Here is a 112890-nt window from a genome sequence, read left to right as displayed (position 1 = left end):
TGCATTTAGCCAACTGTAAGGATTTTTGTCCGATTGAAACTATGTCACCAGCTGCAGATCATGACAATAAGCCGAGCAAAAAAAATATCTATGTACAATAAAAAGAAAAAAGATTAAAAGGTCATTTGCACATAAAATTGCACTTTAATATTTGTATATATACATATACCCACTTTAGGGATATGATAGAGAAAGCGAGGGAGGGGCGTGAATTTAAAGAAAATATACAGTATTCGACATGAATTTAACAGTTTGATAAAAATTCCTGATTATACTCGTGTATTACTGTTTATTCTTGAAAAAAAAAACCCACCAAATACAGAATAAAAGAGCACCATGTATTGTGGGCCACAAGAGAAAACTCTTTACACAGCGGCGTTATGATCGCTTAGCAAAAGTTTAATATTTATTTTCATTTGACACAGGTTCTGTCACAAGAAAAGGGAGTGCAGAAATATTCATTCAGATGGGACAGCAACATTGAAAATATATAATTTTATCATTGCAAACTTTAAGAAACTTACATGGCATTGTTGCATTTTTATAGATTATAAAAAAAAACGGTGAAAATAAGCAAACGATATATATAATAAGTAGTATGTAAAACCATTTATCATAATGATGAAATAAAAATATATATTGCCAAGTACTTATATTTCTTGCTTATTTTTTGTTATCATCACTAATTAAACGAATTTTAAAGTGAGGTGCCATTCAACCCAAACAATCAAGTTGAACATTTTTTAAACACACTTATATCAAATATAAATCTTGAAAAAAATATTCACAGAAAGAAATATTTTCATTTGTGAATTTAGATAATTACTTTCGGTTTATACTCTATTCATCATTAGGTCGAGAACATACAAACCAAGAAATGGGTATTTTAAAAATGATGCTACTTCAATCAATTAATTTATAAAATGTTTGATTCCATTCATTCTATTGTAGGCTTGTAGGGAATTTACGTTTTATAGACTGGCCTAACTAAAGATATGTATAACATATCTTATACGAAAATCAACAATGCCATCCTCTTGGATCCACCGGTGCTCAAGAACCGTACAAAGGTTTTACGTCACCACATGTAAATGAGGAAATGGGTAAAAGGTATGCATTCCAAAGCCGGTGTTTTATCTTAATTGTGTTATTATGGCAACAGATCCAAGCTTTAAAATGTTTAAATATGCTTCCAATAAAGTATCTTCCAAATTGGTATAGGAGAACTCCAAATATCGATTAAAACGTCCTTGTTCACTTTGAGCGAGGGATTCTGAAATCAATTCAAAAATCAGAGATAATTTATGGATGACCTATATTTTGGAACGGTGTAAAAAGAGTAATAGTTTTTTGTTTGTTGAACGTTTAACGACAGTTTAGATAAGTTACGATATCTTTTTATACAGTTATAACTGTGTATTGTCAGTTTCAACTTATTGTATTATTGTGTATTGTCAGCATTTCTTCTCAACTTAGATGAATTTGGAGAAGACTGTCCCCTTCTTTTTAAAGATGTAGATGAGAATAGTAAAATATACGTTGAAAACAATGGAAAGGAAGTTGCTTTCTATTGCAACTACTTTAAATTCCGTGGAAAAGGAGATGACATTTTAGACGAATATTCCGTCTGTGCGACTCCTCTTAATTACAACGACAATGACTGTGCAGTCGATATAGACATCAAAACATCTCTTTCTGGCTTCACTCAACAAGTATGTATTTACATGAATCATACTATCAAATATCATATTTGGTATCAGTTAAACACATTCCAATAGAATAATACGCCATTGTTTCGTCCACATAGCAAAAATTATCAATTTTTTGTAATATACATATGAGAGATAGAGAGAGATAGGAGAGAGAGATAGAGAGAGAAGAAGATGGAGAAATTTTCTTCATTTTAAGCTTATAACTTTTTATTTAGAGAATAACATGCATTTTAAACATAAGAACAAAGTATTGTGGCCCGCAAAATGAAATTCTTAATATAAAGTTTAAGACCCGGTTAGGAAGAGATTCAAATATAGCCAACTTTAAACTAAAGGTCACAGCGAAGAAAGAATATGACTGTAAGAAACTTTTTTAAAATAAATGTATTCAACGCATGTATAATATTTATTTCATCCGCAGTGTAAGTTTTAAAGATTTAGCGATGGATAAAGGAGTCTTTGTTGTAGATTTCCTGACCCCCTGTCGTCTTTTTATCCATCAGTAGATCCGTGCGTCTCTTTGTCTGTCTGTTTATTTGTACATGTTTGTTAACCATATCGGCCTATACTTTTAACCTTCACCTGAATCAATGAACTATTTTTTATTGAGTTTAGTTGAGAACGATAACAGTAAAATTTAGTTTGTGGTTGATCTATCATTTAATTTATAACAAAAGAAAATTGTACCTTAACCCTGAGAAAAAAAAATCAAGATTCATGCAAGGTATGTATGATGTTGAACAGTAAGGTACTACTTGTGAAATTATTGTTTAAACAACCTTGTAAAGCTTGCTTAATGTACATATGTAGTTTCAACGATGCTTTTACCTGTTCTATATTCCGTGGGTGTTTAATTCCTATTTTAGATTATTTGCAATATGATAAAAAATGCAAGTTTTTTTTTAAATTTCTTTCGTATTTCTAAACATAAAGTTAGGAAAGGACATTGTTCGCAGAAAGAGGAGAGGGGTAGAATTGGAGGTTGTCCAGTTTTATGAATACATTGTCAATATCAGAATAAATATGGAAACACATTGAGTTAAGAGCAATAATTTTTTTATGCCTTTATCCTCTTAACTTACAAAATGGGCCACTGTCAATTTGTTTTTAGACGGGTAATAACAAGCGAAGCGAGTTCTACTTGCAAGGAGTGTGTGAATAGAAACATCAGTCCAGTAGCTCATTCATTCAACGGATTTTTTTTCAAACGACGCAAATTTGAGGTGCAAGCGGGGTTTGCTTATTTATGTTAAAAAAAATTAATCTACTATAATTATAAATGTCTTTGCAAAATGAATTATAAGTGAAAATTATTTTTGAAAAATGATAAAGTTTCACTTCTTTAACTATCAATAACAGGAAACCCATATGTGGCCCATGCTGCTCAAACACAACAGAACACAATGGCATCGCCCTCTTGCTTTTCCTCTCCAGGCAGTTATCCGACGACACCTCTCCACCACCAGGGGGAGTTGCAAATCCATAGACACATGGAAACAATTTTTCCGATGCACCACAAAGTTATGACGCGGTGATGGATACAATCCAGGAATCGTCCAGACCGCTCACTAAAAAATGTTGAATTACATGCATGTTTGTCGACCTTTTTTGGTTTGAAAAAAAGTCACGATTAAAAATGAGGTAATACATTCGTATGAACACTCTAAAAGTTTTTTTTTTTCAAAAGAAGCTAAACATTAAGATTTAAGTCGAAGAAAAAATAAACAAATATTGATCATATTTTGTACAGATGTTATGGCTGATTTTAAAAACTGACAACTGGCCAGGATAAATTATGATTATATATTTCACTTATGTTTCTGCAGTTAAAGACTCTTCATAGAAAACTTGTGCATCGTAAGTCTTGCAAATGTCATAGCAGCTAGAAATAATGGCAGAATAGTATAGAGAAGGATGATCTCTCTCACTCTCACTCTCCCTCTCTCTCTCTCCCTCTCTCTCTCTCTCTCTCTCTCTCTCTCTCTCTCTCTCTCTCTCTCTCTCTAATTTAAACAGGATTTACTCTACTTTTTTGCTCATTTAAACCGAAGGTTCAAGTGAGCTTTTCTGATCACCTGTTGTCTGGTGTCGGTCTGTCGATCGCCGTCTGTAAACTTTTCACATTTTTGATTTCTTTTCTAAAACCACTGGTCCAAGTTTTACCAACTTGGTACAAAGCACCCTTTTTATAAGGGGTATATTTGCAAAACAGTGAGTATAAGAATGTGTCTATAAAAATCTTCTTCTCAAGAACCACTGCACCAGAATTGCGAATATTTACACAAAAACATGCTTATATAGTGAAGATTTTTAATTGTAAAAATCGTAAACCTCGAACCAAAATTGGGGCCCCTGGCGGGGTTCAACGTTTAACATAAAAAAAGTAGGAAAAATGATTTAAAATTCTTCTTCTCGAGAACTATTGGACCGGAAATACCAATATTTTTACCAAAGAATGTTTTTTATAGTGAAGATTTTAGATTGTAAACGTCGTGACCCTCAGACTAACACTAGGGCCCCAGACGAGGTTCAAAATTTAACAAAGAAATACGTTGGAAAAATGTTTAAAAAATTCTTCTCTAGAACCACTGCACCAAATATGCCAATATTTACACTAAAGCTTGTAAATTGTGCTCTGAGGTGGGATTAAAAAATAATCTGTTATGGAAGAAGCTGATTTTCTGATCAATTCACCTACTTACTGATCTCAGGCATGTTTTTGTTTGGAAGAAAACTTGAAACTATTAAAAAATTTAAAAAAAATAGCAAACGTTTACTTTAAAATTTTAATTCAAACTTAGTCAAGCATTACATTAAGATTGTATTTATTACAAATTTAATGATCACAACATTTAAACATTTAAAGCATCTTTTGAAATTTCAATCCTTCAATAAATATTTTTGCATTATTTCTGTATTGTATTATCATGACGGAAATTCAATTTAATTAAAATTAGACCTTTCTTCTCGCTCTTTGTCTTGTGTACCTCCGATCCATAAACAGGATAAATAATGAATAAAAGAATAAGATAACCTTATATACACATACTTTTTATGTGTCATTGAGGATGACGTTTACTTGGAGTGAAAAAAAACCCATGATCATAATGAAAAACCATCTATTGTACGTCATATACCTTTGATTGTAGTGTTATTTTTCACTTTCAAACAGTAGGTCTATGATCCTTCTTTTTGAGCGTCAACTGTTGAATATATATTGACGAATTAAGAAAAATCCCGGAAAATTTAACACTTTAATAATTTTGGATGGGATGTGCGGCCATCTTGTACATTTGAGAATTAGAATAAAAATATTTTGTAGATCTGGTTTGTTTCTGTCCAAAACTTACTAAAGCTGTTGCCAAAAGATAAAAAAGCAATAAATATGAGGTTCTACATGCTGTGTTGTGTACAAATCACCCATACAAAAAAGGGACCAATGCCTCTTCAATCACTTAGAACTGCTGTAGAACAGCACAACTGCAGACTTATTTTGAGGATTTAAAAATCTGAAACATAAGAAAGGTGTTCATTGGTGTCCTCTCAACAATCATTTGTTGAGAAAAAAGTTTGAATCTTGCACATGAATGTTGTAACTTTGCCTTAAAATAGAGTATTCTATATTAATCAGTCGACTTCGAACCTTTTTTTAAAACAAGAAAAATTTAATCTATACTTAGAGCTTCCCTGTGTATGGAAGCACATTGACGTCATATTTTCATAAAAAGTGCATGTGTTAAACAATATGTGTTAAATGTTACAGCCATTTCTTTATCAGAATCAAGTTTGTTTTTTTGTTTGTTTTCCTTCATTTCTATACGTATAAACGCACTCCTTTTAGAAATGGGATATAAGTCCAAATATTAATTGTCTTGAATAATATATAAATAAATATATATATAATATATATATATATATATATATATATATATATATATATATATATATATATATATATATATATATATATATATATATATATATATATCTCAATGAAAATGTATCTCCTGGAAGTTGATATTTTCTGAGACCTATTCTAAGAATAGGGTAACCTATTTTAAGACAAATTTACAACTTAAATAAGCAGGCTTACGCCTTTTTTCTGAACAAATGGTTGTTGAGTGGACACCAATGACCTCCTTCCATATTTTGTCATATTGTTAAATTTTGAATTTAAGTATATATATACATGTAGCTGCGCAGTTCTAACTGATTAAAATAGGCATTGTTCTGTTCATGTATGCATACTTTTCCTAGAAAAAAAACGTGTAGAACCTTATAGTTATTGCTTTTTCATCATTTGGCAACTGTCTTCTGGCAGAAACGAGCTAGTCCAACAAATATTTGAACTCTTTTGAAAAGGAATACAGTTAATAAATGACAGTGACACTAAATAGATACAAAGCATTAAGTGTTCAGTACATTTTGAAAAAAAAATTGCAGTTCGAATTTACTCTATCATTTTTTGAAATCATTAAATTTAGCAAAAAACTCAATAATGATGCCAGTAAAACGTTTAAAGTATCAAACTACTTATATTGACCATATTCTTGTGGCATAACATTTACATGAGGTGTATTATCAAAATGTTGACGTTATATGTCTTTCATTTTTTAAGATCATTTTAAAATTGCAAAAGATTTGCATTGCGAGTCATACTAAAATTCTAATGAATAAGTGAGGTAACTCAACAGAAAATATCAAAAATTATATTAACTATGAAATAGAAATTTAATTTGAATATAATTGTACTGTCAAAAATGTTTTAGCGAAAAACAAATCTTGAAAATTTGTCTGAATTAACTCTAATAATGTGATAATGTCATAATGTAACTAAATATTTCGAATCTTATGTCAACAATAATTCATTTTATAAATACGTTTTGTGTTTGGAACATTAAATATTTTACTTTCCTTTAGTGGAAAGACTTTACATGTGATTATGATCGGGACAGATATTATGAAACACCCTGTATGGTTAATAATTATCAATTATTATAATTTCAGATTCATCGACTTTTTATTCCCCCCCCCAAGACATGTTACAAAGCGATTCATTAGTTGTTTTAAAGAGGTTTATAACATACTGTCTTTTACAAATGACAAACCAATGTGTGTCTCTAAGATAATAAGTTATATTTGTAGTTTATAAAATATATTTACATGTACGTACACGACTATATCAACTTGAAGTGGTTTTCAAACCTAGACAATTAAACTTTAAAGAAAATCTATTCTCTTTTGCATGCAAACTGTGGGAGCAAAAACAATATAACAAGTGAATCAAAATACAAATTAGGATTGCCATATATTTATTCTCCATGGGACTGCACCACGATTTCAAAACAAAAACATTGAAGTTTGCAGCTTAATAATGTCTAACAGGCGAAATAATGCTGACTAGAGGTAATTTTAAAATGATAATAATTTTCGCGGATTTAAAACACAAATTGGAAATCTTATTTTGGATATATTGATATTTTGAATAAATGGTTTTATTACACTTTTAAATATTAATGGTTTAAAGTAAAAATATACGGCTTGCACATGTCTAATATCTAGGAATAATAGTTAAATCATGGTAGAAGACAACAACCAATATAAAATGGTCCGGGTTAACTGTTCGTGAGAAAACCAATTCTAAAACTTTGTCTGTATTGATTTTAAAGTGTTATGTCTGAAAATTATTTGAGGTTTGTTTACATGGTAACATAATGCTACCGTGTTTCCAAAACAGCAATGCTTATCAAATCAGGCATCGTCATTTAATGAAATATACGGTAAAGTGAAATAGACATGTTAGTCAGTAAACGCATTTCATAACTATGTTCTTAACTTTTAAACAAATCAAACTAATCTAATTTTAATCGTCACAATAACAAATCAAAGTACTGAAAGTACTGAGAAGCGCTAAGCATTTGCTGTTTGTTACTGTATTAAGGAACATCTGTTAAATCTAATAATAAGCAATGTACATGAGATATACTTTCTCTGCTTTAGAATTTTGAAATTGAACACTATTTGAAAAAGAAATGGGATGAGGCAAAAATTTATACAATGAAAGTCCCAGCGGGATTCAAACTCACAACCTGCAAATTTTTAGTTTTTGCTGTACCACATTTTCTTCGCTGTTGAACAACAATTAAAGGAAAGAGAAAATCTATAAAGTATGTCAAAGAATGAAAGTGTACCATTTTTTGTTGGATTTGACAGCCTTACCATGTTTACTGGAAAATGAAAGGTTTCAATTTTTGAAATATTTGCAAAAAGGTAATTATTGGTTTCATAAACAATGTTCTAGGTTATCTCAGATTAACATTGATGTTTTGTGCAGGTGAAAACATTTATATTCTTTCTATTAGCCATGCATTTATAATTTCGTTTATATCTTAATTTAAATTGTAAAGGGAATTAAGAGTAATTTGCACAATGCATGCAGGTCTTAAGTTATTTGTAGAGGTAAAAGTGGAAAGAAATTTAAGAGATTTAACAAGTTTTATTGCAAAGAATTTCACAATGAATACAAAGTTAGAAATGCTTACAATGGTAATGTAAAACATTATTTGACACTGAAAAAAGAAATGAAAAAAAATAAACAAGTAGAGGTTCTTTAGGATGAAGGAAAACATATTTTCTTCAATAAAAAAATGTAGTTAAGTGTGATAAATATTACAAAAATCTGTTTGCTGGCCTAGAAAATTAAATATGAAATTTAATGGTGCTGGAGATTGGTTTCAACATGTAATAAGATAAAAAACAAAACAAACTAAAAACCAACACATGTACATCAGGTATGAATTAAATACAAGCACAATCCAATCTGCAAGATGTTAATAACCATAACAATACTTCTTTAATAGTAATCATGTCACAAAATTGTTCATCGATAACAATAATGGACAAACAAGTGTATCAAAAAATTGCAGATAAGGTTTAACCATGTCTTAATTTGTAACAAATGGAAAATGTTTGCAAAATTCATATAATATACATGTACACACAACAAGCAATATTGCTGCACAACAAAAGCTTAAATGTTCTTTCACATTTTGAATATATTTTTGTTTAAATCCTTTACGATAAAAATCAAAAAAAAAAACGTTTTTTTCTAAAAATTGGAATGATATTTGTTATAACCATATATAAAAAGGAGGGAGAGTGTATACTTCGAAAACATTTTTTTTCCTCAGAATTTTACATAACTATTGGGAATAATTAATTTTCAGAAGTATACAAAAAATTTTGAGTTGATAAATAGAGCTGAATGAAATCCATCTCCTTCTCATTTGAGATTGGTGTTGTGGTTGTTGTCAGTAAATGCAATGTTCAGACTGAGAATTTCAGATCCTTGTTGTGTGGTAATAATGTTAATTGGGATTTTACTCCAAGAGATAATCTTTTGGTTCATTGAAGGAGAGACTGGAGGCATGGTTGTCACTTTCTGATAATGTTGTTTCATTACTGATTATAGTTGAACTGTAATGTCCCTGTAGTTTGAATCCAGTGATTGTTCTTTAATGGCCCTATTGCAATTGTAGACCTAAGTGCTTCCATGTGTCCACTAATTTGAATTTGAAGTGGCTGTATTTTCTGCAAAGAAAGAAAATTGCAAATATATATTAAAAAATGTCAGATTGACTTTCTTTATCAGTATATCTTTTAAAAATATGGTAGTTAAGTGTGACAAAAACAATTTAAATTTGAAAATGACAGTTATAATATTGTTGTAATTTGCAATACATATATACATTCATGTAGTCAATGAACAAATAATTGACCTAAACAATAGTGTTCCTACTTGAATTAAGAGTTCCATATCTTGCAACTCATTCAACAGACAATGGGAGATTTTGATTTGAATTCCCTATCTGTTGTTCTTGTTCTGCAAGTTCTGTCTAAAGAGTGACATCAATGTACATGGGTTATCTTCTTGAAGAGTTATTGATCTAATAAATGTGTTGTTCCATTAACCGTAACAGTTTTTGAGGCTTCATTCTAAAATAAACAAATGGAGAAATTCAGATGTACATGAATAAAATACCAACATGTTGTAAATGTATGTTGTTTTCTACTATCAATGTCAAAGATTGAGATTTTACTATAGTCTTACTTTGATTATTTGTCTCTTAACAGAGAAAATGGATCTCCATGGAGAAGTCTTTGTTTCAGAAACCTTCTTTATTGGTGATGTGGGCATGATCATTTAAACTGCAGATTCCTCTATGGCATTTGGTACATCTATTCTTGCCTTCACCCATTTTTGTTGTTTTTGGCGATGTGTTCCTTTTGTAAACACTTTGACAGTTATACCATTTTTCCTCCTTGAGGTCAAGAATGCTTTTGAATGGCATTCTACAAAGAAATAACAATATTGTCACTGTTCAACTTTGAAACAAAGTCAGAAGAGATAGAGAATAGCTTTTGATGGCACAAAAAAATATTATATTGATAATACAGTTTATCTCACAAAATTAACAGGGAATAAAGTGTTTCTTTTGCAAATGTATATTTTTTCGAATTAACTAATATACAGCTGATTGTAACTCAGATTTTTCTTATTAATGGAATAACTGAAATTTAAATTTATGTCAAGTTCAAGTCTGATTTGGTATGAAAAATTATTTCTAAACCCCAAGAGGAATGTTATATTGACAACTGAGTTTATGTTACATTGACAACTGAAAAAATGCTTAAATATCATGATAATTTCAAGGTTTTTTGTTTTTGTTTTTATTCAAGTTCATCAGTATGATCATCATGATATGGCAAATAAGCCACAATTGGCTTGTGGTCAGAGTAATATGACTCAAATGTTGCACTTGATATTTGAGAAGGACACATCATATTGGTATAAATGTGGTCCAAACATGAGTCATAATCACTTGTAACAGAGTGAACAACCTGGCTTACTTTATGGTCTATGAGAAATTCTGATAAACAAGTCTGTGTAAAAAAGTCAACATTTGCATCTCCCATAATTACAAAATGATGTTCTGTTCCAAGCAATTCAAACAAATTCTGAAGGTACTGACACAAATACTCCTGTGAAGCTTTTTGAGGAGAGCAATAAAAGAAGACAAGTTGCAATATTCTTTCCCGGTGAATTATATGACAAAGCACTGTTTCAGTTGCCATAATATGGAGTCTTCTTATATTCTGGAAAGGGATCTTTGAATAAATAACTATTTCGTGATATGGCCTTCCACTTATGTATTTCTCATCATCAAATCTAAAGGTGCTATATCCTTGTAATTCATAACATGTAGCATCATCTGATGGTTTTAGTTTGCTTTCGGCTATAGCAATGATATCAGCTGATATCAAGTTTTTCTCCAACTTCATATCATTGATATGCAAATGCAGTGATCTGCAATTATGATACAGTAGTTTTAAATCCTCGTTCAGATTTTGTAAAATTGGCAAACATGAGTGTAGAGTAGCCTCCGAGTACAAACGATCCATTTCATCAGCAACACTCTTTGATACAGAAATCTTACTTTCATTTAGTTCTAATAAAAACACATCTTCTAATTTTCTAACTCGGCTTAAACCTACATAATGCATGTGTTCTTGCTTCCTTTTTCCAAAATGCAAAACGGCTTTATTCATGGTTGACCCCTGAGATTTGTGTATGGTTTTAGCACAGGCCAAACGCAAAGGAAACTGTCTTCTGATCACATATGCAGAGCGAAACATGCCTACATTAAAATTTCTTGTAATTTCTAAGACAGGAGTCCAAGATTTACTGCAATATGGAGCAAAAAGGTGTGCATACTTTGTACGTGCTTTTGAACCAACAGCTTCATTTTCAAATGCAACCCAAATAATACTGCACCTCTGTGAATTTTCCACTCGAAAGTCTAATTTTTTAACCAAACATGTTGTTCCATTAGTGAGACCATCCTCGACATCGATATTGATACAAATCTCAGCCGGCATATCTTCAACTATTAGCAAATTTTTGAATAACCCCATTGTTTTTGATGGATCATCAGAAACTTTTGACAAAATTTTCTGTTTAATGTCTTTAGTTACATCTCCACTAACAGTATCTATGGCTGAAATTGTACATTTTTTACTGGTTTCTGCATTTGTGTATGCTAGCATGTTATGCTCATCTACTTGTGCATTAATAGTGTACAAGTAAGGCAAAGAAGATGGGATGGAATCAAGTGACTTTAACCTTGTTTTCAGAGTGGCAATATCAGCAGAAGAATGCAATCCCTTGCGCATTCTATTGAGTAGTTCAGCAAAACTTTTATCATCCTTTTGACGCATGATATCTGTCAATTCAAATACCCTGAAATGGTCTTGCCAAAGATTTGCTGCCAAAGGTCCATAATCATCTACCAAATTCTGATAGATCCACCCATCAAATACCGGTTTCAACTGAAACAAATCTCCAATAGCAATAATGCTTACTCCACCAAATGGTTTCTCTGTAGCAAATATTTCTTGAAGTCTTAGATTTATGTAATTGAAAAGTTTGTTTCCAACCATGGATATTTCATCAATGAAAATAACTTTCAAACTACGGAATTTGACTCTGAAGGAATCTAACTGCTTCATATCTAATGGTTTGTACTTCAAAGATTGATTTGCAGGAATACAGAAAAGAGAATGAATTGTTTGTCCACCTATATTGTAAGCTGCCTTTCCTGTTGGGGCACACAAAAGAGTTTTCACATCATCTGGATTTTCATGGATTTTTTTTGCAAAATACCTTGTCACAGCCTGGTAAATAGCAGTAGTTACAATGCTTTTTCCAACACCTGCTCCACCAGTCAAGAAACAGTAAATTGGTCCTTCATTCATCTTCATTTTATGTAATACATGATAGAAAAATATTTTCTGTTTTTCATTCAAAGTTCTGACCAAATTCATATAATCATTATGACTAAGTGAGTTCACAGGTGTATCACAAATGCTGATTTGTTTCCTTGTTATGCCTAAATAAAGGCCAATGTCATAGTCGAGACCAATATCTTTTGGGTTGAAACACCCATGAAATATGTTTTCATCATCTGTTTTTTCATATTGGTCAACTTCTTCATTGTGCTGCACTTCTGCTGCAATCACGTGGAATTCTTCATCACAATCTGTCATATTCTTTTCAACAATGTCAATAATGCCTTCATCTACCTCATATTTAAGTTTATTGGCATTTATGATTTCAACTTTTCTTTTGTAGTGTTCCTCATATGTTCCATAGTTTCCTTGCAAATCCTTTGTCTCATTTCTCCAAGGGTAAAACAACATAAGTTGTTCTCTATAAAAGTTCTCAGGATCTTGGTCTTTGTTAAATCTTACATATCGAATTATTTTATTTGTCTTGCGTTTCCTAAGAATTGTTCCATTTCTCATGTGATACTCCATTTGCAATGAATCTACAGTTTCATCCTGTTCTGCAAGCATGTCCTCGTCTTCTTCATTTCTTTCATCCTCCGGTAAATCACCATCTTTGTTCTGATTACCTTCATTTTTTTTCTCTGAAATAACATCGAATTGTGACACAAAATCAGCCAAACAGATATTTTTTAAAGCATTTGGTCGTCTCTGGTAACGTTTCAAAGCATTATCTGACTGTATATCTGTTGAACTCTCGGGTAGTTCTGACAGAACATCCAATGGTTTTAAAAGGAATGTTCTGTTTTCATCATGATTGGTGTTAATAAATGCGAATGACCTAGTGCTAACACGCAGTGGTAACTGTAATATCAAATATGCTGCCTCCTGAGCTGATACTTCTACATGAGTCAAAAATTTGTTCCCTATATGTCTCACTTGCTGCTTCAAAGTTTTATTTCCTTGCCTTGCTTCTTTACAAGCTTCGTACATCAAGTTCGACATTCCTCTTTGCGATTTTGAAATATATGAAACAATGTAAGCAGCACAGGCATATGCGTCAAGAATAAACTAAACATCAATGTTTGCTTGCCAACATTTCAATATCATTTCATTGTAAGAATTGACTCTGATTTCAGATACATCTCTTTTTAGGAAAACCTTTGGTGATTTCAATGAAGATCTCAGAGCCATTATGTACATTTCCTCTGAAATTTCAAGTTTACAAAGAAATTCTGAAAAAGACATGTCAAAGCCAGTTTTCATTTCATTCAAAAGAGAAGCAATTCTTTCATATTCATCAACAATTTTTGGATATTTTTCCTTTTCAGCATCCTGTAATGGTTCAAGAATATGTGTTCTTGACATAGGAGGTAGGGGGAAATTGAACCGGCAAATATTTTTTCCCTTCTTTCTACATGTGCGAGCATGTCTATGAGTTTGGTAATTGATGAGATCTGGGATATCATTTCTCTTTTGACATGAAGAATGGGTGTCAATGAAATTCTCCAAATCTTGTTTGTCAGATTTTGCATACAGGGGTGCATTTTCAATCCATACAAGCATGTGAATGTGAGGGGATCCTCTTTGTTGGAATTCAACCCTATGGAAATGGTCCACAACTCTTCCCAATGGAAAATTTGATGATTTCAAAACATCACTAATGAAAACTTGCACTCTGTGATTGAAAAATCGTGTACATGTTACAGGATCACTTTGTACAAGCTCACACTTCTCTTTCCATGTTAAATTGGCAATTTCTTCACCGGTGTATTCAACATGTTTAACCTGTTGTCCAAGAATTTTGAGAAGAGATGGCCATCTGGTTTCAGCAGCTGATAGAGAACAAAACCAGGTAGGTACACCTAACTGCCTTATCATTGCAAAAACATCCCTTTTCGCACTTTCCCAGTAAGCTGGAGATCCACGCAACTGCCGTAATACACGATAACCCTCATCAAGTCTCACAATATTATCAAAAGTTGATTGATTCAGAACTTGTCCTACTGTAACTTTTTGCCCATTCAGTTGACACTTTCTCATAGCCAAATTTACTCGATCTTGAATTTGCTTGATTTGCAGTTTTTTTAGTTTAAAGAAAATATTTGGAACTGAACAAGCTGCACGTCTGTCAACACTTCTCAATTCCCATTTGCAGATAGTGCTATAATGCACGGGCATTTGCCTGTCTTTGTTCTCGGGACGTTTCTGACCACAGTAAATACTTGGAAATGCTAAATATTCTGCATTATTGTCTTGATAAAGACCAAGTGGTACCTGACCTTCTCCAGGGGCAAATGAAAAGGTTTTACACAAGGACCTTACATCAACGGGATGAAGCAATGTATCTGTGCTACCAGTTAGCCTGTTTTCAAAATTTGGATCCTCTGTCCACTCATCAGAGTCATCATCATGATTTGCATTGTTTTGATTAGTCAGTTCAGTTTCACTTGATAATGTTTCAATATGTGAATCACTTTCACTATTACCCACATCATACCCTAGCCATTCATGCATTTCTGATTCTATGTTCCAATTTTCATTCATTTTAATCCCTTCTGTCTGAAATAATGAACTGTTTTTCAAAAGCCATTTTAAAGCTTTCAAGCATTTGTTTGGTCTGATTGCTTCATGCAATACAGAGTGCTTGAAATTCATCTTTCTTTTCAGCTTAACCTGAACAGTTTCGGAATCTGACAAAGTTCTTGGTAAAGATGTAACTGTAGAATTCACATCTGATGGTACATTGACAACATTTCCTCTCAAACTTTTCTGACCACCACGAGGTTTCTCTACGACTTGCATAAATGGTATTCTTGGACTTATTAATCTTTCTTCAAGTTCAGTAATGTCAAGCTCAGGGGGTTTCTCTGGGAACCCCATTCCATTGAAGACAGAACAGGATGGAATTTTTTGAGATTTTAGATTTCTATAGCAAGTATTACATACCCATTCTGTATTTTCCACACTTTTGATCCCAAGTAAGCAGTTTTGCAATAAATCTGATGAACCAATGAGGGAAGTGGCTTTATGAACATTTTCCCTAAACCATGTTTGTGTACAGCAACTGCATATATAACAGGGTCCATGACAAACTTTCTTTTGAAAGTTTTGAACAACTTTGTCTATTCTTGCATCAGTAACATCCTTCAAAGTGAAATCATTTTCTGTTTTTTCCGTATTCAATGATGATTCGCTATTTACAATATCAAAAGCATGTTCACATGTTTTGCCACTTACTGAGTGAGTAATGTTCAGGTCATCATCTACATCTGTATCCAAATCTAAGGAAGTTTTCTTCCGCTTTTTGGAAACTCCTATTTTGACTCGACAAATCTCATACTGAACTTCTTGTAAAGTTGATGTTGGAGACAATGAAATACATAGTTTTCTCAGAAATGAACACAGATCTTGGAATGATGCTAAAGTACTTAAAACACCTGATCCATTTGGATCACACAAACCATTCAAACCCCGACTATGAGAGTCAAATACTCCATATGTGCCATTTCTTTCATTAAAAGTGATTGCAACTGCAGATGAATGGAAAATTAGGATGGCAAACTGTTTGGAACAAGAAGATGACAACACTGAATTCAAACTTGTTTCTAGCTTCTTCCCAACACCATCAACACTTCCATTGACTGACATGTTTCCATAAAATGTCGATAAAGTTTCAATTGAGAAACTAACGCATTTGAAATTGACAAACTTTGGTAAATCTGAAAACTGTAAAAGTTCTTGATTTGGTCGAAGAAAACCATATTGACACATCTTTTTATACAAAATATCACCTTTCACTAATGTAAAATTCAAATCGTTTCTGTCAATATCTTCAAAGCTTTTCAAACAACTTTGCATTATGAAGACAACACAGTTTGTCATACACTGTTTACCCCTGGATTCATTAGAGAAATAAACATCCCCTTGACTAAAATTAGCTTGAACTACTCTTTTCTGAGAATCATTTGTAGCCATTTTCTTTCAATACTTTAACTGTGTACTATCGAATGGTATTAAATTATTATCCTAATCAATAAATAAGTTGACACAAAATAAGAGAATTAGTCCTGATCTGTAGAGCATACTTGCAACTGTATCGGATTCATTTGGCATGACTACAAAGGGAACTTGAACGTCAAGCAGGCAAATATTTTATGTCGATTATTAAATTACGCTTCATATAATATCCCGCAGTTATATTTTTTAAAATAATCGATTAAGCTGTCATTCCTAAAAAAGTTAGAATAATTTAGCCAAATGATGAAACAAATGGACACATAAAACTCTACATTACTAGTATCAATTTCTAATTTATAAAAAAAAAACTAATTATACACCATCTACAAAAATCTTATATTCTTTGAATTTGTAATCAAAATTCAAAACTAATGGACCTTTTTAGAATTATCTAAACAAGGTTTCAAGAAAAGTTCTACAGTGTCAATATTAATTATACAAAATCAAAGTTCTCACTTCTCATAAAGACAACATTGTTGTAAAGCATAATTGATCTACATTTTGAGTCTTTGTCAAAATTCAAGTTGTATGTTTCTCACAATTCACAATTTTTATACTGACTCATTGTTCATAAATGCGTGTCTCAGAATTCTTAGTCGTGTCAAAATTCTAATTGAAGTTTCATAATTCTCATGTTAATCTCATAATTCTCATAAAATCTCTCATCAAGGGTATCATCAAATCTCTCATAAAGTCATCAATCTCAAATGTGTGTCAAAATTCTAAGTCGTGTCAAATTTCTCATTGGAGTTTCAGAATTCTCTCATGTATCTCATGATTCTCAAGTCTCTCAATGTTCTCAAATATATATCATTATAAACAATCGTAAATAAAATTCTCATTCAAATACTCTCATATTATTTTAGTGTCTAAATGATAACGAATAGATCTGCTTCGACGTACTACTTTTGAAAATGGTTTAAAAGCAATTGCACTGTATGTACTCTTCAATCAAATTTACCGCCAGATATATGATTGTATTTACCTTTTCTCGGTCTGATGATTCTTTCTCCGCCTACTTTAATTGTCTTCGTCTTGTTTAAACAGCTCTCAGGTTCGCCCACGTTTAAGATTTTTCTCGCCTTCTCGAAGTAAATATTGTATTATTCCGCGGGTTTCACCTCATCATTTATAAATCGAATATATCAGTAATTAAGTGGTAAATGGTTTATATCTGGCATTTCATTATTAAAAGCGTAAAAGAAATAAAGTTAAACAACAATATGAAAACTTTAAACACCTTCTTTTTAGAACTATATTTCACCGCGGAGATATTTTATGAGACCTTGTACACTAATCATAGAACCCCACTTTGTTTACATCATGATAGAGGTCGCAGTCGAGGTTGCGTTCGATTTGAAGGTAGATCCACGAATTTTAAATCTTAAGTTGCTAAAGTGTCCGCTAAGTGAGAAAATGACGAAAAATTGAAAATTATATCATGTGCAGTATCAAACATATAAACGTTTCTTAAATTAAAACTTTATATCATTGGGCGCGTATATAAAAAGTTAACTTACACGTTTTCTCTTGTAAAGTTAATATTAATCGTAATTTTGTCCTACACAATTCGGCGAACGTTGCTCTTATTATCATACATGTATATTCTATCGAAACAATTCTAACTTTAACTTGAATAGAAACTTAAACGGCACCCAATCTCTTCAATTCACAAAAACTTGATTGTAGCAAATATATTTACTATGTCTGGATATTTGTAGTATTGAACGCAACCACGATTGAAACTACCGATAGATGTCGTTGATTGAAAGATCATGGAAAGATCATGAGATCTGAGAAACCCTAATAAGCGCTTGCGCATGCGCTTAGCGCTTAAAAAGACTCATGTTTTCTTGCATATGTAAAATGAGAGAGAGAGAGAGAGAGAGAGAGAGATGATTAAAAAATGGAATGAATTTTGGAGCTCTTAATAACTACTCATTATGATAATTTTTTTTTACATATTACACATATAACAGAAATGGCACATTGATGTTTAGGTTTTTTAGGGGGCGAAAGAAGATAGAGTCATGACCCCAACTCCTGACCTCATTGTAGTTTCGAGCATTTTATGAACTAATGAGTCGATGTCTCTTTATTGGTGAATATAGATAGTTACGTCCGGTTTTACACCGTCTCTCAATAGGTTGAGAAAAGACAAACCAACAAATGTGTATTAAATGATTTTGTTTCTATCATTACATTTTTAAAATATTTGACATTATTTAAGCTATTGAAGGCTCGTAAAAAGTGTATGATAGCTCAAAACAGGCGGACACGACTAATTCTATTATTTTATTTTGAAGCCGATATCTGAATCTAGATTCTGTGATAACGATTAGAGATTAAACCTAATAACATATGCTTAACAAAGTTTTCCTTTAAAAGGAATACTGTCAACATTTTCAAAATGTGCATAATTATCAAAATATTCATATTGATGAAATCAATTATTTTATCCTTAAAATTTTCACGTGTGGTTACATTATGTGTTTCTGGATATGTTTCTTATCTATTGTTTTTCCTATGCTCAACTTTGTTCTATTTTAAGCATACTCGAAACATGAATAAATCATGCATTTGATGTTATGAAAACCCCTTATAACAATTCAAATAGCAATTATATCAACATGGACTAAACTGTGACTGCGACCGCGGAATGGCGATAACATCTTAAATACCGTGGACACTTTTTTTTACATGACCTAAGTACTGTTTAAATGAAAGATTATCTGTGTATTGAAAGCTAACAACGTGTTAACTTCAATCCATCTATTAGATAATGGTATATTATAAATCAGCTGTATTTCCATTGTCTTTTCAAAACATTTTTCGAAAGCAGTAAAAACCCTGTTCCATCATTTCATTGATTGTTTCTGATTATCTTTGAGAAAACTTTAGTTTTAGTATATGTCATTACATAAAGAATATAAATAGATATGAGCTAAATTCTTACTATAAATATAAAATAGATACAGAAAATTAAAAAAAAAATCTTTATCATTTTTAAAAATTCTTTAAACAATGGAGGAGAGAGAAATAAAAAAAAGTGGATTGCATGTCTAAATCAAAGATTTGACATGCCTTATATACATGTACAACAATTATTATCGATTCAAATGAATTTGGAGATTACCAAACATTTTTGAAAGCTCTAGATGAAAATGCTGACATGTATGTTTAGGACAATGGAAAGCAATTTAATTCTTATTGTGAATACGTAATGGTCAAAGGTAGAGGAGATAACCTTTTAGAAACATTATGTCTATGTGCCTCCTCTTTATTTCAATGACTATGCAGTCAAAGTAGACGTCAGAATATCAATTTATGGAGGCACTAAACACGTAATACTATGTATCTTTAGCTTGTTTATTTGCCAAATATTTGTCTTTAGTAACGTGAAAAAAAATATAAGTATGACTTTGTTAAAATCATAAGTTGTATAAATTGAGAAAGCCACAGAGAGAGAGAGAGAGAGAGAGAGAGAGAGAGAGAGAGAGAGAGAGAGAGAGAGAGAGAGAGAGAGAGAGAGAGAGAGAGAGAGAGAGAGAGAGAGAGAGAGAGAGAGAGAGAGAGAGAGGGAGGGAGAGCGAGAGAAAGAAAGAGAGAGAGAGACAGACAGACAGACAGACAGACAGACAGACAGACAGACAGACAGACAGACGGACGGACGGACGGACAGACAGACAGACAGACAGACATTGATACATTTGTATTACTTTTTAATTTAGAAAATAGCATACACTGACCACGACAGTGTCGTGCATTTTGGGCAACAAGATGAAACTCTTAACATAAAGTCTAAAAGTCTAATATCTACCTTTCATTTGAAAAAAAAAATCAGTCACCATAATAGTATAAAACATATTCAGATGGGGCAGCAACGATACACATATCTGATTTTATTATCGCCAACTTATATGCCATTAATGCATTTTTATAGACTAAAGATATTTATTAGATATTGCCAAATATTTGTATTTCTTGCATTTTTTAATCCAAAAATCGCTTTTTTATCGGGGTGCCTTTTAACCTAAACAGCCAGGTTGAACATTTTTGAACACAATTTATTGTTTTTATGTCCTTATATAAAATATTACCGGTACTCTTGATATAAACTAAATTAAAAAAGGACTATGTTTGGCTTATTTTATTTTTCATTGGTTAAGGTAGATAATTACTTTTGGTTTACACTCTATTCATCATTAGGACGGGAACAGACAAGCAAGAAATATATATCAAATGATTTTATTTCAATCTATAAATTTATAAAATGGTTGACTCCATTTAAACTATTGTAGGTTTGTAGGGGATGTTCGTAATATAGACTGACTTACCAGAAGATATACATGCATGTAATACAACCTATACGAAAATTAACAATGCCCTCTTCTTGGATCCACGCGCCGGTGCTCAAGAACCTCACAAAGGTATACGTCACCACATGCGAATGAGGAAATGGGTGGAAGGTATGCATTCTGAAGTCGATGTCTTATCTAAATTGTGTTGTTATGACTACAGATCGAACGTAAAACAGTAAAATGTTTAAATATATACTTATTCATTCTGTAAAGTCTGTTCAAATTTGTTATAGGATATCTTGAAATATCGATTCAAACGTCGATGTTTACCTTGATCGAGGGATTGCGAAATCGATTTAAATATCGTAGATAATATATGAATGACCTAAATTTTGGAACAGTGTAAAAATAGGAATAGTTACATGCATATGTATATGTGTGTTGATCGTTTTATAACATTTTAGCTTTATAAGGATATCTATGTAATGCCCCAGTCACACATTCACGGATTAAATGCCAGATTAGCTACGGAAGCGATCTGGAATCATTCGTGGCGATATGTATTGACCCGTGGCTTTTCCGACTGTTATCGTATCCAAACCTAGGAATACCTGTATAGCTGCGACAATTTTTGAACATGTTCAAAATTACAATACGGATGAAACCACCGTAGTAATTCCTTAGAAAAACTAACTAAACCGTTTTAGAACGTACAAGTCCGTTTTAACTCCGTATAAATCCGTAGTAATTCGTATGTATCAATTTGTATCCATTCCGTAGTGCATCCGTACTAACTCCGTATCATTAGATTTTCCGGTGTCAACCGTGGAAAATATTCAGTAGTAGAACCTTGGAGATGATCTGTGAATGTGTGACTGGGGCATTAACGATTATTTGATTTTCCGGTGTCAACCGTGGAAAATATTCCGTAGTAGAACCGTGGAGTTGATCCGTGAATGTGTGACTAGGGCATAAACAGTTATAACTGTACATTGTAATTCAGCTAAATTTTCCTCTACAGAGTCAAGAAGAAACCCGTTTCGTCATTGATTAGCAACTTTTTGCTAATTTTCGTTAGCGTAGATTTAGTCTTAGGATATGAGACCACCTGTAAGTATCTGAATTTTACAGAGTAAGCATGTACATGTTTTTATCGATATGAGGCAGTTTGTATGTTTATATACCACTCTGTATTTTTTGTAATATGTTTGCATTATTTTTATTATACCCGCACTTTCTAAAGAAAGTTCGGGTTTATTGTTGTTACCCTGTTCCGTCTGTCCGTCCGTCCGTTCCATCTGTCATGTTTTACTTTCTCAAACTGCTCTTACAAAATGACTTTTTTCACAAAAAACCTTCTTCCTCGAAATCCTCCTACATTTTCCACAGTAGACAAATCATATCTTGAAATATGTTTTCGAGTATCCTGTAGATGAGCAATAAGGTTTCGGAATTTTCAATTTGTCCTGGGGGTGAAAATGACGTTTTCTAAACAAAAAAAAAAAATGGTTTCAAAAACGTCATTTTTTTGGCAGTAGCCAAATGATCTTCTAGAATATGATTAGGGGTGTCATTTTGAAGTGTGATGAGGTTTCAGAAATTTTTTTTTATTAAGGGAATCAGTGGGCAACAAAAAATTTGCAAAAAAATTATGGTTCCCAGAACTCCTGTTACAACTTTTGAAGTAGCTACGTCATCTCTTGGGATATAATTGGGGCTGTCCTGTAGATGTGCAATAATGTTTTAAAAATTAACATTTCATCCAGAGAGTCAAACAGTAGCAGAAAATTGACGTTTATCACTCCGAAAAAAAAAATAGATCCTAGAACTCCTCTTATGATTTAATGGATAGACACATCATATCTTGGGAAATGATAGGGACTGTTCTATAGATTTTCAATAAGGTTTTGAGAATTTAAATTCAATCCTGAGGCCCATTACCTACATACCGTTTGATTCCCTTTAAGGATCAAGAATATATCTGGTTAAGGGGTGGTGATCTCAACCGTTTTCGAGATATTCGTGTACTTCCTGTTCGTTCGAGGTGGGGGGGGGTCACGACCATCCCCGGGGCCCATTACCTACATACAGTTTGATGCCCCTTGACACAAGGAACAAGAATATATATGGTTTAAGGGTGGGGATCTCAACTGTTTTGAAGATATTAAGGGACTTGCTGTTCGAGGAGGGTCAGGACCACCCACAGGGCCCATGATCTAGATAACATTTGATGCCCCTTGACATCAGAAACAAGAATATAATTATATGGTTTAGGGGTCATGATTATAACAGTTTCTGAGATATATGGTAATTTCCAATTCCTAGGGGGTGGGGATGACCCCAGGGGTCAGATCTAATAAACCCTATATATTACTAGTAACAGTCAATATATGATTATGAAAACCCTATATTGTTATCTTTGTCCGTTTTCAAGTTACCATTTACAATAGAGTCTATGATTCTTCCCATAAGGTTCAATGTTAGACCCCACACCCTTTTGACACCCCCCCCCCCCAGTAAAGTGGTTGTCCAACCAAAAACGAGAAAAATCAAACCAGGGTAAACAACTACATATGCTGGCCTATCGTATCCTAGAGTTTTGTACAATTCTGTTCACCCATCTCTGAGAAACAAGTTCAGAGCGGGAAAGAAGAAGAAAAAGAAGACGAAAAATAATAATACATGTAATAAGAACTGTACAAACACAATAGGTCTCCAAATTTCATTCGGGAGACTTAATAATAAACATTAGATAGAGAAAGGATCATCAAACATCAATAATTTAAAGATAATTGACAATTTCTGATTCTAAGGGGGTCTTATTTGTCAAATGATCCATTAAAATCAAAATATAATTGGGGATCTAAAATGTTTAATGAACTGGTAAAAAATGTTATTCTTCGAAAAAAAATTACATTACACCTTGCATAATTGACAAATGATCTATATAGATATGATCAGAAGTCATATTTCTACATTGGGATCAATAACTAATATTCTTTAACAAGTTAAAATCAATAACAAAAAATGTTTCAAATTATAATGTTTATGCTCCACATCCACCCCCTCCCCCCATCACCACCAATCAAACCTGGTTCTAAAGATTCAGTCTTCTTACAATCTTACATGTGTACAGTAGCAAATTTTAAATCATTTCTTGATTGCTTTTTCTCTCCTAATGCACAATAACATTTTGGAAATTGCTTAATTCAATTTTTAAGATTTATAAACAAAATGTTTTATGCATGTGTATTCGCCTATTTGGGGCAATTGTAAAGTCTCCTAAACAAAGCAGTGTCATTAGGCTAGGAATTACCCACATGGATCAAACACTTCATATGAATAAGATAAAATACTTTATTATTTCTAGTTCTAGAATATCAGGGTGTCTCCAAGGGGGCATATCCAATATACAGTTCGATGCGCAATGACACAAAGAGCAAGAATAAATTATATGGTTTAGGGATGAGGATCTCAGAAGTTAACAAAATATGCAATGTATCATCATTTCCTATTTCATAAAAGGGGGGGGGGGGGTTAAAGACAACACCTTGGGGTCATGTACTTTACACCATTTGATAGTCCCATAAGGTCATGGCCTACATTGTTTTTAATGCATTATAATACATTAAGAAAGAAATATTCCTTCCCTCCAATTATAACTCATATAAAAATGATACGTCTCTATACTTATATGTGATACACAAATTTAATTACGAAATTGTTTATACGGGTCAATATGGGGTCAACTCAATAGTGTAAGTCTGACAAATGAAAAAATAACTTTTGGAAATAAAATAACTGCAACTTTACAAATGCGATAGGATAGGTAACGATGATAAGCTAGCTTATTTGAATATTAAAAGATGATGATACAGTATGCTGTCAAAGAGAGATCACTTATTTAGAAAGTGAAAGTAATACTTATGTATGCTAGCGTCTCATTATATTGTGCTACTACATGTATTATGCTTACCTATACTGGTCAACATCATAATGATAATCCAATTAAAGCACAATAATGAATTTCTTTAGCTGATCATCACAGAAGAAATGTTCATGCATGTTAACAAATCCTTTTCTGCATAATATGGAAAATACATACATGTATGTATACACCACGCGAAACCATCTAATCGAAAAGCTGGGTAAAACTCGCTAATGAGACCTGTATACCTGTGTTGTGTACGTAACTTCAGACAAAGACAGTTATTTGTAACATGCGTGCATTTTTATGACCTATATTCTTCAAAACCCCTTGCACTATTTTATTAGGTAAATAACAGCTTTAAGGTGGTGCAGAACACCTGCATGTTGTGACGTATACATTAACAATTAAGTATAAATATAATATTTGCCACCAAAATAATGTTACCTAACATTGATGCGCAATTGGTTAGAGCGTTTACATGTCTGTTAGCTAGAGCATTGGGGTCCAAGGTGTATTTCTGGTAATTTTACTATTGATATAAATGAATTTTCATTTTTTTTTGGGAGGGGGGATTCTCTAAGATTCTCTAAATCTGTACACACGATGATGTACATGTAGGTACACAGAAGCAGATCTTAAGCCGGCAACCGGCTTGGGGAGGGGGCATAATTTAATTTTTAATGTTGTATGTAATAATTATATAGACCATTATACTTTCTATGACATGAAATGTTAAGATTATTGATTAACTGAAAATTCACTGCAAATTCAAACCCAAATTGCACATAAAGTGCTGCTCATGTCTATTATCATATGGGAAGAGATCTCATCTTTCAGTTATGAAAATTACAATTTTTAAATGTATTACAGTGCTTCAGCATTTTATAAAAGAACTCATAAAATAATCTTTAAAGAACAAAATTGACGTAAAACCATTTATTTAAAAATATTTCAATTCCAATAATTATACTTTCCAGCCATAAGAATAAATCATTGATTAGTTGATGAATAGCATTCATTATTTTGGTCTTAAGTCGTAAGTTCTTTTGTAAAACGCAGCCTAGGAGCTTGCATGTGGCCTTCAATTTAAACTAAACTGGTACAAAACAGTGTTATCTAGGGGCAAACACTTGGTGCGTGTATTACTGTCTAATGACATCATCTAGTTTTAATATGTTAAGAAGGTAGAGAAAAGGGCAAAAAAGAGAGTAAGGTAATTAATTGTTTTAATAATATATAGATGCCAGGCTTTACACTGAGCAATAATATTTACTTCAGATGAATTTGGAAAATACTGCTCATCATACCCTAACACCGATTTAGATACCGATGATGAAATGTACGTTGAGTACAATGGAAAGACAGTTGATTTCCTTTGCGATACCTTCGCATTCAGAGGAGGTGGAGATGACATCTTTGACGAGTACTCCGTCTGTGTGACTCCTCTTTATTTCAATGACAGTGACTGTGCAGTCAAATTAAACTTCAAAACATCCCTTACTGGAGTCACTAAACACGTAAGTGATTATTTCATGAAACATTTACCTGATGTTTGTAGCGTCAGTTAAATATATTTATTTGAAGTGTATATATCAATTAATGTTATTCTAATAGAAAAATATAGTATAATTTTTTTTTCAGGTACCGTAAATTGTTTAAAATATATGAAAAAGCTTTGACACGGAACAAAAGCATGCATTGAATAAATTGAGATATATATATATATATATATATATATATATATATATATATATATATATATATATATATATATATATATATATATATATATATATATATATAGCGGTGACTTCAAATCATGACCTTTGGAACCCGACTTTATTAGCAGTGAGCGGCCACTGCTCTAACCAACACTTGGCCACCTAGGGAAGACAAAAAACTTGTTTTTGGTGACAAACGGGCCCAAGAGTTTTAGAACGTATTACATGGTTGAGAGTTGCAATGTTTGTGCGCATATTAAAATGATGTATATGTATATGCAATGTGTATCGTTCCGATCCACTCAAATTGTCGTTAAAAAGTATTCCACTTGTATCTCAAACGAGTGTGTAGTGCACGAACAGCACTCTAGAGTCCGTTCGTCATCGAAAGCAAGAACTTCTGTTTTGCCTACATGGCCAAGTGGTTAGAGCGGTGACTGTTTACTGCTACATGTAGGAGAATGGGTTCTATAGGTCGTGAGTTCAAGCTTCGGCCGGGGCAGAGGCTATGTTCCAATATAGTGGCCGAGGGCAGAGGCTGTGTTCCAATATAGTGGATTTCCTTGGGCGGTATATATATATATATACTTCACTATAGGTGGTATCTGTCAATTTGAGAGTTATTGCAATGTTTGTGCTTATATGTATTTCTAGTTAAATACATATATTTTTTTTGATTTAGATCATAACATGCACTGAAAATAAAAGCGCCAAATATTGTGGAGTGCAAAAAGAAATTATCTACATAGAGTTTAAGAACCGGAACGGCAAAGAAACAAATGAAACCAAATTTAAGCTACAGATCACAGCGAAGAAAGATTATGATTGTAGGTAGTATTGTTTGTTTTCGTAACTTCAGTATTCTGATTAGGTAGTAAAAAAATCAATAAGTTTATTATCAACCATAATGAAGATTTAATGAAAAAACTGTTGAAAATACGATATAGCTGTTGTAAAAATATAAAGAATATCAAATATGGTTTAGTTTTACCCTTGGTGTCGGTTTGTGCATCTTACAATTGAGCAGTCTCTTTATGTGGCTTTGTCAGATGGGTTTAAACCTTCGCAGCACAGTTAAGGCTGTCAGTAAATTCCAATCCGACAAAAAGTTCGGGAAATGTGCATTATGACATCACAGAATATTACAAACCTCAAAAGACTTATTAATATATTCATTAGCGAAATTAATTTAAGGTAATCTTTTAATTGAAAACAACAAATGCTATTACTTACAATTTTGAGGTCCGTTATATCGTACACACTGAAAAACAAGCGAGATGTAGTTCTCGCTGTATTACAAAATATGACGACGTCATATGCTTCAAAATGACGCATTAAGTTAAGTCATTGAAGGCTATCATGCAGTTTTTTATTTAAGAAAAATAAATGTCATAGATTAACGGAAAATTATAAATGTATATTTTGTTTAACATTATTATTAGAAGAATGCTACCTATATACTCTTATTTTCATTTTGTTATAAGTATGCATCATATAAAGAGGCAACCTCGGTTTTGTGTAAAATATCGTATATCTTAATGCTGATTACCTAAATAAATAACTTAAATGCAAGGGCATACACTTAACTGATCCTGACAAACCTTTACATGTGAATTTGAAATATACTATGTAACTTAAAAACTTCCATGATCGTTGTAAAATCGTACAAATTAATTATTTTTTTAATGAAATTAACCTTGTGACTTTCAAAATTATTCAATATATGCATTATAAATTACGGTTTCCACTAACAAATAATCTTATCTCACAAATTTCGCAGCGTTTTTCAAAATCTACGGTATAACATCAAGTTATTTTATAATTTAGTTGGGAATTTTGACATGATTATTCCCTTGCAATATTGAATTCTTTAAATGACCTCAAAACCACAAATACATCTGCTTGTACCATGCGACTGCCATATAACGTGACCACCATGAACAAAATATTGTACTGTTATATACATATTTTAGAAATATATTGCATTTGAGTGACTGTTTTTGATTTTAAAAAGGACTTGTCAGTTGAACTAAAGTATTAGTGTCTTCATCACAAAAAATTGCCGATATTTTTATTGTCCGCCTTAACTGTACTGCGTTGTTTAGCTTTTAAGAACAAATTAGCTTGTTTTTTTTCTCTCCAAAAAATGATAGATGGAACCGTTTAAAATAGTTTGTGAGTTTAAAATTACATTAGATATGGAAATTAAAAGTTTTTTTTTTTTTTTAAATTGCGAAAGAAAACTTTAAATTTCCTCCCGCGATATAGACACATATTTCAATATATTTTTGAAAAAAGCTAATAAAACTGACTAGTTTAAAAACAAATTGCAATGGTTGTTCTCAAGTTCCATTGATGTTGATGTCGTTGTTTGAATTATTATACGTGTACATGTAAATTAAAAAAAAAACAAAAAAAAAAAACAAGGAATTTTTGTGAAAGCAATAAAAATTCACGATACTTGATTTTGTAAAATATTCAGAAAAAGGATAACTGTTATACCTAGAAGTGACATATAACCGCTTAGGGTGGGAAAAAACTTTAAATTCATTTCATACAATACTCTCATTGGCTAAAGCTTATAAAAACGCAATGATTTTTTTTCGGGGGGGGGGGGGGGGAATGCCTCATTAAGATTTTAAAAAATCACGTTGCGACTTTTTTTATTTCTGCCATTAATTAATAAATTAGGATGGTGCACAACGGATGCAAACCAATACACGCAATAATTACTAGTATACAGTTACTCTATATTTTCTGACTGAAGTTACATAGGGCGTAAAGGATACATGCGAAGTTCTATAGTTTGATATAAATCTACATATATAATTTTATATATATATAGATATATTCTTTATTTGCATTGAAATCTGCCAATACCAACAAATTCTGGGTACATTACCAGACTATTTTTTATATAAAATATTTCAATTTTTTTCTATACATTGCATACAAATTGCAACTGAGTGTTTCGTTATTACGTTATGGAACATGTATACATATTTAATTGAAACTATGTATCTAAAAAAAAAACACTATCATAAAACAGGAAAATATAATTTTGGAATAGTAAAAATGAGATAAGAAAAAATAAATAAAAATTAATGAAAGATACATCTAAATGCCATATTTCATGTCTTCGTTTTAAATCACGTAAATTCCCATATCTGATTTTAGACGGCGTCACGGGGGCAAGCGTAGAACACATCAATTGAATCTATTTAAGACAAATAGTAAAGAAATTGCCATGACCGTTTTGTAAACAGATTTGATTAATATTAATCAATATTTGAAAAATAGTTGAAATATTTTTGTTAATTAAAATTTTTTTTTCATGTTTCTAAGGTTAGTCTAACAGTTTTTTCAAACAAAAACAAATAAGGCGATTGATGTTTATCCCTACTCTGCTTACATCCGGCCTTTCTACGGAATGAGCCAATGATGTACAAATGCAATCGGAGTATTCGTTGACTCATAAGAAATAGTTCTAAAATGATTCAATGATTTTACCTGTGGAAGTTTATTCAATGATTTTTTTTTATATTTTTTGGAAGTCTCCTTAAATTTGATTCGCGTTGAATGTAATATTCTAAGTTATTTTATCACAAAAACGGAACAAAAGAACAATGATCGAGTATGTTCAATTGTAGGAATATATGAAAAGGAGTAAAACTACTTTAAGATAGTACGGGTAAAGAAAATTTATTGTAATATTGATAAATTTGATCCCGTCTTTAAGTTCTTTCAGTACTTTGATTTTATATATTCTTCGAAACAGACAACAGACCCGATTCATCTGATATTCCATCTGGTGCCATAGTTGGAGGTATCTTTGGCAGCTTCTTTCTTATCGTACTTTGCATTGCTATAGTTCGCTGGTGTGTAGCTATACAAAAACCACCTCAGGCTCAGGGGAGAGTACTTAATTCGACAGAAGGATATCCGGGTAAGTATAAAAATGGTACACGAAAATTACAAATGTTGCAGGCATTTTCTGCAATTTGTCAAGTTCCGTGTGTATGACCGAAAGTAAAAAATATGTACAGCGGAAGACGTTTAGGATATTGATGTATTCATATATGTACATAGATTCCAAGTAAAATGATAAGGAATAATGATCTATTATAAAAATTTCGTATAAAAAGTTTTATTTTGATTTTCCATTTTTTAAGCTAATTTTTTCTTGAGGAGGGTATGGTTAAAAAAACAATCAAATCAGTATGCCATTTTTTTATTTTGATATTATTGGCCACACATTACCATAAAGTTACGAAAAATGTGTAAATGTCTTAGCTTTAAAAAAAATCAACATGTTTCTCTATCTTTTGGAGAACATGTGTCTTTTTAAAGTAGGCAAATATGAGGGCTGTTTCAAAATAGCGATAGACAAGTGACGTAATTCATTTAATCACTGACGCAGAAAGATGAAACTCGTGCAAAAAGGGTTACAGAATATGTATAAAATCTTCGTTTTGATATCAAATATTGTGTGAGATTAAATTAGTCAAATGAAAGCGTACCTGTTTATAAATTCGACAGCCTGCTCAATGTCAAAAATGAAAAGTATAAAGAATTGAAAATTGCAAGGATAAAAACTTTTTGCATTAAAAAATCAAAATAGAAAAAATGCAATGTTTTGATAATTCTTCTGTTATGTATCCAATAAATTATTTGATCTTAACAATTTTTTTACAGAATCAATACCGCGTTTTAATTTGTAACAAGTTGAACTGTGAATTCAACGTCAACGACAACAACGTCTGGGTTTAAGACGGCGCATCAATACCTATCAAAATGTAGTAAAGACCTTAAAACTAATTTTAAAGTAATTAAATTAATCAAAATCGACTACATAATTATGCATTTTGTGAATATGAAGTTTAGCAACATTAAAAATAAACGGACGTGTATGATGACATCAAGTGAAAAAGAAACCTCATCTGATAGAAATTGACGTCAAAATGCTAAATGTAACAACTTGGGAAGACAGACGTTAGGCAACCGGTCCACAGGGCATGGTTGGAGTCACAGATCGTTTGTTCTTAGAGAGAATTTTAAATGCAAAACTAGAAATGCATTGTTGCATAGTGAATATTCACTCGGGGTATATGTTAAAGAAAGAATTAAAGACAATTTCGGAAATAGAATGTAAATGTTATCGTGAACGATGACAAAGGTTTAGCAACAACGCAAAGTGTGTTTTTTCCGATGTTGTACATAGCTCTGCCTGGAAAAACCAGCTGATATGAATCATTTTGTTTCTCAAAGAATATTTTAAGCATGTATTTGAATTTAAAGGTATTGTTTAACAAAGGATCAATAATTAAAATACAGTTGTCTGATAAAATTATAGTTAAAAAATTTAAGTATAGTTAACGCAATTCTTCGACAACCATCGTCAGGCCTTAAAACGACCGCTAGCATCAACTCCTCTCAATGATTGATAAGAAGTTTCTTAAATGCAATGCTTGTTTTTAACAAACTCTCGTTTTCTTATTCTTAAAAGTAAAAGATTAAAAGACCGTTTTTTGTATTTATTTGTACTTAATTAACTATTAAAAGAAACTTTGGAAAAATCTTTCTCTGTGGTATAAAAACAATGTGATACAAAAACAGGGCTAGTTTAGCCAATTGCAAACAAAAACATAATGAATATAACAAAATAAAAATACGATCACTTTTTTTCATATGATTACATCACCGGATTGGTTTTTTACAATTTTACATTTTTCTTCATATAAAAAAATGTCCATGTAAAAAAAATGCTGATATTGTAAATAGTGATCATAAGTAAATTTATATGTTGGATTGTTTAAAAATTTTGCAATGAAATGACATTTTATGTTTTGTTTTTTTTTTCTCAATGTGCATGCATCATGACATTTATATCTGTAAAAAAAATAACAAACATACAGATAATGAAGTATTACCAAAAAAAAATGGTCATTTGTTTCAATCTTATTTTTAATCAGATACGCCTAACCCGTATATGGTTTATGGTGCCGAAACACAACAGAACATAATGCTGACACATTCCAATGTTACATCTCCAAATGGTTATCCAATGACATTACATCCATCACCGCAAGAAGCAGCATGTCCACCGATAATTGACAACAAGTTTTCAAGTCCACCTCCCAGCTATGACTCGTTGATGGAGTCGTCAACCTTACACGTTAAAGGCGCAATCCAAGAATCGTCCTAAATTAACCTGCTATTATGATGTTGTACGCAGCACATGTTCGAATAAGTCTTAATTTTTTTTGTCACATGAGAGACGAGAATGCTCTATATCAATTCCAACATTTTTTCTTGTTTCCACTTGTTACAAGTTTTATACTTGCATCCAGTCTCAATCTTTATATATTTTCCAATATAACATAGACATTGCTAAATTCTATCATTTCATTTAAGAATAAAAATTTCATATCTAAAGAGATGTCTACATAACTGCAGATAACTACATTTATATCAATCATTCTTTACGTGGAGAAAGAAGGTAGAGACCTTGATTTGACCTTGAAGTTGAAACAAAGGTCAAATTTGATTAAACTGATTGACTCAAGAGAAACAGAGAGAGTGAGAGAAAGAGAGTGGTTGGAAAGAGATAAAGAGGGAGAGAGAGAGAGTATCATATCACTTTTACTATATTGAGTTGGTGTCTTTTGTAGTCGTCAAAAAAGTTTTCAATTCAATCTCTGTTGAAGCTGACCGTTGTGATATTGTAAGTGGATCCTAATGTGAAGAGAAAAAAAGGGAGAGAAAAAGTTTTAAATTTATCATCTAGTTTGAAACGAGAGAATTTTTTATTATTGTATTCGTATTACTTTATTTTGAATTTTGAAAATAACATGCACTGAATAAAGCGGCATGATAACAGCTTGGCAAAATTTTAATAATTACTTTTCATTTGACACAATTTTTTTTCTTCACTTTTTAACATATTTAAACAATGTCACCAGATCATGACAATAAGCCGAGCAAGAGAAGATATCTGTATACAATGAAAAGAGAAAGATAAAAATGTCATTCAGTTAAACAACATGCACTTTAATATTTTTATATACACATACCTATATTGATTTTAACTATTTGTAAGAGATAGGTAGAGAGAGGGCGATGAATTTATAAAATATTCGATATCCAATTTTGATAATTGAATAAAAATACAAAAGATATCTAAAATGAAGAATATAAGATAGTTCTGTTTATTTATAATTGTTAATAATGTATACATTTCATGTTCATTAAACATTCTAAATATATCGAACATACTCTCTTTTGAGACATTTTACGATATCTTAACAAGGTCAGACTGACAATTTACTTGGTTGATCAATTCAATATTCACACCTTTTGATCTACTTAAGGTATGCATACTATACACATAAATATACTGCTTGACTAATCTCCCCGTAAAATAAATCTTTTGATGAAATAAATTTGATGAAATAACCGGTTAGTTTTAATCTTTATTTCTAAAATTCAATATTATGACATTATTTCTTTATTGTTGAATCAAAACTCCAACAAATTATGTATATGTATTAATTAAATTATATTGAATTCATTATACAAAACTTAATGTCTTCACTTAAGCATTTATGCTAGTTCCACTCCGAGACGTTATACAAAGGGGTAGGGAGAAATCAAATTTCCTATCATTTACGTACTACAAATATAAAAAGATAGGTCCACTTACCCTACTCCCAACCCCCTCTGAAAACATAGATACATGTATCATTTAATATTTATTCATTTGATGAGATATCGGCGCTTCTGATTGGTCGAAAAATTTCTTTGATACCTGCATCAATAAAATTTTTTGCCGGATCTACTTTTCTCAACTTGTTTTGATCTAACACTATTTATAGAACGGGTATTTCCAAGATAAACACTGTCAACAAAATGTAAAGTTGTGTCTGTTTTATTGTCAGCAAAGAAAATGCAATCTTGTGAATATAAAAACTTGAAAGTTTAACCTTCAAAAATGAACGAAACACATTATTTGATTCACGAAATAGAAAATTAAGCGTCTTCTCACGATTTCGTCTGCTTAATTGAGATCAATCAACATTTACAGCGAGGCTGGCTGTTCCTTTTCCAGGAATATTATAACGAACATATAGGCCTATAAACTTTCACGGTAACACTGCACTGCTGTTCAAATTTGGTAACGATAATCATAAGTTTCAAATTTACACACGTACATAATCGGTCATCAGAAATAGAGTCGTAAAGAAAAGCTATGAGTAATGCATCAACTCCTTCGGCGCATTCCAAGCGGCAGATATGCCATTTAAGTACATCACTGGCTATCTAGTTACCACAACGTTTACAAAAGTCGCTAATACATACTATTCTTTGTCGACATATCGGCTATTTTCGTCCACGATCGCCTTTCCTTGGATGGTTATGTCCAGTTGCATTTTCCAGCGATCTCACATGAAAACTAGTTTTAATACGAGTTTTTCTGCACAGGGAATAATATCACAAGCTATCGCATGTATTTTCCTTTCGTTTTCAATTCAGCCGGTTCAGATTTTAACTCACTATTTCTGTTTAATCCATTAAATTCAGCTCAATAGCTCTGCATCAGCTGAAGGCGCATCCATTTTGAATACTGTTGCTGTTGTTGTTTTGTATTCATACGCGCCGCTTCATTTACATTATTTACATGTTTGATCAATGACACTTCACATTTTTTTATTTGAAAATGTTTTATTAAATGATAAGAAATGAAGATAATAATTTTTCTATTGATCGACGTATCAAAGAAAAAATTGACCGGAAAACTTTTTCATCAATGCGCTACGCGCATTGATGAAGTTTTCCGGTCAATTTTTTCTTTGATACGTCGATCAATAGAAAAATTATTATCTTCATTTCTTAAATCCTTCAGATCCCCTCCCATGAAAAAAAGTTTCTGAATCCACGCAGCGCGCATGTAATGATAAAAAGCTAGAGCCACGAAGCAACAAAATTTTCCTTAAAATTTTCACGAAATTCAAGTTTGAAACAGTTGTAATTGTAATTACAATATGTACTTATAATGTAGGGCACCATATTCTGCTTCTATGCATATTAATTTTTTTTCACTTCGGCCCCACCTTTTAGCACAGGCGCATCATCAAACATACTATGGTCGTTAAAAATAGCTGGAAATTGTAGATTTTACTGCAATATTTCCAAATTCTAATGTGGCCAATATTTCAGATATGATTTCAGACACATAATATTTATGTGCCTCCTCTTTATTTTAATGACTGTGCAGTCAAAGTGGACATCAGAACATCAATTTACGGAGGCACTAAACACGTAACACCATGTATCTTTAGCTTGTTTACTTGCCATATATTTGTCTTTAATGACGTAAAAAAAATTACAGTATGACTTTGTAAAAATCATAAGTTGTATAAATTGAGAGAAAGCCAGAGAGAGAGAGAGAGAGAGAGAGAGAGAGAGAGAGAGAGAGAGAGAGAGAGAGAGAGAGAGAGAGAGAGAGAGAGAGAGACGGACAGACGGACATGAATATATTTGTATTACTTTTTAATTTTTAAGATAGCATGCACTGAAAACAAGTGTGTCGTTTATTTTGGGCAACAAGATGAAACTCTTAACATAGAGTCCAAGGCCTCATATGGCAGCTTGGCAAAATTCTTATATCTACCTTTGACAAAATTTCAGTCACCATAAGGGAATAAAAAATGTTCAGATGGGACAGCAACGATAAAAATGTCTGATTTTATTATCGCCAACTTTAAGAGTCTTGTATGCCATTGATGCATTTATATTAATTAATATATTTATAAGATATTGCCAAATATTTGTATTTCTCTTGCATTTTTAAATTAAAAAAATCGCTAAATTAACGATTTTTTTGGGAGGTGTCTTTTAACTTAAACAATCAAGTTGAACATCTTTGAACACAATTTATTATTTTTATATAATCTATGACTAAAACTAAATTAAATTAAAAAAAGGATTATGTTTGGCTTATTTTCTTATTCATTGGTGAAGGCAGATAATTACGTCTGGTTTACACTCTAATTATCATTAGGACGGGAACAGAAAAACCAAGAAATATGCATCAAATGATTTTATTACAGTCTATTAATTTACAAAATAGTTGACTCCATTTAAACTATTGTAGGCTTGTAGGGAATGTACATTATATAGACTGACATAACTAAAGATATATGTAATACAACTTATACGAAAATTTACAATGTCATCTTCTTGGATCCACGCGCCGGTGCTCAAGAACCGTAAAAAGGTACACGTCACCACAATAGAATGAGAAAATGGGTGGAAGGTATGCATTCTGAAGTCGATGTCTTGTCTAAATTGTGTTGTAATGACTACAGATCTAACGTAATGTTTTAATATATGATTATTCGTTCTGTAACGTATCGTCAAATTTGTTATAGAAGAACTTGAAACATTGATTCACAAGTCGATGTTTACCATGACGGAGGGATTGCAAAATCGATTTATATATTCTAGATAATATATATGTGACATAAATTTTAGAACGGTGTAAAATGAGGAATAGTTATATGTGTGTTGAACGTTTTATAACAGTTTAGCTTAATTACGATATATCTGTATACAGTTATAGATGTGTATTGTAATTTAGCTGAAATGTTCCCCTACAGAGGCAAGAAACCCGTTTCGTCATTTTTATTGATAGGCAACTTTTTGCTGATTTTCTCTCACGTAGAGTTAGTCTTCGGATATGAGACTACCTGTAAGTATCAGCATTTTTTAGACAGTATATATACATGTTTTTATCGATGTGAGGCAGTTTGTATGTACATATAACACTTTGTATTTTTTGTAATATTTTTGCATTATTTTAATTTGTTGAGCAGCCAGAAAGAAGGCAAAAACATAGTAAGATAATGAAGTTGCTTTAATAATATATAAATGCCAGGCTTTACAATGAGCAATTATTATTACTTCAGATGAATTTGGAGAAAACTGCTCATCATACATTAACGATTTAGATACGGATGATGAAATGTACGTTGAGTACAAAGGAAAACCAGTTAGTTTCTTTTGCGACAACTTTAAATTCAGAGGAAGTGGAGATGACATCTTTGACGAGTACTCCGTCTGTGTGACTCCTCTTTATTTCAATGACAGTGACTGTGCAGTCAAATTAAACTTCAAAACGTCCTATTGGGGAGTCACTAAACTCGTATGTGTTTATTTCAATAAATATTCAAGAGATATTTGTAGTGCCACATAATATAATTATATTTGTAGTTTAAGTATCAATTTTCAATATTCTATTATATAAATTTATCATTTTTTCTTCAGGTACAGTAAATTATTAAAATAAATGATAGCTTTGTCAAGGGGCATAATCATGCATTGTATAAATTGAGAGAAATAGCTCTACCTCCACCCTGGCCGGGGCTGGAACTCACGACCTTTGGAATCCCAGTCTCCTAGTATTGAGCTGACAATACTCTAACCACTTGATCATCTAAGCAAGACAAAAAACTCCTCCTTTCGATGACGAACGGATCCTTAAATGCTGGTCGCGCTCTACAAGGTTGAGAGTTGCAATGTTTGTGCTAATTATAAATTAATTTATATACAGATCATTTACAAATATTTTATTGTTATTTACAAACAGAGACAGCACGGCATTGATTTTTACATGTAGACAAAATTTAGTGTTATATAAGAATGTAGTTTTTAAAATTTAGTGGTTTTAGGTATATTATTTATGTTCTAAGCTTTTTATGCCAATAACTTTTGTCTGTACAGCGCTATAGAGTAATTTAATATAAATTATATATGACGCATTATAAATTTTGTATAATAATAATAACAACTAGATCTCGTTACGAGTAACGAGTAGGTCTTCCGTCCGATTTTGTTTTCATATGATACGATGAAATATCGATATTCTCTGCCAAATCTGCGATCTTGGTGAATCTAGGTTTTTTGTCTCGAGACCGAAAACGGACAAACAAAAGAGGTTTATGAAAATAAAAGCTAGGGTTTTTTATACATATGTTTAGTGTACACTACTGTTAATCATAGCAGATGAAACACCAAAGATAATCAGTTAAACTTGTGAAAAAAATGAATTGTTTGAACTCTTCTGGTGAGTACCGGAAGTGACGGTTGACAAAAGAAAACCCGTTAAATATATCTTCAATCGATTGTCTATCATTTATAAAAGTTTGTGTCTCAATCACTTACAGTGACTAAAATCTCGCTGGTATCAATTTTGTAAAAAAGGCTAAGTACCAAAGATATTTGAAATTTTGCTTGTTTTCAAGTTATCTGTAATATAGTTTACGAGTGTCTTGGCTCCTCATTTAAGGGGCCAGCCCCTTTTTCTTGAGTTCAATCGAAAGTTCTCTCGAATACTAACATTTTTTGTTCTTACACCCATCTAAAATTGTTGTTCATTTTTGAGATACAAATGATTGAATATTTTAGGGGCCAGCCCTATAGATCCTTAATGGGGACAGACTTTGGAGTTTTGATTAGTGGAATTGATTAGAATCATCAATGCAAACATTTTCTTTTCTACATTGCCTAACAAAATATGTCTCCTTCTCTAGATATATTGCATCAAAGTTTAAGTACTTTGGCCCCTTAAAATCCCTAATTACGTCATAAATGGGTGTGAAAATGATTTTACCTGATAAATATTGCTACAATCAACAACTTTGCTTCTATATTGCATTACAAAATTTTGATCGTTTTTAAGTTATTTGCAATAGAGTTTACGAGTGTCTTGGCCCCTAATTTAAGGGGCCAGCCCCTTTTTCTTGATTTTGTTGGAAAGAACGTTTAATTATCTACTATTTTTGTTAAATATGTCTTAACAAAATATCAACTGATAAAATGATACAGATGAAAACGTATGAAGAATTTGAATGAAAATTCGTACCCAATTTTCGTGCCTAGGCGAGCTCCAAAAAATGGCGCCACTGGCGTAAAACAAAAAAATAGTGCACAACTTCAGACTATAGACTACCTATCCTGAAAATTTCATAGTCATATCTCTGATAGTTTCTGAGATCAGCTCTGCACAAAATAGGTCGTAAAAATGTACAAAATGGCCGATAAATCGGTACCGGAAGTGCCGACAGGAAAATTCTCAAAAACGTACGAAGTTTACATCAAGACTCATCTTCTCTGAAAAAATGGTCGAAATCGGTCGAATAGTTTTCGAGAAATCTCGTGCACAAAATTTGTGGAAAAAAATAATAATAATAATAATAACTAGATACGATCTCGTTACGAGTAACGAGTAGGTCTTCCGTTCAATTCTTAAACGATAAGATTAAAATATCAATGAAAATTTAGAATTCCCCTCTTAACCACTCCCTCTCAGAAAATGCATACCATTGTCAATATCCTTGAAATGCTTAACAAAGAGTTTTGCTTTTTCACATACAGCATATTTAAGGTTTAAGATTTGAGTCCCCTAAAATCTCTAATTACGTCATCAATTGGTTTGGAAATGAGTTTTACAAACTGATATTGTTACGACCAACAACTTTGTTTCTATAATGCATTACAAAATCTTGATCGTTTTTAAGATATGTATAATAGACTTTACGAGTGTCTTGGCCCCTAATTTAAGGGGCCAGCCCTTTTTCCTTGAGTTCATTAAATAGGTCCCACGACTACTAACATTTTTTGTTCTTACACTTATCTAGAATTGTTGTTCATTTTTTAGATACAAATGATTGAATATTTTAGGGGCCAGCCCTCTAGATCCTTAATGGGGACAGACATTGGTGTTTTGATTAATGGAATCGATTAAATTGATCAATGCAAACATTTTCTCTTTTACGATGCTTAACAATATATGTCTCCTTTTCTAGATTTATTGCGTCAAAGTTTAATTACTTTGGGCCCTAATTACGTAACAAATTGGCGTGGCAATGATTTTTCCTGATAGATATTGTAACGATCAACAACTTTGCTTCTATAATGGATTACAATATCTTTATCATTTTAAGTTATCTGTAAAAGAGTTTACGAGTCTTTTGGCCCCTAATTTAAGGGGCCAGCCCCTCTTTCTTGAATTCAATCGAAAGGTCTCACAAAGTCTAACATGTTTTGTTCTTATACCTATTAAAAATTGTTTATCATTTTTGAGATACAAATGCTTGAATATTTTAGGGGCCAGCCCTCTAGATCCTTAATGGGGACAGACATTGATATTTTGATTGATGGAATCGATGAGAATCATCAATGCAAGAATTTTCTCTTCTACGATGCTTATCAAAATATGTCTCCTTCTCTAGATATATTGCGTCAAAGTTTAAGTACTCTGGCCCCTAAAAATCCTTAATTGCGTAACAAATGGGCGTGACAATAATTTTTCCTGATAGATATTGTTACGATCAACAACTTTGCTTCTATAATGCATTACAAAATCTTTATCATTTTTAAGTTTTCTGTAATAGAGTTTACGAGTCTCTTGGCCCCTTATTAAAAGGACCAGCCCCTTTTTCTTGAATTCAATCGAAATGTCTCACAAATTCTAACATTTTTTGTTCTTGCACCTATTTAAAATTGTTTATCATTTTTGAGATACAAATGTTTGAATATTTAAGGGGCCAGCCCTCTAGATCCTTAATGGGGACGGAAATTCGTATTTTGATAAGTGGAATCGATTTTAATCATAAATTCAAACATTTTCTCTTCTATGATGTCTAACAAAATATTTCTACTTCTCTAGTTATATTGCGTCAAAGTTTAAGTACTCTGGCCCCTAAAAATCCCTAATTACGTAATAAATGGGCGTGTCAAAGATTTTTTCTAATAGATATTAGTACGATCAACAACTTTGCTTCTATAATGCATTACAAAATCTTTATCGTTTTAAAGTAATTTGTAATAGGGTTTAAGAGTGCCTTGGCCCCTAAATAAAGGGGCCAGCCCCTTTTTCTTGATTTTGTTGGAAAGAACGTTTGATTATCTACCACTTTTGTTATATATGTTTTAACAAAATATCAACTGATAAAAAGATATAAATCAAAACGTGTGAAAATTTTGAATGAAAATTCGTACCCAATTTTCGTGCCCAGGCGAGCTCCAAGAAATGGCGCAACAGGCATTAAACGACTACATGCTGCACAACTTCAAACTATCGTCTACCTATCCTGAAAATTTCATATTCATATCTCTTATGGTTTCCGAGTTTATAGCTGCACAAAATGGGTCGTCAAAAATTACAAAATGGCCGACAATTCGGTACCGGAAGTGACTACGAAAAAATTAAGAAAAATGTATTAAGTTTAGATCACGCCCAATCAACTGTGAAAAAATGGTTGAGATCGGTCGAACAGATTCCGAGAAATCGCGTGCACAAAATTTGGAAAAAAATAATAATAATAATAAATAATAATAAAAATAATAAGAAACAGTACGAAAACAATAAGGTCTTCCGTTGGAAACGGAAGACCTTAATAAGAAATCGTACGAAAACTATAAGGTCTTCCGTTGGAAACGGAAGACCTTAATAAAAATATCTTTGCAATGTGTTTCGTTCCGATACTCTCAAACTGTCGTTAAACTGTATTTCACCTGTATCTCAAACGACCGTGTAGTGTGTGACAATCGCGCTAGGGTCTGTTAATGTCGAAAATAAAGTTTTCGTGTTGTCTAGATGTTCTATTGTTTAGAGCAGTGGTCGCTCACTACTAGTTGAGTGGGTTCCATAAGTTGTGAGTTCAAGCCCTGACCGGGGCGGAGATGGAACTTTAAAATAGTGAATTTTTTTGTGCGATATGTATATTTATATTCTTTACTATGAACACGCATATGTCAATTCGAGAGTTTTTGCAATGTTTGTGCTTATACGTATTTCATAATTAGATGCGTACATCTTTGTTTTAATTAGAACATAACATGCACTGAAAATAAAAGCGCCAGGTATTGTGGAGCGCAAAAAGAAATGATCTACATAGAATTCAAGAACCGAAATGACAAAGAAACACATGGAGCAAAGTTTAAGCTTAAGATCACAGCAAAGAGAGATTATGACTGTAAGTAGTAGTGTTTGTGTCGAAACCTCAGTATTCTGATTAGGTTGTTTAAAGAATCCATAAGTTTATTATCAACCATTTTGTAAATATTATGACAATACAATTTTCATAAAGAAAATACAATTTAGCTGTTGCAAAAATTAAAAATGATAATAATTTGGGTTTAGTCTTAGAAACAAATGTTCACATTAACTTTTTCTAACCCGTTGTTTTCTGTTTGTGTATCTTACAATTTATCAGTTTCTTTATATGACTTTGTCAGATGTTTTTTAACCTTGTTTAGCTTTCCAGAGCCAATTAGCTTGTTTATATCCAAAAAACGATAAATAAATCCATTTTAAATAGTTTGTGAGTTTAAAAATACATTAGTTAGGGAAATTTGAAGGTTTTTTTTTTCAATTGCGAAACAAAACTTGACTTTCTCCGGTACAGAGATATATTTCAATATTTTGTTAAAAAAAACAAAGTAAACTGTCTATTTAAAACAAAATTATAATGGTTGTTCCCTGATGCCGTTGACGATAGTATCCGTGTTTGAATTATAATATATGTACATGTAAATAAAAATACCCAGGAATTATTGTGAATATAATAAAAATGCAAGATACTTAACCTTGAAAAAAAATCAGAAAAAGAACATTATTGGTAAAAAAAGAGTTTGGGTTGTTGCAAAAATGATGTAAAGATTGTATACTCAGGTGAATAGAGAGCAAAAACTTATATTGAGACTGTTGTATTTAAAAGGAACTTAAACCGCTTAGGGTGAAAAACTTTAAATTCATTTCATACAATATTCTTTGGCTAAAGCTTATAAAATCGCCACGGATTTTTTTTTCACGGAGGGAAATGTCTCATTAAGATTTTAAAAAATCACGTTGCGACTTTTTGATTTCTGCCATTAATAAATAAATAAGGATGGTGCCCCACGGATGAAATCCAATACATGCAATAATTACTATTATTCAGTCACTCTATATTTTCTGACTGAAGTTCCTGAGTTTTATATAAATTTTCCAGATACATTGTATATTATATTTACGTTTAAATGTGTTTATACCCAAACATTCAGGTAACATTACTAGACTATTTTTTAGATTTTTTAGTAATGTTCAATTACTGCGATAAGAAAAAATATAAATAAAAATTAGTGGAAGATACTAAATGCCATAGTTATTGCTTTCGTTTTAAATCACGTAAATTCACATATTTGTTTTTTTTATATATTTTTCGAAACAGACAACAGACCCAATTCCTCTGCTATTCCATCTGGTGCCATAATTGGGGGTCTCTTTGGCAGCTTCTTTCTTATCACAGTTTGCAGTGATATAGTTTGCCGGTGTCTAGGTATACGGAAACCATCTCAGGGGAGAGTACGTACATGTAATCCGACAGAAGGAAATCCGGGTAAGTATAAAAATGCTACACGAAAGTTACAAATGTTGCAGGCTTTTTCTGCAATTTGTCAAGTTCCGTGTGTATAACCGAAAGCCAAAAATATGTACAGTGGAAGACGTTTAGGACATTGATGTATTCATATATGTATATAAATTTCATTACATGTAAACTGATAGGGAATAATGATCTATTATATAAAAAAAAACCTTACAAAAATTTTTTCACACAGTACATTTTTTGATGTATTTTTTTCTTGACATGGGTAGATGTTTAAAAAAAATAACAATCAAATCTGAATGCATTTTTTGGGTGATATTCTTGGCCACAAATTACCATAAAGCTACGAAAAAATTGTAAATGTCTTAGCTTTAAAAAATTAAACATGTTTCTTAATCTTAACGGAGAACTCTCGTCCTTTTAAAGTAGGCAGATATGAGGGTTGTTTCAAAATAGCACACTAGACAAGAGGCATTATTCATTTAATCGATGACACAGGAAGATGAAATTTGTACCACAAAGGGTTACAGAATTTGTATCCAATTTACGTTTTGATATCAAATATTGTATAAGATTAAATTAGTCTAATGAAAGCGTAGCTGTTTATAAATTCAACCGCCTGTCTCATGAAAAGTTAAAATCAACATAAAGAATAGAAAATCGCAAGAATAAGTACTTTTTGCATTAAAAAATCAAGATAAAAATGCAATGTTTTGATAATTCTTCTGTTATGTATCCAATAAATTATTTGATTTTAACAAATGTTTTACAGAATCTATAGCGCGTTTTAATTTGTGACAAGTTGAATTGTGAATTAAACGTCAAAGGCAACAACGTCAGCGTTTGTGAAGGCGCATCAATAGCAATTAAAATGTGGTAGAGACATTGAAACTAAACCATAGCCGATTTTAAAGTAATCATATGTATCAAAGTCGACTAGAAATGCATTTTGTGAATATGTAGATTAGAAACATCGAAAATAACCGAACGTGTATGATGGCATCAAGTAAAAAAGAAACCTCATCTGATCGAAATTGGCGTCAAAATGCTAAATGTAACATCTTGGGAAGACAGACATATTTAAAGCATGTATTTGAATTTTGGGGTATTGTTTAGCAAAGGATCAATGATCAAAATACAGTTGTCTGATGAAATTACAGTGAAAAAAATCTAAGTATAGTTTACGCAATTTCTTGACAACTCTCGTAAGGCCTTAAAACGGCCGTGACCATCAACTCCTCTCAATAATTGATAAGACGTTTCCCATGCTTGTTTTTAACAAACTCTCGTTTTCTTTTTTTCTTTTTTAAAGAAACAGATGACATACCGCTTTTTGTTTTTAATTGTATTTAAGTTAAAAAAAATTGAAAAATCTTTTCCCTGTGGTATAATAACAATGTGAGACAAAAACAGGGCTAGTTTTGCCAATTGCAAACAAAAACATAACGATTATAGACAGCCGGAACAAACATAAATGCGATCACATTTTTTTCAATATGATTGCATCTCCGGATTGGTTTTTAACAATTTTACAGTTTACGAGGGTTGTCCAAAAAGTTCGTGGACACATGCAATTTCATTCTAAATAACGACGCTATATTTAGGAAAGTATTAAAATATTTTAATATAGACTATAATAATGCATGTGTATAAAAATCAGAGCAATGTACATTCTTATAATGTAGTTATCACTACAGAAACATTGTCTGTACAGGCCGCACGGCCCAGTCTGACGGTTACACAACGTTTTTATAACGTCGTACGTAGCACGCTGGTTTCTGTTACTTTTCAACGTAGTCACCTTTGCACTGCAAACACTTCCCACACCTTCTTAGGCATGAATCGAACACATCCGAATACCATTTACTGACGATTTTAGATACAATGGTTCGAGTTTCATATTTAAGTTCATCAGGATCCTTTAATCTTACTCCTCTTAGCTGTGATTTGATGAAAGGAAAAATTGCGAAATCCATCGGAGCAATATCTGGACTGTATGGCGGATGTTCAAGAAGATCGAATCCTAGGAGTTCGATTTCCAGACACGTGGAAGCTGCCGTATGTGCAGGTGCATTATCTTTGTGTTGGATGATATTTCCAAGGTCCACAGCCATGGCAGGGCGTTTTTTTCTTAATTGCATTAACTAAGTCGCTGCGTATCACCTGTCATAAATGAAACCAATGTTTCGTTTTGGTACACTGTATGTGGCTTTAGAATATGTGAATTTAATCATATATAGTAATTAAATAAATAAAAATTAAGATTAGAATGTCCGGTTATGAATTACGATATGCTAAATGTAGCGAAATGGACGTTTTTAAATCTGTAATTACTATTTAAATGTGATAAAATGGGTAGCTCTCTACCTTGGAGTAGTATGCAGCATTCACCGTCTGACCGGGGGATACAGCGTTGACCAAAATCATTCCGTGCCGATCAGCAAAGAATATATACATTTGTTTACCCACGGATTTCGCAACCTTTGCCTATTTCGGTGCTGAAGAACCTCGGTGTTTCCAAATGCTGGATTCTGTTTTTGTTTCTGGATCAAAATGATGCAGCCAAGTCTCGTCCGTAGTAATGATTCTGTAAAGCCACTTCTCTCCTCCTCTCTTGAAATTCTGTATAAATGCCTTACTTGTTTGCATTCGTCTTGTTTGTGCTCATCGGATAAAAGTCTGGGCACCCATCTTGCGCAAACACGACTCATACAGAAGTCTTCAGTGAGGAAATTTAAAAACCGAAGATTTGCAAACATCACTTATTAACGCGACTTCTCTTAACGTCAGACGTCTGTCCTTCATGACAATGTCATGAATGCGGGATTTCGTTATATAGTCACAAATCAAAGGCCTTCCACTTCTTTCAGCGTCTTTTAAATCGCAAACTCCATCCGAAATTGTTTGTGCCACTTGTAGACTAGTGATCTTGATATGTGTCGATGCCTTTTTGTGTTCTCCATCATTTGTTTCGTTTCGATAGGTGTATTCCCCATGCGATCCACCGACGTCGCTTTTTCTGGGGTTTTCAAAGACATGTTCTTGCCGTAAACTCCTTGAAATATCCTCTGCTCAATTGAACACGGCTTTAAATGACGTATGAAAATGACTTACACCATTCTGACTACGTCACAGTTGAATATTTTGACATTTTGATCTGTTTTAAAAATACTGTTAATATTCATATCTTAAAACTCAATCTCGAAGTTTAGACAATGTTGACACTGGGCCGTTCGTGCTTTTCGCGACACTTTAATACAGTAAAAGAGCTAGAGCCACGAAGCATCAAAAAATGCCCTATCATTAAAAATTATCATATTTTGGCAAAATATAGGGTAGGATCTTAGCTTTTCATAACTCTTTTTCTTTTTTCGATATCTATCATACTTTTTTATAAACGGAGTTTACAATATGGCATTGTTTTGATGAAAAATGTAGAACAGACGTCATTTTTGTTAAGTAACGTCATGAAATGATAAAACTAAGTATGACTTGAATCTAATAAAATAAACAAAAAAACATCAATAAAATTATCATGTAGACATTATAATTAATTTATGAAAATAAATTTATTGATGAAAATAGCATGAAAAGCTTATTTACAATATAGTTTAAAACATATTACAGGGACCAGTGCTGAAGGTCAAAATAACGGCGGTACATTTATATATGTCAGTGTCTTAAAAGTTCTTTTTTCTGCAATTTGAAACTGCATGAAATAATGCTGATGATGCGCAATGTATAACTGAGGATTAATCATTGAATTCTACCAATGTAATCACAAATTATTAAAAATAAATATATAAATATATGAGAAATACGGTAATTGAATTTAATAGAGATATAATTTATGTAATCTCGAATTTTGATGCATTACTGTAACAGTCTGTGTACAATATTCTACATGATTATTTTACTTGTTTCAAGGCTTCGATATTTTCACCCAATCCTGGCGCTTTACTGGCGCTTTACATAGTTAGATGCCAGGGTTCAGTTCTTTGAAATGTTTAATTTTCCCAGTTTCCCGTGGGCTCACCGTGCGTTCATATGCGCTCTCCGCTCCGCTCCGTTCCCGCTCATCGTGCACAAATCGCCCACCGTGCGTTCACAAAGATTTCGCCTTGCATGCGCTCACTGCGTTCGTTCAGTGTTCACTTATTATTTTGTCAGATAATATTATATTTAGGCTTATAACAATACAAACATGTAGTTTATTGTTATTATTTCCTGATTACCAACGAAACACAATGTAACAATACCGCCCGGGGCACTCCGAATAAATCGTTCATCTTGCGTTCACATAGAGTACATATATCGTTCAACGTTCACTTTGCGCTCTGCGTTCGCTCTCAGTTCACCGTTCATAAGCACTATCCAAATTCGGTTCAGCGTGCACTCGCCGTTCGTTTAGAGCACAATCACTGTGCGCTCACCGTTCACGAACTGTTCAAGTGAAAAATAAAACCTTTTAGCGACTGTGTTTATGTAATGGATGTACTAGTATGCCGAAAGCAGTTCTGTATGAAATAATATAAAACAGTTTCGAGGCCCGTTATAGGGCCGAGAACAGTGATATTTTTTCATACAGAAGTGTTTGAGGCATTTATAGCCATTGAATATTATTGTTGATTCCTGAGACAGTCTGATTTTAAAGAATAATAGTGTTGTAACCACTGATAATGGTCTGATATCAAGAAGCTCTCTAATATATCGGACTGTCACAAGTAAAATTTTTGACTGCTGGAGCAAAGGAATGACATTACAGCAGTGTTTTAATTTTATTAATTAAATGAAAAAAGAATATCGATTTCTTTAAAAATATTCTTATGAGTTAATTATTCCTTATAAATGCCATAATGTCTATTCATTTACATTTCATTTTTTCTAGTGATATTCATGTCCTTTGAGAATTGTTACAAGTGATAAGCTATCCGTAAATGTCTTGAGAATTAAGATCATATTTCAGAGAGAGAGAGAGAGAGAGAGAGAGAGAGAGAGAGAGAGAGAGAGAGAGAGAGAGAGAATGTGGGTTTACTATTTCGGAGCGAAGATAGGTTAAAATGAACATTTTTATTTAAAACATCAAGCAGTAGCACATAAATAATGTTGTAAAATTGTCTTGAAAAGTCGAGTTCATAGCAAGCCTGTAGAATTTGTGTTATCATATCTATAGATTTGTAGTGAACTCGGCCGTAAATCGATTTTTTTAGAGGGTATGGAAGGGGGGGGTGAATGGAAACAAATACTGTTTTAAATCTCACGATCTGTTCTCATCGTTGTTGTTTTTTTTTAAAGAAAGGGCCCGGCAATCTGATTTTTTTCTATATTCCATACAAGAAAAACTTTAATTAGATTTAATACGCATAAAATAATCAAAGATGATTTCAATCGAGAATTTTATAGGCAAAAGTAAGTAACCGATGGACACACATTTAGGGTGATTTTTTATTTTATTGGACAAATTATCAACAAAGACATCGCAATTAGGATTAGACTTCTATATAGAGCACATGCTGATAATGTATTCTAAGCTGTGTATACCAAAAGCCGTCTTCATCGAAACGGACACAATCGATCTTTTAGAAAGGAGTGTAACTGCATGTAACGGTTCACCGGAAATACATTGACCACGCGACAAATCAACACTGATCAACAGGTGGCTGATAAAGAAAAGACGTATGCATTTGCAAAAATTTTTTATGCAAGGGACGATTGGCTTAATATGCAATTACAGCTGTACTTAGGAATTAAATAATCAAGTTTTTTGACGGAATAAATTAAGTTTATCATATATGTACATGTGTTCATGTGATGTCGACTGTCTTTCTCCCGCGGTATTCAGGAACACGTACTTGTGTGGAAAAAAATCTCTTGCATCTTTCCTTTCGTTTAATGCATTTCACCGTTTGACAAAAAACCCACAACTAGCTACGTATACATGCTATCGCTTATTCTACATAAAGGTATAGGAATATATATTTACTTACGTACGTACAATGTTAACTTTGCCAATTAATTATTTTTCTGTTTATAGCAATGTTCATGTATCTCATATTCTACTGCAATTGAATAATACCGTGGAACATAGAAATAATGCTTTTTAAAAATGCAGACTTTACTGGTCAATTCTATTGGCAAAATACTGAAAGAACTCAAGATTCCATGTACAGATTCAACTGACGTCGCAAACGTCAAACTATGACGTCATTGATGATGCACGATGTAAGCATGAATACACAGTATAAAATTTTTAGATAAAACATGTTAAAGTTCAGATAATATGCATTTCTTCCTCAAATATTTAATAAAATGATGATTTTGTAAATAATCACAAATAATTCTTTATCATTATTAATTAAATTCTGCTATTTCAATAAAAAGGAAGCAAATGATTACCCTAAAATAGAGTGGTCAGTGTTATTTTCTGTTATTAAAATTTTCAAAATTTGTAAAATACACATTGGCCACACTTGAGTACCTCTACGAAATTTTGCAGGCGGAAGCATTTATGCAATATCTCTCAGTTTTAAAAGTTTCAAAGAGGTACTCAAGTGTGGCCACATTCAAATTTGGGAAATACTGCAGTAAAATTTACAATTTTCAGCTATTTATAACGATCATAGTATGTTTGATGATGCACATGAGCTAAACGGTGGGGCCGAAGTGAAAAAAATTCATATGCATAGAAGCAGAATATTGTGCCCAACATTATAAGTAATTATAATTTGTATTGTTTCAAACTTGAGTTTTGTGAAAATTTTAAGGCATGTTGATGCTTCGTGGCTCTAGCTCTTTAAGTTTAATTTTAAAGAAAACATTCAAAACTACTTTAATCTGATTTGGAATTGTATGACAAATATTTTGGTATACAAAATGCATATATAAACCCGTTTAAAATGACAAAAAACGCGATTGTCCATGAACTTTTTGGACAGCCCTCGTACTTCATATAAAAAAATGTACATGTAAAAAGATTGCTGATATTGTAAATAGTGACCATAAGTAAATTCATATGTTGGATTGTTTAACAAATTTGCAATGAAATGACATTTTATGTTTTTTTCTCAATGTGCATGAATCATATGCATGGCGTTTAAATCTGTCAAAATGAATTAACAAGCATAAGAAGTATTACAAAAAAAATAATCATTTATTTTAATCTTACTTTTAATCAGCTACGGCTAACCTGTATATGGTCTATGATGCCGAAACACAACAGAGCACAATGACGACACCCTCCAATGTTACATCCCCAAGTGGTTATCCAGTGACATTACATCCATCACAGCATGTAGCAGCATGTCCACCGATAATTGACAACAAGTTTTCAAGTCCACCTCCCAGCTATGACTCGTTGATGGAGTCGTCAACCTCACACGTTAAAGGCGCAATCCAAGAATCGTCCTAAATTCACCTGTTATTATGCTGTACGCACAACAGGTTCGAATAAGTTTTTTGTCTCATGGGAGACAAGAATGCTCTATATTAATGAAAACATTTTTTCTTTCAACTTGATACAAGTTTTATACTTGCATCCAGTCTCAGTTTGAAGGAAGGGGAAAAGCTCGACCTAAATTTAGCTTTTAATATCTTCAAGAAGTAACAAATGAAATTACGTAACCTTTAAGATTTATTTTCCAATTAAAATGATATTCACTATTCATATCAATATTGATATCAACTTGCTTCAACCTTTCAATTTAAAGCCTTTTAAATTGAAAGTTCAAAAATTGAGATTGGCCTTTCCTAAATCCCTATTCTCTGTCATCAATATTTGGATATTAAACAAAATAATCTGATGGGACCACAGCGTTAAAAATATTGCGCTTACTCTGTATTTTATTGTTCCCGGTTTAAAGATATTCATGTGCCATATTTGCTTTTTTTTGTAGATTTTACAAGGACAATTACAGTGTATAGATTGAATTTGATGATTATAATAATGATTATAAGATTATAACTATAATGATAATTAAACTATACGTACTGTTAATTTGTATTTTATGCTCATTTTATTAAAAACAATTGCTACTCAATGTTTTATGGATAGATGTTGTTTTTTTTTCTTATTGATATGAATTTTCATTACGTACTTTACTTTTTAGAATATACTTGAAATAAATAACAGAGAAGATGGATTACAATTTTCTTGTTGTTCGGAAGGGATATAAAAAATGTGCGGTTAAAGGAAAGGAGTCTTTTCTGGTTTTTGACTTGGCAAAGTAATCTTGATTAATTGACTATTAAATCAAGATAAAGGGAAATACAATATCATATTTTTCCTTCTTTTTTTTACAATCAAACAACTTGGCATAGAAAAAGTAATCAAAGTTAAGAATATAACAAGGAATATATTTCTGGTGGAAAATTGGCGAAGGAAAATATCACCTTTTTGCAATTCAGAATTACTGTAGAATTATGAGTCTATTTAGCTTTTTAAAAACAATAACATTCTTGTCCAATTTTTTAAACTAATGTGAACTATTGATAAGGTATACCTGGATTTCAGAATATGTTTTTAAAATATGATTTACCTATCAATTTACATTTTTATAAACTTTTGAAGCGTTCATTCTATAAATATATTTTTGTGAAAAAAACTCACTTAAATCGGATTTTCTTCTTGGTCGATGGTCGATATATTAGATTTTCAGTCAATTTATATCTGAATGCAATGTCTTTATAATATGTAAAAATTCCGAAATATTTTAATATTGGATGCATAAAAAAAATTAAAATATCATCAACATTTACGAAAATTAGATGAATTGTGTGCTAAGCAATATCAATATTAGTTTAATATTAATTCCAATTTAGTAGTCTAACTGATAGACATTCCGAAATTCTATCATTTCATTTAAGAATAGAAATTTCATATCTAAAGAGATGTCTACATAACTGCAGATAACTACATTAATTTTTATTATCCTTTACGTTGAGAAAGAAGGAAGAGACCTTGACCTGACCTTGATGCCGAAACAAAGGTCAAATTTGATTAAACTAATGGTCTCAAGAGAGATAGAGAGAGAGAGAGAGTGGGGGAGAGAGAGGGGTTGGAAAAAGAGAAAGAGGGAGGGAGAGAGTATCATATCAGTTTTACTACACTGAGTTGGTGTATTTTGTATTCGTCAAAAAAGTTTACAATTCAGTCTTTTTTGAAACTGACCGTTGTGATATTGTAAGTTGACCCTATTGTGAAGAGAGAGAGAGAGAGAGAGAGAGAGAGAGAGAGAGAGAGAGAGAGAGAGAGAGAGTTTTAATTTATCTAGTTTGATACGAGAACATTTTTGGGAGTTGATTTTAATCAACTCTCCTATGCAATTATTCTGGCAAACCGAAAGTGAAACAGTGTTTGGACCTAAGCACAAATGTCAAATCATCGCTGCTGACAAGACTTAGTTCTTGAAAGTAATTGAAAAATTCGATGTAACGTATGCTAAAGCATTGTTTTTCAAGGAAGCTTATCTATAAACACTTTGAAAATAGTCAGATTTAATTTAATACGAACAATTTAGATATTTTTGTAGTCTCATGTGTTCCTACGATAGAGAGTAATAAAGTCTCGTTCAACCAGACGCTCGGCTGTCTCCGTAAATCTCCGACAAGCAGAGAGACTCTCTTGCTTGTCGGAGATTTACGGAGACAGCCGAGCGTCTGGTTGAACGAGACTACAGTTCGATATCAATAGTGCCTGGATCCATACAATTTTTAGAATTGTTTCGATTACTAATACATGGCTTGAAATGTATCTTTAAATATTACACAACATGATTCATATGGGGTTCCTCGAAATTCTTGTCGGAAAAGTCTAAAAATTCATATCATAAAAAGTGCGTAATTCAAATACAGACTAGAAACGAATTGCCATGCAAGATAAGTTGATTTTAAAATAAATGATAATCGATAAAATCAACTCCCCTCAGTACCTCAGTACTTTGATTCATTATTGTATTCACTTTTTAATTTTGAAAATAACATGCATTTTATAAAGCGGCGTGATGACAGCTTGGCAAAATTCTAATAATTACTTTTCATTTGGCACATTTTCTTTTACTTTTAACCTACTGAAACAAATGACAATAAGCCGAGGAAGAGGAAATTTCTATATACAATAAAAACAGAAAGATAAAAAGTTAATTTAATTAACAACATGCTCTTTAATATTTTTATATAAACATACCCCTATTGATTTCAACGATTGGTAAGAGATAGGGGGAGATGGGATGATGAATTTGTAAAATATTCGATATCCGCCATGATTTTGATAATTTAATAAAAATACAAAAAATATTTATAGTCCGTCCCAATTTATTGCTTCCTTCGCTTTTTGATGATTTTTAATAAAATTACTCATACCAAAGTGGTGGAAGCAAAAATTTGGGACAGAGTATAAAATGATGAATATAAAATTGTTCTGTTTATTTATAATTGTTAATAATGTATACATTTCATGTTCATTAAATATTCTAAATATCGAAAATACCATCTTTTGAGACATTGTATGATATCTTAACAAGATTTCAGACTGACAATTTACCTGGTTGATCATTTCGATATTCACATCTTTTGATCTACTAAAAGTATGTATACAATACACAGAATTATACTGCTTGACTAATCTCCCCGTGAAGTAAATTTTTGAAAAAAAACCCAGTTTGATATCATAACTGGTTAGCTTTATTCTTTATTTCTAATAATCAATATAATAAAAATATTTTTTATTGTTGAATCAAAACTCCAACCAAATATGTATTTGTATTAAAAAAAATTATGCTGATTTCATTCTACAATATGTATATATCTAAATATCTTCACTTAAACATATATGCTAGTTCCACTCTAAGACGTTATACAAAGGGGTAGGGAGAATTTAAATTTCCTATGATTTCAAACTACAAATATAAAAAAAATAGGTCCACATACCCAACTCCCCACACCCTCAGAAAACATGGATACATGTAAACTTCAGATCCCCTCCCCTGAAATTTTTTTTTCTGAATCCAAGCAGCGCGCATGTAATGATAATTTTATAGAAAGAGATCTCTTTTTTTTAAGCAATAAGAAAAAAATCAATCAAATTCATGCAAGTAAATCTCAAATACATGTTGTATGCATTTTCAAACGAAAAAAATTATAAGTTCAGTTTTTAAACATCGTAACGAAAAAGTGCAATTGGGGCAGTACCATACAGTACGGTACAGTGTATCATGTACAGTGTTGTGCAGTAGGGAACAGTGCTGGTCACTGCCCGTACAGTGTCATACAGTGGAGTACAGTGCTGGTCAGTACCCGTAAAGTGGAATACAGTGGAGTACAGTGCTGGCCAGTGCCCGTAAAGTGGCATACAGTGGAGTACAGTGCTGGTCAATTCCCGTACAGTGGCATACAGTGGAGTACAGTGCTGGTCAGTACCCGTAAAGTGGCATACAGTGGGGTACAGTGCTGGTCAGTACCCATAAAGTGGCACACAGTGGAGTACAGTGCTGGTCAGTACCCATAAAGTGGCATACAGTGGGGTACAGTGCTGGTCAGTACCCATACAGTGGCACACAGTGGAGTACAGTGCTGGTCAGTACCCATAAAGTGGCATACAGTGGGGTACAGTGCTGGTCAGTACCCATACAGTGGCACACAGTGGAGTACAGTGCTGGCCAGTACCCGTACAGTGGCATACAGTGGGGTACAGTGCTGGTCAGTACCCATACAGTGGCATACAGTGGAGTACAGTGCTGGTCAGTACCCGTAAAGTTGCAGACAGTGGAGTACAGTGCTGGTCAGTACCCATACAGTGGCACACAGTGGAGTACAGTGCTGGTCAGTACCCATGCAGTGGCATACAGTGGGGTACATTGCTGGTCAGTACCCATAAAGTGGCACACAGTGGAGTACAGTGCTGGTAAGTACCCATACAGTGGTACACAGTGGAGTACAGTGCTGGTCAGTACCCATACAGTGGCTTACAGTGGGGAACAGTGCTGGTCAGTACCCATACAGTGGCACACAGTGGAGTACAGTGCTGGTCAGTACCCATACAGTGGGATACAATGGAGTACAGTGCTTGTTAGTACCCATACAGTGGTACACAGTGGAGTACAGTGCTGGTCAGTACCCATACAGTGGCTTACAGTGGGGAACAGTGCTGGTCAGTACCCATACAGTGGCACACAGTGGAGTACAGTGCTGGTCAGTACCCATACAGTGGGATACAATGGAGTACAGTGCTGGTCAATTCCCGTACAGTGGCATACAGTGGAGTACAGTGCTGGTCAGTACCCGTACAGTGGCACACAGTGGAGAACAGTGCTGGTCAGTACCCATAAAGTAGCATACAGTGGAGTACAGTGCTGGTCAGTACCCGTACAGTGGCACACAGTGGAGTACAGTGCTGGTCAGTACCCATACAGTGGCACACATTGGAGTACAGTGCTGGTCAGTACCCATAAAGTGGCATACAGTGGGGTACAGTGCTGGTAAGTACCCATACAGTTGCACACAGTGGAGTACAGTGCTGGTCAGTACCCGTAAAGTGGAATACAGTGGAGTACAGTGCTGGCCAGTGCCCGTAAAGTGGCATACAGTGGAGTACAGTGCTGGTCAATTCCCGTACAGTGGCATACAGTGGAGTACAGTGCTGGTCAGTACCCGTAAAGTGGCATACAGTGGGGTACAGTGCTGGTCAGTACCCATAAAGTGGCACACAGTGGAGTACAGTGCTGGTCAGTACCCATAAAGTGGCACACAGTGGGGTACAGTGCTGGTCAGTACCCATACAGTGGCACACAGTGGAGTACAGTGCTGGTCAGTACCCATAAAGTGGCATACAGTGGGGTACAGTGCTGGTCAGTACCCATACAGTGGCACACAGTGGAGTACAGTGCTGGCCAGTGCCCGTACAGTGGCATACAGTGGGGTACAGTGCTGGTCAGTACCCATACAGTGGCATACAGTGGAGTACAGTGCTGGTCAGTACCCGTAAAGTTGCAGACAGTGGAGTACAGTGCTGGTCAGTACCCATACAGTGGCACACAGTGGAGTACAGTGCTGGTCAGTACCCATGCAGTGGCATACAGTGGGGTACATTGCTGGTCAGTACCCATACAGTGGCACACAGTGGAGTACAGTGCTGGTAAGTACCCATACAGTGGTACACAGTGGAGTACAGTGCTGGTCAGTACCCATACAGTGGCTTACAGTGGGGAACAGTGCTGGTCAGTACCCATACAGTGGCACACAGTGGAGTACAGTGCTGGTCAGTACCCATACAGTGGGATACAATGGAGTACAGTGCTTGTAAGTACCCATACAGTGGTACACAGTGGAGTACAGTGCTGGTCAGTACCCATACAGTGGCTTACAGTGGGGAACAGTGCTGGTCAGTACCCATACAGTGGCACACAGTGGAGTACAGTGCTGGTCAGTACCCATACAGTGGGATACAATGGAGTACAGTGCTGGTCAATTCCCGTACAGTAGCATACAGTGGAGTACAGTGCTGGTCAGTACCCGTACAGTGGCACACAGTGGAGTACAGTGCTGGTCAGTACCCATAAAGTGGCATACAGTGGAGTACAGTGCTGGTCAGTACCCGTACAGTGGCACACAGTGGAGTACAGTGCTGGTCAGTACCCGTTCAGTGGCACACAGTGGAGTACAGTGCTGGTCAGTACCCGTACAGTGGGATACAATGGAGTACAGTGCTGGTCAATTCCCGTACAGTGGCATACAGTGGAGTACAGTGCTGGTCAGTACCCGTACAGTGGCACACAGTGGAGTACAGTGCTGGTCAGTACCCATAAAGTGGCATACAGTGGAGTACAGTGATGGTCAGTACCCGTACAGTGGCACACAGTGGAGTACAGTGCTGGTCAGTACCCGTTCAGTGGCACACAGTGGAGTACAGTGCTGGTAAGTACCCATTCAGTGGCACACAGTGGTATACAGTGCTGGTCAGTACCCATACAGTGGCACACAGTGGAGTACAGTGCTGGTCAGTACCCATACAGTGGCACACAGTGGAGTACAGTGCTGGTCAGTACCCATACAGTGGCACACAGTGGAGTACAGTGCTGGTCAGTACCCATGCAGTGGCACACAGTGGAGTACAGTGCTGGTCAGTACCCATACAGTGGCACACAGTGGAGTACAGTGCTGGTAAGTACCCATACAGTGGCACACAGTGGAATACAGTGCTGGTCAGTACCCGTACAGTGGCACACAGTGGAGTACAGTGCTGGTAAGTACCCATACAGTGGCACACAGTGGAGTACAGTGCTGGTCAGTACCCATACAGTGGCACACAGTGGAGTACAGTGCTGGTCAGTACCCATACAGTGGCATACAGTGGGGTACATTGCTGGTCAGTACCCATACAGTGGCACACAGTGGAGTACAGTGCTTGTAAGTACCCATACAGTGGCACACAGTGGAGTACAGTGCTGGTCAGTACCCACACAGTGGCACACAGTGGAGTACAGTGCTGGTCAGTACCCATACAGTGGCTTACAGTGGGGAACAGTGCTGATCAGTACCCATACAGTGGCACACAGTGGAGTACAGTGCTGGTCAGTACCCATACAGTGGGATACAATGGAGTACAGTGCTGGTCAATTCCCGTACAGTGGCATACAGTGGAGTACAGTGCTGGTCAGTACCCGTACAGTGGCACACAGTGGAGTACAGTGCTGGTCAGTACCCATAAAGTGGCACGCAGTGGAGTACAGTGCTGATCAATTCCCGTACAGTGTCATACAGTGGAGTACAGTGCTGGTCAGTACCCGTAAAGTGGCATACAGTGGAGAACAGTGCTGATCAGTACCCATACAGTGGCATACAGTGGGGTACAGTGCTGGTCAGTACCCATACAGTGGCACACAGTGGAGTACAGTGCTGGTCAGTACCCGTACAGTGGCACACAGTGCAGTACAGTGCTGGTCAGTATCCGTTCAGTGGCACACAGTGGAGTATAGTGCTGGTAAGTACCCATACAGTGGCACACAGTGGAGTACAGTGCTGGTCAGTACCCATACAGTGGCACACAGTGGAGTACAGTGCTGGTCAGTACCCATACACTGGCATACAGTGGGGAACATTGCTGGTCAGTACCCATACAGTGGCACACAGTGCAGTACAGTGCTGGTCAGTATCCGTTCAGTGGCACACAGTGGAGTATAGTGCTGGTAAGTACCCATACAGTGGCACACAGTGGAGTACAGTGCTGGTCAGTACCCATACAGTGGCACACAGTGGAGTACAGTGCTGGTCAGTACCCATACACTGGCACACAGTGGAGTACAGTGCTGGTCAGTACCCACACAGTGGCACACAGTGGAGTACAGTGCTGATCAGTACCCATACAGTGGCGTACAGCGGGGAACAGTGCTGGTCAGTACCCATACAGTGGCACACAGTGGAGTACAGTGCTGGTCAGTACCCATACAGTGGCATACAGTGGAGTACAGTGCTGGTCAATTCCCGTACAGTGGCATACAGTGGAGTACAGTGCTGGTCAGTACCCGTACAGTGGCACACAGTGGAGTACAGTGCTGGTCAGTACCCATACAGTGGCATGCAATGGGGTACAGTGCTGGTCATTATCCGTACTGTGGGGTACGGTGCTGGTCAGAGGGTAGGTAAAGTGCTGTCAAGTGAAGAACAGTGGCGTACTATGTCTCTGTACAGTGGGTTCAGTGGGATACAGTAGCTCTGTATAGTTCGGGAATATCAGGAAATTCTGAATTCAGCAGTGTTAACAAATGATGGCGTCTTACGCAAATCATGCTGTTTGAAATGATCGATGTCTGAATTGAGAGTAATGATATATACATCGCAAAAGTAACTGTAAATGTTTAAGTAACAATTGGTTAAAATGTGATCTTCTTATGCGGATTTTTAAAAGTGTAAATTTTGTTCTGCATGTATTTTGCATTTGGACTTCCGATCACTTATAAAATTTAAGACATCTAAAAAAACATGAACGACCTTGTTACAGCTAGGAATAGCGGCCGATTGGTGGAGAAATGGATAAAATCTACTGTACTATAACTTATTCTGGATTACTTTTTTTTATTTTTTGTATACTTGTATTTACTTTTGAACTACTGTAGACGTACTTTTGTCCGCGTGGTATTAATTTACGCTATGAACGCGGGCACAAATTTTCCGCGGAATTTTTTCCCAGTGTACTTAAAGTGCATTTAAATCAGACGACAAATAGCCCCGAGCGGGTCTGTCTTTCAATGACCCAATTAACTACACGCTAAGACCCGTGTTTTTACTGCAATTTTTAGATCCCTTTGTACTCTGATTTTTAATTGATAAAACTGATCAACTCATAATTTAAACGAGATGTAAACCCATAAATTGACAGTTAATAAAGATTAAATGGTGTTTTAGACGATTTTAGCCAGCGTCGTAACATCTTGACGGCTAGCTAATGACTACCGACCAGTGCACAACCGATAATTACTGCTCACTGTGAACAGTTCTTACAATTTCTAGGTAATGAAAATCGCTCAGAACTATATTTAATAATAATTATTCAAATGATTTTTTTTTTCGTTCAGAGAATCCGCGTAAATTTTTACCCGCGGATTAAATTGATATTGTGATTCCGCAGAATTGTGACCCCGTGGAAAAAAATACGTCTACAGTACCTTAACCTTCATGACAATAGTAGAATTTCGATATCATGTATTATGTACCCTTCAAATCACAATTTAATGAGATAGATTTAATGTTGTTTTTAACTTTAGTGACATGTAATGTTAGTTACATTATCTTTCTCAAACATTTATTCCGGATATAGAATAATAGATCGGGGTTTTGCAATCCCCCCCCCCCTTTAAGGATCTGATACAGCTATGAATGACTTTCTTATGTAACGTTTCTTAAAAGATATCAAGTACTAAACAAATCAACTCACTTAAATTTGACATTATAATTTATAATATATGGCTTTCATTTGAAACTATTTCCGTCACTAAATATTCAGATTGAAGTCTTTTTCTCTTATTCTTGCTAACAAAATGGTTTTGATTGTTGTGTGTCTTTTAACACAAAATTCAAATTATGATTTGAACACATTTTCTTTTCTTTCTTTTTTTCTTCTTTTTTTTAATAAAATATAACTGTTGAAATAAATCAAACAACAAATAGAATGTTTTCTTTATCTTTTTTCATTGATGAACATGCTAGATAGTTCGTTTTCTACTCAATTCATCATGAGGTCATGAACAAACAAACTAATAATATCTATTGAATGATTTTAACTTAATTTTTAATTTTTATGTTTGACTTTATTTAAACTAATGAATGCTTGTTAATAAAAGGCGACCTGACTAAAGCTACACATAAATAACATAAGGCTTATCATACAAAAATTACTAATACTATCCCTTTGGATCCACCCGCCGATATTTTTGGTCGTAAATTGTTTACGTAAAACACAACAGGACTATTTAAAAACATGGGCCGAAGGTATGTATTCTGAAGCCGATGTCTGTATCAAAATTTTATTAAATTGACTTAAGATCTAACGTAAAACTGTAAACTATTATTTATATCTTTAAATTCAAATGAGTCTTCGTAAATGTTTGTATTGATCGCATACAACTATATTTTTTTTTTATTCCATAACATACAAACGTGTGTACTACAAAATATTGTAAATATGTTCCCTTTGATAGTAAATGCTTTCCCAAATGTTAATTCTATTTCACACTAAGACAAGGCAATAAAAAACCTAATGAATTTATTATATTTTTTAGAGAACATAAAATACCAACTTAAACGTCGATGCTAACATTGACCGAGAAATTGCGTATATAACACATGGATGACCTAAATTCTGGATCGGTGTAAACAGAGATATACCATGCTAGCGGATTTTGTTTTGTTAAGGTGTGGGTTCTTCATTCGGCCCACTATCTCCTTTAAAAACAATATCGACAAAGTTTCCACATTAAGAGATTCTCTTGGATCAAATATGCCAAAACTAAACTTAGGTCGTCGAATAAATCTCATAAAAAGTCATTTTAGAAATTCACGAAGCATAATGTAAATACATTGCCATCGCATTGTTAAATGGCAAGTGCCCTTGATTCCACATATCTATAATGATTTGATATGATTAATAATCGTAAACTCTGATGCAAATAAGGATTACTATGTAGTTGCAAATGTAAAGTTTCTAAGTGTTTTTGGTATAATTTCACATATTTTATGGTTGTATTATTTTGTGTCTAACTATATATCACTGGCTGGCAAGCAAATTTAAAAATGTAAAAAATACATACAAATAATTCTAGATAGAATTGCTCGAAAATTTGATAATTGACCTTATATAATCCCCCTCCCCCTTGCCATGATGACCACGCGCACCGGGTATCTTCACAAAACAAACAATATGATATGGGTAACTACTACAGCTATTTATTTTGCACTGAAAGTTGTACAAACAGTTTGGTTTAATTACGATGTAAATGTATACAGATATAACGATGTTATATAATTCAGCTTTTATATTGTCAAACAGGACCAGGAAGAAGACTGTTCCGTCATTCTTATTGATAACCAGCTGTTTTCTGATTTTCTCCCACGTAGGTTTTGTGTTTGGAGATGAGACCACATGTAAGTATATGAAAAATGGTTTTACATAGTATTCTTTTTTGACCGATAAATTGCAGTCTATATATACATAAACTATTTTGAATTTGCATTTTACATTGCATTTTCCATTTTGTATATTATATAAAAATTATGCATTTTTTTTAATTTGTTGAATAGTAAGAGTACGTAAGAAAGAGCCAAAATTAGTAAAAAAAAAAAAAAAGGTTCATATATAAATTATTAAGATATACAATTCAGATGAATTTGGAGAAGACTGCTTATTCATTACTAAAGACGTGGATTATGATGAGGAAATGTACGTTGAGTACAATGGAAAGACGGTTGACCTCTCTTGCGATTACTTCAGATTCGGAGGACCAGGATATGGATTTTTTAACGAGTACTCCGTCTGTGTGACTCCTCTTTATTTCAATGACAGTGAATGTGCTGTCAAATTAAATATCAAAACATCCCTTTTTGAAAGCACTAAACACGTAGGTATTTATTGTTTAAGTAAAGTTTATTTAAGGCTGTTTGCTCCGATTTTCTTTTTGGCTTTTACATGTAATGGATCAAATAATTTTCCATACAAACCAATCATCTAAAAAAGTTGTAGACTTTGCCTATTTAAACCAGCAGATTCGGTCTGCTGTCAATGTTAGAAATATTTGAAGTTAATTAATAAAAACCAAATGCATAATGATCATGTTTCGAAAAGGGAACCATTCAATTTCTTCCCAAAATGATTAGGTTTAGTGAACCAACATATTATGCAATATTTGTAAACCAAACAAACTTTAGAAATTATATTGAACATAACGTACACCGCTTTATTTTTGATTTGCAAAAAATGACTCATTTATAGCCATATGAAAGTCATTATACAGTCATACTCGCATGGACGTCTGGTGCGAATTTTCATATTGGGCGAAAAAAAGCGCAGTTCCTCTTAATTTCAAGTGTGTTTTGTACACCATTTGTTCTGATAGAATATGGCTTAAGATACCGGAAAACCTACTGCAATATAAATATTTATTATTATACATATTCTTAGCAAAACCATTGCTTAAGCATACAAAAACTTTTATAGAAAATTGATTAAAAAGATCAAAAGAAACTTTTGCTGTCAATGAATGATTTAAAGATGATATTTGTAGCCAAAGTTAGAAAAATGTATAGAAAAACATCTCAAGCACTGTACATTAAGATACTATTGCTTTGCTATGAAGCAAAATAATGATTTATATAATTATATAAAAAGATAGATAGAGAGAGAGAGAGAGAGAGAGAGAGAGAGAGAGAGGGAGAGAGAGCATTTTTTTTTTATAATTATACGCATACATACCTTTTTGATTTAGAAAATAACATGCACTGAAAACAAAATCGCTCCGTATTGTGGACCGAAAAATGAAAATCTCTACATAGAGTTCGAGAAACGGTATGGTAGGGATACGAATGGAGCGAAGTTTAAGCTAAAAATCACAACGAGGAAAGAATATGTTGGTTAGTAGTATTATTTGATTTCAAAACTTCAGTACCCTGATAGGGTTTTTAAAAATCAATTTATATAATATCAACCAGAGTGTAAATTTAAGGGGAAAATGGTGTTGAACTTATGGTTTAGCAGTGGAAATGATAAAAATATTTGTTTTAGGTTTAGAACCAAATATTTAAGTAAACTTAATCTTTAATGACATTTCATCGTATAATCTCACAATGATTACACGTTATAAAAACGCAAATAATCTTTAATGCAATGATTATAAACTCTCTGACTGATTTACATAGGGCATTGATGCCATGTTTGAAAACTTCGTTTTGAGTCGTTTAAAGTCAAACATTTAAGCTTAATTGGTTTTTTTTTTGACACAGCCAAGGAATCCACTTCTTCAAAATATGTCATTGGTGCCATAATTGGAGGTGTCATTGGCGGCCTCGTCCTCATCACAGTGTGCATTGCTATATACTGCTGGTGTGTGTGTAGACGGAAACCATCTCAAGGGAGAGTACTCAATCCGACATTGGGATATCCGGGTAAGTACAAAAATGTCATTTAAGGTAACAACTTTGCATTGTGAACAAGTTTTAAATGCAATTTGTGAAATGTGTCAGTTTATGTGTATGAAGCTGAAAGCCAAACATACAAATAGAAACATGATAAAGTGCTTTGTGTCTCTTAAAACCTTTGGTTACTCAAGTCGTTTTAACAAATCGGTTACATAAATCAACTTAAATTAGTAATTTAAAAGGAAATTTAGAAAATCAATAATTTTGGAAAATATGTTCTCAATTGTACATGGAATAGTGTAAGAAAAGATAACAACGGAGCAAGTTAGGCCGAACGCAAACACTTTATGAGCATGAGAGACAAAATGTAACATACAATATACAACCATCTTTAAGTTATTTTATCATGAAATAACATCTAAAAGGAAGTATCAAGTCAATCTCACATTTTACATTATGTGTAAAAATATCTATGCAAAAGAGTGCTGAAACTGTAAATAGTGACCAAAGGTTATCTGTGTATTAGTTCGATTGGCCCAGAAATGATAACGAAATGTTTTTCTACATGTGCTTGCATCACGATACATGTATATCTAAAAACAAATAACAAATATAAAGTATAACAGCACAATAAATTAGAAATAATATAAAAATTATATATTTATTCTTCTTTCCAAAATCAGCTACGTCAAACCCATATGCTGTCCAAGCCGCACAAACACAACAAAGCATGATGGCAACGCCTTCCAGTGTTTTATCTCCAGTTGTATATCCAATTGGATCACAACCTTCACCCCAAGGAACAGCAAGTCCACAGACAATTGAAAACAAGTTGGCCTCTGTACCTCCAAGCTATGACGCGTTTACGGAGTCATCAACCTCGCACATTCATGAAACAAACTCAGAATCGTCCAAAACGCTAACTAATGAAGACACTGAACGCAAATAATGCCCGAATATGTTTATTGACACTTTTTGTAATAGTTAGAAGAAACAGGGACTCTCTCTATCAAATTCGAACGAGTTTTTTATCCACGTTTTATGAGTACCATACATGCATCCAGTCCCGATCTTCCATAAAAATTTGAAAATAGAAAATTTTGACCTAAATCTAGCTTATTCTTTCTTTGGAAATGTTATAAATGAATGACCTTTTTTGACCCTTGAAGGTTATATTCCAGTAAAAAAGATTTCGATTCGACCACCGTCCAGGTGAAACCATTCCAATATAAGGTTCAAAATATTGAAATTTGCATTTTCTTTGAAAGTATTCTCTGTCTTTAATATGTGGAGTTGAAATAAAACCTTAAGAGAGGACAACAACGTCAAAATATGTTGCCCTTACACAACATTTAATCGTTGCCAATTTATTTAAAGATACTTACGTGCCATTTATGCCTTTTATAGAATTTACAAGGAAATTGTAGAACGATTGATGATTATAATAATGTGTTAAAATTATAAGTTATAATCATAAACGTAATTCAAATACTGTCAGCTACATGTTTTTGTATTTCATGTATTTTTTCTTCTTTTTTCTACCTACTGATACGTATTATAGATGAATGATGTTTCTCCTTTTCATTTTTAGAACGTATTCTACTTTTTTGGATAAATGAAACCTTAAAATAAATAGCAAAAAGAATGCATTACAATTTGTTTGTTGTACAGAAGAAATATACATATAAAATGTGCGGTTAAAGTAATTAAAAAAAAAATGATCGGATGTCATGCATTTTATCATCAAAACCTAACATTAAAACTTGTGAAAATTTAAAAATACATATCAAACTTTAAATATAAGATTTGAATTCAATCTTGAATAAACATTCCAAATACTAGTGCTCAATACTATAAAACTTTGAATGATAACAAATTTTTTGTTTAAAAATAAGGGTTTTTTTCTTAAACACTATACATTCGGATTCGAGATAATACCACTGAAGATAGATTGGATTCTTACAGAAGCTAGATAAGAATTCTTACAATAGTGAAGGAGAAACTTCAAGAGTACTGTACAACAATATACTCCAGATGTGGTGTGAATCAGATGTGGATACTAAAAAACTCTAAAGAATAATTAGAAACTTTGAGGTCACGAAATCTGACCAAAATCATTAACATCAAAACGTACGTTTTTTTAACGCTTTATACAACCATTCCCCATAACAAATTAAAATCTAAGCTTTGTCATCGACAGTTGTTTCTTAAATAAATTTGGAAGTCGTAAAAATGCTTACCTTGTCATTGGAATCAAAAAAAAATATTTTGTTAAAAACTTTTCAGATTGCACACATGTACTCTGAAGTTGACATTAAAAAGATACTTGAGTTTCTAAAAGACAACATCAATGTAGTATTTGGAAATCAAGTCTTCCAACAATCTGTTGGAATTTCCATGGGTACCAATTGTGCCCCATTGTTAGCAGACCTATTTTTGTATTCTTTTGAAGCAGAATTTATTCAAAACCTTGTACGTGAAAAAAATAAATCGCTCGCTGTCTGTGGCCTTCAAGTCAACATTGACGATGTATTATCAACTAACAATGGTTATTTCCATATTTACGCCGACTCAATATTTCCCAGTGAACTTGAAATAAAAGATACCGCTGAGTTTGCGTCATCTGTTCATATTTGGATATTTTACTGGAAATGGACATTGATGGTAGCCTAACAACAAAACTTTATGTCACGAAATTTCACAGGTGGTGAAAAGTCAAGTCTCAACCGGGACTCAACCGGGACTCGAACCCAAAGCCTTTGGCGTACCGTGCCAGCGCTCTAACCAATGAGCTATTGAGATCCGATATATTGATATATTTACGAGTAGAATTCTACGAGTGAAGGAAATGTTGTGAAACATGTTCCTAGGGAGTGACCGTGGGATTTGCACGTTGGGCGCCAAATGTCACAGGTGATGAAAAGTCAAGTCTCAACCAGGACTCGAACCCAGGGCCTCTGGCGTACCGTGCCAGCGCTATAACCACTGAGCTATTGAGACCCGATATCTTGACTGACAGCCACACACCTGTGAACCCGATGACATGATAAACACGATCACTTGCATATGGTGTTTTTGTCTCTCAGTTAATTCGATACACAAGAGCATTTAAACAGTTTCTAAGTTGATAAAACAGGACTATCAACAGTCCCGTTTGAAGTCATCTTTTTGTAAGTTCTATGGTCGATAAAACGACCCTGTCAGCAAAGCAATCTTACACTGGGTCGCATGCTGACTGTCGTTTTTAATACTAACTGTTAGACCATAATTAATCAGCAGCGTTTGGAACTCACGACGCAAAATCATCCAGCTCGAAGCTCAACGCGTTACCGATACGCTATATGAACCGATAAAGTCTTTGACGGTATTTATATATATATAACGTAGATATATACGACTGACATCAAGCAATTAAAGTTATTAATCTTTCAAAAAACACTTCATTATTGACGGTAATTTTAAAGTTAAAGTTTTTGATAAACTTTTGAACAAATTGATTGAACATTTTTCAAAGAAATTCTACATGAGAATCACAAAAACGCTTTTTTAAATGACGCTTGATAAAGAATGTACAAGAAGAAATTTCAATGAGATTTCGTCTGCTAAACATTTCGAGTTTTCTCGGTAAGGTCAAACGTCTCTCATTTCTTGAAAAGAACATAAACCTTTGTTGACTTTTTATTGTACAACAACTTGTTGATTAAATAAACAATCAAATCAATTGATTAATTTGAAAAAACAATAGTGTTGTGTTGTGCATGTACTATGCCTAAATAGTAGTCAGGGTTTGATACATAGTGCACTCGCCTCCGGCTCTATGTATCAAACCCTGAATACTATTAAGGCACAGTGCATGCACAACACAACACTTATATAATAATGATTATCTTTTCTTCATTCTTTATAACTGTATTTTTAAACGTAAATAAACACATGAATATATAAATTAAGATATATACTTACAATTGCAAACACATAGTACATATATACATACATTTTCGTGTAAAATGTTAATGTAATACAAAACTATTGTTCACATATAGGGGGAGATAACATTTAAGTCATTGATATAATGTTCGTATCAAAATATATATATATATATATATATATATATATATATATATATATATATATATATATATATATAATTGAATTTAAAAATATCCATAACAAAATCACAAATTGATCCTATTTACCGCCTGAAGAGCCAGGAATGGCGAAAAAGTTTAATAGGATCCGGTTAATAGGATCAATTTGTGATTTTATTCTGTAAATTCATTATTTTTAAATTATTTAAAACTGTGCCGATTTATTTTTGTTGTATTGGAAAATTATATATATATATATATATATATATATATATATATATATATATATATATATATATATATATATATATATATATATATATATATATATATATATATATATATATATATATATATATATATTGTGTTTGACTTAACACATGTCCTGTGTGACTTGATTGAATTTTAATTTTCATAGCTTACCGGGAGTGTCAGGTAAATGAAAACATGCTGACATGACAAAAGCTTTCCAAATTTATTCTTATTCTATGAAAACAATGCAATCCCGTCCCGTTTGATCCACCAGCCGATGCTCTTAACCGCATAAAGACCTACGTCACTCGGGTGTGTCAAAACATGGTTAGAAGGTATGTTTTTTGAAGACGATTTCTGTATCTAAATTTGTTATATTGATTATAGATCTAATGTCAAGCCATTTACCATTTAAATGTATGATTATTTGTCCTGTAAAGTATCTTTAAATTCAAATGTTCCTTCATTTATGCTAATACACGTATTGATCGAATACATTTTGTTTAAATCTACTGACATACAAACGTGTTTACTATTATAGATCATTGTAAATATTTTCTCTATCCTCATAAATATTTCCTAATGGTAATTTATTTAACAAAGCAAAAAGCAAAAGTATGATCAAGCATTGCATTTGTTATAAGAGATCTCAGAATAGCAATTTAAGCGTCAATGTAACCTTGACGGAGAAATAGCTAAATCGATTTGAATGTCGTAGATAATATATGGATGACCTGCATTTTGGAACGGTGTAGAGAGAGGAATATCGATTTGTGTGTTGAATGTTTTATTACAGTTTGGGTTAATTACCATTTGCATGTAAATTGTTATAACAGTATAATGTAATTTAGCTGCAATTTTCCCCACAGAACCAGTAAGAAGCCTGTTTTATCATTTTTATTGATTACCAGTTGTTTGCTGATTTTCTCACACGTTGCTTTAGTATTCGGATATGAGACTACATGTAAGTATATCAAAATGGATTTACATACTATGTATTTACATTCCGATAATTGGTATTTTATTTGTACGTATATCATTTTATATGATTGTATTGCATTTCTTCATAATATTTTTGGCATTATTTTTTCACTTGTTGAGTAATTCGAAAAAGAAAGCGACAAAAAGAGAGAGTGATGATGACGTTTCATATCTAAGTTATTAATATTATACACATATTGACTGAGGAAGAGGACATCATAAATTATATAAGCCTCCGAGAACGAAATATTGCCACAGACCAACCAATATATTAGTCCCAATACGGATAATATAATGAATATTTCCCGAAAACACAATCAATATTTGTTTTGTGATCTGAATAAAATAATAAATTTAAAAAAAAATTGAGATAGGATTAAAAATGAGAAAACCTTTTTTTACGTTTTAACACAGAATTGACAATTCAATTTTGCGCAAAGCTCATTCCAACATATCGTCGATATCAAACGGTCACTGGTGATATTCCACCGCCCGTAAAAATATTTGAAATAGCAAACCATCGCATTGCGCTTTCGTTGTTTGCTTACCTTGACCGAATGCCTAGCATGACGTCACCTTGTTTTGAAGTCGCAAAGGTCTTCAATTTTCTGTCACAGTTTACACATCGACGAAGTAGTGGCAATTAATTGATTTCGAGGAAATAATTCCTTAGAGAATGTTTCTAACGGGTCAATATTAAAAGAAGAGATATGCCGGTCAATTATTCTAGAACGAGCTAATATGACAATGATTGACCTTTTGTCGCTATAAAGTTAAATAGTGGGAATATACTACTGAATATAAGAAATGAAAAAATGATCATTTCAGATGAATTTGGAGATGACTGCTCATATTTCACGAAAGATATAGGTGAGAATGATAAAGTATTCCTTGAGTACAATGGACAAACGGTTGATTCTTATTGTGATTACTTCAAATTCAGAGGAAGCGGATATATCTTAGACGAGTATTCAGTCTGTGTGACTCCTCTTTTTTTCAATGACTATGACTGTGCAATCGAAATAAACATCAAAACCTCCATAATTGGTGTCACAAAACACGTATGTATTTATATACATTACAGACTCAAGTAATATTTCTAACGTCGTTTAGAATACTTTGGTTGTTTTAGCACCAATTACAGATATTTTAATAGACAAACTTACCACAATTTTATCCCAAGTACCGTAAATTAAAATTGATAGTATAATTTTGTCACGGGGCATATTCAGGAATTTTAGAGAGAGAGAGAGAAGGAAAAAGAGAGACAGAAAGAAAGAACGAAAGAGGGAGAGAAGGAGAGAGTATCATAATATCCATATATCTTTTTTAATTTAGAAAATAAGATGCAGTGAAAACACAATCGCTCAGTATTGTGGGCCGCAAGATGAAACTCTCTATATAGAGTTCAAGAACCGAAATGACGGTGACACATATGGAGCGAAGTTTAAGCTGAAGATCACAGCGAAAAAGGAATATGATTGTAAGTAGTATTGTTTGCTTTTATTACTTCAGCACCCTGATTATGTTCTATAACACAAAAATATAACATCAGCCATAGTGTACATTAAAGATAAAACAAACGGGGTTGAAACTACGATTTAGCGGTAGAAATTTAAAAAAGATTATTTGTCTTAGGTTTAGAACACAAAATATTTATGCTCAAATTAACTTCTTCTTTCCCCTTGCTGTCTGGTTTTACAGTTAACGATTTGTCTGTCTTTATATCAGGCATTTTTTTTTGTCCTGTTTGATAGTTTTAAAGCTTTTTACTCTTTGGAACCAATATGCCATTTCTTAGAATAAGAAATAAAAGTTAAAACCGGTTTTAATTGGTCTGTGTGTTCAAGAATATAAAAGGATATTAAAAGTTGTCTCGTTACAAAACAATTTCTTCACCGTTCTCCGTAATACATTGCCTGAAGAAGCTAGTAGAGCTCCTGTCGTGATGATTAATTTGATAATAATGTTGCTGTTCCGTTGATGTTTGGGTTCATGTCTATCTATCTATCTAAACTCCAATCTGCTTGACTACACGTTATAAAAACGCCGCCACTTTTTATGGGAATATCTTATAATCTAATACAAATTTTAAAACAAAATGGCTTGTGGTGACTTTTTGACCACTCCCATTTATAAAAAAAAGATTATTGACCTGCGAATATAGATTAGTACAAGCATGCGCAGTACTTATATACGTTCTTACTGATGTTTCATTGGACATAAATGACATGATTAATTATTTCGTTTAAATCACGGAATAGTCGTATGAATCACAACATTTAATCACGATATATATATATATATATATATATATATATATATATATATATATATATATATATATATATATATATATATATATATTATTTTTTGACACAGACAACGAGTCTCATGAATATGTTGTTGGTGCCATAGTTGGAGGTGTCATTGGCGGCTTCGTTCTTATCGTTGTGTGCATTGCTATAGTTTGCTGGTGTGTGTGTAGACGGAAATCATCTCAAGGGAGAGTACTCAATCCAACACAAGGATTTTCGGGTAGGCATCAATATCATATGAACGCAAAAATGTTACATATAAAATGTGATAAAACATTTCGTTTCTTATTGGCTGCGCCAAACATTTTCAAAAAAGTAATGCTGGCGTCACTTCAAATTTTTAAAGAAAGTGTGTTTAAATGAGAGCCAAAAGACGTTAATAAAATGACACAGATAGAGAGAGAGAGAGAGAGAGAGAGAGAGAGAGAGAGAGAGAGAGAGAGTTTATCCTATATAATGCTATATGAGGTTTTTTTTCTTATCAAAAATTTTCTTTTCATTTTCTGTTCAATACAATTTATAATCTGATTCTTTCTTGAGGAGGATATATGGTTTTATACATTAAAAACCTGATCAGCCTTAATCTTCTAATTGTGATATTTTTAGCCACAAATCTAACTTTTAATAAGAAAGAAAAAAAATCAAAATATTATCTTTACATTCATTCATTCCTCTTAATACTGGATGAAATTTTCCCACATACAATGCTCGTTTGTAATTACATGTAGAACTGAGTTTACAAAATAAATTAAACATACGATAACTTTTTTTCAAAACAATTACATCTCCGGATTAGTCAAAGAACAATCTGACAGTTTATTGAAAATAAATTATGAATGACTATGTAAAATATTGCTTAAACTTTCAACAGTGATCGTTTCTACATTTTGTATAAGCTTGTCTGGCTCAAAACTGACAATAAATAAAACACACTGACAATAAATTTCTCCATGTGTCTGCATCATGATGTATCTGAAAAATGAAACATAAAATATCATTGCAAAAAAGAAGAAAAAAAAAACCAATAGAATACTATAACATGAATCATCGTTCGTTTATTTTTTTTTTAAATCAGCTACGGCAAACCCGTATGTGGTCTATGGTACCCAGACACAACAGAATATGATGGCGACGCCCTCTAGTATTTCCTCTCCAGGTGTTTATCCAATGACATCATACCCACCACCACAAGGAGCAGCATATCCACAGACAAATGATAACAATCTGTCACATCCACCTCCAAGCTATGACGCTTTGATGGCATCGTCAACCTCACACGTTTATGACACAGTCTAAGACTCGTCCAAAAAAATCTAACAAATGAAGACTCTATATGCAAAAAACGTTCGAATATGTTTATTGACATCTTTTATCGTGGTTGATGAGACAGGGGTGCTTTTTAAATATTTAAACAAGATTTTTCCCCTTTTTTATTCCAGACTTGCATTCAGTCTTGATCTTCCTTAAAACCTTATTTAAATTTAACCTTAATTTAGCTTTAATTTTCTTTTAAAATATCATGAAAAGAGATGAACGATCTTAAGTGACCTTTAAAGGTTATATTCCAGCAAAGATGATCTTTGTTTTACCACCTTCCAGTTGAAACTATTTCATTGTAAAATTCAAAATTTTGATTTTGGGCATTCATTTAAAACTCTCTTTCTTATTAATATGTAACTATTAAACCTTCAGATAGGAGAACGAAATTGAAAATACATTGTCCTTACACTCTATATATTCATTTAGAAAAGTTTCTAGTGACATTTTACGCCTAGAGTTTTTAGAATTTAAACCAGAGTTAAGGTAAAAATTGACATGTTTCTAATTTAAAAATGACATCATGATGCTTATTGTGACGTCATATCTATAAGAGGAATTTTTACTATTCAATGATTAAATTTGATCATCGCTCCTAGTAAGACTAATAAAGTCTTAATGGTTTTATAAACTTATTGTTAGATACGATGACACTCCAGAAAAATCGCAGGTTTAATAAGGCAAGTCTTAGCAATCGATAGAGCAAAAAAGTATGTCCGCCTAAGTGATAAAAAGAAGAGCTTTTAGTAATAATATCTATTTATGTTCCTTTTTTTAATATATGTCAATGTATCATATTTAGAGTGCATGTTTTTTCTTCTTGTCTGCATTTAAAATCTGCAGCGTTCAATTTCCTAAGAATTAACTTACCTATTCATGCGCCATGAGTACAAATATAAACCTGAAGAATAAACCATAAAGATGAAACTCAACATAATGTACAGATAAATACAAATGTATGCAAACATTATTTGTAATCTTTACTGGGTTTCCAGATTTTTTTTTATAAAATCTAAACCAACATTTTGTTATTTAAACCTTACTGTGGGGAAAACTAGAATAAAGTGGCTATTTTCCACGGTGGGAAAGATTACTTTAATAAACAGCAGGTTTTAGGGGAAAAAGCAACGATTGGGGGAAAAACTGCTCTACAACACCGGTCAATGATTTTTTACAAAATGGTGACCAGTTTCTTGCGAGCTAACATAACAATCAATGACTGTTCGTCTATATAGGGTTACATGTATGTAGTGAACGTTTACCAGATAATATTCATGTATAAATAAATTAAAAACTGTATTCTCTACTCTCTCGTTTGTAGTTTGTCTTCTTTGGGTCAAGTTTAATGTTGTATTGTTTCTTACAATAAAAAATATGGAGGTACCTTTTGATAAAACTGTGTATCCCAAAAATATAGACATTATAACTTTTATGTTGTTAGAATATAATTTATTCAATCATTAACCAATTTAAGAAAACTTATTGAAAAGACAGATGACAATTTGCTTTGTGTATTTAATACTTGAATTCGATATTTTTGTTATTCTCATTAAAGCAATGACTTTTTTTATATAAGCGGCACTATTGTCTAAACAATTACACTGTAATGAGTTCTTTTTTGATTTTGTCAGCTGAATGAACAATAGGATTTTGTAAAGAAAATAAATAAGTTTAATTTGAAGAAAAAAATTAATAAACAAAACAAATCATTATTCTCACTCTCCCTTTCACAACACTCTCATTCGAACATAACAAAAAAAAGAATAATAATTCAATTAAACAAATGAACAAATATCTGATACTATCAACTAAATTCAAGATTAAATCACACTGTATCAGATATAAAATGGAAGTAAACTACAAAATGTTGTTTAGAAGCTATTTCAACCAATAAAACTCTTGTTGAAAAATTTACTCAAAAAAATATTAAAGTTCAATAATTCAAAATACCGTGAATTTACAATTACTTCAAATTTCAGCTCAAAAGCATGTATATGAAAATAAGCCTGTAATAACAGCCGCTTTTTAACACTTAAAACCTCTCTGAAAATGAACTCAAGGTCACTATGCACTCGAGACGCTCCTGCCGTCGTCAAATTTCCTGTCCCTCTTGTCGCTATCCTAACCGAAAGCCCCGGACTCGCAGGTCTCTCGCTTCAAGTCTACGACCACTGCCCGGATAGAAAGCCACGCCCCACTCAGCATAGAATGCGTCCCCGACCTTCGTCAATTGTCCCCACGACCTTCCATAGGAAAATTTTCGTCTAGCACACCAGTCTGTATTTCAGGTAATTGTATCAAACACCCTTACGCACTGAAAAAAACATACTGTGACTAATAAAGTCCCGATAAACATACAAACATACTACCAATTACACTAAGAACTAATTTACCAGCGAAATGTACAAAATAACAACAAAACAACCTTACCGGCTAGGAAAACATGTGCCCGCCTAACAGAATCCAAAATTTCAATGGCTACCAATTTCTCCTTAGTATTAAGCTAACTTGAGATATTCACCATATCTTGAAACAGGAGCTGCAAAACGTGGCACCCGGCTGATGTCGTTACCGGACCCTCTACTGACCACTACACCCAAACCGGTCACTTTAAATACTCGATCTAAAAATAGCACACTCACCCGACACTCGTCACTCACATACGGTAACCCATTCATAACAAAATTAAAGAGGAACACAAATATAAACACCAGTATATACAAAACTGAATCAACTTTATTACATACACTAAACAGTTCTAAAACATAGTTTATATTTTGAAAGAAAAAAAATGTAAAAACAAAATGTATTTTGCATGTTGTACAGCGAAAATATGTCATTTATAAAACATTAAAAAAAATACTAAAGTTATGTTGTGACAATTATTTTAGGAACATGGGTAGAAGGTATGTGTAATAAAGCAGCGTCTGTATCTAAATCGCTGGAAAGTCTTATATTATAATGTCAACTTAATTTGTAAATTACATAGTTACTTATTCGTAAAATAAAAGAAAATCAAATTCAATCTAATCATCATTAACGTTATATTGATCGAACCGATCTTTGTATTTATTGATATGTGTACATACTATGCACGTATTATGAAATTTTCTAATTCATCTTGAAAAATATTTCCTTTATCATAATCTTATTTAAAATAAAGTAAAGTGTATGAAACTCATGCACTTGCGATAAATAAATTCATCTGTCAGTTGTAAAATCTTTTTAAAAGCATAGTTACTACAGACCTTAAATAAACGGATGACCTAAATCTAAGCATTGGTTTGGTTTTAAAAGGGTATAATTATTTGTGTTTTGAACGTTAAACAGTTGTGTTGATTAACCTTGAACTTTAAATCTTTAAGAAAAAGTTGTAATGAATTGTATTGCATTTTTATGTTATCCATCAGAACCAGAAAGAAGCTCGTTTCTTCAGTGTCATTGATTACAAGCATCTTGCTTATTTTTTTTTTCGCCGGTAGCCTTAGTATACAGATATAGGAGAACATGTAAGTATGTAAAAAGGTTTAAAACATCGTTTACATGTAGTTTTATTATGTCCGATGTTTCTGTTTACGCCTCTTTTCACTTAATATTTCGATTATCATAAAATTTATTTTATGTTGCCCAAACTACGTACATCCACTAAAATGTAAAATGTCAAGATTATTTTTTTAAATGACCCTCAGCGTTTACAAGTTTCTAAACACAACCCCAAATAGAAAGTATTTTGTAATGCATCAGCCATATAATAGCCCGGGTGATAACGTTGAAAAACTTTTCGAGGTTATGAAAGAAGAAACGAGATTATTTCCAACAATAAATCTCCGTAAGAAATCTGTTTTCAGTCTTGTGAGTTTTTCCAAGTGATAATGATAATGTGTTAATTAAGTTATCTTGAATATTTTACCCTCTGTCGATTTCAATTGTAATTCTTTCACAGGTATGTTTTTAAACACCAGAAAGTAATGGAAGCAATAACCTGGGATATTATAACAATATTGAAAACTGATATGTACATAAACAATTTTGTTATTACCGTATTTATTATATTTTTTCGTTATTTAATTGCGAGAGAAAGGCAGAAAGATATAAAGAACTACCTCGTAAACCTGAGAGCTGCGTTCTTAATTCACCAATTATTATCAAATTATATGAATTTGGAGAAGACTGCTCATCAGTACAAATACTCTAGATGAGGACAATGAAGTGTACGTCGAGTACAATGGAAAGATGGTGGGTTTCTTTTGTGATTCCTACAAATTCAGTGGAAGAGGAGTTCGACTTTCAGACGAGTATTCAGTGTGTGTGACTCCTCTTTATTTCAATGACAGTGAATGTGCAGTCGAAAAAACCCCCATCAAAACATACATTACTGGAGTCAGTGAACACGTATGTGTATATATACTAATATATTATCTATAATGTTCTATAGAAAAATTAAGATTTTTTTCTAATAAAATGAAAAGAGAAAAAAATGTCATAATTATACGTTTTTATTAATTTAGAAAACAACATGCATTGAAAACAAAAACACCCAGTAATGTGGACCACAAGACGAGACTCTCTACATAGAGTTTGATGACCCTTTCGGTAGAGGTAAAAGTAAAGCCCACTTTAACCTAAAGATTACAGCAAAAAAAGAATACAAACGTTAGTAGTATTGTTCTTCTTAAAAATATTTAAAATCCTGATTAGGGTCTTTAAAAAATCAACTTAACCCATCTAAGGTCTAAACCAAAGTGTAGATTTCTGAATAAAATGGTGGTAAAACAAGAGTTAATGCGACCAGCTTTCGACTGGTTGACCATCTCACAACATGTGTTCCTTTTTTAGATTATTTTATGCATAATTAACTTTTAAATATATTACAAAAAAGATAAGTTAACACTTATTTGTAAAAAAAAAAAAAAAAAAATGAGGTGGTCGTGATTAAAAGTGATATCATTTATCATTTTAAGTGATTTTAAAGATACCTCTGGACAAAAACAAAAGTTTTTTTTTAGCAATCAATGGAATTGCTTTATCTTAAAAAGCACAAAACCCACACCTTAACTTGTTCAACAAACGGGAATGCACAACTTTTACTGTGATAAGGTCGCTCATTAGTTGTGGTATGTGCTACGTCTCAAATGTGTCTTCCATCATCATTGTTACAACCAAATACACTGATCATGAAGTGTAGAAAATGAAGAATATTGTAAGGGTTCTTTAAGTTGGAAAGAACGGTTGTACCAATCAAAATGCTTCATATATATGTACATGTAATTTGTTAAAACATTTCTTACGCGATTCTGCCAGAGAGTGGAAATAAATCAAATAGATAAGTGAAAAACATATGTTATAACAACTATTCCAAACAATAACATGACAATTGAATGTATCTGAAACACGTTTACAAATAGCGAAATATAAAGACAAAATTTGACTAATATGATATATATAATAGTTCTTTGTTCACTTTTAAAATGCAGTGTTTTAAAGATGTAATAATACAAAAGTTGGCTTCTTACAAAACATGCAATGATTCTTAATCATCTGTAAATTAAAGATAATATGCATATTCATGTAGTCAACGGACATAATTAAACTCAACTTCAAAATGGTCGCCGGACTTTGAATAACGCAAACCTAGATATTTGGGTTCTGCCAGAATTCTAATAAATGGCAAGTGTACCTCAACACTTTGTAAGAATGCCTTCCATGTTTTAAACTTGTTCCAAATTAGCTCAATATGGGATCATTGTCGTCTATTTATTATTACATGTATAAAATGTCTAGAGTAAAAGGGATGAATGTTATTGTCTTACATTTTATATTCTACTCCTAACGCCACTTACAGCCAATTTATTGTTGACTTGCAAATCGATGCCTTCTTTCTTGGCAATCATCCGTTTGTATTTAAACTTTTCAATTTTTCTCTTTTTCGTTCTAGTACAAAATATATAACTGTTGTTTTATATTCAAAATTATGAGCATCTTTGAACTACATTTTCCCTCATTCCGAGTTGTTTATTCCATATTGAAATTCTGTAAAGTAATGCTTATAAATATTTCGTCTAAAATACTTAAAACTAAAATTAATTGTAAAGCTCTTTTGTGGATCTTTTTTACATTGTCTAACAAGTTTTAATGTGTTCATTTTTAATTAAAGTATGTTTTGAAAAGAAGATGTATGGTTTCAAAACCCAACATTACCCTAATGCAACGTCTCTTCATTTTGCGTAAATCATGTATTCATATCGAGTTTAGAAATACTGTAGAGTTGTCATCAATATAATCTGTTCATGACTCACACATATAAATGTGACGTTTACTACTAATTTGGAATCTGTTGGTGATAGAGGAGGTGGCCGTTATGCGATTTTTAAATTTATTTTCAATTTGTTAAAATCTATTTGTTTTGGATAGAAATATCGAATGCCAAGCATCTAATATTGTTACTATAGATACAGGTATCAGGTTGTCTCGTTTCTATCACAGTGTGTCTTGATATGTTTTGGCGGCTTGACATGTAGACAGAAGCAATCTTAAGAGATAGTATTCAATCCAACATAGAGAGACACAGGAGAAACTAGAATATCATCTCATTCACTTATTTCACCATAGCTTTGCGTTGGATTATTTGAATTGCTAAGGAGTGGCACAGCACTTCCGTTCTTATTGATGCAGTTTCAAAACCTGAAAGTCAAATATACCTACAGCAAAATACACGCATAAACATTGTAGAAGTCATATCTATTTTGAATTTCATTCCAATTGTTTTAAACATAGTCTATGTAATGCTTAATCATCTTATCAAGACCTGATTGACCTTTGATTTTACCTTAAATAATATTTCACAATGGTGTTTCTTTTTTAAGGAGGCAGGATGGTCAACAAACAATCAGGTCTGTCCTACAATTTAAATTCTGCTTTTTTGTTCATTGCATATATTTAAGTTGCGAAATCTTAGAATGTGTTAGCTTTACAATATGGGCAATTTCCTATATCTTTACATGTACATGTCAATAGGAAAGGTAACGTTTTAATGCTGATGAGCTTCTTGCTCAAAGTTGCATAAATAATAATAATAAGATATCAACAACAATTCAATTTTCATAATGATAGCTTGAGGTTTCCCATTGACAATGCATGTTTGAAACTGGTTTGTTTAAACTCTCGTAATCTTCTATTTTTTCGAGATAGACAAAACAAAATTGTACACATGGAAGGTTCATTTAGATTATATTTCTCAGATGAAAAAAACTCTATTCAAAGTATTTTCTAAATATAGTGTAAATATTGTCGGAATTTTTCTCTTACAAACTCTAACAATTCCGCTCCCTTGGATCCACCCGCTCATACGTTAGAGTCGTAAATAGCTTTACGTCACTGCATATATTTCAGGAACATGGGTAGGAGGTATGTATTTTAAAGCCAAGCCTATGTCTATATCTTGTTAGTTTTGATATAATAATGTTTACTTAAAACATAGTAAATGCTTATTCGTATAATAAATCATATTCCGATTATATATAATTATCATTTGTATAATATTGACATGTTTTCAAATCTATCTTGTTATCCATGAGAATGTATACTATACACGTGTTGATGATGATTTTCCCTGATGTTTGATCTTTTTTACTCTATTTAACATATAGCCCTGGCATGAAAAAAAAATTACAAACATGCATGTTTGATAAAAGAACCCTAAATATCAATTCAAGCATTAATTTTAACTTTAATCGTGAAGTTTAAAAATCCTTCTAAATGCGTAGTTAGTGTTGAACCTAAATAAACGGGTGACCTAATTTCTAACATTGGTATAGTGTAAAAATGGGTATTATTGTCTGTGTTTTTAAAATTTACAACAGTAGTATTGCCTTATATTGACCTATCAACCTATTCGAAAAGGTTGTTTATTTAGCTTACTGTAATTTTCTTCATTGTCTTTTTATGCTATATAAAAAAGTAAAAAGCCTGTTCTGTCATTTTCATTGATTTCTAGCATATTGCTGATCTTTTCGCATGTAGCCTTAGTATTCGGATATGAGAGAACATGTAAGTATATGACAAAAAAAGGTTTTACCAAGTACACATGTATTCGCTAATAATGTCAGTGGATATGTCGAAATACTAATTGTATTTATGAATAATAGTTTAGTTTGATGTATGAGAGAGAGAGAGAGAGAGAGAGAGAGAGAGAGAGAGAGAGAGAGAGAATTCAATAGAATGATACAGACGTTGTGTGTTTAAACCTAAGAGTTTCGTTCCTAATTCTGCAATAATTTTTTAGATGAATTTGGAAAAGATTGCTTATTAAATACTACAGATGTAGATGAGAATGATAAAATACACGTTGAGTACAATGGAAAGACGGTTGATTTCGGTTGCCATTACTTCAAATTCAGAAGAAGAAAATATGGCTATTTTAGACGAGCATTCCCTTTGTGTGACTCCTCTTTATTTCAATGACAGTGGTTGTGCAGTCGATATAGATTTCTGGAATCATGCAACACGTATGTGCTAACATTTTTCACACAATCGAGTTCTACTTCAAGCATCATTTTTGATATGTGATATAAAAGCTTTATGATAAAAAATTTAAGATTTTTAATAGAAAAATAACCATTTTATATAAATTAAAAGAGAGAGAGAAAGATAGGGAGAAATCCTCATAATTATATGCGTATATTTTTTTTAATTTAGAAAATAGCATGCATTGTAAACGAGAGCGTCCAGTATTGTGGACTGAAAAATAAAACTCTCTTCATTGAGTTCAAGAAACGGTATGGCAAAGATACAAATAAAGTCCGCTTTAAGCTGAAGATCACAGCGAAGAAAGACTACGACTGTAAGTAGTAATGTTCCTTTTAAGAATATTCAATATACAACGCAAACTACTCCGTTTTGTTTCACTGTGATTATCAGCTGGCAATGCTTACTTACATGCACTAAAGCGATATTATGATAGACTGGATCTGCAGTTGTAAACAATTATAACGGCACACAGTCGATAACGCTGGTAAGAACTATAGTTGAGCTTCAATTATTGTTTCTGGGTTTTGACTTTTTACCGCATTCCATAAAAACACAAATCTTACAAACTTTGATGCTTGGAAATTTTCCGATACTATAATTAAAACAAGAACACAAGAGACTTTAATTTGTGACAAATAAAGAAAATGAAAGTTGTTTAAAAAATTGGCTACTGAATTAAAATCCACAAAAAAGTCGACTGAGACTGTTTACGATGGAAAAAAATTCATACAATAATCTTGTGTACATGTAAATTATAAAATGTTTCTCTGCAGGGAAAACTGCAATATAACACATATAATAATAATTTTGAAATAAATTCTCTCAATGATTCAGTGACTACTTTCATTAATAAATAAAATATTTTTGGTGCCAACGAATTGAATACGGTACTGTATTTTTAATACTTTTTAACCTATATTACTAAGAATTTCAATGCTATCTTTAATGACATTGTTTTGAATAATGTAAATAACCACATTTGATTTTTTATCATTTGTTAGCACAGATAACGAAACCCGTACATCTCATAATGCCGGGTATGTAGGTGTCATTATCGGCATCTTTATTACCTTAGTGTGGGACGCTATATGCTGCTATTGGGTGTTTAGACGGAAGTCATCACAGAAGAGTGTATTCAATCCGACACAGCTATATCTCTGTAAGTATCAAAATAGTATTTGAATATTGCAACCTATGGGACAGGCTGCTTACTTGCGAGCAAACCGACTTTACCGATTGATTGTAAATGTATTGCCAAAACTGTGTTACTGGTTTTGAACAATTTTCCAATATCTTAATACAGAACTCGTTTTCTGAAGGAGGGGGGGGGGGTTAGATAACGCCTAAAAATAACTTTCAAGCCCTCTTTATGTTGGATAAAAGTAACCCATGCACATTCGATCGATCGATCGATCGATTAAGAGAGAGAGAGAGAGAGAGAGAGAGAGAGAGACAGACAGAAAGACAGATACAAAGATAAGATAGAATGTGTGTGTGTGTGTGTGTGTGTGTGTGTGTGTGTGTGTGTGTGTGTGTGTGTGTGTGTGGTAAAAGCGTTTGTGTCTTTAACGTTTTACCTGGGTATTGTACAACTCAGTTATCTGTATCAAATTGAATTAGTATTAAGGAGGCTGGGAGGTCAAAATATGATATAATATAAAACCGTCAGATTTATTTGAAAATTTTATATGAGTTTTCTGAAGCTATCAACTACTATTTGATAAAGAAAAAATTCATTTATTTGGATATAAAATTTCATCATTTCCCGTTATCTTTATATGGAGCTCTTCTTTTAAAGGAGATCAATATTGCTAAAATGGCAGCCAGCTCCCTTAAAATCTAGACATTTAACTTTTTAAAATATATGATATCCATTGTATGAAATCTATGTGAAAAAGGTAACAACAATGCCAGTTTAAAAACTATAATCTGCTGTACGATAAATTTGTAAAAATATAACATATTGATGGACAGGAAAAAAAAAACTACTAAACATTTTCTTTTCTTTTTTTTTTATAAGATTGCCCAGGTTGTTAAATCAACAACACCGAATATTATACAAAGTTGTGAATGTGTTGTGTTTGTGAAAAAATCTGCAAATAGTGATTACAAATGTATTTTGTATCAACAAATTATCGAATTTGCTTTTAATCCTTTTCCCAATATCATTGTATCATTATGTGTACGAAAATTAAATGAAATATCTCTGCATTAAATACATTGAATACATAAATGATCATTTATTTATCCATTTTCTTATCAGCTACAGAAATTCCGTATGTGATTTATTCCGCCCAAACACAACAGTCTATGATGGCGACGCCTTCTAATATTTCATCTCCAGGAGTTTATCCGATGTCATCATGTGCACCACCGCAAAGTGATTCATCTCCACGGACAAATGACATAAATGTGTCAGACGAACCTCCAAGCTTTGAAGAGTATATGGCCTCACACGTAACTGAAACAATCTAAGAAATGTCGAGATCGCCAACAAATGATGACGTTGACCACAAACAATGTTTCAATATATTTACTGAATCTTGTTGTTTGAAATACTCGATGTCTCAGTTAAGGGTAAAGCGATAAACATGTACATTGCAGCATTTATTATATGTAAATGTTCATGTAACAATTTATTACGATATTATCTTTAAATGTGGATTTTCAATTTTGTTCTGCATATATTAACATGTACTTGATGAGTCCTTTTTAATTTTTGAATTTAAGAATATAAGGTATTTCAAAGAAAACGTTTGCACATTTGTTACATATAGGAACAGTGGCTAAATGGTATAGAGATGGATAGTTTCTATCTGATTCAAACATGGATAGTTTCTATCTGATTCAAACATGGATAGTTTCTATCTGATTCAAACATGGATAGTTTCTATCCGACTCAAATATGGATAGTTTCTATCCGACTCAAATATGTTTACCTTTTATGCATATGGATTGTATACTTGCCTCCAATGTCGAATTAAATCAAACCTGTTGTATATATTAGGACTTCAATATAGTATATGTTTACCCCCAAAACGATAATGAAATGATGAGGGGTTTTCAAGAAGATAATGAACATTTTTCATAACTCAGTTGTTTTAGAGTACCCTCACTTTAACTTCCTTATTTTCAGTGCAAACAAAATTTCTAGATAGTTTGTGCAGTAGGATATCTTCATTTTGTTACAAACAACATGATTTTACAATTTTTCAATAATTCTATTGACACATATTGGCAAATTTAACTTATATTTCATAAAAGTCAAGGAAAAATGAATCCTAATTTTTGCCTAAAATCAGCTTATTTCATGCCATATCTCAAATTTTACATATTAGACCCATACTTTTTGTTTTATTTTCTGAAATTTTAAGATTTTTCTGACGAGTTTATCATTATTTGAGAAAAAGATTGCGACTTTTTAAAAATTTCTTTGCATGTTGAATTGGTAATGGATAAAAATAGCGTTTTATCAGTGCGAAAAGGTCAAAATATCAATTAGCTGAAGAAATTGTAATATTTTCTTTATGATAATTTTAATTCTATTCATTATAAATTATAAATTTGTATTTGATGCCATGGTTTCGTTCAGCAAGGAGGGACCTCTTGAATGAAAGTTCATCAAAGTTTTTCTCTCATGTTTAATATTTCCATCATGAAGTCAGATTCGTTTTCCAGCAAAATGCATGAACAACTCTGAAAATGAAAATGAAGTAGGGAATTTCCCAGTTTTGTAAAGTGTTTGCATGAAAAATGTTCAATACTTTCCTTACAATGATATATAAATTTTGTCCCTTGCTTTTGACATATGTTAAGCATTCTGATTTAAATATTAATCTTGATTAAAATGTAAAAACACTCTGAAAGTATACGAACTATTTCGCTTAAATGCATTACCTTTTATTCTTTTCATTCTAAAATTAGTGAGAAGAATCAGTTAAAAGTATTTCACGTTCACTGTATGTATGAAATCAACCATAGTGATAGTTTGAGAAAAAATAGCGGTGTTTATTCTGACCTCTGTCGTTAATTCCCCAATCCGTCGACTCAGTTTGTTCTTTGTTTGCCCGTTGTTTAAGTATCTGTTAAAACTATATATTTCTGAACCGTCTTTAGAACAAATTTTAATCGATTGTAGGTTAAAAAAGAACCGTTTCTATATATTGTAAGTAGTTTTTTATGTCTAAAAATAATCGACTTCTGATCGAAATACCATGTAATATTTAAACGTTTACATGATTCTATATTACAAACCGGAACTATCTCCCTCCTCTTGAAAAAACATTGCAGATTTACACTATGAAGGGTGGTTTTGGTTTTTTTTAAATTATTTTTTATTATTTTTTACCATTAACTATATATTAATGTTGTTAACTGAATATGTAGCTATTAATATATGCATTTAAAACTTGTATTGGGAAATGTATTGTGTTTATTTAATGAACTAGTTAAATCCCTTCGCTACTAAAAAGTAATCTCATTTATTATTTTTACAACAGATTTATTGTAAGATGCGCGGAGATCATGTAGTATGCATAACATACCATCAACAAATATTTAAGAGTATAAAAAGGTTTGATGTTTTTATTACTTTATTGGTTATTTAAAAAAAATAAAATAGAAATAAAATACAACTATTTTTTGTTGGGGGATCTAGCTGATTTCTCGTATGTTTAAAAATATAGAGTACGGTATAAATTATTCATCTTGTCAGTGACATTGATGAAAAGTAACTAGACAATCATATGGCTATTTCTAAAATATTGCATATCGATGCATCAATCGTTTTAAAAGTTTTTCATACTCAATTTCACTTTAAAGACATCTTTTACTCCGAAATCTACAAGGACGGATATAGTTTCAAAAAGTGCTCTTGAGAAACTCAGATTTTCGGATATCCGCTTGATTGTCTTTATAAATAGCACTCAATAATAGATGTTTCAGACTGAACAGATTATGTGCGTATTATCTTCCGATTTAATATTCCTTGTCCTTTTCACGCACTGGGCTAGTTTAGAATTATAGTTCGATGGAAGGAATCTGGAATCAGACTTTATAGCCATACTAGAGGTATAACTTTAGTTACTTTTTTTTTTATTCAGTTCAAAATGACTTATTTTTTTTTAATCTTCCTTTCATTTATATATACTTACTGTACATGCAAACTAAATTTGGAGCGATATGACAGTCTCTCTATCAAAACCAAAAAAAAAAAAAAATTAAAAAATCATCTGAGGCAGGTATCGATCGCAGTTTATTCTTCAATTGCAACAATGTAGTGCACGCATTACCGATGTTAGATCCACCTCTAAATTTATCGCGGGAAATAAAGCGCCAGACAATGCGACGTCATACGTTAAAACTAGAATCATTAATTATGTTTACGTATCTCAACTCAATAAGAAGGCATCTTCGCTAGCCAAGGATTTTCGGTCCACTTTGCTTCCCATAAACCCTTGGCGGATTTCATTACGAAAACTCGGTGATGTGGTGGTGCTATCTAGCGAGCAACTTGAGTTGCGCCCCTTGCATATTAACATTAGATAATCGAATTAAACAACGGGTTTTATACACATCGTGGCATTAATACAACTTGAAAACATGTTGATTATCGAATATCGGAACATAATTAACGATGCTATTAAATACGAATGAAGTTATAACTTAGGGAAAGAACGAAATGTTTTATTCATAGTGTTTTGAAAGGACCTGTACAATAGTGAAAAGTCGCCGACTATCACTTATATGAAAGCTTTCATGCTTTAAAACCAGGTATCGTTGTCGTGAATATTGCGGACCAAAGAAATGAAATAAAACATAGCTCATTGAACCATTAAAAGCAATAACCATACGCAGCAACGTATTTAATAACGGGATAGGCAGCTTCAACATTCGCCATGTTTACTTCCCATGCTAGCCCGCGAGCCTTGACAAGTTTGTAAAACTACATTGTATATTAAATCCCAGTAAAATATATAGGTTTTTAAAACCATCTGGTTAGACCATCGTTGGGGAGGCACTGAAATCGAGAACTTGTGTCTCAACTTGTTAAAAGCACCGAATGTTTTACCAAAGATCACACATGTGTTTTCTTTTAAAGTTAATATTTACAAGTACTGCGATTGGATCAGCTACTCGCAGCTGCAGCCAATCATAAAACGGAGCTTGTCACCGAGTTTTCGTAATGAAATCCGCCAAGGGATTATGGGGAGCAAAGTGGACCGAAAACCCTTGGCTAGCGAAGATGATTAGAAGGAAGAAACATGTAAAAAAATTGTCTTGGGTCTCAACAAAGCTTGTGCGGTACTTAGAACATGTATTCAAACCTCAAGACACCATAAATTACGAGTTAAATGATAGCTATTTTTGGCATAGCACTACGGGAGAAAACATTAGAGAGCATTATTGGACAAAATATTTTTCTTGATGAATCTGTAGGTATAGTTCGTTCTTTTTCCCGAGCGCACTGGTTCTTATAGCTCGCTTCGCTTGCTGGCTCTGCGCGCCGGCGAACTGCGCTCACTACTATTATACTAAACATGAAATATCGACTCTATCATCTTATGAATGGGAATTTGTCAAAGTATAATTCATCGGATTTAAGTACATCTATGTATAATTAGAGCCTGTTATTAATTGAATTTAGTGCTTTAATTTCAAAAAATTACTTGGGAATTAAAAATTGAGATAATAATTTTGATATGAATAATATTTGATATTAATTTAAGATTTAAAATATTTTAATATTTCACAAAAACTATTTTACTTGTTCTTAAAGATTTGTCTTCTATAATAACCATTATGAATATACTTATATTTCATATAATATTCTAATTTACACATAACTAAAATGTTTCAATTGTCGTTTATGTGTCCTCATTGAGAGAAAAAAAAAATTATTTTACAATTTTTAGCATTTTTTATACGAGTATGTTTTTTTTGTTATTCAGAAAGCGAAACATGTATTTCTCACCGCGCGTAACATTAATGTGCTTATTGCTGATTGTCCAACACACTGCTATGGCAGCTGCATGGAACGATACATGTGAGTTATAACTGAATTTAACAATTGCTTATAAATGAACATTTTTAAATTCCGTTTTGTATTAAAAGGAAAGAAAGAAAGAAAGAAAGAAGGAGTTAATGGAAATTTGTTGATGTGATACATGTACATGTAATTCACGTTTAGATGAATTTGGAAACGACTGTCCCATCCTTACTAAAGATCTTACGGAGTATGACGAAATCTATGTTGAATACAATGGAAAAGATGTTTCTTCCAGTTGCAATAAATTCAAATTTAGAGGGAGAGGAGAGAAGAGTTTAGATGAGTATTCAATATGCGTAACTCCTCTCTATTTCAACGACAGAACCTGTGCAGTCGAAGTAGACATTATGACATCATTCAGTGCAGAAGCTACAGAAGTATGTATGCATGAATATCTTACCTTAAAGGCATACTAATGCATATGGTCCTCAGTTATACGATGGTCTGTTCAACAAAAAAGAAAACAAAGTAAGAGGGTATGAAGAACAGATTGACTTGTGGATAAAAAAGCAAGTGTGATACTCCCAACAATTCATAATTATTTATTAATATATAATCCCTAAGTTAGTGCAAATGAAATGAACTTTCCCGTAGCCTCGTCTTTTTTTTTTTTTTGTAAATTAAGAAGGTATGTGTTTTTTTCTATAGAGACAACCCACCCATCAGCCTTTTGTATGGCTATTTATAGAGTTAGCAATTCTTTAATTTTAGAAAATTACTTGCACCGACATCAAAAGATACAAGTATTGTGGTCTCCCAGATGACACACTTAGCATAGTGTTCAAGAGTACCCATGGCAGATCAGCAGATGATGCCAGTTTTATGCTTCTGGTAACGGCTACAAAAGGACGGGACGGTAAATATATATATATATATATATATATATATATATATATATATATATATATATATATATATATATATATATATATATATATATATATATATTAAAAGTCATGATTAAGGACCTGATTAAGTAGGAAATGCGAATGAATATTCTTGGAATGCATTGGAGTGACTGTACAAATCTAATTTGTCTCGTTCATTTTTATCAAACGGGTACTTCTCAACCTTTTCCAACATCCAGGAAATATAGCAAAGTATCAACAATAACATTAGTATTTCTTTTGCTTACGTGGAAGTTTGTTAAATATATAGTGAAAATGGACTCTTGTCCATAATTTTGAGAGCGCATCTTTTCGTCTGACTAGATCGTTGAATTTATCCCGTTTTAATGATTGTTACAGATGATCTCAACTTTAGGTTACATCAATACTTACTAATATCCGACATCATTTTATTAATTCGTTTTCACTGGGCTTTACCATCCCCAGTTGCATTGAGATTTTCTGATCATCATGTATAATCACGGATTACGCGTTTTATTATTTTCATTCTTATATATATTAAATAGTGTATATTTTATTTTGTCTGCAACAGAGATGATGGGTGCCGGTTTTTTATTTGTTCCTTTGATGATACTTGTGGTTGGTGGACTTTTTGCGATGATTTCCAGCACTTCTAAACTCTATCTGTGTGTATGTAGACGGAACCAGTTGATTGGCAGACTAGTTGTACTGGAACCAGGAAACCGGAGTAAGAACTAGCCGTCGTGACCATCTTTTGACTATATTGACCTCCTGCTCGAAGAAGAGCTCTTTATAAATATGGAAGAAATCATTCATAATTCAAAGCTAAATTATATGGAATTTTTTTTTACTATAATATAGTTTATAGCAGAAATAATCGTATCTAAAGATTTAAGGAAGATCTGAACATTAGTTTGTTGACCACCCAGACTACTTTCGTTTCTCGTATAAAAATGTCAAAATCATATATTAGAGACAACCTTAAAACAACAAATATTTGAATAAATTTAATGCAAATCGTCAATGATATAAATTATAAACAATGGTGAACTGAATCAAGGCCAACTGTACTTGTGCTTAGATCATAATTTTGAACCCTTTTTAGCAGTATACATGTACGAAATGGTATGTGCAGAATGCTAAAACATAGTAGGATTGATATTCATATTTCTTATTTCTAGTTCCAGGGACCGGATATGTGCTCTTTTCAGGTCCACCAGATCTGAGCAAGATGACAACAACTGACCTCGTTTCCCCGCAAGGTGTGTATCACGTGTCATTGAACCCACAGCCGGAGCAATACACAGATACACTGCCAGCAGCAAACCAGTGGACAGACGCACCCCCCAAATATGAAGAACTGACGTTCTGACACACAATCGACAAAAAGCCTGACATGCTAACGGTAGATGACGAGCAGAAATATTGTTAGGATGTTTATTTTATTTCACTTTGCAATCGGCAACTTATGACTTTTAAAGACCGAAGTTTCAGCGTCATTGAAATACAGAATGTTGATTGTTTTCCACGTAATCATTGATTTGCCTACTTTTTGGCACAGATGTATTAATCTAATTCATTGATATGCCGCCAAGATCTTTTATCAAAGTTCATTCCCATATTTATCTTACTTATATATTTTTCTTTTAAATGTAAGCGTTCACTAAGTTAATTTTTTTGGTATTGCATAGATATTTCAAATCATTTGCGGCATGGTTATAAGTGTTCCATTAGATTTAAGTCACTTGATCAAAATGTATGAGAAATCGGGCCATGCGGTACCGTGACACTCTACACTCGCTTTGCTAGTGAATTGTTAAGAGAGTGGAGTACAATAAGGACTTTTTTAGTCATGAATTGGATCTATCAAATGAACAGACAAATAACTGATAATAATGTTTCGATGTATAATGATTAAAGAAGAGAGTAGCGTTCCAACGTAATACATGTTGGTGTGATACATATATCACTTTATTGAATTATATTCAGACAAACTAAGTAAGAGAAAATCATATCTAATTTTATCAAACGTGTTGAAAAATGGATTGCAATGTATGTGAATGCAAGTCTTCTAGTTTGTATGAAGAAGTCGTCATAATATTTTAATATATGTCATGTATAAATAATATTCATGCATTTTTTAAAATTTTGTGTATTACTGTAGGCTTTAAAAATTATGTTTTGCTGTGACAGTCCTTACTTTCTGGCATAATAAAGAAGAGCATACCATATCTTTGTTTAGATTGTTTGTACCGAAATTTTCAAATCACTTAAATATTGATAGAGAAATACATATATTATTTTGATTCAAGTTTTTATAAAATGTTTTGTTGAATAAAACAATTTCATGGTACCTAAAGCCATTTATATGACAATACGTCACAAGATATGGATGGATATTTAAATGTTTTGTTGAATTGTTTATATCATATTTTATTATATCAATGATTTTATTTGAATAAATCATATTTCTTTCATATTTGACTTATCGTATATCCGGTAATTTTGGCGATCAATTATGCATTAAAAATTACATTGTATTCAATACGCATAAAATTTATCCGTTATTGTTTAAAAAAACGATCCTAGAAAGTATTTAAAGATAAATGTTACAGTAAACAGTTATTGTTTACATTTTCCAGTTCTTGAAAAAAAGTCAGAATGACAACAACAACAAAACCACACATATACACCACAACTTATAGGTAGCAATCATAATTATGCTAACTAGGATACCTGAAATAAGGGTATTCGTTTAAATTTCTACAAAAATTATACTTACAAAAATTTAGAAAGCCAAATGCTTTTGAATATGACTTCATTATAGCATGCATTATGTTTTTGTGGTTTGAACATATTTTATTGTATAAACATATACAAATGGTTCGAACACAAGTTCTTACAACTTACGAGGTTCTTACCAAGTATAACAATTTACAACTGTATAGTAGTTTACAATGGAAAGTACATAGAAATGGATATTACTAATATAGTTAAGTTATTGAACAAACTTACATGTATAAAAAGTTCTGTTGAATTTGGTTTAGGCAGTAAAATTGAAGTTACACGAATCTGCCACAATCTCTTATAAATCTTTGAACAGCTAAAAAAATATGTTGGTTTAAATTGACACTCAGAGATTCGTCTCCCCACAAAAGTAAATGACAATTAATAATATTAATTTGATTTAAGTTCAAAAGGTTTGAAAACAATTCATTTCGTGCATTGATATAATTTTTACAACCAAAAAACAAATGATAAGAATCTTCTGGTAATCCGCATTGGCAATTAGGGCTTTCAATAATATTTTTTCTGAAAAGGTCGAAGTTTAAGATACAGTTATGTCTAAGTTTTGTGTGTATGATGTTAAGTCGTCTCTTGCCGAAGCAAAAATAGGACGGAGGTTTAATTTGGTTTAATTGAATACTGCTTTTGAAACTTGTAAAGGAGGAATTGTTTCTGATAAGTAAACTTAAACTATTCCATTTATTGATCGTGTCAGGAACAAACGATTTCTTGAATATTTCTAGTCTACATTTTGGAATAGTACAGTCTTCTCTATTACGTGTATTGTAATTCGATTCTAAAGTCCTGATAGAAGGGAAAATTTCTTTTAAATAATCCGGTACCAAATTATTATGAATTTTATACATTGTGCTCAATTTTGTTAATTTTCGTCTCTCGGAAAGAGGCGTCCAACCTGTTTCTAAATAAAGGGACTCTCTTGAAGATAATATGGGTAAGCCAGTGATGATTCTTGCTGCATAGAGTTGAACTTTTTCTAATTTTTCGACATCTTGTAACGAACAACCATCCCAAACAACAGAGCAGTATTCAATTAAAGGTCGAATAAAAGTCATGTACATTTTTGATAAAGTATTTTTTCCTATGCTAAATTTGAGCTTCTTCAACAAGCCAAGTCTTTGGTATGCATTTTTAACAATATTATCGATATACTCTGACCAGCAAAGGTTCTGACAAAAAAGTAATCCTAAGTGTTTATGTGATGAAACATATTCTAATCGACTATTTTGGAATTGGAGTTTGGGAGAGTAAAAATTTGTTTTGAGTGTAAAAAATATTGCTTTTGTTTTGGATGGATTAAATTTTAACAGCCAAGTGGATGACCAGTTTTCTAGAACTTTCAGATCATGATTCAGGACATATTCAATATTGGCAACATTGTATGAAGAAGATTGTAAAGAGTTATCATCAGCGAACAGTCTACACAGGGAAAGCATATTTTCTGACACATCGTTAACATAAATCAAAAATAGAAGAGGGCCAAGAACTGAGCCCTGTGGTACACCAGCAATGACACCTCTACAGGAGGATAATATGTCCTTATACATAACTTTTTGTTTACGATTACATAAGTAGCTTTCAAACCAATTAAGAATATTGCCACATATACCATATGTTTGTAATTTAAAAAGTAGACCTTTGTGCCACACTCTGTCAAAAGCTTTCGACAAATCCAAAAACACCATGCAACAAAATTTCCCTTCATCTATAGCTTTAACAATACTGTGATATGTTTCTAGTAATTGATATAAAGTTGAGTGGCCAGGCAAAAAACCAGCTTGATATTTATAAAAAAGGTTATTTTTAATAAAATAATTGTAGACATGTTTGAAAATAATTCTTTCCATAATTTTGCTAACACAGCTCAAAAGTGATACAGGTCTGTAGTTTGTTGCTACAGAAGGATCGTCCTTTTTAAACAATGGTAAGACATGAGCAATTTTCCAATCATTTGAATACACATTATTAGTCAAAGATTTGTTGAATAACAAACATAGTGGTTTGGCGACAGATTGTAAAGTAGATTTTAACATTTTGTGACTTATTGCATCGGGACCAATGGCTTTGTTAACAGGGAGTATTTTTATTATATCAATAACTTCTTGCTCCTCAATAGTTACATTGTTTAATTTGTCATTACATATGTGATACAATTGAGGTAGTTGGCTTAAAGAGTCATCAACGTTTGAAACAGACGAAAAATATTTGTTTAATACATCAACTTTTTCTGTATCGGTAAAAGCAATATTAAATCCACCCGTGTCAGACGTATACTGTATCGGTGGTATGTCTTTCGTTGGTTTTGCATGAAAAGCGTCTTTAATTAACTTCCAGTATAATTTGTTATTATTATTCGAGCTCGCGTCCGACAATTGTAAGTCAATACTATCATAATAATTACAAAGTGCATGTTTTTTTCATGTTGTTAACTTTGTTTCTGTGTTTACGATAATTTATCCAATCAGATTCATTCTTTGTTTTTAATGCTTTGTTTCGAAGCCGGTTGCGTATTCTAATGGTTTTTCTAAGCGTTGAGTCAAACCATGGTTTGTCCTTGGGCCGGATAGTGACCGATTTTTCTGGTATACATTCACGTACAAGCTTTAAATATTGTGAAGTAAAGTGTTCAGTTGCAATATTGACATTTTCTGCGTTGCTTATTATGTTGCGCCAGTCGCAGTCATTAATTAGTTTGTTAAGTTTGTCAAAATCCGCATCTTTGTATCGCCAGACATTACGTTTGTATGAACGATTAATTTTGTAATTCATAGTAACGCACACATAGGTTGCCTTGTGATCGCTAAGCCGCGCCTCTACGTTTAAAGTTCCGGATTCAGTTACGTCAATGTGTTCACTTGTAAAAATTGGGTCAATAAGTGTTCGTGAGGAATTCGTGATTCTTGTAGGTTCATGGATTTTGTTGACTAAGTGAGTGTTGGATATTACATCGTACAAAATATGTGTGTTAGGAATAGTAAGAAGGTCGACGTTTATATCACCAACTACTATGAGTTTGTCGGAAATTTCACTGGCATTATGTTTTTTAAGCGTTCTTATACCATTCTTATATTAACACCATGAATTCTTATAAATAACCTTTTTTTATATAGAAACAATTCAAAAGTATGTCCAGTGTTTTCAATGTATGTATAGTCTACTATCAAAAACACAAAGTTATATGCACAATACATAATATGTATAAACAGTATGATAACAGTTTTAAACGAACTTTGTGATAATAATTTCATGTAAATCGGACTTGAAAATACCATGAAATGCTCTTTAATGTTTAGTTCATAAAGATCAATCAAACCTAGTTGTTATATGACATATAAAGTAAGCTTTAAAAATATAGAATATTATTATAATATAAAGTTCCAGGAATCAAGAAGTATGTATAAATAACAAACGTTAAGCTAAATGGTTGGCCTCTATTGTCGTTCATTGCTTCCTTCCACCTCCCAAGATTTTCTTCCTTAATTTTCTTTTCTGAGATATAATGAACCTGTTGTGTCCCCTGTACCTCTTACAACATTATGAACATAGAGTGCCAAGGAAGGAAATGCCATATGTTTTCGATCCCCATTAACCTGATTTTTCTAAATTTATATGTGTCCTTTTGGATATACCCTCGAACATATCATTTCCATCTTCAAACGTCTTTAATTTTTTTTGTCTTTTTCTCAAATATTGTTCGTCTGTTTGTTTGGGTTTTTTTTTTATTAACAATGCCAATTTATCATTAGAATACAATAGGCATCACTTCTATACATACTTTGACCGTGAATACAGTAGTACGCCTTCTCGAAATATTTGATGTCGTTACTTGAAGACGCATCATCTGTTTAAACGATACTTGATTGATTGGTTAAAAACCACTTACATTGACAGGACATTGCAGGATAACGTTGTAAGTGTTTGTTTGTGGTGTTAAACACAATACCGATCTTAAGGTGTCAAACAAGGAGTGACATGTTTATTTATCTACAGATATATAAAGATATAAAGTGATATAATTTCTTTCCAAAATTCAAAGTTCATATGGTTTGGTTTTGACCATTTTATTTATTTTATTTTTTTTAATTAACACCTAGACAAAGAGCCAAACCAGTGGTTGAGATTTGAAGATCACAAACAATTCTCGTTTGTCTTTTTTTTATCTATCATATGATTTACTAATTGCTTTTTATTTGATACTGATTTAAGAAACTGATATTATTGCTTCTCAAAAAAACGCTTTTTTTGTTTTGTTTTGGTTTGTTTTTGTTTTGTTTTTGTTTTTGTTTTTGTTTTTTTTTGGGGGGGTTTGGATTTTTTTTTTTTTTTTTTGTTTAATTAAGTTCCCGAATGTTTGTTTTTGTGTTCAAGTTTGTCTTACAAATATGACAATGATCATTAAACCATTTACAATTATCAATCAGCAATAGAAAATTGTCTTCCTATTATTTAGGATGTATTTCTAAACCATAGCTATAAAGAAGTAAGTTAGCACTTGCTGCTTTCTATGACTCTATATAACATCCACCGTACAGTCTCCTTGTTGTCTTCATTTTCTCTCTCCACAACAGATCGGAAATTTTGACCGGAGCATTGCTTGTTCTATAACCATCACTGTGGTATTCGGATATAACTATGCATGCAATGAAAAATTAGATTCACTTTGATATTATAATAAATGGTCTGCATTTATTAACTACCATGTTGTACTTTTCAAAGAATTCGTTATCTTACTTTACATCATTTTTTATCTTACATATATAGAAATGAAAGAGGAGGGAGAGAGTATGTGGTTGCATGAGAGAGAGAGAGAGAGAGAGAGAGAGAGAGATTTTATCTGTTTTGTTAGTGACGTATGTGTACACGTATAACAGTAAAATAAAAACCATTCTTGACATCAATTTTTCAGTTTCAATTGAAGCTAATTACAAAGAAAATTTCTGTAATATGAATCTTTTTCTTAAAAATTTCGAAAATATTTTAACCTGTATTTTACATTTCCTTTTTGTCTGGAGTGGATATCCATAAATGACAGGTTGTATAATGAAGGTCAGTGTCAGTGTAGAAAGGAGGAAGATATAAAAGGATATAAAGTGTGACCTTACTGACAGTGTGCGATTCAGGTAAATGTTTGACAACATTAACTTTTCATTTCAATCAATTCAAATGGTTCATATTCTTTTTTTTATTACGTCCAATGGGAACTATGAACAGATTTGTGTGAAAAATCGTAATCTATAGTGATGTTTCAGGTATTAAGTATATAAATTTTTAGTCTTATGATGCGGAAATGAATTCCTTGTTCATTGAGGCATAACATATCAACACATCGCAAGTTGTAAATATTAAGCAAGTTTAGGACTGGCGTATTTTTGCATTTTTTAGTTATACAACATAAGCATATTTATTAGATTTTTTACTCTTTTATTGCGCATAAATAATTGTATGAGTGGCTTATGCGAATAAAAATAATTGATGACTTTTTTTTTTAAATTATGCAATAGAACCTACATGTACATGTAGCATCGTTAGGGTTTCAAACGTTCTCCAATATATAAAAAAATTCCAATAACGTTATATAATTTATATATTAATTCACTCAGACTGTTAAATGAAGATTCAACTGTAAAGGTAAGTATCATTTCCAAAGCTCAGTAAAATTCATAAAAGTTAAATGCCAAACATATGCAATTCAGAATGGGTTTAGATATGCATCTATGGTTTGTTGCTAAATCTAGAATATAATGTTCATGCATGATATCTAATTATGTCAAAACGCCAGAAATCTACAATGTTTATTCCCTTTTTAGCACTTATTCGAGTTTCGTTAAATTCGTTGACAAGTAACTACGCATACATAAAAGTAACATGATCATTTTATATATGATTATTTATGCCGGAATGTATCTCTTATTAAGGTTGTATATCTTTGATCAATTTAACAAAGAAAATCTGAACCACTTAACTTGTCATAAATTTTTTTTAAAAGAAAGTCCGGTAAAAAAAAAAATGGGTAAGTCATGAATCTATCAAAATGCTGTCCCTTCGATACTTCTTATAAAAGGTATTAAAGGGGCATGGTCACGATTTTGGTCAAATTCTATTTTTATGTTTTTATTATTTACAATGCTTTAGAAATGCATTTCTAATGATCAAATAAAAATTGAGAGTCATTCGTGGAGTTATAAGCAAGATACGGGGCTCACAATTCTCTGTCATGTAAACAAGGCTCGTGCCCTGTTTTTGTTTACATAGGTTCAATATACCAGTAAATAACCTTTTCCACCTTACTTGTTTATCTTTTTATCTATTTTAAGCATAGATAAGCATAGATTCCAAACGTTAAACACATTCGTTCTAGGTTTAAAATTGGAATTTTTTCTTCAACGTTCAAAATGTAAACAAACGCTTTGTTTACATAGCGAAGAATTTCAAGCTCTGTAACTCGCTTATAACTCAACAAATGACACTCAAATTTTGGTTGCCCAGAAATGCCTTTCTGAAGCATTGTAAAAATTAATACCGGAAAAATAATTTTTAACCAAAATCGTGACCATGTCCCTTTAATACACGCATGCTTAGTTAAAATATTTTAAACATTCAACATGCTGATAGTACATAAAAAGATTTGCACAATTATACTTTGTATGTACATGCAATATGACATGGGGATTGTTTCTATTTTTACAGAATAGAAATGTGTAACAAAAGATGAAAAGTTAATGCACGGCGTAACTACATGTTTCTATTACCTGGAACCAATGTAAGCACATTTAGATAATAAAGATGTATGTAAATTTAAAAACTTGTATACGCATAAACCATTACATTGTTCACTGATTCAGATTCTGACAAAATTTTCTATACACAGGAATGATGACCAGTGCATATATTCACAAACCAGATCGAAATGCATTCGTTTCATTGCATTGCTGGTTATATTTTCTGATAATCTTGTGAACGCTATGGAAACATCCAACACACGTATGTATTTCTGATTTTTGACATTTTGACATAAAATTGCTTACCGTGTATTCTGACTTATGAAAACGAAGTTAGTTCATCTTTTGCTAGCTAGTTCAATGTTATCATTGAGAGAATATGGAACAAAGTTTATAGTGTTGTATCTTGCCAATTTTACTTGCAATGAAAAGAATCGGGGTTGTTATTGTTTTCAAAAACAAAACAGTCGCACAATGTGTCATCATATTCATACCACGTAAAACAAAAACATTATTTCAATTATAGACACCCCCCCCCCCCTCAAACATCTAGTACATTGTTTAAACACTGTTCTGTAATTCAGAATTTTTTTTCTATATAAATTAAAGTAGATTTTGGCAGTAACTGCACAGGACAGACAGAAATTAATGAAAACCAACAATTCTACGTAATGTTCGGCGGAGGAAAAGCACGCATATCCTGCGATTACTTCGTGTTCCGAGGAAGAGTGGAAAGCACACGGGACAGTTACAAAATTTGCATCATCCCTCAGTATTTCTTTGATCCGTCTTGTGCCGTGAGCTTGAAATATGCATCTTCTGCCAATGGCAATACGCTAGAGGTACATACAAATGTCATGTACTAATGAATAACTATTAATAGTCAATTTTGTACTAATGGTTGGTAAATAAAGATTTGGTAAGGTTTTCTGATAATATCAATCAATGGCATGTTCTACTTTCCAATTCAAATTGTTAGCTACGAATATTAAGTCTAAATGTCAAATTTCATGTACATTGTACATCTAAGTTTTTTGTGTAAAAAATCTCAATATCAATAACAAATTTTAAGTATGTAAAACAATACTGCACAACACTTTTATGATAGAAATGTGAGGAAATTATTGGCAAAACCCTTTTAAATGTGAAAACGTATTTGAATTACTACTGAAAGAAAAATAAAAGTACATGTAAATGATAAATAGAAGATTGATTTTTTTTAAAAACATTTCTATCTATATAAAAGATGTATATTCACTGATTATTATATCTGTGAAAATTTTATTCATAATACAATGGCAATTTATGTGTTTTGCAGAGTTTGAATTGTACGCAAATCTTCCATTTGGAGTTCTGTGGGGCTCTGAATCAGCAGCTGTATATCTCTGTGGACAGAGTGGGTAGGGTGTCTACACGAGATACTAGATTCAAACTCCTGGTGCATGTCTTAATTGAAGCTAGTAAGTTGATGTGGGGTACATGTTTATAACACTTGTTCACTTAGGTTTTTTCTTTGACGACTTCCATGGTAAATAAAGATGACATACTTTTTAATGTTTCGGGGTCTTTTTTTTGTTGTTTGGTTTCTAAGAGGTACTTTTTTTTTTGGGGGGGGGGGGGGGGGTATTGTTTTGTTTTTGGTTTTTTTGGGGTTTTTTTTTAATCATCATTTTTTTTTGGCAACCTTTATAACCATGAAAACCGAGAGAAGTTGGTTGAATTATTTGCGTTGAACATTTTTTTATAATAAGAATGCTTTCCAAACTAAGATACCTGTGTTTATTTTGTTTACTTTACCAAACAGACGACACTTCTTGGCGTGAAGTGACAGTAGGGGTGGCTGTAGTACTCGCATTCGTCATAGTTCTGGTTGTATCGTGCTGTAAATGGCGATGGAAAAAATGCCCATGCACCCAACAGTCTGTCACAGGTAAATTGTAACGTGAAATGTATGTGCCTCTAGGAGTCGTTACAGTTACAGCGTTTATTTTACAAAGAACCAGCATAAAGTGCAATATTTATAAACAAATATGTTTAAAAATGAAATTTTGCGATTAAAGTGTAGAATTTCAATGTAAGCTATATTGAACTGTAAGGAGAGAAAAATATCTGCGAAATTCCATCATATTTTTTTTACTAATTAAAATCTTACTGTATACAGGGAAATATTCGCCCCCATTTTATTTTCGCCCCATTCGCCCTCGTTATCAGCGGGTGAATTTAAGACTGAGCGAAATCCAATGTTCAACTTTACCTCTTCAACACATAGGCGTGTCTGGGCGAATTTAAGACGGGGCGAAACCGTTTGCAAGTGTTGATGGGCGAAAATAACACGGGGTGAAAATTACCCTGTATACAGTATTTAGATTTATCGAACCAAATTACAAGTATATACACGAATATATTTAATCTTGTACTTAATACATGAAATTTGATTTGATAGAGAATAATATTCAACAAACGACAATACCTTTGAGAGCTAGTTTTTCAATGTACATGTTAACAAAATATTTATTTTAAGAGCAAGTGTGACAATTGACAGTTTTGTTATGTACATTAGGGTTTTTTTTCAATAATTAGTTACGATACATTCACTGTTTCTGTTTTAACAGCTACAACTCAGACATATTCAACTGATCTAGAACTTCAACGAAGGACCGCCTTTACAACTCCCGCCAACAATACCGACATGGACGTGATAAACAGATGGTCGGGTCCTCCACCCGAATACTCAGTGTCGTGTCCCGTGGAGAGATCCCGAAGCAATGCAACGGAAAGTATGTACCAAACTTCCCAAATCAACGCAGCAGAGAGCACCTACCCAACTGCGAACTACCAAAGAAACCCATGGTTCCTAAGGAACACACCAAACGCAAACCTAGATCCTCCCCCGGAGTACTCTGTGTCATGTATAACTGGTAGAACTGTACCGTCCGAGTTCCAAGACTCCCGGGATCCCGGTGTGTGTCGCCAGACGACAGAATCACAGTGTTGTGATCCTCCCCCTAGCTATGAAGAAGCGGTCAACAGCAGCTGATACTGTTACTGTTCTGTCCATGGCACTGTGTCGGATAACTATGCAAGAGCCAATCTGGCACTTCGCACACGTTCAAAATGCAGTTCCTTCACGATATTATATCATATGGTTACTTACCTCCATGTAGGAGTGTACGTATGACTATCAGCCCTGATACACCTGTTTTAAACTTGGTGAGACGTTAACCGGAAGCTTATCAAATAAATGTAGTTCTCGCATACATGTACGCAGTATGTATCAGTTTCTCCTGATGCCGATTATATAACTACGCAATAATATGTATACCCATGAGTAACAATTACTAGTACTCCTTGACAAGCCACGAACATTGAATACCGCAATTGAAATCCTCAACACAATTTTAGGAGATAGTACACTCAGAATGACAGATACAGGTGCCAAATTAACTTTTTAGATTTTAGAAAAATGTGTACATGTAATAACGTACATCATATTTTCTATGTGTGTAATATTTATAATCTATGTGCAATATTTTCACGGAAAACGTGTGCAAATAAGTATGTGGTTATAAAAAAAAATACTATATGATTTCTTTGGTGGTTCATGCGGGTATGAAGGTAGCTAGCATTGCAGAAAAATTCATGTACATTGTACAGTTGCATAATAACCCCCGTCAGATAAGAATTGTTGAAAGTCTTATTTATTCGTCAATGTTTCCCAAATTCTTGGGCCCATTATTGAGAACTCCATATATCTTAATTGGCTAAGAACAATAGATGCTAAAAAAACAATGCTTGCATTTAATTTACTATGGTTTTATACATGTATTTATTTATAATAATTTATCATATAAGAGTGATTTTTTTTATTTATTGCTACATAAATAGCTGAAGTACAAATTATTCAAGTCACCGGTATTTTGTGGTTGTCATTTACTACAGCACATCCACACACATTTAAAAACATGATCTGAAATGTTTTCATTTCTCATTTTAATTGGTTTAATTTTTAGCTGTAAATTAATTAACAAATCAAAAGGTGTTCTATCAATAAGGTTTTTCCGATAACAGAAAATACGACGTTAAGGCAAGCTCCCGATATTTTAATCGGATCGTCAGTTATAACATCACGTCTGTTTAGGGAAAAACACATGTGACTTAAATTGATGAAAATTTTGATAATAAATCGATTGATTATTAATATATTTGGTAAATTTATTTGAATTTATCTAAGAACAGATGAATTAAAAGGTACCCATTTACGTTTTCATATCACAAAAATTTTACTTCACGTTGAAAGTCCCAACAATTTTCTGGGCCCACGTAACTTAAGTCGGCATTCTTTTTCCTTTTTTTTTTTTTTTTTGCTTTGAAAGGGATATATATAAAATTATATATATTTCAACCCTTGTTTAACCATAATTTATTTATTTATAAACATACGCTATTTTTTCAACGTTTCAGGTAATAATATCCACGGAGTAACACAGTGGCCACGGAGTTACTCAGTGCGACACGGTGCTTTTTCTTGAATTTTCCAAAACACATACACGATGTCACACCGTGTAAACGGTGTAACACATACAGTTTTCCATCGTATTTTTTTTTTACGGTGGGTGTCGGGATACTCGTGACATGTACACTAGACTTTATAATATTTAACATAATTATGACAATCAACACCGTTTCTTGCTAATTTTAAAAAAAAACTATTAGATTTCCATCAACTGTGAAATGGTGTGCTTTCAGTATCTGAAAATGTACACGTTTCCTTAAAAAAAATTACACGAACATTTGACATTACCTCTATTACACACCCCACCACACGCCTAAAGCCATTGTATTTGTACAACCCATTCATTGTGCTTTTTGCATAATTCTTTGATTTTGTTAATTTCCAAACGTCCCAGTAAAAAACCAAATAACTTGTAATTGTCTGTACATCACACGAGTTAACTAAAATAAAATAAAAAAAAAGACCAGAATGGGATCGGTCAAATGTTTTATTTCAACATTTTTACAATGATCTCTGAATGCTCTCTAGCATTGCATCAATCTGTTCGGATATCTCGCGGTCCATATCTGCTTCATCTAAAAAGATATACATGTACACGTAATTACAAAATGCGTTATTTATTGTTTTCAGAGAATTTAATCTTAGTAGCACTGATAAAAAGATAGATATGTATGTATATCAATTTATTAATTGATGTTTGATGTAAATAAATGGTAGATATATATTTACCGTCTTTTCTGAACCACTTGTATCCTTCGAACACGGTCATAACGAAGATCGTGAATCCTATCATTTTGGTATCTATCAATTAAAACGTAAACAATTGAATATTTCATTGAGCTAAAACAAAACAATCCGTAAAACATGACATTAAACAAATCGAATTTAGAATAACTCATCTTAATAATTAATTTTCAGATAATTATTCACAATTATTTCAACTTTCAGAATTATTGGCTTCTTTGTAACTTCTGAATGTAGCAATGATTACAATATTCCGCTTTAGGAATGATCGAAAACTGAAATTTTCCGAAAAATATTCCTTGGAGGCAAGCAACACCTTTACTCAGAAACAGCTGAGAAGCTATTATGACGTATGAATCGTGACATCACAATTGCTTCTGAATCTTTGAATTTCTTTTATTATGACGTTGCATGATTTGTGACGTCACAGTTGCTTCTTCATAATAAAAGCTTTGTTTGATAGGGTATATCGGGGATTAAATTTTCGGTTTAACACAATGAAAAATCAAATTAATTGTCATTTTCTATATGATATGAAGGAAATCTTTAGGAAATCTCGGAGTTTAGTCCATTTCCGGTTTAAAACAATGAAAAATCAAATTAAGTAAACTCTCATTTTCTATATGATATGAAGGAAATATTTAACAAATCTCGGAGTTAAGTCCATTTTTGACAAATAAAAGAATTATAGAATCTCCAAAACGGCATTAAACAAGATATTGACCACCATTTTGAAACTATGCCAAATCAAATAAAAACATCGCGATTTTCATGATTTAATATCAAATGTAATTTTTTTTTTTATTTTCTACAGAGCAGTACACTCTGGCATCATTTACTAATTCTTGAACTTTGTTTAGCCCCAACATAATTATTATTTTTTCAAATGCTGCTTCAGGACTTCTTCTCACTGAAATAAAATGCTATAGATATATACATGCAAGTACATTTGAAAAAATGAAATGGAAAAACAACGCGTTTGAATGCAGTATATGCGCATGAATTAAAACAATTTTATTAAACTTTCTGTAATTTTTTTAACTTGGTAACTTTGGTTAAAATCCTTTTTTACACTTCTTCTTCTTTAAAAAAAAAAAGGATATATAATTGTCCTGTATTGTTTTGCCCGATGAATAGAGAGAGAGAGAGAGAGAGAGAGAGAAAGAGAGAGAGAGAGAGAGAGAGAGAGAGAGAGAGAGAGAGAGAGAGAGAGAGAGAGAGAGAGATGGGGTATGATTTTTAGGTGTCAAAATAACTGGGTGTCGATTTAACTTGGTACATTACTCTCGATCGGAACGTCTCTGACCTTTCCAACTCAGCTGACGTTGAACGTTGAAAAAGTCCGAGAAATGCGACTGCATTGTTTTGGAAGTATGGCGGCTGAATCCAATTTCAAGATTGTAAAGAAAATTCGTTTGGATGTGAGCGACGATGACGCCGAAAAGACTTGCCCATTAGCTGCACAGTTCGACATACATATTTTTGAGGTTCCATGCAGACTGTGTCACTGGAGGAAACAACATATTGAGTACCTGGGCATCAAAACTTCGTTTCAGTTTGACAAAACACCATTTGATTTTATAACAAGTCCCATACCTTGCACTGGAGAAATTGGTATTCGTGTCCTTGCGTATGATGTTGAAAGAATGATAAGACGCGAAAAGGAGAACAAGGAAAAAGTTTCACTGATCTTGGAGTTTGTGAAAAGGAGTGGATTTTTGGACATTATTCAAAATCTGTATTACAAATCATTCGAAGATTTGAACACTGATTCTGTTATGAAGTTACACTCGTATAAAGATCATGGTTTTGTCCCAAAAGGTCTCCCTAGCAATTTAGACGAATGGTTTCGAAGGTACTGAATCGAAATATTCTAATGATAAATTCAATAGATAGGTATATTTAATACAGGGGAGGGGGCGGGGAAGTCCATATTTAAATGTAAACAGTGTGACCGGTGGGCCGAGCACAGATATTAATGGTTTTAAACGTAGAGAGTACAATCAGCCTGCCTACTCAAAGAAGCGAGACCGACCGTGGGTTTCCGACGATGACTCAAATCATGTTCATTGTAAACATCGCATGCTCAGTCTACATCATGACGTCGTATTTCATATGTAAAACTTAAAAGTTATGTCTTCCGAAATAGCCAAAAAAAAGTATGTGATTCCAAGAATAATTATTTTTTCAGCCCTTATTACCCCTCATTTAACTTCGATTTTTTACTGATTTTCTTAATATATATATATATATATAGGGTTACCATTAAGCCTCGCTTCGCAGAGCCTTCGCTCTTGCTTGGTATTATATCTGTATCTTCAATTTCACTGTTAATTTTTTATTTTCACTTCATTTCTTTACATTCGCCCACAAAGTGGGTTAGGAGGGAGTGGGCAACTCAATGCTAATTCAATAATCAATATGTAAATTTAAGAAAAATGTTTCCTCTAAGAAAAAGTTTATGCAGCCCCCCAACCCCACTTTAATCTGACATTTATAATTTTCTCTTTTGTCTAGGTTTGACACCTATGGGAAAAGTTTTATGTATGTATTGTCAAGATTGGTGGAAAATGTAACGCAAGGCATCCCAAACAGAGAAGTCCATTTTCAGCATCTGTTCGATACTTTAGTTAAGATGTTTGGAATGCAGAGTGGACTCAGGTAAATGAGTTTCAATTTCATTTATTGATAAAATTCACATTCATATAATCACCCAACTTCGATCTTCATTATTTGTGCTTTGAGTGTCTGATTGCAATGTTAAATTATCTGTCTCTCTGTCCATATCACTTGAGATGGCGAAATGAAGATGTGAATCCAATGAGCAAAATATGAGTTTAAAGCAATATGAGCTGTATTTTTTAGAGTTTTATTTTGCTGCAAAAACCTGCTAGTATGATGAGTCTGCCTGTAACAAACTTTTGTTATAAAATAAGATTTGTAAAAATCATTAATTTTTTCAGGAGAAAGATTTCATTTATAATGAATATATAGCAGATCAATTTTTGTACAGGACGACAATAATTAAATTTTACTCCAATTAATGCTTCTTAATGGCTTTTCCCACTAAAACAAAGCTAACAGAAATTTTAAAATCATGATATTTTTTGTCATTTTAGTAGAAAATAACATTTTCTCTTTAAAAATTTTCAACATGAAAATATTGCAGCTCATATTGCTTTAAATAATGAATGTAAAAAGACAATATTGTATTTTCCATGTTAATGTACCTATAAAATATTTTTATTTTGTTTTATTTATCAATATCTTTCTCTTCTTTATTCAGTTTTGAGCCATGTCCTTCTGTTCAGTCTTTAAAGATAGGCAACATAGAGGTCCAAGGTTCCCACGACATCCTCTACACTCATCACAGGATCAACGAAAGTGAACGGAAAGTGGAGAAACCCCGCATTATCGCAGTTTGTAAGGTATTAGCAGTGTTGGTACATGTACTGATTCAATACCTAAAATTTGAATTTGAAATCATTTTCAGAGTTTTTGCACCCATTTTTAGACAGAAGCTCCTGATCTTGATAAACCTCTATGTAGCCTTATTATTAAAAGATGATATATAGCCCCGATCTGTGGTACTGTAAGTGGATCATAGTGAAATTAAGAACACACAACTTTGACTGATTTCCTCGTTCTGAATTGTATCTGTGTAACCAGCTTTTTTTAATTGTTGGCAGTTATTATTTATTAATTAATCAAAACTTTACTTGATATGTGAACTTGTAAAAGATGAATATAATGCTCTTATCAAAATATTCACAACTTGTTGTATATATAAAGACGTAAACAAATACGGTTTACAGAATAGGAAAGCATAGATTGATCATTCTTTATCATTTGAAGTCATTGTATGTTGAATGTAGTACATTTAATTTTGCAATATTTTGTCATCATGCAGTTTTGATATACATGTAATTAGTTATGTAGAATTTAACTGACATTTGAAATAAGTATAACTGAAAATTCTTTATAAATTTATTCTCTACGGTACCATTCATTTTATATTTTGACATTGCACTGACAGGTCAGCAGGCATAAACCTATGCCACCATGCAGGATTGAAATTACATCTAGTAGCAAAACCAGAGGAAAATCAGCTGAAACAGAGCAAATTCCATCATCATCTACAGCAAGTGAAAATGGACACTGTCCCATCATTGAACAGTTATCTGAAGAGATGATTGGACAACATTGTGGAGAGCTGTTGTTGAAGTACAGCCAGTCCATTGGACATGGTTCAATATTTGGCATTGTTGTACAACAGACTCAAGTAAGTTTCGTTTTACATGTACATGTAATCTCCCTGGTCAGATGTTAAAGTTCTCAATATGTTTTAACATATGAAGAAGCTAGCATGATCTAAAGTCTAGATAGACCTATTGTGATAATGGTTCAAAAGACTGATTTTTGTCAGAATAGCTTATTCTTTAACTTGTAAACTAGGCAAACAAAAAATCCCAAGTTTTATACTTTTGATATTTGTATGTACAGTCAAACTTCATTATCTCGAACTAGATGGGACCGTTGAAAACTTCGAGATATCCGAGTAATCGAGATATATGGAGGGTAAAATACTTCTAAATATTCGAGATATCAGTGTTTGAGATATCGAAGTTCAACTGTATTTATCATTTGAATGATATCTGTACTGAATTTCTGATTATTATTTTTTTAGGTGACATTAACTGAACTAAGAATGACAGAAACACAATATCAAAATATAAAAGCCGGCAATTTTACTCACTGTGAGTTAGACAAGCCATCTTTTATGTACACTAGACCATACAACTTTATGAAAATGGAAGACTTGGAGAAGCTTGTGGAGCCATTTATCATGTTTGGTCTTGAACCCTAATGTATATTTAAGGTAATTATATCATAACCTATGACATGATGGTATACATATTGCATTCACATACCGGTATATAATTTTTTAGATAAGATCTGTGCCTTTTTTCTATTGAAAGATGTGCAAATCAGTACATATTGTATTAAAGACAAATTAACTTTTGATTATGCATGCAAATATTCATGTATTATATTACTTCATTTGGTTTTTTTAAATGTGTAGAATACTTTTTAAAAAAGATAACATTTTACTGTTACTGTTTGTTACACACACCTACGAGCCTGGAGATATATGTTTGTGTAGAAACTGATTCACCTATTGGTGTAAAATATAAGAACAAGGCTAGTAGATTTCTTTTCAAAAAGCTGCTCACTTGGACTTTTTTCCAGTTCAGTGTACCTATATGGAAAGTGTTAGTCAGAATGTAATAGCTAGCCATCTAAAATCTAAAATTAATGTGTCTCAGGCCTTATATATGCTCTCTATTCCTTGAATTTTTAACAAGGTTTTCCAATGTAAAAATCTGGAGATTGAAATGGTGAAAGTGGCGGGAAGGCGGGCGGGTTGGTGGGCAGCTGCCAAAAGGGTACCATCATTGTACAGATAACTCCTCCTTTAGTTTTCAAGATAGGAAGTTGTTCTTATTAATTAAACATATATCAGTGGTGTGCATATTGATAGGATTTTGGTTTCTGGTAATTCATGAAAAAAATACCAGCTTTTAAACTTAGTCATTTTTTGGCAAAATATTGCATATAGGGTACCCTCATTGTACGGATAATTCCTCCTACAGTTTTTATGATAGGAAGTTGTTCTTTTGAAGATTAATTATACATATAACAGAGGTGTGCATATTTCTAGGATTTTGGTTTCTGGTAATTTATGAAAAAAATACCAGCTTTTATTTTTAAACTTAGTAATTTTGGGGCAAAATATTGTATACAGGGTATCTTCATTGTATGGATAACTTCTCCTACAGTTTTCAAGATAGGAGATTGTTCTTTTGCAGATCAATTGTACATACATCAGAGATGTGCATATTGCTAGGATTTTGGTTTCTGATCATTTATGAAAAAGAATACCAGCTTTTGAACTAATAGTCATTTTTGAGCAAAATATTGCATGTAGGGTACACTCATTTCACTGGATATGGTAGGTAGTGTTTATCAACTCAGGGATGACATGGATTGTGGATACAGTTCACATAAAAGATAACCCGGTTTGTTGTCACATTGACAGCTTTTCACTTGTTAAAACTTTTAAATCAGAATGCAAAGGGTCCTCAAAACAACTAAGAACATCTAAGTATTTTCCATAGATTATGTATATTCATTCTTTGAACGGAAACACAAAATATATACATGTATTCTTTTTTTCTAGTTGCAAGACATTTGAAAGTTTGCCTTGTTGCTAAGGTGCTGCAAGACTGCCAACATTTGAAATTTTGCATGTGTTTACTTTCTTTTGGTGCCACTGATACATGCTGTATTGTGTTCAGTATAAAGTCATTTTGTTTTCTTCTGTTTCTAGCCAAGGACTTGAGTCCCTTTTGAGGACAAGGCTTACAACTTAGCATCTACATGTACTACTAATATGTACTGTCTGGGCAATTATGTGACGCACAGCAATGGTGGCAGGGGATATCTTGCAGTGACCATGTCAGACGTTGATAAACCAAGGACCATACAGACTCAGACAAACTCCTCCAGCTAGTTGTTGTGTAATGCTATGTCGTTCTGTTTGAAAATAAATCCATGTAGAAGTACAAGTACATGTATACGTGTTGTTCTAATTGATGACGTATCAATTAGGAGGCCGATTTGGGTTTTTTTGCGGAAAAACTATAATAGCAAAACTTTATTTTTTAACCATACATGTATGTCATATAAACCAATTCTAGTTTATTTGCGAAGTTTCAAGAAAATCAATCGTCTGGTTCTTTTTAGGGACCATCTCAAAATAGAGGTACATTTATTATAGTAATATATAGGAAACTGTCATTTTCCGCACTTCGAAGCAAATTAAAAAATACAGTAGCTTTTTTTCTCAAATTGTTATCAATGATTAGTCATAGAATTTCCTATCTTATATGTAAAAATGACTGAGTTCTTCTGTTTGGTTTTTAGTGAGGACCATCTCAAAATATTAAAATGCACCAAATTTTGCTATATATTTGGAGCATTACGAATGAAGATTGATAAAAGGGATTCGTTCAAAACATTAGGAAAATATCCTCGAGGATAGCATAATTCTGTGGATAAAATGGCAATGACGTACATTTATTACTTTTTCTTTTATGTTATTTCTTATAGGCCTAACGTACTCTTACAAAGCTTCATTTTATCATAACGTCATAAAAGCGCAATGGCAACGCTCCCCTACCGCACAACGGAAAAATCGTTTAAAAAATAAAAAAATTCTTAAAAAATCTAATTATTTTTATCTGTATTTTGTTTATTGTGTTCAACTTTATAAATGATACTGTAGGGACTTTATACATCGGATCTGTAAGAGTATCAGTTTCAGATACTGTAGAAAGCGCAAAAACATTCGCAATGAAAACAAAAGTCGGCCTCCGTAAATATCTATATTGTCTTATTCCTCCCACTAGAAATTGGGTACAAGCTTATGCTGAGAGTTCACTTGCGATGACTGACCTCAGAATTCCAAGTTGACTGTAGTTACCATGCCAACCATCACATACAATGTATGTGAAAATCGTGTCTAAAGTTGTAATTGACAATATGAAAAATTTACGTGCTTTCACTCACTATTAAATAATTCAAATGTAGGTGTAAATAGTAACAATATCAAGCTTCTTTGTTACTTTGTTGCTGAGCTGGACACTACAGCAAAAATCACTTGTGCCATTTAAACATGAATGCGTCGGTCTGTAACACACCAAGCGGTGCAGACAAAGGACTGCGAACGATAGCATTGTCTAGCCGCCTTACTAAAAGTTATTTTTGAAAGATGTCTAATTAAAAATATTTTTTTTTTATAATAATGATTCAGAAACATTTATGTATATTATTTTCATTAAATATAAATGATTTGGTCAAACAAAGAGAGATAACTTTGTATTTTGGGTTAAAATAGCTCATTTCATAATATTAAATAACGGAAAACGGAAATGTTTTATAAAACATCTCCCCCCCCCCCCCCCCCCCCCCCGCCCCCTGTGAAACAAAAATTCCTTTTGGGGAGTTTTAATTATTGTTATTTAGCATATTTTTACCAAAGGGTTTGTTGTTTCGGGGGGGGGGGGGGGGGGCAT

The 112890-nt window shown here is 32.7% G+C and overlaps 7 protein-coding genes and 1 pseudogene across 10 annotated transcripts; all 8 read left to right on the top strand.

The window, feature by feature from the left end:
* Positions 1-20999: 20999 nt before the first annotated feature.
* On the top strand, positions 21000-33531 carry LOC128158661 (uncharacterized). The gene is made up of 6 exons (XM_052821599.1): positions 21000-21046; positions 21900-21988; positions 26088-26326; positions 27213-27357; positions 30309-30476; positions 32503-33531. Exons 1-6 carry the CDS (start codon positions 21036-21038, stop codon positions 32733-32735), a joined length of 885 nt encoding a protein of 294 aa, XP_052677559.1. The 5' UTR covers positions 21000-21035; the 3' UTR covers positions 32736-33531.
* A 3281-nt stretch (positions 33532-36812) lies between these two features.
* On the top strand, positions 36813-51942 carry LOC128158660 (uncharacterized). Of its 2 annotated transcripts, none has more exons than XM_052821598.1 (5): positions 36813-36845; positions 37498-37733; positions 42423-42567; positions 43804-43971; positions 51135-51942. In XM_052821598.1, the coding sequence occupies exons 1-5, from the start codon at positions 36827-36829 to the stop codon at positions 51365-51367; spliced, it is 801 nt and encodes a 266-aa protein (XP_052677558.1). In that variant the 5' UTR covers positions 36813-36826; the 3' UTR covers positions 51368-51942. The 2 variants fall into 2 exon arrangements, with proteins under 2 accessions (XP_052677558.1, XP_052677557.1); XM_052821597.1 differs by lacking the exon at positions 36813-36845 and adding an exon at positions 37093-37280.
* A 9421-nt stretch (positions 51943-61363) lies between these two features.
* LOC128158657 (uncharacterized) lies at positions 61364-66217 on the top strand. Of its 2 annotated transcripts, none has more exons than XM_052821596.1 (6): positions 61364-61434; positions 62492-62586; positions 62824-63059; positions 63924-64068; positions 64438-64599; positions 65256-66217. In XM_052821596.1, exons 1-6 carry the CDS (start codon positions 61424-61426, stop codon positions 65519-65521), a joined length of 915 nt encoding a protein of 304 aa, XP_052677556.1. In that variant the 5' UTR covers positions 61364-61423; the 3' UTR covers positions 65522-66217. The 2 variants fall into 2 exon arrangements, with proteins under 2 accessions (XP_052677556.1, XP_052677555.1); XM_052821595.1 differs by lacking the exon at positions 61364-61434 and adding an exon at positions 61520-61857.
* A 2904-nt stretch (positions 66218-69121) lies between these two features.
* Positions 69122-75125, top strand: LOC128158662 (uncharacterized). Its single transcript, XM_052821601.1, has 6 exons — positions 69122-69247; positions 69782-69876; positions 70722-70954; positions 71232-71376; positions 72276-72431; positions 73287-75125. Exons 1-6 carry the CDS (start codon positions 69237-69239, stop codon positions 73505-73507), a joined length of 861 nt encoding a protein of 286 aa, XP_052677561.1. The 5' UTR covers positions 69122-69236; the 3' UTR covers positions 73508-75125.
* A 5785-nt stretch (positions 75126-80910) lies between these two features.
* Positions 80911-86621, top strand: LOC128158664 (uncharacterized; annotated as a pseudogene).
* Positions 86622-86970: 349 nt separating this feature from the next.
* Positions 86971-92448, top strand: LOC128158663 (uncharacterized). The gene is made up of 6 exons (XM_052821602.1): positions 86971-87124; positions 89005-89099; positions 89244-89479; positions 89814-89958; positions 90543-90698; positions 91153-92448. Exons 2-6 carry the CDS (start codon positions 89015-89017, stop codon positions 91341-91343), a joined length of 813 nt encoding a protein of 270 aa, XP_052677562.1. The 5' UTR covers positions 86971-87124; positions 89005-89014; the 3' UTR covers positions 91344-92448.
* A 5368-nt stretch (positions 92449-97816) lies between these two features.
* LOC128159888 (uncharacterized) lies at positions 97817-103278 on the top strand. 2 transcript variants are annotated; one of them, XM_052823106.1, is made up of 7 exons: positions 97817-97896; positions 99464-99536; positions 99645-99757; positions 100108-100337; positions 100814-100955; positions 101300-101425; positions 102108-103278. In XM_052823106.1, the coding sequence occupies exons 2-7, from the start codon at positions 99496-99498 to the stop codon at positions 102530-102532; spliced, it is 1077 nt and encodes a 358-aa protein (XP_052679066.1). In that variant the 5' UTR covers positions 97817-97896; positions 99464-99495; the 3' UTR covers positions 102533-103278. The 2 variants fall into 2 exon arrangements, with proteins under 2 accessions (XP_052679066.1, XP_052679065.1); XM_052823105.1 differs by having other exon boundaries at positions 100105-100337; positions 102108-103275.
* A 2804-nt stretch (positions 103279-106082) lies between these two features.
* Positions 106083-111381, top strand: LOC128159877 (uncharacterized). The gene is made up of 6 exons (XM_052823091.1): positions 106083-106607; positions 107270-107413; positions 108039-108180; positions 108789-109034; positions 109440-109631; positions 111144-111381. Exons 1-5 carry the CDS (start codon positions 106102-106104, stop codon positions 109617-109619), a joined length of 1218 nt encoding a protein of 405 aa, XP_052679051.1. The 5' UTR covers positions 106083-106101; the 3' UTR covers positions 109620-109631; positions 111144-111381.
* The last annotated feature ends 1509 nt before the right edge of the window (positions 111382-112890 follow it).

Source organism: Crassostrea angulata, chromosome 8, assembly GCF_025612915.1.
Source record: "Crassostrea angulata isolate pt1a10 chromosome 8, ASM2561291v2, whole genome shotgun sequence".
NCBI lineage: Eukaryota > Metazoa > Mollusca > Bivalvia > Ostreida > Ostreidae > Magallana > Magallana angulata.
Note: the sequence above shows the minus strand (reverse complement) of the source record. Positions and strands in the feature narration are given on the sequence as shown.

Coding starts and splice junctions, on each gene's coding strand:
- LOC128158657 (XM_052821595.1), top strand. CDS start 61,832: ATGCTAGCGGATTTTGTTTTGTTAAG. Junction 63,060..63,923: donor TTTTTGAAAGCACTAAACAC/GTAGGTATTTAT, acceptor TTTTTGATTTAG/AAAATAACATGCACTGAAAA. Junction 64,600..65,255: donor TCCGACATTGGGATATCCGG/GTAAGTACAAAA, acceptor TTCCAAAATCAG/CTACGTCAAACCCATATGCT.
- LOC128158661 (XM_052821599.1), top strand. Junction 26,327..27,212: donor TTACTGGAGTCACTAAACAC/GTAAGTGATTAT, acceptor TTTTTGATTTAG/ATCATAACATGCACTGAAAA. Junction 27,358..30,308: donor AGCGAAGAAAGATTATGATT/GTAGGTAGTATT, acceptor TCTTCGAAACAG/ACAACAGACCCGATTCATCT.
- LOC128158662 (XM_052821601.1), top strand. Junction 69,877..70,721: donor ATTCGGATATGAGACTACAT/GTAAGTATATCA, acceptor TGATCATTTCAG/ATGAATTTGGAGATGACTGC. Junction 72,432..73,286: donor TCCAACACAAGGATTTTCGG/GTAGGCATCAAT, acceptor TTTTTAAATCAG/CTACGGCAAACCCGTATGTG.
- LOC128158663 (XM_052821602.1), top strand. CDS start 89,015: ATGTATTTCTCACCGCGCGTAACATTAATGTGCTTATTGCTGATTGTC. Junction 89,480..89,813: donor TCAGTGCAGAAGCTACAGAA/GTATGTATGCAT, acceptor CTTTAATTTTAG/AAAATTACTTGCACCGACAT. Junction 90,699..91,152: donor ACTGGAACCAGGAAACCGGA/GTAAGAACTAGC, acceptor TCTTATTTCTAG/TTCCAGGGACCGGATATGTG.
- LOC128158660 (XM_052821597.1), top strand. CDS start 37,175: ATGTTCCCCTACAGAGGCAAGAAACCCGTTTCGTCATTTTTATTGATA. Junction 37,734..42,422: donor ATTGGGGAGTCACTAAACTC/GTATGTGTTTAT, acceptor TGTTTTAATTAG/AACATAACATGCACTGAAAA. Junction 43,972..51,134: donor TCCGACAGAAGGAAATCCGG/GTAAGTATAAAA, acceptor ACTTTTAATCAG/CTACGGCTAACCTGTATATG.
- LOC128159877 (XM_052823091.1), top strand. CDS start 106,102: ATGCGACTGCATTGTTTTGGAAGTATGGCGGCTGAATCCAATTTCAAG. Junction 106,608..107,269: donor TTAGACGAATGGTTTCGAAG/GTACTGAATCGA, acceptor TCTTTTGTCTAG/GTTTGACACCTATGGGAAAA. Junction 109,035..109,439: donor TTGTTGTACAACAGACTCAA/GTAAGTTTCGTT, acceptor TTATTTTTTTAG/GTGACATTAACTGAACTAAG.
- LOC128159888 (XM_052823105.1), top strand. CDS start 99,496: ATGCACGGCGTAACTACATGTTTCTATTACCTGGAACCAAT. Junction 99,758..100,104: donor TATGGAAACATCCAACACAC/GTATGTATTTCT, acceptor TATAAATTAAAG/TAGATTTTGGCAGTAACTGC. Junction 101,426..102,107: donor CACCCAACAGTCTGTCACAG/GTAAATTGTAAC, acceptor CTGTTTTAACAG/CTACAACTCAGACATATTCA.